Genomic DNA, 144,179 nt, shown 5'->3' with positions numbered 1-144,179 from the left:
GTGGCTACAAGCATAGCCAGCTTCAAGAGGGGGTTAGAGAAGAAGAAGAAGAAGAAGAAGAAGAAGAAGAAGAAGAAGAAGAAGAAGAAGAAGATATTGGATTTATATCCCGCCGTCCACTCCGAAGAGTCTCAGAGCGGCTCACAATCTCCTTTATCTCCCTCCCCCACAACAGACACCCTGTGAGGTGGGTGGGGCTGGAGAGGGCTCTCACAGCAGCTGCCCTTTCAAGGACAACCTCTGCCAGAGCTATGGCTGACCCAAGGCCATGCTAGCAGGTGCAAGTGGAGGAGTGGGGAATCAAACCCGGTACTCCCAGATAAGAGTCCGCACACTTAACCACTACACCAAACTGGCTCAGATAAAAATATGGAGCAGAGGTCCATCAGTGGCTATTAGCCACAGTGTATATATATATATATTGGCCACTGTGTGACACAGCGTGTTGGACTGGATGGGCCATTGCCCTGGTCCAACATGGCTTCTCTTATGTTCTTATGTACCAGCACCAAAATTTATTTGAAAGAAAATGTTTACAAGTGTTGCTTTAGCATAGCACCCAACTGATCAAGGGATACCAAAGAAAAGGGTAAAACACAAATCCTCTGTCCCTGTTTATACACGCCCTATCAGATGTTAAAATATAGGACAGGCCCCTTTAGTTTAGGAAGTTACAGATCTCTACAGAGTAGTATTACCTTAAAGTTTGCTCCAGCTTTCTAGGTGAGCACATGATAAAACAGACCTCAGACCTCAGCTAAGAGATCTGCCTCTTCTGATGGACACAGAATAAAAAGAAGCTGCTTCCTGCTGCAAGAAGCTTTTATCATATCTGTTTCTCTTCTCACTGACCAAGTCATGCCAGGTCTTTCCTGAAGACTTTCTAGCATTCTGTTCCTCTGAAACTCTGTTCTAGGGTTACCAGGTCTGTATTGGGGTGGAGCTGGAAGAGGGCTGGGTTTCAGAAGAGGAGGGAGCATGGTACAATGCCATAAAGTCCACCCTTCAGAGCAGCCATTTTCTCCAGGCCACACCTGGAGGCTGGCAACCCTACTCTGTTCCCATCAATTGTCTCTAGCTAGCCCTATTAGCGTTTCTTAAGAGAAACTGAGGTGAGCCTGGAAAGCCACTGAACTGACACTGTTTGTTCTCTGCCTGGGGTGGGGGGGGGGGTGGGGGCGGGGAGGGAGAACTGTTAAAACACAAAGCCCATCTCAACCTTCCAGGGGGAAAAAAATAAATTTCTTCACATATTGCATCTGAGGAAGTAGGCTGCAATTCATGAAAACTCATGCTGGAATAAATGCTGTTTGTCTTTAAGATGCCACTGGAGTTCCATTTTCTTTTGGTAAGAACCATGCTGCATATTCTGGTTCTGGCAAGACTGATATTCTGCCCACTGTAATCACAAAGGAAGTATAGTGAGCTCAGCAACTTTGGGAAACACTCTTGTGAGAAAGTCAGTGTCCATCTGCTCCATAATCATCATTGTAACAACAACAATAATAAATTGTATGTCATCAAGTCACAACTGATTCATGGCAAGCCCAGGACTATTGTGGTTTTCAAGGCAAGAGATAAGCAGAGGTGATTTGCCACTGCCTTTCTCTGCAGTCTTCCTTGGTGGTCTCCCTTCCAGGTGCTAACCATGACCAATCTTGTAAAGCTTCTGAGCTCTGGTGAGATTAGGCTAGTCAGGGTTATTCAAATTTCTGTCTGGTAGTTAAGACTATAAGGAGCCCCATGCAGAGTGGTAAGCTGCAGTACTGCAGTTCAAGCTCTGCTCTGCTGAGTTCGATCCTTGCAGAAGCTGGGTTCAAGTAGCCGGTCAAGGTTGACTCAGCTTTCCATCCTTCTGAGGCTGGTAAGATGAGTACTCAGTTTGCTGGGGTTAAAGTGTAGATGACTGGGGAAGGCAATGGCAAACAACCCCATTAAAAAGTCTGCCATGAAAACATCCTGATGTGACATCACTCCAGTGCTTGCATGGGGGAATACCTTTACACTTTTTACCTTTTTTAGTTAAGGCTATTGGCTAGTCTCATCTGGTACTTAAGAGTTAAGACTACTCATTACTATTGCAAACTTTTCAGAGCCCAAGATCCTTTATTATGGATGATATGAATATACTATATAACCTTATTGTCATTGCTTGGCTTAATATTCAAGGCCTTTTTCTTGTAAAATGTACTCTCAGCATTCTTGAATCTGCAGTCAGAACACTGATGTACCTGAGCAAGAATTTGTATGCTTGGACTCATCTTCAGATATTGCAGAATGATGGTGGGTGGCACTCCCTATGAACTTATGTCTTTATGACCTTGTTGCCAAGAGCTGTCTCACTGAATGCTGTTTAAATTTACTTTACTAGCTACTTCTATAAGTACTGTGCCATGGGTTGATGAAGTTTGCTGCCCAAAGCTTTTTCTTGAGTTGCTGTTGAATTGTGCTTCATTAGAGATCCAAGTGGGCGGCTGTGTTGATCTGAAGCAACAGAACGAAGTTGGGGTCCAGTGGCACTTTTTAAAGACCAACACAGTTTTATTCAAGGTGCAAGCTGTCGTATACATGCACACTTCCTCAGATAATGTGCTTCATTATGAACTCCACACACAAAGTGATTCTGCACTATGTCACTTGGAAATCCCCTGAATTATGGTGCCTAGAGAATCAAGCAATTTTGTAATCGAAGCAGCAATTTAACTGATCATGTTGGTGAGAAGTGTGCCTTTCAATAACCCCACAAATTCATCAAATGTTCTTGGCTGAACTGAGTTGGTGAGTGAGTATATTGCAGTAAATGTTTGAGCACCACAGATTATCAGGAGAATAGCTCACTTACTTGCTTGTCTTGCTTGTGCCTCTCAACGTATAATTCCAGGGAAGCAGCTTGACTGACACTGAACTCTTCAACAGGCATCAGAACTGCCAATTTAAGTACAGTGTCAGCTCAAATCCCAAAGAGGATAACTTATTTAGACTGCTTTTCACTGGTACTTAATAGTGGATATGCACTTCTTGTTTGTCCCATCTTTGATGTGAAAAATGGGGAAGAGTCACAGCTAACCCTCACTAATTCAGATAACAGTCTAGGGGTTACACTTGGCCAAACATTATTGTTGGAGAAACAAGTATATTTAGCTGTGAAAAATGCTTTCTTCTGTTTTCATCTAGCCTGAAGAATAGCTCCCTACTTTGATCCAGTTGATCTGGCCATATGGGGCCAAGCCACTCTAACCTCAAAGCTAGACTGTTGTATTGCTCTTTATATAGGTCTGCCCTTGAAGACAACTTAGGTCTATTATGCACATACAGTTTACTGCAGATTTTCTGAGTAGTAAGCCTTTAAACTTGACTTCAGAATCTGTCTGAACTGGGGTCCAAACTGTCAGAGACTAACCAACAGAGAGATCTTGGAGTCATGGTAGATAACTCACTGAAAATGTCAAGACAGTGTGCCACTGCAATAAAAAAGACCAACTCTATGCTGGGGATTATTTGAAAGGGAACTGAAAACAAATCAACCAGTATCATAATGTCCCTGTATAAACTGATGGTGTGGCCTCATTTGGAATACTGTGTACAATTCTGGTCACCACACCTCAAAAAAAGATAGCATTGGAAAACATGCAGAAAAGGGCAACTGGAATGATCAAAGGGTTGGAACACTTTCCCTATGAAAAAGGTTAAAGCATTTGGGGCTCTTTAGCCTGGAGAAACAATGACTGAGGGGTGACAAGATAGAGGTTTACAAGATTATGTATGGGATAGAGAAGATAGAGAAAAAAGTACTTTTCTCTCTTTCTTACAATACAAGAACTTGTGGCCACTCAATGAAATTGCTGCGCAGTCGGATTAGAACAGAAAAAAATAAGTACTTCACACAAAGAGTGATTAACACATGGAATTCACTGCCACAGGAGGTGGTGGCAACTACAAGCATAGATGGCTTCAAGAGGGGATTGGATAAACATATCCAGAGCAGAGGTCCATCAGTGGCTATTAGCCACAGGGTATAGATGGAACTCTCTGTCTGGGGCAGTGATGCTCTGAATTCTTGGTGCTTGGGGGGGATCAAAAGTGAGGGGGGCGGGGTTTCTAGTGTCCTGGCCCCACTGGTGGACCTCCTTATGACACCTGTTTTTTTGGCTATTGTGTGAATGTTGGACTGGATGGGCCATTGGCCTGATCCAGCATGGCTTCTCTTATGTTCTTATGTACCCAGCTTATGCACCAATCTTTTTCCTCCAGCATATTTATTCTGCAGCTACATTAAAAAACTGCACTTTTCCAAATTGGGGTGATAATGTCACTTGTGACATCTGTGTGTGTGTGTGTGGGGGGGTGGCATCCAATTTCTTTTTGAAAAATTTGCACAGTTGCCTATCACACTGCTCAGTAGCATCCAGCAAGTATCTTCCATTTAAATCCTTGTGGTTCAGTTTTAGTTGTTTTGAAGGAAACACAAAAGAATGCAGGCAAAGGGGGAAAACAGATGTAGAAACTAACAAGACTATTTTTTGAAACTGACAAGCAGCTGTGAAGCTCTGTTTTCCATACTGCAAAGCACTAGGGGATTCTCTGCTGTGGTATTGGCCACTGTGAAAAATGGGAGTCACACAATCTTATAATATGGGGAAACACATTGAGCGTACAGAATGCAGAGTAGAACTTAATGACACTGGCATTGCAATCTTTGATCATTGGCAACATGCACTTGTGTGCAAAGTTAGCTGCAACTCTACCATGCTTTGCACAGAGTTGCAATTTGTATGGTGGAGGAGTCCTCTGGCAGAAGCTCTGGAGAGCTTTTCATGCCACTAAATTGAAAATATGGTATTTCTGCCAATGCCATAGCACAGCTGCATGGTAACACTAATTTCCTGCCCTCCCTTGCAAAGTTGCATGCTTTTCTCTTTGTGATTCTCTAATTTGAATCTGCACATTTTGCAGTTTCTTTAAAGCCTCTCCTGCGCCAGTTGCACTCTTTCCTCCAAATGGATTGACCCCAAGCAATTCTGAAGTTCAGTAGTTTGTAGAAAGTCCATGTGGCTCAGCTGCCATTTTAATGTTAGGTTTCCAGAGACTTCCAAAATGGTTCCCTTGCCAAACTTTGTTCACCAAAGCATTAAAGGGGAAAATGTTTCCAAAACTTTAGGCTTCCCATCCCAGTCTCTCTCTCTTTACATCTCATGTCAATTTCATTCTGCACCAGTGATCCCCTTTATTTTGTTTGCATGCAGCACTGAACTACTTCCCATCCCTCCCACTGGGGATGCTGCTGTTTGCCTCATCTCTGATCCCCCTTTCAAGTCAAAGGGGAATTAAACCTTGAACAGCTCCTTTTAAACTTCCCCGTCATTTAAAATTTTTAAAATTCAGCTATCCAAGACTGGTTGTTCCTGCCTGTCTATCTCCAGCACTGTGAACAAAAGCCCAAGATAGACCACATCCTCTTGTTCAAGTTTTTTATTTCCCTCCATCATTTTATTGTTTTATTCAGCAATCTGAGACTAACCATAGTCTCACATCGCTAGACTCATGCCAATTGTCAAAAAGATAAATTTAAAACAAGAGGGAAAATAATCAATGGAATTTGTACACTGATGAAGGGGGGAGGATGGCGGAAGGTGTAGAGTGGGCAGAAAGACCTCAATGTGAGCAAGGGGCTTTGAGGGGCTACAATTGAGTGAGGGGGAAATCCAAGGGAATCTGTACAGTTTTTAACTACCAGTTGAGTACCAGATCTGCTTCAAAGTTTTGGTATTGACATTCAAAGCCTTATGTGGCCTGGAACCGACATACCTGTGGAACCATCTCTCCCCGTATACACCCCGGAGATATCTGCAATCTGCCAAGCAACATCTTCTGACCATCCCTGGCCCGAAGATGTCCGACTTGCTTCAACCAGGGCCAGGGCTTTTTCGGCCCTGGGGAAATGTTTCCAGGCCTTTTCTGCCAGGCCTTTGGTTGAGGCAGTGGGCATCCTATACCATCTGCTTTTCCCTTGCCCTCCCTTGCTGTGATATTGCGATACTATGCTATATTATTATTGCCATCATTATTCTATTCTTGGCCCGATAGCTGTAGAATGTGCCCTTGCTGCCTATGATGTATTCTGTTTTATTGTTTCTTATTATACTAATTTTTTATTTATTGTTTCTAGTTTTTAATCTGTAGGTTTTTAACTTGTTATTTAATTTATGTCATGATCTGCCCTAAGCCCGTTTATGGGAAAGGGCAGAATATAAACCTGCGAAAATACATGCATGCATACCTTTGGCTTGGAAGCAAAAAAGTGAAAAATTGGCATGAAAGCACTCTCAGAAAACCCAGAGAAACAGCTACCAGAAAGTGAACTGTGTGCTGAAGGGAGGAAAATCAATGCAGAATGAAAAAGAAAACCCAACAGGCATGCATGGTGAAAGTGAGGTAAAATACCTGTGGGTAATAGGCTTCAGAAATTCCAGCTAGTGAAGAATGCTGCAGTTAGACCTGGGTGGATTGTTCAGAGGTCTTACATTCTTACAGGTTTTCCAGAAAGATCCATAATCCAGTTAGGGCTGTTGTCTGGCAGAAGAGAATCCCAAACAAGGTTATATATGCTGCAGGAAGGGAGTGGGTTGGAGACACTTCATGAAATTCTTAAGCAAGGTCTGAAAGTGTCACTCAAAATATTATCCCAACTTCTTCCCATTAGGATTCTAGGTCAGTGATCTGTTATTTATGCAGGAGAGGTAAAGGCTTCAGGCTGTTTAGTAAGTTAATGGAGGGATGGTGAATACAGACAGGCAGTGTCTTTTAAAGGAGCTGCTGTTCAGAGGGGGTTTTTTACATTAAGATTCCCTTGTTTTTCTCAGCTGTGTTTTTTCTTCTTTTTATTGTATTTGACATACAGCAAATAAATAAAAATGAATTATGCTCACAGCCTCTTCTCTGTCTGATTCCTTTTGGCAGGAGTGTCCCATGGAGTATGGGGCAATGGACACCCCTTTTCCACACAGCTCTACTGGCACAATGCACAGTATGTGACAGATGTCTGCTTAGATTAGTGTTCAGGCCTCGCTCTGGTCTTCTTTCCTTTTGCTCAGACTCTGGCAGAGATATCAGGGAAAAGAAGAAGGGAGATAGAGCTGAATATTTTTTGCATCTGTTTTCCCAGAGGTTTCTCTGCCAACTCAGGTGAGGCTTTGAAAATATAAAGGGCTCTGCAACATGAACAGCTGCCATAAACTTGATTATACCAGATATAAAACCATGTCGAATCGCAGGGCTGGAAGTGATCTCAAAGGACACCTCATCCAAGTGCCCCTCTATAGAGGGAAGTGTCCTCATTTCCCATACAATCTGAATTAGCTTTTGTCAAAGAGAAAGTGTTTTATGTAGACACGGATGCAAGCATATATTTACCATCCCTCTATAGTGTTCTCTAAGCAAACAATGGAAGGAACTGGTGTAATAATCATGTGATAACCATTTGGTTGTTTATTTTATTTTTTTACAATTTTGCCCTTAGCCTCTGAGGTTGTAAATTTATTTATTTATTTAGACTTATATCCCGCCCTTTCCACAAAGCAGGCTCAAGGTGGGGTCCATCACAGAAGTGAACAATTGAACAGTTAAAAAGCAGATTAAAATTACAACAAAACAGCTAAAAATACAACTAACTTAAAAACTCTGTCCCTATGGTAGTGATCTATTGCCCTAGATATATGTCAGATCCTAAATCACTAGAATGGGTGGTGGTGGTGAATAACTGGCCTGCTGTCTCATCTGAAGGCCTGGCAGAAGAACTCTGTTTTGCAAGCCCTGAAAAACAATGGCCCCACATTGGGTTGTGATAAAGCTGTACAACTGAGCACAGCATGGTATAGTTGCATACGACTGGGCTTTTGCTTCAGCTGAAACCAAGAGTAATAGGAATTAGCTCGTATGTAAGCATAATTACTCAGTGATTTCAAAGAGACTTTTCTTTACACAGATATATGTAGGATTTCAGCTATGCAGCTTAGTTGTATGCATGTTTACCTGTAAGTATATCCCACTCATGTCATTTCCAAAGGAGTGTACATAGGATTGTAGAGCCTCACAAAGCCATCCTAAACAGAGCTACACCCTTCTAAGTCCATTGAAATCAAAGAAGGGTGTTATAGTTGCAATCTAGTTCTAATATTTATAGAATTCACAAAGTATTTGGTTTATTTATGTAAAACATTTATATGTTACCTTCTTCCTAGGCAACAGGGACTCAAGGCAAATAAGCACATAAGAGAAACCATGTTGGATCAGGCCAATGGCCCATCCAGTCCAACACTCTGTGTCACACAGTGGCCCAAAAGCACAAAATATATTACTCCAAAAGTGACAGAATTAAAACAACTAATAGAAAAACTTAAAAAATTAATCTAACTGAGATATGGTTTTCTTTCAAGAGAGCCACAGACCTTGAATCTTTTCTGAAAAGATGACTTGTGATTACCTCAGCAAGGAGCTTTGAAGGCAAGTGAGAAGCAGAGGTGGTTTGCCATTGCCTTCCTCTACAAAATCTTCCTTAGTGGTCTCCCTTTCAAGCACCGATCTTGCTTAGTTTCCAGACAGCTGATGAGATAGGGCTATATCATGCTGCCTTCCCTCCCCTTGTGTTGGTGTACTAGGGAGTAAGTCTTAGTGAAGCCAATGAGGCTTACATCTGAGTAAACATGCTTACGATTACACTATTTTTGTTGTTGTTCAGTCACATAGTTGAGTCCGACTCTGCGACCCCATGGACAAAGTCATGCCAGGCCCTCCTGTCTTCCACCATCCTCTGACGTCTGCTCAAATTTGTGTTTGTTACATCAGTAACACTGTCCAGCCATGTCATCTTTTGCTGTCCCCTTCTTCTTTTGCCTTCTGTCTTTCCTAGCATCAGGATCTTCTCCAGGGAGTGCTCCCTTCTCATTTGGTGACCAAAGTATTTGAGCTTCAGCTTCAGCATCTGACCTTCTAGGGAACAGTCTAGGTTGATTTCCCTTAGGACTGACTGATTTGATTTTATTGCAGTCCAAGGGATGATTACACTATACAACTAATAAAATATTGTAAAGGCAAAATATTAAAGATCTAAGCAGGCTGTCATGAAGAGAGCCAGTTTGGGGTAGTGGTTAAGTGTGCATCTGGGAGAATCAGGTTTGATTACCCACTCCTCCACTTGCAGCTGCTGGAATGGCCTTGGGTCAGTCATAACTCTGTCAGAGATGTCATAAGAACATAAGAACATAAGAGAAGCCATGTTGGATCAGGCCAACGGCCCATCAAGTCCAACACTCTGTGTCACACAGTGGCAAAAAATGTTATATACACACATACACTGTGGCTAATAGCCACTGATGGACCTGTGCTCCATATTTTTATCTAAACCCCTCTTGAAGGTGGCTATACTTGTGGCCGCCACCACCTCCTGTGGCAGTGAATTCCACATGTTAATCACCCTTTGGGTGAAGAAGTACTTCCTTTTATCCGTCTTAACCTGTCTGCTCAGCAATTTCATCGAATGCCCACGAGTTCTTGTATTGTGAGAAAGGGAGAAAAGTACTTCTTTCTCTACTTTCTCCATTCCATGCATTATCTTGTAAACCTCTATCATGTCACCCCGCAGTCGACGTTTCTCCAAGCTAAAGAGTCCCAAGCGTTTCAACCTTTCTTCATAGGGAAAGTGCTCCAGCCCTTTAATCATTCTAGTTGCCCTTCTCTGCACCTTCTCTAAAGCTATAATATCCTTTTTGAGGTGCGGCGACCAGAACTGCACACAGTACTCCAAATGAGACCGCACCATCGATTTATACAGGGGCATTATGATACTGGCTGATTTGTTTTCAATTCCCTTCCTAATAATTCCCAGCATGGCATTGGCCTTTTTTATTGCAAACGCACACTGTCTTGACACTTTCAGTGAGTTATCTATCATGACCCCAAGATCTCTCTCTTGATCAGTCTCTGCCAGTTCACACCCCATCAACTTGTATTTGTAGCTGGGATTCTTAGCCCCAATGTGCATTACTTTGCACTTGGCCACATTGAACCGCATCTGCCACGTTGACGCCCACTCACCCAGCCTCAACAGATCCCTTTGGAGTTCCTCACAATCCTCTCTGGTTCTCACCACCCTGAACAATTTAGTGTCATCCGCAAACTTGGCCACTTCACTGCTCACTCCCAACTCTAAATCATTTATGAACAAGTTAAAGAGCATGGGACCCAGTACCGAGCCCTGCGGCACCCCACTGCTTACCGTCCTCCACTGCGAAGACTGCCCATTTATACTCACTCTCTGCTTCCTATTACTCAGCCAGTTTTTGATCCACAAGAGGACCTGTCCTTTTACTCCATGATTCTCAAGCTTTCTAAGGAGCCTTTGATGAGGAACTTTATCAAAAGCTTTCTGGAAGTCAAGGTAAACAACATCTATCGGGTCTCCTTTGTCCACATGTTTGTTCACCCCCTCAAAGAAATGCAACAGGTTAGTGAGGCAAGATCTTTGAAAGTGCAGCTTCTGTGAGAGCTCTCTCAGCCCCACCCACCTCACAAGGTGTCTGTTGTCGGAGAGGGCTATAAAGGAGATTGTGAGCCGCTCTGAGATTCGGAGTGGAGGGTGGGATAAAAATCTAATATCAATATCATGAAGTGACACATAACAACCTAACTAGAAAGGGTTAAGCTGCTTCAAGACCCAACAGATGTTCATATGTTAAGCTTCCTGGATGGAGGCTACAAAAAAAGACTTCCAAGTGGCAGAGTTCCCCACAGCTCAGCGCAACATTGTTTTCAACTGACTCATCCAATATAAAGCCAAATACAAATACTATGCCTTGTTGGGATGAGCACCTCTGCAAGGTAGCATTTTTTTGTCATTGCTGTCTGCTTGGAGGAGGAGTGCTATCATTTGAACTGGTTCTAATGCTGCCACTTCTAGCACTGGGAAGGAGCCACCAGGAATATATTTCCACATAAGAATATTTAGCATTTGTATAGCTGAAAGTGCTTCACATATACAGTATGTCACAGAAGTGAGTACACTCCCTCACATTTTGTAAATATTTAAGTATATCTTTTCATGTGACAACACTATAGAAATGACACTTGGCTATAGTGTAAAGTCTACAGCTTGTATAACAGTGTAAATGTGCTACAATGTAAAATCTACAGCTTGTATAACAGTGTAAATGTTCTGTCCCCTCAGAATTAGGCAACATACAGCCATTAATGTCTAAACTGCTGGCAACAAAAGTGAGTACACCCCTAAGTGATAATGTCCAAATGGGGCCCAAGTAGCCATTTTCCCTCCCTGGTGTCATGTGACTCATTAGTTGTACAAGGTATCAGGTGTGAAGGGGGAGCAGGTTATCGCTCTCACTCCCTCATACTGGTCACTGGAAGTTCCACATGGCACCTCATGGCAATGAACTCTCTGAGGACCTGAAAAAGCGAATTGTTGCTCTACATAAAGATGGCCTAGGCTATAAGAAGATTGCCAAGACCCTGAAACTGAGCTGCAGCACGGTGACCAAGATCATACAGCGGTTTAACAGGACAGGTTCCACTCAGAACCTTGCCATGATCGACCAAAGAAGTTGAGTGCCCATGCTCAACGTCATATCCAGAGGTTGGCTTTGGGAAATAGATGTATGAGTGCTGCCAGCATTGCTACAGAGGTTGAAGGGGTGGGGGGTCAGCCTGTCAGTGCTCAGACCATACGCCGCACGCTGCATCTAATTGGTCTGCAGGGCTGTCATCCCAGAAGGAAGCCTCTTCTAAAGATGATGATGCACAAGAAAGCCTGCAAACGGTTTGCTGCAGACAAGCAGACTAAGGACATGGATTTCTGGACCATGTCCTGTGGTCTGATGAAACCAAGATAAACTTATTTCGTCCAGATGGTGTCAAGCATGTGTGGCGGCAACCAGGTGAGGAGTACAAAAATAAGTGTGTCTTGCCTACAGTCAAGCATGGTGTTGGGAATGTCATGGTCTGGGCCTGCATGAGTGCTGCTGGCACTGGGGAGCTACAGTTCATTGAGGAAACCATGAATGCCAACATGTACTGTGACATACTGAAGTAGAACATGATCCCCTCCCTTCAGAGACTGGGCCGCAGGGAAGTATTCCAGCATGATAACGACCCCAAACACACCTCCAAAATGACCACTGCCTTGCTAAAGAAGCTGAGAGTAAAGGTGATGGACTGGCCAAGCATGTCTCCAGACCTAAACCCTATTGAGCATCTGTGGGGCATCCTGAAATGAAAGGTGGAGGTGCGCAAGGTCTCTAACATCCACCAGCTACATGACATCGTCATGGAGGAGTGGAAGAGGACTCCAGTGGCAACCTGTGAAGCTTTGGTGAACTCTATGCCCAAGAGGGTTAAGGCAGTGCTGAAAAATTATGGTGGCCACACAAAATATTGATACTTTGGGCCCCATTTGGACACTATCACTTAGGGGTGTACTCACTTTTCTTGCCAGCAGTTTAGACATTAATGGCTGTGTGTTGTGTAATTTTGACGGGACAGCACATTTACACTGTTATACAAGCTGTAGACTCACTACTTTACATTGTAGTCAAGTGTCATTTCTTCAGTGTTGTCACATGAAAAGATATACTTAAATATTTACAAAATGTGAGGGGTATACTCACTTCTGTGACATACTGTATTATCACATTTAACTAAGGAGATTCATAATTTTCAGCTGCTTTATGGTCTGCATCAACTTGCGGTGTTTTATCAATATCATTTTAGACTGCTATGTTTGTTTTATGCTGCTTTTACGCCCTAGCATTGGGGAGGTCTTCACTAGGGTATGTCACAGAGTCTACCCTCCAAAACAACCATTTTCTCCAGGGAATTCATCTCTGCAGTCTGGAAATCAGTTGTAATTCTGGGAGATCTCCAGTCCCCACCTGGAGGCAAATGCTATTGTAAAAATAAAGGAAAAGAACATAACAAATCACAAAATCAAGTAAGAGGTCACACAAATATCCAATAGAAACTCAGTCCAAAAGGAATTAAATAAATCACATTACAGTCCATTTCAAATAAGGTAACAAATCTTCAAAGAATAGAATCCATATAAAGATGACTTCAAACAATGTATGAGGGATTCCCAAAACTTGTAGTCATATAGCAGGTCTTTATCAGTGGGATGCAATAGACATAACAATATCAAAGACTGATTCCAAAAGGCATCTAAGTAAAAAATTCCATATTCAATACGAGAATCTCATGAAAATCTCTACAGTGGTTCAATAACAACCATTTTGGATACATTCCTTTGTCAAGAGATGAGAATAACATCCAGTTATGAAATTGGGTAAGTGATCAGTATCCACTAATATGGAAAAGTTACAGATGGAGAACAATCACCTTCTCAGGTACTGATTTGAATTTACCATTGGACTGTGATACATTGAGACTGTGATACACTGAGAAAGTGATTGTGCTCCATCTGTAATGTTACTGAATTCCTGAAGCAGGGTAGGCATGTGATTATTCACTGACTGCAGAAAGACAGGTGTATCCAGAAATAGGCACAGAAAAGGCACATATGTACTGCAGAAGTAAATAACACACTTGTACATGTGTGTGCAAATGATAACACCCATGTACATAGCAAATTTAACTCCCAATACAGCCCATCAAATCCAAAATATCCCCATCCATCAGGTAAAGTTTTGAGAGTTATCATACAAATAGGAATAACAAATCCACTGGTTAACATAGTGAGTATTAACACAACTCTTTAAACTGCATTTTTTCTTTTTCTTTGTGGGTGGGAGGAGGAGCCCCGTACCTCTAATTAAGTGTCCTCATCTTGACATATTGACATATATTTAAATCGTGGCAACATGTGAACAGTGAAAGGTGTGAAATTACAGCTTAGAAATGGATACCTGATTACAATTTCTTTTAAAATATTTTGGTCTGGGGAGGTAGCCTTCTGTAGCCCCCTTCCCCCATTGTGGTTTAGCCAAGTGTTATTCTTCAATCTACCTAAGCAACTCCCAACTTTCAAGTGATTGGGAAAGGGGTGGAAATACTAAATTTAATTGTGTCATTGGAACATGCAAATGATCACCTGTCCATGAAGTTTACTGTTACCTTGTAGAAAGCTTTTAAGCAAACCCTGGGTAGCTCTCTCTTGTTTGAATCCACTATTCTGTATAAAAGCCAGAAATTCTACCGATTTCCCTCCCCCCAATTTTTTCTTCAAGTCAGCTGAAGCCCCAGTGGAAATTGATATATCTGTGCAATTAATTGGGCCTCGTTAACTTTCAAGCAAAAAGCAGCAATTACTGCCAACTACCCATCTGCCTTACCTAGCTCTTCACCTCCTCAGCCAGTTACACAGATTTGTAGAAGAGATAGGGAGAATACAAGAAATCTTTAGCTATGAATGCAGACTTTTGGCTCTTGAAGTGTGCCTCCTGCACAGAGGAATGGTTACGTGTGATCATGGGGGCTGTGCACTGGTACATGATGTCCAAGAACAAGGTAGCCTGCAATGCAGAGCTAAGGATGATGACCAGGTTTTGGTTGGAAGTCATGTGAGAGCACACACTTGCTGTTATAAATATAGGCTTGGACCCAGTAATGCGTGAGCAGAAAGGAAAATGTGTTTAGCACAGTTCCATTTACCTAAGCTGTAACATAAGGACTGCAGAAATACATAGCATGCGTGCGCTCATGCACACACACATAATGATGTACATATGGAGCAGTGGAATGTATGACAGATGGTTGACATGATTTTATTTAATTTGCTTTTAAAATGGAGTTGAAAGAAGTGCCTTGTTCTGCATCTTGCTCACGCAGAAAACATAGCAGGAGTACTTTCATGGACAGCTGGGACCAATTTAGCACTGGGATGCAAGGCCTGTTGTATGCATAGAAATCTTCAATGGAATCCTAATGTGTAACAAATAAAGTTATATCACACAGAATTCAAATACTGGGAGAATACAGTATATGTCTGGGCTGTATGTACCTTGCTTTATGTGATTTACATACTTTAGTTGAGTTGCACAGATCACAAATAGTTTCTTTTAACTGAAATTGGGAGTAGGTGTTTCTTCTCACTGGAAAGGATAAGTGGGTGTTATATAGCAGTGTGGAGGAATAGACTTAGTCAGCGAATCAGGGCTTGAACTTTTGAGGGCAGGATTAAACTGACCCATATTTTTCATGGTTTCTGTAACTATGAAGGTCTGTTCCTTTTTACAAACAAATGCACAGATGTTAGGATTTTGCATTTGGAATCTCATATAGATGGCAGAGTTTTGGTCTGTTTGCCCTGTCCTAACAGCTGGTTCTTGTGCACGCATGCGGCTACTACTGGAAGTCTTTATGCAGAAGATCATGGCCCCGGTCCTCTGGGAAAGGGTTGATAACGACTCTCCTGGTTTTACAGCAGCTGAGGCTTGAATGACGGCTGGTAATTGGCTTCTCTGTGTGTAAATCCGCTACCTCTCGTCTCCGGAGAGATGGCAGTGCCACTGCCTGAGCTTCTTGGCTGCAGGCTGTGGTGGAGAGGGAAGAGTGAGGGGAGGAAAGAAGAAAGGATGGGGGCAGGTGGTTGTGTTTTTGAAAGGTTCTGTTTTGCTGCAGCAATGGGGGAAAAAAATTCATCCTATGATAATGAGACACTTCCACTCTGGATATCTGTGAAAGGAAAATATTGATTGTGCAGTCAAGGAAGGAGAAAGTACCTCCCATGCCGCTTTCTCTCTATTTGACTCTCTCACACAAGTTCTGAAATTAAGACAGAAGGCTGTTTGAGGTTCTGTTGTGATGGAAGGAATCAAAGAACAGAGCTTTGTTGTTCAAGTGCCATTGTGTTTGTGTACAGAATAGGGGGCTTGCAGCTTGATCCTTGAAGCTCTCGTTGAGGCAAGTCTAATTTGTTTAAGTGGGGTTTACTGTGGCCAAGTACCTTGAGGACCAGAAGCCTTTGTCTCTGGTGTGAATCTTTCACTTTCCCACCTTTGTGTCTTTTGGACATAAATGACATTCAAAGCAACACTGATTGTTTTCTGGTGACAGGCCTCATCTCTACATGAGTGGAATGAATGTCATGCTGTAAGGCAATGTTTGTTTCACTGCACAATTGCAGTTCAGCAGAAATTGTTTAGTCTCTAGAAGTTATGCAGTTGGCCATGGTTAAATGTACCTGATTTAGCTAGATTGGAGAGATATGCTCTGTCATCTTATCTATCCACTGGAGAGCAAGCATTGAAAATCAAATGATGATAATTATGTGACTCAGTATGTTGAAAGTGTTAATTGATTAATCAGCATGCTTGGCTAATTAACAGTAATATTGCTGATTAAAATAAAGCTTCAATTATCAGAAACATCGCTGCTCTTCCACTCTCTCAGTATGTTTTTGGAACCCCCCTATGTTCATACTGTAGCTGAATGACAAGACATACAGATGAAAGGTTCAGTCGTCATGGCAAAATGAGCCCAGACCCAGTGCAAATGAGCTGGAAGGGTGGTCAGACCTCTGCCCAAATAAAGTCTGATATAACAGAATTTTTCCCCACAGGTAAGGGAAGGAGACAGAGGCATGTTCCCGATTGCAGCCCTGATTTTGCTTTTCCCGTCCTCTGGGGCTCCTCCAATTATAGTGTGATCAGTGTTTCACACTGCTGTTTTTATGTGGAAATTTCCCCATGTGTGTGGTACTTTGGTTTACAGACTTTTTCTGTTTGGAGAAATTTTTGTTTGTTTTGCACATGCATTGAAGCGATGGGGCAATTTAATGCCCTCATTGATCCCTATTGGCTTATACAGTTACCACCCCTGAAATCCACTAGTAAATTTTACCTTGCCTATCTGTCTGTCCTTTTGACAGGTTAGCTGTTAGACTGGTTGTTTTGATTGGCTCTGCTGATTTTCCTTTCCTTTTTGAATTATGGACAGTAGCAAAAGAAGAAAGGATGATTTCAAATGCAGTGCTGGGGAAGAGTTTTACAGATACCATAGACCTCCAAAACAGACAAATAAGTGGGTTCCAGATCAAATTAAGCCTGAACTCTCCCTATAAGCTAAAATGACTCAACTGAGGCCATTGCATTTTGTTCACATTAAGAGAAGACAGGAGCCATTGGAAAAGACAATTATGCTAGGAAATGTTGAAGGCAGCGGGAGAAGAGGAAGACCCAACATGAGATGGATGGACTCAATAGCCCTCATTTTGCAAGACTTGAGCAAGTCTGTTAATGATAGGACATTTTGGAGGTCATTAATTAATAGGGTCACTAGAAGTTGGAAACAACTGGATGACACTTAACACATGATGTTTCTGATCATGGCTGACTGCAGGGTTAAGGGAATATTGCTTTGGAAGATTATAGTTGAGGTTCTTCAAAGCACCCTTATTGTTCATCAATAATGAATTTTGTTGTGTTTATATTCCATTCATTATTACTGTGCACCAGTTTTGTTTGGAATATGTGGTTTGTGTCAGGGACAGGCAGCTCTTTGGGCCACTGGAGACTGCAGCCATAATCTTGCCTCACCTGCCCACTCAGGGCTCATCACTTCCTCACTGCTGCCTCATCTTGCCTGCCTGAATTGAACATAGAAGTTGAAAATGGCAGCATGCTCTATGAGGCAGCAAGACAATGATTGGCAGCTTGCTTTAGGCCATGATGGTTCATTCAATGCATGTGTGGTCTACTGCTGGCCCACTGTAATGCTAACATGCATTTTTTTTTTAAAAAAGGAATCACTGCCCATCCTGCCCCAAGACACAGATATGTGGTGGTGGGTGGAACACTGTGAAACATCCCAGGCATGTCAGACTGGCAAAAAACCAAAAATCAAGCCATTTCAGGGGGGAAAAAAGGTATGGGGAAAGACCAGGGGAAAAAAAAAGAAAACAAATGAGGACGGCATGGGACTCCTAACAAAGTCTTGTGGAAATGAGGGGTGGTGGTGGTAACAAAGGAAAATGAAACTGGAATAGTAGGGCTGTCTGGAAGACACCAGAGAGATATCTTGATCTTGGATACAGAAGTAATGTTTATTAAACTCACACCAAGGAAATTCAAAAGCACTTCATTGTATTCCACTTATATACAGGCACACCTTCATACATACCTAGATTGGCTTTAAATGCAGCTGACACAATTTGAATTGGAGAATCCCAACAGATTCTGCCCCCCTCACCCTTTGCTGGTTTCATATGCCTCAATCCCCATGCCCTCCTTCTTTTTAGTAACTGGGGTAGAATTGAGAAGTTCAGATGGGTGGTGCCACAGCTTTCTTGGGAGAATGGTCTTATGTTTGGGACAGCCTGGTAAAAACTTCTCCTTTCCCTTTTATCAAGAGGTTGAGGTGGGCTGACTCTGGAGACTTGGTGGGGCCTGGTTCAAGGGCATCTTCAGTATCTTGGCTTGTGGTTGCCAGCACAATAGCCAAGTCACCACTGTTGAACAGCTGAGGTGGGTAAGGCTGTCATGCGCACAATTTCCCTTTAAATTCTCTGGAACCTGGAAAATCTGTCTTCTGTTTTTGGTGCTTGTGTTTGCTGCAAAGAGTGGAATAGACTTATCTGCTTTGTTTTAGCTTATCTTTGTGCAGCCTTCACGTGGACACAGTCATCCATGTGTTTATGCCTCCATTTAGTAGTAGTAGTAGTAGTAATAATAATAATAATAATATAGATCCTGTTCCACTGGGTGCAGGCTAACATTGTTTGTTGGTTAGAACACAGAATTTCAACCCAGCATAGTTTTTTAAAAAACTCATAAATTAAGTACACCATAAACCCAAACCTCCTCCTAGGTTCTCACACAGTATCCCTGTCACAATTCCCCTTTTATGAGGCCAAGGACTGGGTATGATGTTGGAGCTCTGCTATATTATCCTCATAAATCTCATCCTTGTGCCCCTGCATTCAAAATTTTTCAGATGATAAACCTGTTTTATTCACTGGTATGGTACAGCCAGGAATCCCCCTCATGTAGCAGATTGTACTAGAGGCTTCACACAGCAGCAGCTTGGTACTGTGTGTGTGTGCCAGCAGTGATACAAAGATATACTGAGCCAATTGTCAGTTTTAAACTACAGAGTTCTTTATTAGAGAACTCCATTCTAGCTAGTATAGATGGGAGATAGAGATAGAATCTGTTCTAACTACCAGGATGGATACAGACAGAGATTGCATCCATGGTGCCAAAGATCGAGAGTGCATTCCTTCTTTGTGTGTGGAGGACTGAGAGGTATGTCAAGTAGGAATAAAGGAAGCCTTGTCCCTAAGAATAGCATTCTCTGTCTATCTAAATCTATGGTGTTGCTTCTGAAGACTGAGACAGGAGACAGCATACATTCCTCCACTTCTAACAAAACCAGTTAACATATGTAATATTTATCAGTGCTGAGTGTGGGATCACTCATTGCTATGTTACACAAACAGTGAGGTAGCCTTCCTGTGTGGAAGGAGGGGTAGGGGTAGGTGGTTTACAGGCAATCCTATGCAGAGTTACTCCTGCCTAGATGGATGGAATCCAGTGGATAACTGCACAGAATTTTGTTGCTAGTCTGTTCAGGTTTTTTTAAAAAATAAATTTTGGGACAGGTGCATTCCCAAACTATGACAGCAGTTAATTGTAAAAGGATAGAGAGGCTAAGAAGAAGAAAAAGTTCATACAACAGCAGAGAACACTGGATGAAGGCTTTTCTAGAGAAAAAGTCATGCCATGTAGTCCCCATCTCAAGGGTATGTCCTTGTTTATGTTAAAGTTGTAGCCATCTCTAGACCTATGCATCCCCTCTCCCTTCTTTAGGACACATTGAGCCGTGTTGAGTCATGGCTCTGCTCATTGAATGTGGGCATTCCAGGAAGCATGAGTTTCTCAAGAACAAGTCATGTCAGACTAACCTGATCTCCTTTTTTTGAGAAAGTTACTACCTTGCTGAATCAGGGGAATGCTGTAGACATAGTTTATCTTGATTTTAGTAAGACTTTTGATAAGGTTTCACATGCTGTTCTTGTTAACAAGCTGGTAAAATGTGGTTTGGATTCTGTTACTGTTAGGTGGATCTGTAACTGGTTGACAGATCACATCCAAAGAGTGCTTGTGAATGATTCTTCATCTCTTTGGAGAGGAGTGACAAGTGGAGTGCCCAAGGATCCATCCTGGGACCTGTTCTGTTCAACATCTTTATTTATAAAGATGATTTGGATAAAGGAATAGAGAGAATGCTTATTACATTTGCAGATGGTACTAAATTGGTGTGTGTGTTGCAAATACAGTAGAGATAGAATCAAGATACAAGATGATCCTGACAGGCTGGGAAGCTGGGCTAAAACAAATAAAATGAATGTTAACAGGGATAAATGTAAAGTCCTGCATTTAGGTAAGAAAAATTCAATGCATCATTATAGGATGGGGGAGACTTGTCTTGGCAGTAGTATGAATGCATGGGCCAGCGCATAGGAGTAGGCCAGGCAGGCAGCCGCCTAGGTTGCCACCTGACTGGCTGGCTGAGTGTCCCTGCTGGTTCGAGTAATTCCAGGGATTATGCTATCGATTGGTGTGATCAGTTCACACTGACATTTTTTCTTTAGTCTTTCCCAATCCCTTCAGGTTCACATTTGATTATTTTTTCCCATTGTTTTGTTTTGCTTCCCGCATATTCTGAAGAGCTGCAGCAGAGATTATCACACTTAAAGAAGCTCTGGATTTCCCCTTCCCCTTGGAGTGGGTTCTCTTTTCCCATCTGGATCCAATGATATTGTGTCCCCTTCTCTGATGCCAACACTTCTCAGGAAGAAAGAGAGGAGAATTTTGGAATACAAGCCCTGCCCTGCAGGAAACCTGGAAGCCCCTTGCCTGGGCCCACCCCATCTTCCTGTCCAAGCTGGCAGGGAGATCCACATGGAGAAAGTCACCACCAGAAGCTGCAGCCACAGCAGCTCCTCCTTCCCTTCTCCACAAGTGCCACCCCTGTCAGGATTGGTGCGCTGTTACCAGCAAGCCTGCCCCTGGCTCCCAAAGAGATGATCCATTGCTGCATGTGGCCTGACCCATCCAAGGACCAAAGAGCTCAAAGCCATGAAGTGGCATTGGTGGGTGCCTCCTGTTCTTTCCGTCTCCCTCCTTCCCTCTGTCCTGAAGCTGCACTGCCAGGGGGTACCTCCAAGGAGGAGGATTTGAACCACCCCCCCAATATAAGTCCAGCCAAGCCAAACCCAGACAAGGAGGGGCATCACATTTTGACTCCCACGCTGTTGCCAGGCTCCAGCTGTAGCAAAACACCTTGCCCTGGCAGTCCGTTTGGCTGCCATCAGACATCCCCCCCCCCCCTTTCCAGGATGTGCTCAGATCCTAATGAACCTCCTCAGTCATGGACTAAATTAATTTCCAGTCCTAAAGACAGTGATTAATGGCCACCCAACCATTCCTTAGTTGATCTTGTTAGTTGTTTACACAGATAACACAAATAGTGAGTCTCCCTCCACCCTTTGGATGATGTTGGCATTCTTAATGGGAATGAATGCTTGTGTCAGTGTAGACGCCTTCCAGTGCTGAAATGTTTCACTGCTCACATGCATTTCTTTTGTTTAAAACTTGCCCAAACTGCTCTATTGGGGGAGGGGGGTGGTGGTTGCGTGGCAATCCTCAAGGCAAGGGTTCAGATCCCCAGGAGGAAGCTTTCTTGCAAATTCATCTTGCAATGAAAATAAAAAGAATGGGAGGAACCAGTGTTAGACGAAGATGAGGAGGGGAGGGGAGGAAGAAATTGAATTTATACCCTGCCTTTCTCTTGGAGTCTCAGAGTGGTTTACAATCTCCCTCTCTTCCTCTTCCCACAACAGACACCCTGCGAGGTAGGTGGGGCTGAGAGAGCTCTGATAGAAACTGCTCTTGAGAGTCAACTGAGGGAACTGTGACTGATCCAAGGTTACCCAGCTGGCTGTATATGGAAGAGTGGGGAATCAAACTTGGTTCTCTCAGATTAGAGTCTTCCGCTCTTAACCACTACATCAAATAGGGAAAAACTGGGGCAGCATTGGGTTGTTTATGAAGTTGTCTGAACAGGGAGAAAAAAAACCCCTGGTAACATCAAAGAATAAAAATGGAACTTGAAGGCAGGCTGGAAAATGTCTGTGCCTCGTGGAAGGAGTTCTGTCAGGTTGCAACTGGCTCCTGAGGACAGCATTAACTTCAAGGGTCCATTGTTCATTGAAAGCGTCAACCATTGGCAACAGTAGATTGTCCTTATTTGCAATGTACAGTAGGGCTGCCAACCTCCAGGTGGTTGCTGGAAATCTCCCACTATTACAACAGAACTCCAGGCAACAGAGATATCAGTTCACCTTGGAGAAAATGGTTGCTTTGGAAGGTGGATTTCTAAGCCCTGTGTTGGTCCCTCCCTGGGGTGTTGTTTTGAACCCCATCCCATTTAAACCAAGTTCATCCCACAGTCCCAGCTTTGTGACATGATCAGGCTATACCCTTCCCATCTGCTTTTCCCACTCTGTCCTGTGGCTGCCTCAGCTCCCACGAGGGGGTGCCCTTTATCCCCTTGAACCTTCCCAACAGTGTCTTTCTCCTGCTTTTTGGAATAACATGTGGGGGAAAGATGCAAATTCAGGACATTGCATTGGTAGTGAGGAGCAAAGCAACAGCTGAAAATAATTAGAATCAGATATGTGTGACTTGCTCATTTTAATTTCAGTCATATTTACAATGCTGCATGCCAGAAAGCCCCTATGCATGTCTGATGTCCTTGTTCTGGGAAGGAAGGTTTCCAGAGCTGCCAGTCACAATCATTCAGCGAAGAAGAACTGGTGATATTTTGCAATAGGTAATGCACAGCAACCTCCTCCGCCTGTCCTTCTGCTGTCTCGGCTTAATATTCTTTGGCAAGTGGAACCAAATCCAAATCGATCAAGTGTGGAGTGATCCAGACAACTGGCCCCAGTGCCCTGGCTTCTGCAAAGCCCAGCATCTGAAGGCAGCTGCTTTCGCTGTCTGTATGAAGCCATTTGGGGCAGCCTGCCAAGGTGAGGAGTAGCATGAAGGAAGCAAAGCAGGAAGCCCCGGGGTGTCAGCTTTGGTTCAGCTGTGTCAGAATCTTAGATCTGTGTCAGGGAGAAAGAAACAACAACAGCAGCATGCTTGCCTTTGATAACTTTCCGTTTTCATAGCATCCTAATAGGCAGCAGTACACAAAGTAGAAACCCAGCACAGATGAAACAGATCTCCATCTGCACAGCCCATCACAGGAGGGAGGCACTCTCCAAGATTAAAACCCAGTCATTTAGAGCACAACTGGAAATTACAGAACAAGATAAAGGGAAAGAGAAGCAGGGGAGAGGCCCGTTCTTCAATAGAAGGCGGGTAAAGCAAATAAAAATGGAAGCTTTTTTTAAGCAGCTAGTGAGAGAAATTGGATTAATGAGTTGTAGGTCACTAGGGCAAGGGAATGATGGCTCTACAGCAAGCCCACAAGGCTTTCAGGTTTGAACACAGGAAACATTCAATTTTAGGAAACTTTCACAGTCTTTTCCCTTTCTGGTGCCCTTCAGTTTTCAAGGCTGCTCTGGAGGAATAAAGGCCTTGACCTCTTTTAAACACCACCTATCCTGTCCCACTCCTCATCTAGTGAGTGTATGAAGATCAGTATTATATCTGAGACTCTGATATAAGTTAATCATATTATTGTGACAGAACTGGCACAGTTCTGCCCCAATCATTTCCCAGTATTTCCAAAGACCGTGTACTTTGGCTTAGAGTAGGAGTTGCTGCTTCAATGTTACTGACACTCTAAGCCCCGTGGCGCAGAGTGGTAAAGCTGTAGTCCAAACTCTCTGCTCATTACCTGAGTTTGATCCCAGCAGAAACTGGGTTCAGGTAGCCGGCTCAAGGTTGACTCAGCCTTCCATCCTTCTGAGGTTGGTAAAATGAGTATCCAGCTTGCTGGGGGGAAAGTGTAGATGACTGGGGAAGGCAGTGGCAAACCATACCATAATAAAAAGTCTGCCATGAAAACATCATGATGCGATGTCACCCCAGAGTCTAAAGTGATGGGTGCTTGCACAGGGGGGCTACCTTTACCTTTCAAAAAGTCATTCTCTGCCAGTTTCCATCCCGGCTGTGCGGGAATGATTACTATTCCACAGGGTCTGCAAAGCAGAAATGTCCCACCAGGTATTTGGTTGAGGACTGCAATGGTTTACATCTGGCATTCCCACTTCTGCTCTCACTCCCCCATGAGTTAGTGGCACCACTTAGATTTGACGCCATCTTGTCTTAGGGGCACTGATTTTTTTTTACTGTTATTTAAATTGGTTTTATTTGTTTCTGAAATGTTTCTGCTGTGTACCACCCCTGAGCCCAGCTAGCAGGAAGGGCGGTAAAAAAGTTTAAATAAATAATAAACATTTTATAGAAGCCAGTAGCTGTTGCTACCTGCTAATCTTCAGAACAGAAGAACCCCTTGTAGGTTTTCACCAGCAAAAGGGCGAAAAGTCGGTTTCTCACCGGCTTTTTACAGTGAGAAACTTGCAGTGCAGAAAGGGTTAAAATTCACTCTCCATCTCTCCCTCTTCCCTCACTAAAGCAATCCCAGCAGCAGCATTTGCAAAAGTATCAAAATGCCCCTGTAAAAATCGATGGTGCCGTCTCATTTGGAGTACTGTGTGCAGTTCTGGTCGCCGCATCTCAAAAAGGATATTATAGTATTGGAGAAAGTCCAGAAAAGGGCAACTAGAATGATTAAAGGGTTGGAACACTTTCCCTATGAAGAAAGGTTGAAACGCTTGGGGCTCTTTAGCTTGGAGAAACGTCGACTGCGGGGTGACATGATAGAGGTTTACAAGATAATGCATGGGATGGAGAAAGTAGAGAAAGAAGTACTTTTCTCCCTTTCTCACAATACAAGAACTCGTGGGCATTCGATGAAATTGCTGAGCAGAAAGGTTAAAACGGATAAAAGGAGTACTTCTTCACCCAAAGGGTGATTAACGTGTGGAATTCACTGCCACAGGAGGTGGTGGCGGCTACAAGCATAGCCAGCTTCAAGAGGGGTTTGGATAAAAATATGGAGCAGAGGTCCATCAGTGGCTATTAGCCACAGTGTGTGTGTGTGTATATATACTTAAGAACATAAGAGAAGCCATGTTGGATCAGGCCAATGGCCCATCCAGTCCAACACTCTGTGTCACACAGTGGCCAAAAAAATATATATATAAACACACACACACACACTGTGGGATGGAGAAAGTAGAGAAAGAAGTACTTTTCTCCCTTTCTCACAATCCAAGAACTCGTGGGCATTCAATGAAATTGCTGAGCAGTCAGGTTAAAACGGATAAAAGGAGTACTTCTTCACCCAAAGGGTGATTAACATGTGGAATTCACTGCCACAGGAGGTGGTGGCGGCCACAAGCATAGCCACCTTCAAGAGGGGGTTAGATAAAAATATGGAGCAGAGGTCCATCAGTGGCTATTAGCCACAGTGTGTGTGTGTGTGTGTGTTTATATATATATATATTTTTGGCCACTGTGTGACACAGAGTGTTGGACTGGATGGGCCATTGGCTTGATCTAACATGGCTTCTCTTATGTTCTTAAAATAATATAATCTAAAATATAAATAGAAGGGATCTGCCAGTGAGTTTGAGCCCTCAGAGTACAAATCAATGGGTACGCTCACGTACATTAAATAACACACTTTGCAACTGGTTTTTTTTACTGTGTAAGAACAGCAAAATCCACTTGTAAACAGTCACTGTGTGAAAGCAGCCAATGTTGTGGATAAAGATGGATAGTGTATTTATAGAATGGGAGTGACTACATAATGGGTTTAGTGTACACTTATGGGTTCTCACCATGGGTGCCTTCATTTCAGTGCTGTTGTGGCACATGCTGAACTCCTACTTCAACCTGTATTGTGCTTGAATTGACTCAGTCTCCTGGTTATGGGCCACATGGATTAATGCATATGCACCTTGTATTATTGTTGTCTCTCAGACACTCCAGAGTTTTTGCCATTCTGGTCAGTATTGATTAGTGTTGTGAGGACACAAGAATCCAGTAAGAAACTAGTATTATGATGAGGTTATTAAGTGTTATGACAAATACACAAGATTCTTTGTTTGAACCCTCAGTTTCTGAAGTCTTTTAATTATTCCTAAGTAGGGAAAGAGGGCAAATCCATTTGTCATAGAAAGTGGGATGTGATAAGACTGTGGCTTTTATTGATGTTTGGAGGGCTGATAAATACAGCATTCTCTCAGTCAGCAGAACTGTAATAGGAAGCATTTGTTAAAATTTTGGACAGTCTTTGCAAAAAGGGTTATAGTAGAGATATATTCGTTACCTCAGAACTGTATAGAATTCTGGAGAAATGCATGATGAGACTGGTGGGGAACATTTGCCCACGGAAAATGATGTGATTGTGGAGAGGGCATGTGTTGTTTCTGAAATGCACCTACATGTGTACATGTAGAGAGTTGTAACGTAGAAACAAAATGTTAACGCACATTGAAAACACCAATATAGATCAGGAAATCTACATGGTAATGAACAGCTGTGTAGGTCCACGCTCTGTTAGATGTAACAATTTTCCATACTTTTTCTGCTTCTCATTCAAAGGCCTAATTACATTCTGCAAGCTGATAAATCAAATGAACTAACAATAACATGAGTTACATTAAAGTTTAACTTAAAGGCTCCTTAGACTAGGGGCTAACTTCAGGTTCTGTGGGTTCCCTGTCCTCTGGTGCTTCAATTTCTGTCTTTTACCTGTCATTTTCTTGTCATGAACACTTTCAGTGAAATCTGAAATTTTTGTTCTGGATAACTTCTGTTTCTACTCCACACTGTGGTAAATATCAAAATACATGAAAAAGTAATGTGTGGGAATACAAAATGTTCATTTATCTCAGAGTGAAAGGCTCAAGGTTATTCTTCAGATACAGCAGAATGTTCTGTAGTCTTCACATTATTTTTTCATGTATTGTCAAGCAAATAGATTTACAAGAATGGATGCATTTTAAAGTAGTAATGTCAACCAAGTGAGCAAATGACATGGATGCACAGATGGAGTCTGACCATTAATCAACCAATGCCAGTGTTGTCTGCTATGTCTGGCTGTGGTTCTCTAGGGTCTCAGGAAGAGGCTTTTCACACCTGCTGCCTGGTCCTTTTAACTGGAGATAGTAGCCACTGAACTTGGGATCTTTTGCATACAAAGCAAATATTCTGTCCTGTGGCTACAGCACCTCAGCTAGACTTTCTTATTCTACTTCATCAAAACTGTTAAGAGAATGGTGAGATGGATGAGAAAGCAAAGGAGACAGGGTACCAGGCTGAGGCACTTGTCTTCAGATACTGGTCTTTGGTATGTGGCATATTGATGGGAAGAATCTGCAGTGGAACCGCATAGCCAGTGTAAGCTGGTGATGTTCTGAGGAAGCCATCATGAGTTTCCATATTTTGCAAAAGTCACCGTTCTTGTGAAACACAGTGCTGGCATCCAGAGATCCCAAGTCAGAATTTTTAGCTCAGTGTACAGTTTATACAACTGTACATAGTTTGAATGGTTAGCTTACTGTGAATTAGCACACCACTCTTTTTGGTAAGATATACAACTACTTCAGATAATCAGTCTCAAAATACGCCTGAAACACTCCTAGGGAATCTTGATTCTGAGTGAGTAAAAGAAAATCAACTAAAAAATAGCTCCTAAAAAGTTGGCTACCTTAAGTGCCACATTGCTTGACCAGTAAATTCTGGGCATCTTTTCTGCCACAATACATGAGTCAGTTCCTTGACAGATCTTGCTTTCAGAAGCAAGGAAGATTTTAATGACAACTACCAAGGAGAAATGATCACTTTCTACGTGATCCTCAGTTGAAAATACTTTAACTAACTCCCAGATCACTGGAGAAATTAGAAAATAATCTATAAGACTGCAACCACACCTTGAGGCATAAGTAAATTGCCCTGAAGAGCCAAAGGAAGGGATTCCATTGAAAATCAACAAGTTAAACTTAAGGCATAGTTGGGCAAGTCGGATTCCTGCTTGGTTAATATGGGAGTCCTTAGAATGTCTAAAACTAGAGAGACAGTTGGGAATGCTGTTCTCTGATGCAAGATCCAAACTCCTGGCAAGAGCAGGGCCATTTGATCCTTTTCTAGCATTAAAATCCCCCACTACCAAAAGAGCCATTCCTGGGAATTTTTGTTCTAACCCCTCAAGTATTTCCAGAAGGCCATCCCAGATGCAAGCCCATGTTTCTTTGACCATACAAGGAGGAATATAAACATTAACTATAATTAGGGACTCCCCTGATCCTTCCAATAGGCAGGCTTGTATATTCCGCTCACTGACCTTAAGGGAGGGGGTCACCACTAATTTAGATTTTCAAGAACACAGTAATGCAAGGCCAGCTTGGTATCAACCAAAGGAACTAGACTTATACTCTTGTATAGAATAGGACCTATAGCCCAATAGCTTGATCTCATAATGGGCCCAGGTTTCCTGCAAAAGAATAATATCAAATTCCCTGGGAAAATGTCCAAACTCCGGATCACTGAATTTATTCTTCCAACTAGCAATGTTCCAAGACAGGATCTTTATATCTGAAGTCAGAACATTCTTTATCAGTCATTCAAAACTTACTAATTGGTCAGAGAAATTGTCAGTGTAAAAAAAAAAAATCAGTCATTTCTCAGGTCTGATTTCCACTACTGTCTCTTCATCTTTATCAGGAGGCTGTCCATCCATCAGAGCCTGGTCACAATCTATGGTGGAAGTCCATTCCCGACCCATCCGACTACCAACTGGCTCCTGATTAGAGACAGCTGTTGTAAAGGTTCAATTCCATGCTCTCATGTATTTTATTTATTTCCTTTCGATTTATATCCTGCCCATTCCAAACGAACTCAGGGCGGCTGAGTCAGAACATCTGCAAAATTTGTTTGTTGCTGCTGTTCTGTTCTACTGTTGGACAGCTGGGTCATCAAATGTTCTAGCCCAGGGTTTCCCAAACTCGCCCCTACCATGGCCCGTTTTTTTCCCTGTGGTCAGGGAGTAATACAGAGACTGTGCACTGGCCAGGAGCTTTCCCCATCCTTCTCTGATGTTTCCGGACATCAGAGAGGGATGAGGGAGAGCTTCTGGCCAGCGTGCAGTCTCAGTATCGCTCCCTGAACGTTCTCTGCCTGGAGGACGATCAGGGAGCGATACTGAGACTGCACACTGGCCAGGAGCTTTCTCCATCCTCTCTGATGTTTCCAAACATCAGAGAGGGATGGGGGAGGGCTTCTGGCCAGTGCGCAGTCTCTGTAGCACTCTCTGAGTGTCCTCTGCCTGGAGGACACTCAGAGAGTGCTATAGTTGGTGGCAGTGGTGTGGGGGGCAGGGGCTGGAGTGAGGCACCACATGCAGCATCAAAAATAAATAGAGGGGGGGGCTGTCGGGCCACCCCTGGTGACCTGGCAGCAGCGGGGTGGGGGCTCTCCAGTGTTTTGCACTGAGTGTCACATGTATGACTATCTGCCCATAGGACAGAAGTCTTGGTGTGTGCTCGATGCAAGGAGCTCCTGGTCCTCAGGGAACGAGTTTGTACCCTTGAGGCCAAGGTGACTGACCTGGAGAAGCAGAGACAGTCAGTTAGGCACGCGGACAAGACTCTTGGGGACATATTAGATGAGCCCCACTCTGAACGTGGCAGCCCTGTTGCTGCCAGGGAGCATGAGGGTCAAGAGGGAACAGGGCACTTCTTCAGTTGGTGAGCGGGAATCCTTTTGCGTCAAGGAACCATCCCTGGGCAGGGAATGCGGAGGGGTCTTGGTAGTTGGTGATTCGATCCTTAGGCAAGTAGACAACTGGGTGGCAAAACCGCGTACTGACCATATGGTGACTTGCCTGCCTGGTGCGAAGGTAGCGGACATTACGTGTGTTGTAGATAGGCTGATAGACAGTGCTGGGGAGGAGCCAGTGGTCGTGGTGCATGTTGGCATCAACGATGTGGGGAAATGCAGTCGTGAGGTCCACGTGCAGGACTGGAGAGACAGGCACAAATTAGAAGTCTCAATATGTGGATGAGACGATGGTGTAAGGAGGAAGGGTTTAAGTTTGTTAGGCACTGGGATGCTTTCTGGAACAAGCGGGAGCTGTACAAAAGAGACGGTCTCCACTTGTCCCCAGATGGAACCAGGCTGCTGGCGCTTAAAATCAAAAAGGTGGCAGAGCAGTTTTTAAACTAAATCTTGGGGGAAAGCCGACAGGAGATGAAATGTCTCTGGTTCTGGAGGACTCATCTCAAAGAGATGAAGGGTTAGCTGTTAGTTTTCTACCGGGTAATGGATCAGAGTTGTCCACTGAGATGGTGACAAACAGTATGGACTGTCTGCCAAAGTCTCGAGGTGGCAGGTTGTGGACCTAGCTTGCCTGGGAAATTATAGATGTTTGTATGCAGATGCTAGAAGTGTTCGAAGTAAAATTGGTGAGTTGGAATGTTTAGTGTTGGGGGAAAACATAGACATTGTGGGAATTTCAGAAACTTGGTGGAATAAGGAGAATCAGTGGGACACGGTGATTGCTGGATATCGGAAGGATAGGGAGGAAAGGGTTGGAGGTGGGGTGGCTCTGTATGTCAGAGAGGGTATATGGTCCAGTGAGACTGAGGTCAGAGAATTAGATTCCCTTCTAGAAATGCTTTGGGTTGAAATAGAGGGCCCAAAAGGAAATTTAACTATGGGAGTTTATCGCCCACCAAATCAAAAGATAGAGGACAATTATAATATGATGGAAGGATTAAAGATAGCGGCTAAACGTAAAAACTGTGTCGTAATAGGTGATTTTAACTACCAGTAGATTGATTGGGTCAATATGTGTTCTGGTTGAGAGAAAGAGATTGAGTTTCTTGATGCTTTCAATGACTGTGCTATGGAGCAGATGGTCTCAGAATCTACCAGGGGTGGGGCGATCCTGGATTTGATCCTAAGTAATGCCCAAGACTTGGTGAGAGATGGAAAAGTGATCGCACCGCTTGGGAGCAGTGACCATAACGTTATTGATTTCACCATTTGTATAAATAGGGAGTTGCCCCAAAAGACCGGCACAACCACGTTTAACTTTAAAAGGGGTAAATTCTCTGAGATGAGGAGGCATGTGAAGAGGAAACTGAAAAGAAAGGTAAATATGGTCAAAACCTTTGGGGAAGCTTGGAGGCTATTTAAAACTACAATCCTAGAAGCTCAGTTAAAATATATACCACAGGTTAGGAAAGGCACAAACAGTTATAAGAAAAGGCCTGCATGGTTAACAAACAAAGTAATGGAAGCTGTAAAAGGTAAGAAGGACTCCTTTAAGCGGTGGAAAGCTAGTCCAAGTGAGATTAATAAAAGGGAACACAGGCTGTGCCAAATCAAATGCAAGACTGTGATCAGGCAGGCAAATAGGGACAATGAGGAGCATATTGCAGAAAACATAAAGATCAATAATAAAAATTTCTTCAAATATATTAGAAGCAGGAAACCAGCCAGGGAGGCAGTGGGGCCTTTGGATGACCAAGGGGTAAAAGGATTACTGAAGGAGGATAGGGAAATGGTTGAGAACCTGAATGCATTTTTTCCCCTCCATCTTCACTGTGGAAGACAAGAAGTGTTTGCTCGCTCCAGAACCACTAATTTTGGAAGGGGTGTCGAAAGACCTGAGTCAGATTGAGGTGACAAGAGAGGAGGTCCTACAACTGATAGACGAATTAAAAACTAATAAGTCACCAGGTCCGGATGGCATACATCCAAGAGTTCTGAAAGATCTCAAAGTTGAACTTGTGGATCTTCTGACAAAAATCTGTAATCTTTCATTGAAATCTGCCTCCGTTCCTGAGGACTGGAAGGTAGCAAATGTCACCCCCATCTTTAAAAAGGGTTCCAGAGGAGATCCAGGAAATTACAGGCCAGTCAGTCTGACTTCGATACCGGGAAAGTTGGTAGAAACCATTATCAAGGACAGAATGAGTAGGCACATTGATGAACACGGGTTATTGAGGAAGACTCAGCATGGGTTCTGTAAGGGAAGATCTTGCCTAACTTACCTGTTGCATTTCTTTGAGGGGGTGAACAAACATGTGGACAAAGGAGACCCAATAGATGTTGTTTACCTTGACTTCCAGAAAGCTTTTGATAAAGTTCCTCATCAAAGGCTCCTTAGAAAGCTTGAGAGTCATGGAGTAAAAGGACAGGTCCTCTTGTGGATCAAAAACTGGCTGATTAATAGGAAGCAGAGAGTGAGTATAAATAGGCAGTCTTTGCAGTGGAGGACGGTAAGCAGTGGGGTGCCGCAGGGCTCGGTACTGGGTCCCATGGTCTTTAACTTGTTCATAAATGATTTGGAGTTGGGAGTGAGCAGTGAAGTGGCCAAGTTTGCAGATGACACTAAATTGTTCAGGGTGGTGAGAACCAGAGAGGATTGTGAGGCACTCCAAAGGGTTCTGTTGAGGCTGGGTGTGTGGGCGTCAATGTGGCAAATGAGGTTCAATGTGGCCAAGTGCAAAGTAATGCACATTGGGGCCAAGAATCCCAGCTACAAATACAAGTTGATGGGTTGTGAACTGGCAGAGACTGACTAAGAGAGAGATCTTGGGGTCGTGGTAGATAACTCACTGAAAATGTCAAGACAGTGTGCGATTGCAATAAATAAGGCCAATGCCATGCTGGGAATTATTAGGAAGGGAATTGATAACAAATCAGCCAGTATCATAATGCCCCTGTATAAATCGATGGTGCAGTCTCATTTGGAATACTGTGTGCAAGTCTGGTCACCGCACCTCAAAAAGGATGTTATAGCATTGGAAAAAGTGCTGAAAATGGCAACTAGAATGATTAAAGGGTTGGAACACTTTCCCTATGAAGAAAGGTTAAAACGCTTGAGGCTCTTTAGCTTGGAGAAACGTCAACTGCAGGGTGACATGATAAAGGTTTACAAGATTATGCATGGGATGGAGAAAGTAGAGAAAGAAGTACTTTTCTCCCTTTCTCACAATACAAGAACTCCTGGGCATTTGATGAAATTGCTGAGCAATCGGTTTAAAATGGATAAAAGGAAGTACTTCTTCACCCAAAGGGTGATTAACATGTGGAATTCACTGCCACAGGAGGTGGCGGTGGCTACAAACATAGACAGCTTCAAGAGGGCGTTAGATAAATATATGGAGCACGGGTCCATCAGTGGCTATTAGCCACAGTGTGTGTGTGTGTGTGTGTGTGTATATATATATATGTGTTTGTGTGTGTGTGTGTATAAATAATATTTTGGCCACTGTGTGACACAGAGTGTTGGACTGGATGGGCCATTGGCCTGATCCAACATGGCTTCTCTTATGTTCTTATGTTCTTATTGAGGCTTGCATGGTCTGGTACTGGGTTGCGACCCTGCAAATGGGAAATGCTGCTCTAGCCTATCTGCAACCCACTGCTATTCCCTCTCAGACATTTCTAGAAATGCCTCTTGTATGTCCTCATCCAGAGCAGTCTCATCCAAAAACACATCCAGAAAAACAGAAGATGATTTGTTGTTTACAGGAATTTGACTGTCAACAGGGTCTTTCTGGCTAACATTGTTTAATACTGTTCTTGCATTACAAAACAGCTGCTTATGCAACCTATTCCTATTACTTTCAAGTTTAGTTCTCAATTCCAGACCTAGAGGAGCCAAACACCTAAAACTTGGATCAATGCTATCATAGTTCCAATTTTTAAATAAGGTAAACTGGTAGCTTCTAAGTAATTACAGGCCAGTTAGCCTCCTAACTGTTGTGGGCAAATTGTATGCTTGTTATCTAGCTAATAAATTCAAGCTATGTATGACAGAGCAGCAAATTTTGGGACCAGAATAAGTTGGCTTTTGACACAGGAAATCAACTTTGGACCAGTGTGTTGTGTTAAGCCATCTAGTAGCAAATATAGTAAAGAGAGGGGTTCCAAGCTGTTTGCAGTATTTCTTGAAGGGAGTTTTTGACACTGTCTCAAGAGATCTTCTATGGAAGAAGCTTAGAGACTTAGACATTGATGAGAGATTACTTTTCTTGATTAGGAAGCTACATCTCAATACTACCTGTCAAGTAAGATCATAGAATCATAGAGTTGTAAGGGACTTCTGGGGTCATCTAGTCCAACCCCCTGCACAATGCAGGAAACTCACAAACACCTCCCCCTAAACAGGTTGCTTCAAGGAGAGTGATTTAATACCCAAGATTCCAATAAGCATAGGAATAAAATAAGACTGTATTCTTGTCTCCCTATTATTTAACCTTTTGTGAATGATTTAGATTCCTTTCGGAAAACCATTGATGGCCATAGTCCCAAACTGGGGGTGATCCATCTCTCATTGCTGCTCTATGCAGACGATGCTGTACTTCTCTCCCTGTTGCAAGTTGCAATGAAAAGGCTCTTAATCTGCTTTCTTGACTACTGTAAATTAAACAAACGAATCCTAAATTTTGAATTCTAAATCATTGCCTTTGGGAAAGCGTGGAAGCTGGATAAATGGAATGTAAGAGGTAACTGGATTGAGCAGGCTCCAAACTTCAAATATCTGGGAGTATACTTCCATCATAACTCCAGAGGGGTTGCTCATAAAAAGGAATTGATTAAATCTGTTAACAGCAACATGCTAGCCATTAACTGCTTATTAAGGGTAATCAATACATTCCTGCTGCTCTTAGGGTCAGTGCCAAATTGATATATGGGATCCCAATTTGGATTATGGCCATCAAGAAGGATATAGAAAAAGTTCAATCTAAATTATTGTGCAAAGCACTAGGCCTTCCCCCATGTGTGCCCTTTGTGACCATTTGTCTGGAGACTAATCAAAGACTCTTGGAGATGAAAGCTTGGACTATAACAATCAAAATTTGTCTCAAATTCCATTTCAGATTGAGCCCCAGTTCTCTTATTTTGCAAATGCTTGTCAAGTTCCAGTCTTCTGCTTGGTTGCTTTATACAGAGAGGAAGATCACTCAAATAGAGGTTAGTTTTGAGGAATTACTTCTCTTGCCAGAAAGATCAGTCTTTGGTTTGATTAAACAAAAACTGTTGGACATTGAATGCCAAGAGCTGATTAGCTGTGCCACTGGCAGATGCTCCCTTTTGAGGGTAGGGGTTCCTCCCCAAGGATATAAACCAGAATATTTCCTTCGTTAACTGCTTCACATTATTGAAAAACCTTTATGTTAGCCCGTTTTAATTGGTTACCTTTGGCTTTATTGGTTGGGTGGTTTCATAAAATCCCATAACTGATAGAATATGTGCTTGTGGTGCTAATGAAACAGAAAGCTTGGATCATATCCTCATGCATTGCACTTATTATTGTGATCTTTGAGACTTGTATTTGGAGCCTTTACTGAGAAACCAAGGAAATCAACCTGATGAGCAAAATATATTTGTTCTACTTTCTAATTGTCATGTAGTGAATATGGAAAGGATGGCCATATTTTTGTATCTGGCCTCCCAGAGGAGAGACTGTATTAATAAGTGTTAATGATTTCTGCTATTTTCTTGCCTGTTTGTGGTGTTGTGGTATGCCATTAAAGGTTGTTGTTGTTGAAATCAGTCTCAAGAGCAGCTGGTTCTTTCTCATTCTAGAAGTGGACTTTGCAGAGTGCTGATTGGCAGCCCCTTATGGCAATCACAAGGATAGCCTGCCTATCCAAGCCACTCCAGAGTATTGTTTAAAGCAAAGCAAAAACACCCCACCCCCAACTGGATCTTGTAAATAAAAAGTACTGAATGAAAATTTAACTGGGTGAACAAACGAGATGATTCATGAAAAAAAGAAGAAAGTGAAATATGCTTGAGTTACAGACAGAGGTAAGGGGCAAAAATCAGATATGTATGTCATTAGAAGAGCCAGGATGAGAAGCTGAGCTCACAATACAACAAGAAAAACCACATCAGCTTATGCAGATAGGGACACCTGTATGCATCTTGAAGATTTCCCAAGAGTCTGTAAAAAACACCAGGGCTTTTTTTTTGGTAGAAAAAGCCCAGCTGGACCTCATTTGCATATTAGGCCACACCCCTGCTGGAACCATTGTTTCACACAGGGCATTTCACACAGGAACACATTTGTATATTAGGCCACACCACCTGACACCAAGCTAGTCAGAACTGCGTTCCTGCTCAAAAAAGCCCTGCGAAACACCTTCAACATGTGCAGGGAATCTATTGAAAGCAGTTTCATGATGACAATAAAAAGAGGAAGAGGAGACAGTATATGTTTCCACTCCTCTTACTCCTAGTGGTGGGTGACACTACTATGGCTATGTGCACCAGCTATTTACGGGCCATCCCCGTTCAAATATAAACTTGGTTCTTGAACTCTCATAACTGACCTACAAACCCACTCTCTTTCAGCCCATGGTCTGTAACACTGAAACAGCAATACTCACCAACTTTTCAGGCTACTTGTACTGGGATAACAAGAATGGCTTAGGAAAAATGGTGTATCACCATCAGGGCTTTTTTTGTAGCAGGATCTCCTTTGCATATTAGGCCACACATCCCTGATATAGCCAATCCTGTAAGAGCTTACAGGGCTCTTCTTATATAGGGCCTATTGTAAACTCTTGGGTGTGTGGCCTAATATGCAAAGGAGTTGCAAAAAAAGGTCCTGATCGCTATTATGTATCAAGGTAAAATGCTGTGTGTCTGCCTATGAACTAATCCATAACTCTGTCCAGAAGGAAGAGGAAGCAGGAACACCTGCTGTCTGTCTGGGCAGCAGGTTAGGAAACTATAGTCCTTGGGGCTGGATTTCCATTGTAAAGGAGTTCTTTAAAAGCTGGAACAAACTCTTGCAGCTGCCATTTAACAAGACTGTTGGGTTTTTTTTTTGCCTTCTCTTGCTTCTTTTTGCTTTGCTCCAGGGGATGCAGCAGACGTTCAGAGTCTATAATAAGTTATTCCAAGGCAGCCTCCATGCTGATTCTATGGATTTCAATTTCCACACTTTCCCCTCTAGGCTGTTTCTAAGTAATATCCTCATTTTTGCAATATCCCCCTTGGGATTGCTCTCACACAGCTCTGCCCCTCTGGGATTCACAAAAATTCACATTATTAGCAGAAAACACTTTAAAAATTTTTGTCATTCCCATTCAGGGCAAGTTTTTTTTTTTTGTAGAGAAATTAAACAAGGCAAAAAGGAAGAAATGTAATTTAATATGTTTTTATTAGGCATACTGTGTTGTGGAGCTCACTGATATTTTGAGCAATTTAAGAACATCCTGAATTTGTAGGCTTCCCCAGTGCTGCTGGAATTTCTCTTTGGTTTATCTGTCTATATTTTCAGATCATCCCCTTCCCAAGGGCTCAGAGAACATTGTAATACATAGAAGTGAAACTGATATAACATAATAATTACAAAAAGTAATAAACCTGCATTCTAGGGTAGTTTGGGCCATTGAGCCTCTTTGTGCAGCTCACATCCTCAAGTGGTGGAGAGAGAGAGCCTTTTACATGGTCTCTTTTATTGTCAGGAGATGGTATTAAGGGCATTGCCATGCACAGAGGGATCAGGATGCAGAGTAGCTCCCATGGAGGTTTCATTCTGTTGCTCCCTTCCTCTGTCCAGCTGCTGCTGTGCAGAATGTTCCATCGTTATGTCTGAAAGCACCTCACTCTGTGTTTTCAGGCAATTCATCTCAATCAGCAGGCCTCTGATATTTATTTAAGGAGCACCTAGCAACTCTTTCTTCTCCAGGTGCCCATACATATCATGCATATCATCCAGGTTAGCAGCAATGTTCCCTCTAAGCTGCAGAGTCCTGTGAGTCAAAATTCTACTTTGTGAGCTACTGGTATTAAAGTTGTGAGCTACTGCATAAATTATTGTGCTCTGGGGCCATTTTTCCTGAACTAAGACAAAAATGTGTGAACTGGAGACTAAAAATCTGTGAGCTAGCTCACGCTGACTCAGCTTAGAGGGAACACTGGTTAGCAGTGTTTGTTATCTGTTAGGCTGCCAGCAGTGGGATCCTAGGAACTTCTTCCTGGGATTATGACCCACTGAGTATCCTTCAGTAGGATTCTAAGAGGGGACTTGCTTTAGATTGCACTAGAGCTGATGTAGTAAACAGCTGATGTGGTATATACTTGCACAGCTTCTCACTGTGATCCTTATTTGTGAATCTTCAAAATTCGTGTAAACAAGGCTATATTGATCAGTAAGGATTAAAGGCAATTTTATTGTTTCGCTAGAGACTGTCCCTGGCTGCGATCACACACTAAATAATGCGCTTTTAATCCACTTCCAATGCAATTTCCAACTGCATTTTACTGTGTGAACTGGCAAAATACAGCTGGAAAGTGCATTTGCTGTACCTGCCAACCCCATAGCTCACTGCACATGCAATATTATTTTATAGGGGCTCTACCCCTGTGCGTTCCATAGGCTAACTCTGAAAGCAGTGTTTGGCCCTGTATTTCTCCTATAATGATATTATTGGAACTCTCTGTCTGGGGCAGTGATGCTCTATATTCTTGGTGCTTGTGGGGGGGGGCAACAGTGGGAGGGCTTCTAGCGTCCTGGCCCCGCTGGTGGACCTCCAAATGGCATCTGGTTTTTTTGACCACTGTGTGACACAGAGTGTTGGACTGGATGGGTCATTGGCCCAATCCAACATGGCTTCTCTTATGTTAAGTCAGGCCACATATGGAGTCCTGTGTGCACTTCAAAAAGGATGTTGACAGAACAGAGCGGGTGCACAGGAGAGCAATGGGGATGATCAGGACTTCGATCAAGCTGAGAAACTTAGGAATGTTTAGTCTTGGCAAGAAGAGGTTAAGCGGAGATTCCTCTCTTTTAGCATTTGAAAGGGGTGTCACTTAGAGGAGATCAGGGAGCTGTCCTGTGGGCAGCAGAGGACAGGACTCACAATAATGGGTTTAAATTATGGGTGGAAAAATACCAGCTGGATATTACAGGGGAAAATTCACAGTAAGAGTTGTTCAGTAGTGGGACTGGCTGCATAAGGAAGTAATGAGCTCCCCCTCACTGGCAGACTTCAAACAGCAGCTGGAGAAACACGTGTCGGGATGCTCTAGGGCTAGGCTGATCCTGCATTGAGCAGGGGGTTGGGCTAGATGGCCTGTATGGCCCCTCCCAACACTATTTCTTCACAAATCCTGTAAGGTGCAGTGTAAAGCTTGTAATGTAGCCTTGTGAGAGGCACAGTTCCTTCATCTCATACTATACACTTTTGAAAATGTTAAGTTTTGGTGTTCCTCTACCAACATTACTAGTTGGTTGGTCAGCAGTTGCCATATTTAACAGTACTTGCATCTGCAGGAAAATGTGTATGCCTTAGGCACTTCTTTTTTGTTTCCTTTACAAACCATTCAACCAGACCTCCTCCTTCTCCATATAGCTGTGGCTGAAGCTTTGCTTCAGTTCACACGATGAGCGTTTTCGCATTGACCTTACTCGGGAGCGGTGTCCCTCTTCACCGCGCAGCGTCTGCGCAGATTTCGCACTAATTGCTCCTCCAGTTTACATTTGCGAAGCAAAAGCCGCGGGACTTTGCGGCTCTTCTGGGTTCTGCGGAGCAATTAGTGTGAAATCCGCACAGACGCTGCGCGGTGAAGAGGGACGTCGCTCCCGAGTAAGGTCAGTGCGAAAACGCCCGATGACTCCTATATCAGCAGAAGTTTATAGAAACTTATGCCTGGAAGAGTTTCAGTGATTGCCAGGACAACTGTTGATTATAGAACTACACATTCACAGAGAAAGGAATAATCAATGAAGTGTAGGCTAGAGAAGTTAAGTAAACTGCCTTTGTTTTGTAAGGGAAGGGTATCCTCCATGTCTGGGCTGCCTCGGTCTTTCTGGTAAACTGTTGCTTTCATTGCAAATTGCATGGTGAAAGTCCTGGAAGGAGCCAGAATCCCCACCCTCCTCCAGCCACCAGCAGCCATGATACCTGGCCCAGGGATAGCTGTCCCACCACTCCTCCCATGCTCCTCTCTGCCTGTCGTGGCAGGGCTGCTGCCATCTGAAGTCAGCCCTCTGTGTTGTCTCCACCTCAGGCACTGGTGACCACATGATGCCAAGTGACCCAGGACCACAGAGGCTGCTGGTGCCATGCATATCCTCAGGGTCAGGGCATGTAGTTGGCCCATGACATCAGCAGCAAATGTTAGGGAATAGGGACTTGGCCACAGGAGCAAACACAGCAGTAATCCCAGGTGGGTGCCAAGCCTTTGTACCCCAGCTCCTCTGAGTTACCTCCTCTCCCTCTGTCACTTGCTTGGGAGCCTGGCTGCCTTGGTCCTCCTCCCCATTGCTCAGCTCCATTACCTCCTCACTAGATATGTGGGGGCAGGGTCCTTGGTGAGAGGTCCTGGGGGTGTTGTAAGAGCCCACAGCTGGGGACATGGGGTGGGGGAAGAAGATGGTAGAATCCTCCTCTTCCATGGAGGTGGTAGTCAGTACCCAGCTACTCTGGTTGCTACTGCATCCTTTGCCCTCCTCGCCAACCTCAGAGGACAGGCCCATGGCAGCATCCCAACCCTGTGAGTTGTCTATGGTGCGGATGGACATCAATCAGGACAATGAGAGGTGGTTGGAGGCGGTGGGTGGCAGGATCTGGCCCCCACAGCTGGGGCCAGGTGGTAGCAACAAACATGGCACTCACCGCACAGTACCTCAATGCTGCAGCCACCCACCACCAGTATCACCGCCCACATAACAGCAGACCCTCCTTCACCTCCCGCTCATAAAGAACAACTTTGGTCATGAGGGCTTAGACATGCTTCCATGGGGAACTGAAGGAATTGTTCCAGTGCTTCAGAGTAGACATCTCCATCCAGACAGCATGTCCCAGGGCAGACACCTGTTCTGCAGCTGTGTGCTAGAAGATGGCATAGCTGCTGCTGGTGGTGAAAACACTCACATGCTCCACTACTAACCTGTGCAGAAGTACCTTCTTGGCCTTTGTCCAGTTTGGCTGGAGATGGCTTTTCCCACCACCAGATATTGCAGTGGCCATGCCACCCGGTCACAGGGAAATGTGGCAGCAGGCCATCCCACCATGGGAAGATGCTGATCCCCTTGCACTGCCCCACCCCCATGCTCCCACCTTGGCCATCACCCACCAAGAGGTGGCTATGGGTGATGGGCAATGAGCCATTCACAGAGGGGGTAGGTTGTGTCTGGGAGGGAGGGAGAAAGGATGCCAGACACAAGGATGACTGGCTTGGGCTGCCCACAACCTTCATGCACACTGTCCCTTTTTTCTGCAGGGCCGGGCCAGGCCAGGTGCAGGTGGGATGCTTACCCTTATCTCCATGCTCAGGGTGTGCCACAGTCACTTGCTACCAGCACTCTATGTCTGGGTGGCACAGTGACAATGGAAGAGGTGCTATGTCCCCTGGAACCAGGCTTGCGTTGGCACTCTCTGTCTTTCGGACAGTACCTGCCTGCAATTTCACCTAGACAGAGCTGCCATCCAGGGCTTGTGTAAGGAGCTCAGGCCAGCCCTCCAGGGCCAAGCTCTTGTTTCCTGTGCTATCCCCATCTTGCAGAAAAACTTGCTCTCCATGAGGTTCCTGGCTACTGGATCGTTTCAAGGAGTCATTACAGAGGTGCTTGAGGTATCGCAGTCCTCGGCTAGTTACACATCTTTCTAGATGCTAGCTGGTGCCCTTCCAGGAGCATGTGCACTTCTCCACCAAGGAGGGTGACCTTGCATCCATGAGGGCAGGGTTTACATCATTTCCAATGTGTGTATGTGTGTGGGGAGTGTTGACTGCACATCATGGCCCCCCCCGGGAGGATCTGCAGGTATATCGTAATTGCCACCACTTCTACACTCTAAATGTTCAGGCCTCCTGGGACCATTGGGTGTCTTATGGACCTCATGGCCAAGATCCCGAGCAGCATCCATGATGCCCAAATCTTCACTGCATCCATCCTCAAGTACCTGTTGGCCACCTGGCCAGAGGGCAAAGTATGGCTCCTGAGTCAGTGTGGTGGGGATGGCTGGATGGACATACCCGTGATGCCTCACATGCCATTCCCTGCAGATCATCGAGGGTACCCCCTGCTGCCATATTTGCTAATGCTGTATCCCAAAGATGACCTGCCAGGCCACATAGCCTACAACCAAGTCCACCAACAAACACACGCAGTCATCAAGCAGGCATCCAGCCAGTTGCAGGTGTGATTCTAAAGCTTCCACCACACAGGGGACTGCAGAGCTGTGCAGCCTCTGGCAGTGGTGAAGCTGCTTGCAGTTTGCAACAGGCTCCACAACATTGCCATGTGGCAGCACCCCCCCACCTCACCTTGGTGGGGCCCATGGGTATGGGACCCCAAGCTGTCACTGGGGGCTTCTGCAAGGCAGGACCTTAGGGGCCAGCTCAAGTGGGAGCATACATGGACTTGAATGTGGGGATGCGGAGGCATCCTGATAGCCATGCTGGCAGTTGAAGGGGTCTCTTCTCCCCTCAGCCCAGGTGGGGAACAAAGGACCTGCTGGTAGCCTGACAAAGATGCCTGAACCCCACCATAGTGCATGGGAACACCACTGACCCTGTATAGGCTTCCTCCTCCAAACAAGTGCCAGGGCCGCCCAGTACATTCCTCCATTTGGGTGTCATTGGAACTGACAGGGTAGTGTGCTTGCCAGTATGGACTGAATATAATGCCATCGCTAGGCACACATGGCCAAGTACAAGGCTCAGTCAGATCTGTGGACACATGTCCATGGCCCTTTGGCATCCAGAGGGGTCAGTGAAGTTGCTGCTATGGGGACCACATGCACCTGTGACTCTTGGGCCCTTGGGGCTGGCCTGGCCCTGTCAGCCATTCTGTTTTTCATGTTACTTAGGATCCCCTAAAAAGGGCAAGGGATGACAGTGACTACAGAGTTAGGAATTTCTGCCAGGTGAGGCAGTTAAAACAATGTGTCAGTCAACCTCTGGCTGGACAGCTGAGCTATAAGATCTGTAAGCATAATGGAGAAAGGGGGGTGGATCATGCTTCCTGGCTGCTGCAGGGTTTTGGCCAGGGGGATGTTGCCATCTGGTTAGGTGAGCAGTCTAGTCCATGGCCACCACAGTGCCTCCTTCCCTCAGCAGCTGCCTTTAGGAGGCTCCAACACACATAATTGCCTGGGGTGCAGCATCCATATGAATCTGGGGGCCTGCCACATCGTCATGACTGCCGGGTTCAGGAGGAGGAGACACCATGTCCAGTGCAGCTTGGTGCTAATGTGGTAGGCCCAGGTAGGTTTGTCAATCCCCAGGTCCCAGTGGGGTTTCTCCCGCTTTTCCAGGCTCCTTCCCACCCCCAGTCAGCTCACCAGCGGGGGAAGCCCAGCCCCTACAACCTCCATGTGCCTACAACCCTCAGAAGACTTAGAAGACTTGGGAAGGGCTTGGTTTTTTAAAAAAGGTGTGTGTGCCTTTAAAACTTTGGAGTTAGACTGAATGGGGGCAGGGTGAGCCTTCAGAACAAGGTGTCTGTTGGGAGGAAGTTCCCTCCATTTGTTTTACAGCCCTCCAGAATTCCTTTGCACAGTAAAATAGAGCCTCTGGTTTCCCTGTGTTAGTCTGATGAATTGGGTTGAGTGGACTGCATTCAACAACTCCCATGATTAGTCAAATGTGGGTTTTCAAACTGTATTTATTTTGGCTGGGGTGTGTGTGTGAGAGAGAAAGAGAGAGACAGCTGCTGGAGATGAGGGAATGAAGACTGTATTCAGGGGAACTGCACTGCTGTGTTTTTATTTATTTATTTTAGGGAAAATCTCCTGGCTCCATCCCCAAAGTTCCCTGGCCCCACCCCAAAAGTCCCCAGGTGTTTTCTGAATTAGATTTGGCAACCCTAGGTCCAGGGGGTAGGGGATTGGGAGCCTTGTGTTCTTGTTTACACACAGCTGCCCTTTGGGATCCTGGCAGAGGGCCTAGTATATCTGTGGAGGTTGAAATCTGGCAGAGGTCAGCTGCAAAGTGTGGACTTTGCTTTTCCTGCAGTATATTCCCTCAGGTGCTAGGTGCTGTGTGTGTTGTGCCCACTACTGGAGTGAGTGTGTGCTTACAAAGTCCACACAGCAGGGAGCTGCCGGACAGCAATTTTTTTTGCCACACATCCTACCTCTGGAATTCTGGGGTGACCTTCTGGAACCATTTGTAAGATGGGGGGCCGTGATTGGATCCTGAGGAGGGTTGCAGTCAGAGTGGGGGAGTGTGCTGATTGAGTTCACACTTAGTCCATATTGTGAGCTGCTTGGGGTCCCATTGGTGTGGCCTCAGCTGTTTGTGTGTGTGTATGGGGGTTGAATTTGGAGTTACCTTGGGCTATGATGTCATTTTTGCTGGCACAATGTTGTGTCTGCTTGGCGGGATTTTCCCACACTGAAAATACTTTGGAAGCCACCTAACTACCATGTCCCCTGATTATGGCACTTTTGCTTTGGTGGGACTCAGTGGCACAGCTCCACTAGTGCCCTGTGCCAGTGTAAAAACTGCCCTTACACCAGAATAACTCCAAGTGACACCTGCCGTAGGTGTAAGGCAGGTCCCTAATTCTGATTCCCCCTCCCGCAGGATTGCTGTGTTAGGCTATTAACCTGGATCCACAACAGACTCAAGGCATTTTTGTTTATTTATTATTAGATTTTGATGCCTGAGATAGAAAATCCACTGGGAGGGGCAGTGGTCCCTTTATTTGATTCTTCTACCTTGGCTAATCTGCATTGTGACTGAGGAAGAAGACTTTTGTATTGGAACTTTATTGTATACAGCAAGATAGAATGTATCTTTTCTAATTGAATATGTACATTTCCTTTTAAGGGCTTTGTTGTTATAAATTGCAACTATAGTTTGCTTTTTTTTACTTACAAAATAATCCCTGGCAATTCATATGTCTATAGTAGTAGAAATATAATCCTAAACTAAATGTAGATCATTAGGTTTGTTTGTTGCAGCCAAAATGACAATGAGTTTTGTACCTTAAAGATGAATGAATTTATTGTGGCATAAACATTTGTGAGTCACAGCCTACTTTATCAGAGGCATGTCTGATGAAATGGGCTCTGGTTTATAAAAACCACAAGGTTGTTGAGGATTATAAACTATACAATTGACAGTTCTCTGCACTGTTGCCCAGTCTGTTGCTTGAATGAGGAGGACTCTCCCTGTCTAGTGATAGAATATCGATGTCCATATATAATGGAATGAAATGGAGACCCAGATAATGGGATGGGGAAATAAATATTAATGTATTTATTTATTTTGTGGGCAGTGCTGTATGTGCAAGTGGAAAGAGAGTTGGCTATTAATAATTCAAGGAACCAATAAAAAATTCTCCATTTCTGTGGCATACAGAATTGGCCCTATACTCATCAGAGACAACAGCCTATAAGGGGCAATCTGGCTGCTCAGTCAGTTAAAGAGTTAGGATCTGGGCTTGGCCTTATTTTTTTTCTGTAAAGAAATGGCTGTGGGATGGAGGTAGAGTTGCCAGTTTAGGATTCAAAAATACCTGGAGATTTGGGGGGTGGAGCCTGGAGTGGGTGGGGTTTGGGGAGTGGTGAGACAGGGTATAATGCATTAGAATCCACCCTGCAAAGCAAGCCATTTTCTCCAAGGGAACTGATTTTGGTTACTTGAAAAATCATTGGTACTAGTGAGAGTATGATGGAATAGACCTGCTTTGTCTTATAGACCCTGTTCTGCCAGCCCCTCTCCTTGGCTCGCACCATTTCTTGGAGGGTGCTATTCTACTTCCTTCCACTAGTATACACTGCCACCACTTTCCCGTTGGGATCTTCCTGCCAGGAGGGACAGACTCTTGACACCTTTTCTCATACTGAGGCCCTGCCTCTTGTCTTTTACTACCTAGTGCCTGGTTATCACGGGGACAAAATTCCTTCCTTGGGGGGCCCCTGAAGGATTGGCAGTGGGTGCCTTGACTGCTTGCCTTCCCACTTCCTGGGACTCCCCTGTGAAAGTAGTGTGGTCTAGGGTGGTTGGGGAACTAAGTGGAACAGAGAATTACTGCCAGCATTCAAAATATTAAAACGTTTATTAAAAAGAGAAAAAGGTTGCAAGCATACATCTGCACAGCACCAGATCAGCAACCAGAAGAACAAAGAAAAGTTGGTCATAATCACATCCTCTGTCCTTGGTTCTAAAACTTGCTCTAGCTAGATGTTGAAGTAGAGCAGGCAATTCCTAACTTAGTAAATTACAAAATGTTCTGAGGATGTCTCATTACCTCTGACTTCCTACATCCAGCCAGATAGCCAGGCCTAGCTGCATGTTCAAGATGGCTACAGCCTGCTGACCAGAGCTCAGCAGTCTGTTCTCTTCCAAGGCCCAGCATCAAGACCCTTTCTCCTGGGAGCAAGCACTTGTATTAATCCTCTGACTCCACGCATTTTACATCACTCTCCATCCCCTGTTACCTGGTCCACCCAGGTCCAGGCTTCTTTTCCTGTTGTCTCCAGGAAGCCTCCTTTTGGGGAGGCATCCTGGGAAACCTTAATGCCTTTTGGGAAATCTCCAGCTCATTCCAAGAGATAGTGTCTGGGGCTGGTCTAGCCCACTGCCCTCGACACTTTTTCCTGCCTGGAGAATGGAGATGAGTTGGCTCATCCCATTGTCTCTTCTGCCAGATCTATTAGCATTTCTAAAGAGGTAGCCCAAGTGCTTCTGGACAACTATGGGCTAATTTCCTCACTCAGAGAAAGAAGCTTTTAAAGCCTGCTTGCCAGCCTTCCAGGAGGGAAGGTATTTCTCCACAGGGAGATCTTCAGGTGCTATCTGTAGACAACCCTAGATGGAGAATAGCCAAAGCCCTATAAAACAATTAGTATTCCAAAGAGGAGAGAAAAAGAACAGAGGCAAACAGAGCTTCTGTGTTTAACCATATGGGAGCCTCTGTTGGTTTACTGATGTTGGTACTGCTACTTTTGTAAATATGTATATAGTCCCTTCACCAGAAGAGCACAGTACTATTTACTTGGATTTGTAATGTCTGGATTGTACAGCTGAGTTTGAAATCTACTACAATTACACATCATAAAGTTAACTTAGATGCTCCCTTTCTGTTTTTTAGGGCTGCTTTCTATGGCACCAGATCCCTACAGAGAAGCTATGCCCACATGGGTGTTTGCAGAACATTCATATCTAGAGCATAATGTCCCAAGATTCCAGTTGTACTATTAACAATCATTTTTACATATGAAGCTGCCTTATACTGAATCAGACCCTTGGTCCATCAAAGTCAGTATTGTCTTCTCAGACTGGCAGTGGCTCTCCAGGGTCTCAGGCTGAGGATTTTCACCCCTACTTGCCTGGACCCTTTTTGGAGAAGCCAGGGATTGAACCAGGGACCTTCTGCTTACCAAGCAGATGCTCTACCACTGAGCCACCGTCCCTCCCCAATGTTAGTATTATGTTAGTATTAGCAATCATGTTAGTATTAGCATTTCAGACTAGAGATGCCAGCCTCCAAGTGGGACCTGGGGATCCCCTGGAATAACAGTTCATCTCCAGACTACAGAAATCAGTTTCCCTGGAGAAATATGATGTTTTGGAGGGTGGACTCTATGGCATTGTACCCCACTGAGGTCCCTGTCCTTCCAGGAGTTTCCCAACTTGTATCTGGCAACCCTGCCCCCCACCCCCCGCTGGTGTCCAGGCAGGACCTGGCCACCCTATTTCAGACTGATCAATTCCACAGCTCCACCATGCATGATCTTAAATACTGTTGCTTAATTTCATTGGTTGTTCTGGTCTGCAAACGAATAAATTAGAACAAATCCCACTCATTGATATTCCTCAATATATACAATACCCCACATTATTAGTTTTCTTCCTGTCTCCTTTCTTAATCTTTTTATCTCATTCTCTGAATGTTATTTTGCTCATCCTTTTCCGAATATTTTTTTCAAGCTCCATTTAATTTCAAATTCATTTGATTTCTAGCAATGTTTTAGGGAAACAGGTATGCATTAAGCATATTTGTTTGATAGTAATTTCTGTTGGCAGTTGTAGGGGGAGGGCTTTGTGTGGACTTTTCCTCTGAGTGTATTGTTCTAAGGGATTCTCAGTAATGAGAGACTCACTGAGGAAATCTTTTGGTAGACTTCAAAGCTAGTCAGGCTGCGATGAGCTGAATGGAGAAGACATTGTTTAAACAATTTCCAGCATTCCCTGGATAAACAGGAGCCTGGGCCTGTTCCAGGGCTGAGGCATATTCCTGTGTGTGGATACCAGTCCAACAGATCAGGAAGTAAAAGAAGGGTCATGGGATGCTCTGTACCTATGTCAGTATGAATGAAGGCAACTGCTGCAATGGTACAACAGGTCTTTCAGTAGGGCTGCTTCTATACAACTGTTTTTCTCTACCTTTGGTTTCAAAATCTCCTGTTTTGGGGAGCATACCCATATTGTCCTCTAATTGTCCAGTTTCCAGGTTTTCCCTACCCTTAGTATGCTTATCGTGAATCAGTGTGCTGCAACTGGATTGGGATGGGCTGTTGCTTACAGAATGGAAAGTTGTGAGTTATGGACCTGCTGCAGCCAGGTTTGTTATTTCTTGACGCAGCCTACCTTACAGGATTGCTGTGGGGATAAATGGAAAAGATGGTGAATGATATTGTAAGCTACTTTGGTTCTCCTTTGGAGAGAAGTGCAAGAAATAAGTATCTCAATCAATAAATAAAACTGTGCTACTATGAGCTTTTTGGAAATAATGAAGCCCAAGCATATTAGCGCACAGGATGGGAAAGTTTACATTTTTGAAGGCCATGCCCTCACTAGCACCATTTTCCTTTGGTTAGCCCCATATAGCTACCATTTCCCCCCGCTGCACCACCAGGAGATTTTTTTTGGGGGGGAGGGGTGCTTTAAAAATTGATAATTGCTATAATGCTTTAACATAGGGGTGGCCAGACTGCAGCTCAACAGCCACATGTGGTGGCTCTTTCACACATATTGTATGGCTCTCGAAGTCCCCTCAAAGCTTGGAGAAGGCATTTGTCTCTTTAAATCACTTTTCCAAGTCAAGCCAAGCCAGCAGCTGTTTGGAGAATGCATTTAAAGTTGCTTTCTTTCCACTTCTCCCTTCCCCATCTATTTCCTTCCTTCCTTATCTCAAACATCAGATGTTCATGTCTTGTGGCTCTCAAACATCTGATATTTATTCTATGTGGTTCTTATGTTAAGCAAATTTGGCCACCCCTACTATAACAACTACCATTTTTTAAGCCCACAGGAAGCTCTCTGGTGGCATGGTGAGGAAAAGTGCAGGGAAAATGGTAGCTGATGGAGAAGTGTGTGCATGCTCCATTGCCAATGAGAACGTTTGGCAGTTGCAGGCAATTAATGCAAACTGGAGAATCTTCACTGGGTTGATGCAGCCTAGATGAAGTATGGGTCAGTGTGCAGTTAATGCATCTCACTGACACAAGGAAAGGATCAGAGGAAAGTGTTCTTACTTGTTAGCCATGCTGACTACATTAATGAGACTAAAAAGTGTGGAATTCCAGTCCTTCACATTATTTCACAGGTCTCTAAGGGGAAATAATGCTCCATTAGCAAGGCCAGGCCTTCTTTTTAGGCATTCACAATCCCATAGTTACTGTGAAGAAATGCATTTTTCTTTGGAGGTTTGAAATGAGCAAAACCTTCACTTAATCCCACTCCCCTCTGGGCAGAGAACAAGCAGGAAGAGGGGAAGTCAGATCAATTGCTATTCAGACTTACTTCATTCTACTTTCATAAAATGCTACTACATCTAGACAATGGGATGGTCAAGCCCCTCCCCCCCGGTCAAGCAGGGAACAAAGATTTGAATTAAATACTAGAGAGACTTCAGGAATGATATTTCTGGAAGCTTTAGGAAAAATTTCTCTGACTTAGCCTGACCTGGTTGGGGGGTGGGGAAAAGAGGTGTTAACACTGTGGAGAACAAGGAAGAAAGTCTCTTCTGTGCTGAGTCCAGCAGAGCAGATAGAATTCTTGGCTGAGGTCTGGAGAAGGTGGTCAGTCATGTGTTGGCCTGGGGAGCTGAAGGAAATGTCAAGATAATGGTAACTCTGTAGAGATTTGTAACTTCTTTAGTTAAGAAGCATCTGAGAGGGCATTTATAAAGAGAGGGACAGAGGAATTGCATTTTACCAGTTTCTTTGAATCTTTTGCTTAATCTGGTGCTGTGTTTATGTTTGTGAACATTTTCTAATAAATAACTGTATAACTTTTGATGCTGTACGACATAATTCTCTGTAGATCTTTACCATCTTGGACACACTATTTTAAAAGGGATGCCAGGGGAAAGGCAGACAGTTGGCAAGTGGCAATTCCTCCAGGGTGCACAAGGCAGTAAACTGTCCCCATGTTGACCAGATGCTGGGCAGTGGGAGACACAGAGGCAAGACCTCAGAACATAGAAAGGAAGTTGGGAATCTTGACCCTCCCAGCAGGCAGTTCCTACTAGGTCAGGTTTTGGTGGCGGCAGCAAGGAACAGAAGAGAAAAGCCTCTTCAGGTGTTGCAAAAACCTAGGAGGACAGGGTGGAACAGGGCCTGTGAGCTAAAGCAGGCCTGTTCTGCCACGGTTACTATTGTACCACATAATCTTTTTGGACAAGTATTTCCACAGCATCCTAGACAAATGTGTGTTGGTTCCAGATTCATGATGAAAGGACCAATTGAAGTAGAATCAGCTGACATGCAAAGAGGTTAAAAAAAAATGTCAAGGTTGGTCATTGTACCAGTCACACAGCCCCATCAAACAACCTTTTGTGCATCACAATCCCAATCTGGTTATGATATGCATTTTTTTATTTTGCAGTGAAGTCAGCCAGGGCTTCTCAAGTGCCACCATGGTGAACTCTTGGCTTGCATGGCATGGCTTGCATTCATAAAATAAAATTAGCTTGAATGAAAAGAAATGAGTGTTTCATTGAACATATGAACATATGAAGCTGCCTTATACTGAATCAGACCTTTGGTCCATCAAAGTCAGTATTGTCTACTCAGACTGGCAGCGGCTCTCCAGGGTCTCAAGCTGAGGTTTTTCACACCTATTTGCCTGGACCCTTTTTTGGAGATGCCAGGGATTGAACCTGGGACCTTCTGCTTACAAAGCAGATGCTCTACTACTGAGCCACCGTCCCTCCCCATTGAGCTCTTTGCAGTGGGGTTTTGCTAATTCAAACCACAGTTATTCTCAAAATCCAAACCATGAATAAAGATGCCCTTCTTTCCTGCTTTTTATTAACTTTCATTATATAAAACATAGCAGGTCCCTTCAGAAATGTCATCTGAACAGGTTTCTTTTCTCATGTGCTTCTCTCCATTATGGCTCAAATACAATAGAAATCTTAGACATTAACATGCTGCTTTAGAATGAAATGTACAACCGAACGATACAGAACATGCCGAGCCTCTTATAGAATAGCTCGAGTGTGCAATGATGAACCCAAGACAGAGGACCAGGAAACGTCAGTCTGCACCTCTTAGACACCAAAGGGAGAAGCACAAGAAAGAGAGGCAGAGGCTCTGAAGCTGAACCTTGATGAGGGGAGGGGGATGAAAAGCAAAGACGACTGCTTTAGTGTAAGCTTTTGGAAGAAAGGGCTGAGAAATTCTTCCTTTTAGGAAGCATTGAGAAAATTTGTAATGGCCAATCAGTATTTTACTGTGCATTCGTTGCAATGAGGATTTTATTTGCTCCCAATGGAGAGTGAACACAAACTCCTGAAAGACTATAGGTGAGGGACAGGTGAGAAGCCATCTTTATATAATAGAGGGCTATAGTCTCACTACCTACCCTTTCTTTGCTGTCTCACTCTTGCTTTTTTCCCTCCTTCTATAAACCTGCTTGGTCTTCTTCTTTAACAGTCCCACATTCAATGGCCACTTTTCCTGCTGAATGTCTTTACAACTTCTGGGGCTTCATTCTTAATGCCCCTTCACTCTTTCCCTCTTACCCTGTTCCCTTTCTGCTCCAGCATATTCTCCAAAGCCCTGTCCCTTCGAGGCACCCTCAGATCATTCTGCCTACAACATGACTTCTGCAAGGAAAAGAGCTTTTTCATTAGCTTCTCTTCACTCTCTTGCATTGCCTGGGAGCCACACTTGAGGCACAGGCTAATCTTTTCTTGCTACAAACTTTATGCATTTCATTCACAAGATAATCCTCAGTGTTTCTAATGGTCATCCTGTTAGGGGTAAACACACATGCAGGGATAACACAAGCTATCAAACACAGAAGTCTGTGGAGTGGACTTGGGGTATTTTTTTGCTTCTAGTGTTTTCTGTTTTTTCACACTTAAATCCCTTCATAAACAATTTTTCTGGATTTTAATCATTAACTGTTTTTTGCCCCTTAGGCTGCAAACAGACCTGAAGTTACATCCTTGCTTCAGGGCACGGGAGCTCTTGATTTTGTGCCATGCAAAGGCAAGGAAGTGAAAACACATGAACTTGGCTAAAATGATTACAATGGAAGCTTTTTTTCACACCAAGAGTCTTTTGTTTGTAATAGGTTATCCTGGGGAACTGCACAGAGGAGGTATTTCCAACTTCTCTTTCACACAGAGTTTCCACTCAGAAGGACTGGACATGTAATTGCCTCTGTCCACATTACTATTCCTCCTTCCCTTTTTTCTCCAGTCTGTTTAGAATGCAGTCTGTTTCTCACTGAAGTATTTGGGTTTTGTTTATTTTATTTATTGCATTTTTTTTACTCTGCCTGTCTCTAAGAGGCACAGGGCTGTTTGCAAGCAAATTACAACATTCACTATTTTGAAATGTCAATAACAAAAGAATAATCTACAGCTGATTAAAAAACAGAACCTCACAATGCTCTTATACATGTGTCTTGCTACCAAATGCCTGTGTGAACAGAAAAGACTGACACAACATTTTCAAGAGGCCTGAAGGTTCAAGATGAAGGTGAGCCTTTACTAGGAGGCCATTCCACAGCCAGATAGGGCCAGGTCAGAGAAAACCAATCTGCATGCTGTGGGTGACTGTATTTAATACAACAATGGCACATTCAACATGGCATCTCCATGAAACCATAGAAGGTTCATGGCCTGGTTGTGGAAGAGGTTTTATATGCTAATACTAGTAGTACAAATTGTATGGGCAGTAAATGCACATACCAGGATAATGTTGTTGTATGTTCCATCCTGGTACTCTAGGTTCCCTATGTCCATTATATAATTTATTTACTTTATAACCCATGTTTCTCCCCAGTGGGACCAAAATGGCTTACAACATTCTCCATTTTATCTTCACAACAATTCTCTGTGGTAGGTTAGGCTGAGAGTGTGTGGCTGGCGCAAGATCACCCAGTAAGCTTTCATGGCAGAGTGGGGATTCAAACCCGGGTCTAACAGGAGGTAAGCAGCTGTGTACTTTTACAGCTAAAGCTTCTCAGTCCTCTTCATGGCTTTCTCATACACATCATTTTACAATAAAACATGACAGCAGCCTCCTTACTAAAAGTGACACATTTTCCTCAAGGATTATTCACCGCTTGAGGATTCAGACTCTTTGATGAGTCAATGACTGCCAGAATGGTGAGGTGGATTCAGATCCCCACTCTGCCATGAAGCTTACTGTAGGTTAATGTACCTCACAGGGTTATTTTGAGGACAAAATGGGGAAGGGGGAATAATGTACATGATCCTTAGGTTCTGGGAGAAAAGGTGAAAGAAAATGTGACAGAATTCAGCATTACCACCATGCTGAAAATTCACACACCCAGAGATAGTTGCACTCAATCAATAACAGGAAATCCACTTTATGTAATTAGACCTGCCAGCCAATATTAAATGTGCCTTGTTTGGATTAACACTCAGTTGGCTAGACCTCATTCATTTTAGAACTAAGGCCAAATACATTTAGAACTGCTGGGTCAGGAATAGACCAAAAAAAGTAGCCATAACACTGTGTCTCCAGATGCTGAATGGCCTTACCTATTAAAATGCATGCCTACACTGAAGAGAACAGAATCTACCTGAAGGATTTCACAAGCAAGGTCTTATGACCTACTTACTTTCTCTGTTTTCTGGACAACTATTAAGAGTTATTGCAAGGCAGATCCATGAATTCATTCTGTTGACTTCAATAACAAAAGGCCAATTAAAGACTGAACTGGGATTTTAATGGAGTGCAAGATGTTTAAATGCAAGCATTCCAACTTAATTCATTTTGTAAATATTTATACAATTGTAGGCAGAACAAGGGCTCTTGTCTTAGGTAAAGATTCCAGTGATGGCTACAGGGCCATTTTTACGCTGATATTTAATTGCTACAAGGTGACTTATTTACATTATTTTTTATTAGTAATCCTATGAGTTTACCATCATGTGGTAAGATCTACAATATCCTGGAAAGTTTTCCAGGATGTGATATATAGTAATTATACCACGTCACCTCTTGATGACTTTTCTATTTCATAATGTTCATGTTAAAGCCACTTTAACAGTGAACATTGACAGTATAATGCATGTAACTAAAAAGATAGTTAAAACTAGAAGGCCCTTGACTTTTCAAAACACTGTCAAGGAGTTCAGTTATAATAACAATAACAAACAACATACAAAATTGCTTTTCACTGTCTTATTTAGAACAGGTATTCATCTTGAGATGGAAGTGATAACTAAATGTGCCTCTCCCAACATTTTAATGGTATAACAGTAAGCTGGGGTGGGGCTGGGGAAGCCTGGCATAAGAGTCAGGCCATGTGAACCTGGAAGAGAACTTGGATCAAAGTTGGCTTCAAATGGTGTGTGGTGACCCAAGGGTGGATTACAAGCATTTGAAGCTGCAGATTGTGTCACTATCCTCCTGGTTCCTAACAAGTTCTGTTTGCCACTACTGTGCAAAACTCTGTCCTGTCTCCCAGTGGAAAGGCTTCAAATGAACTGAATCTTTCCCTTCCTTTCATATGCATCCTGGGGTCAGGCAAGGCCTTGGATCCAACACATGACTGACCTTCACAGGCAACAGGCCTAGCACACAAGAACATTGCTTTGAAAACACCCTGCAAACAACATATTTTTTAGAGGTGGGGGGGAATACCCTTTACACCTTTTTGAAAGTCTCAAACTTCAGGCTGTTTAGGCTGCATTATATTCACACCTGAGGGCATTTTAAAAACCTGCTTTTCCATAATGTAAAGTAGGTCACAATCCATAGTTCATTGGGAAAAAAGGAATGAGCATACACAGTATCTTAGAGCACAATGATCAGTACGGAGAGAGCTCCTCACAAGCATAGTGTCCTGTATTTCATAGGAAAGTTCCTACTCCAAGAGGATTGTCCATCAGGTGATGAGAGATGAGCTTTTGTACAAAGGCCTTTTCCTATACATGGCCACCTTTAGATAGGTAAGCAATCAGTGCAACAATCACTCCAACATAAACCCCTGTGCCAATAGTGATGGAAAGTGCAGCAAGGAACAGAGCTCGCCGAGAAGCTGAGCTGGCCAGATGGAAGTCCCCCTTCGAGACTGCTTTGCTGGTCTGGAAAGAAAACAGAACAGTATTTAAGCTGAGATCCTCTTTTCAAGCCCCCACCTGCCAAGATAAGAGACATGGCCTTTTCATTGGTGGCACTTCACCTTTGGAATGCCCTCCCCCTAAGGCTTACCTGGTGCCTACTTTACTCCCTTTAGGACAAAACATTTCCTTTTACCCAAGCTTTAAATAAGGGATCTCATCTTTTTAGACATTTTATGATCTTATCATAGCCTTAGAACTCATCAGTATTATTTTAGCTTGTTCCTTGTAATAAGCTGTTATGCCTTAGTGTAGACTGTTTTGACTGGCAAGCTGGATTGTTTTATTCATGTGTTTTTATTGGTAATTGTTTTTATTATTTTAATATGCATAGTTTTATTAGAGTGGGCCACCTCAAGCAGGTCTGTAGAGGCAGCATACAAATTTTCCAAATACATAAATAAATATTCAGGTAAGTGACACTTATTACCTAACATTCCTAATCAATGCTAGCTTTTCTTTTCTCTCTCTCTCTCTCTCTCTCTTTTTTTTTTTAGTGAAGAAGGCATGCTCTTGCCTAAAAATTGGAAGTGGGAATGAATTAGGAAATTCATGAATTGGATCATGAGCCCTTCTGCAATGGTCAGAGATTTTGACAAAATTGCTGTAAACTTCCCATAGGCCTTGGGAAAGGGTTGGGAATGTAAATATAATAAATAAGCAAACAAACAGAACAAGCCTATCAATTGTTATTAGATAAGACAGTTAATTGGAATGAAATGCTAGGAGCTCTAAGAATAAGATGCTAGGACAACTAATAAGAGGTGACTATCACTGTGATACTCTGAGCTTTCAGTGACATCTAGCTAGTCATTGTCAGATGCAGAATGTCAGATATTGGTTTGATCCAAAATTGCAGTTATCATGTTTTTATGCTTATCTGCTCGTTCAGTGACTGTATTCAGTTGCTTCTCCAGGATATTTCTTTGGAGATGAGCTGACCCAGTTTCCCTGAAATTCTCATTATGAAAATACATACTGTGTCATTACGTTACTAATGATATGTGTTCTTGTCCTCTTTTTCCCTTTCTTCACAATTTAACCACTTCAGGTATATCTACATAGGACTCCTAAAAATGAATCTGTGGTAATTAAGCACACACCGTCTCTGCAAGCTACATGGAACATCATGTCTCTTGTTCCAGGAATTTTTTCCTGAGCCAAAGCAGTGACCCTAGGGTAAAAGACATTCCTTTTCAGGTCCATCATTAGTTACATGGACTACTCAAAGTTCTGCAGAATAATCCCCCTCTCTGATTCTTAAAGTGCTGTCAGGGGCTACCCTGGTCCATCCTCCATGGAGGAGGAGGAGGACTTCTCATAAGAGGAAGACTCCACAAGGAAAGAAGAGATCTCTTTGGTTCCCATTACACCTCAGGCTCCTCTCTCTGCCCCCAGGATATTCAGAGGACTTTCTCTCTCACAACAGGTTCCAATCTAAGAGTCAGGGAGAGCGGCAATCAGGGCCTTGGGCAGATCAAGAGCCCACCCCAATGGTCTACAGTTACTATCCCCTGCCCCCCAGTCTTCCCCAGGAGCAAAGCAGGTGGACAGCCAAGAGTGATGCCTAGACCAAGAGGAGGAGTGCATGTCTAGCAGCATACGGCCTTCCCTGCCGTAGTTCTTTACAGAAAGAAAAATGCCACTCCTTGACTTTTGGTGGGATTGAGGACCTAACTGTTGGAGAATCTGCACATTCTATCTCTGATGTCATGAAAGAGTTAACCTGTTTCTTTGTCTATGCTAACTGTTAGATAGGTAGGACATATGGGGCATCAAGTAGAAGTTCCCATGTTAGAAGGCGAAGATCTTACGCATATGAACTGACTTTTAGCCTTGTCATTGGTCAGTTCATAGATGAGAGTTGTTATCTCAGTTTAGTCATGCAGGCATTTTGAGATGTCTACTTCTTCCCTTTGTTTAGAATGCACGTCTCCATCTTGAAGTCAACATCAGCTAGGAAGATGTAGCTTAGTCAGCTAGACTGTTTATTGTTTTATTCCTACATATAACCCTCCCTAATATCTTAATAAACTTTTCTTTTAGCTGATTCACATGTGTGTGCTGCATTGGTTTTTTTATGTGTTGACAAAAAGTTATGGTAATTGAGTATGCAGCTTTTTAGTAGAAAGCAACTCTCTGGGGCAGTGATGCTCTGTATTCTTGTGCTTGGGGGGGGGCACAGTGGAAGGGCTTCTAGCCCCACTGATGGACCTCTTGATGGCACTTCAGTTTTTTGGCCACTGTGTGACAGAGTGTTGGATTGGATGGGCCATTGGCCTGATCCAACATGGCTTCTCTTATGTTCTTATGCTATGTTCTAATATTACACAGGATTGTAGATTTTTCAATGACTGTAGACTGCAAACTCTAATGATTATATACAAAATATTTTATTGGATTGTGTACAATAATAATGTTTAGGAATTTATTATTACTATGCTATTATTTATTAAACTTAATTAATCACCCCATCCCAGCTCGCACCAAGCTCAGGACAAGGTACAACATAAACCAAACAATATATCAGTTAAAATGACACAACAAATTGGTTAAAATTATAAAACTCTCAGATGGCCACCAGAATAGCACCAACTCAATATTTTGGTTTTTGTTTTAACTGTTTTAATCATTGTATATTTATTTTATTACTGAATGTGTAATTTTAACTCTTTAATTAAATTGTTTGTGGGATTTTATGTTGTGAGTCACCCTGAGCCTGCTTTGGCGGGGAGGGTGGGATATAAATAAATAAATAAATTTTCCATCCTGGACCACCAGGGTGTCATGTTTGGCAGGGAGTGGGGAGGAAACTTGCTAGCATCTGAGGGGCAGGAGAAGAGGGGCCAGCCAGGTAACAAACTATTGCTGCCCTCAACCAAAAGACTGGTGGAACATGTCTGCTTTACAGGCCCTGTGGAATTGCAGAATGTTATTAGAACAGCAGGATTAATAGATTTTTTTTTTCCAGCAGCCAATTTCACAGTGTTTGGTCTAATATTTTTCCTTGTTTACAGTGTGTTCCTAGTAGTGTTTGTAACAAAAGGTTATGGCCACCAGTGAATGTTTCCCCTGTGCAGCATGTGAATGAGAGGTTTTTTTAGTAGAAAGCAACTTTTTGTTTGTTGTCGAAGGCTTTCACAGCCAGAGTTCATTAGTTGTAGTTGAGTTTCCAGGCTGTATGGCCATGGTCTTGGCACTGTGAGACCTGATGTTTTGCCAGCAACTGTGACTGGCATCCTCAGAGGTATAACCCAGAAAACTGGAGTTCTCTCCAGGTCAAAGTGAGAAGAAGATGGTAGGCAGGTAATCTGTATCTACTCAGGAATGTATATACTCAGTCCTACCTCACTGTCCTGAGTAGTTATAAATTACCTGCCTACCATCTTCTTCTCACTTTGACCCAGAGAGAACTCCAGTTTTCTGGGTCATACCTCTGAGGATGTCAGTCATAGTTGTTGGCAAAATGCCAACAACTCACAATGCCAAGACCTCACAATGCCAAGACCATGGCCATACAGCCTAGAAAATCTACAACTAACTTTTTGTTTTCTTGGGGATTTTTCTCCAAACTCTGTTGGATTACAAAAAAAAAGGATCTTCCCTAGAGCTGGCCTCACCAGCCTCACCAGTGAAGGTATTTCTGCAGTCTGCAGTTGACAGAAGAGGAGAGAATCAGGTGAGCTGCATCTCCAAAGTGGATTTTAAATTGTCAGCCTACCAGTACAGATGTCTGGCAAGGATCAACCCACATCAGCAGTGGAGGATGCAACCAAACAGCGTAGGGATCTGTGAGTGAATAAAAACCCCTTCAAAATCTCAGTGCCAACACTTACCAAACAAAATATTTCCATATGGAAAGCAAAGGTACAATGTGCCATTTGTGTGCAAGATGCTTCGCAGGCAATTGAGAAAGACAGACCACAAAATGAACCTGAAAAAGGGGGCTTTCCTTAGAATGGATGCAAAAGCCCTACTGACTATTCTAATGTCTATTAACAACAAAGTTAATCCCCTTGTATCAAAAAGCAAAGCTGCAAAACAGTTATTTGATGCTCTAAAAGCTAAATACAAGCACAGGTCACAGAGAATCATTATGTTCTTAAGGCAAATATTGCATATCCAAAAAATGCAGAAGGGTGATGACATTTGGACAATATTATGGCATTAGTCTCAGAACTGGAAGTTGCCGGCATGGAACTGAGTGAAGATGAAATAAACACAGGTATATTAATGGGTCTCCAAGCCTCATTTGCCACACAAAAGACTTCTCTAGAATCAAAGGAGAAGCAGGACCTTCAGTTTACATTGTCTGCAGAGGACAGCCTTAGAGATGAGGGTCTGCAGAGGACAGCCAATGATGCTGCTGGAGCAATGGCTGTGTTGAAATTGAAACATGCAGATGAAAAACCAGTTGCTTGTTTTTACTGCAAGAAAGCTGGGCATGTTGCAAGATTCTGCAGACAGGAGAAGCATGTTGAACAGCATGGGGTGAGGTGTGCTCTGCCAAACAATGGGAATCAGAGCAAGAGAAAAGATGATGCAAAAGGAAGTCTAAAGAGTTTGCTTGTGTCGTATCTAACAAAGGACCACAAACAAGAAATTTATGGTGGCTGGACAGTGGTTCTTTCTCACATGTTTGCAATAGTAAGGATCTTTTTATTGAACTGGATAAAAGCAGAAGAGAGGATCTCCTGCAGGCAGACACAACCTTGCTAATTACTGCTAGTGTTGGAGCTGAAGTACTGGATACTGTGGGAGAAGCTGTTGAGATCTTCCATTATGAATGCATGCATGCACCTCAATCAGATCAGAATATTTTGTCTAACTCAAAGCTTGTGAAAGGAGAAAATGAGTTTGTGATAAAAGGAAACACATGTCATATCTTTCACCCTGAATCTGATACCAAAATAGAAGCAGAAAGGATAGAAAGAGTCATTGATCTGAGACACGATGCAGAACATGCAAGACAAGAAAAATGTGACCACTCAGATTGTGTTTTGGGATTGCATTTTTAAGCCTGGACAGCAATCCTTTTGCTCTGTGAAAGAACTGTTGCAAGACTGTGGCACTGAAGTGACAGAATGTGAACAAATTGAGAGTTACTGTTAAGTTTGTTTAAAGGCAAAGACACCTGCACCAGCTACCATAAGAAGTAGAGTATTCCCAGTGAGAAACTCTTATAGAAGATGTATTCAGATCTGGTCGGCCCTTTTCATCCATCTATTGGTGGGAAGAAGTATTTTCTGACATTCCTAGACAGTGGGACTCATTATGTTTGTGTTTATTCAATAAGCTCCAAAGCTCAAGTTCTGGATAAATTTAAATCCTGTGTTGCAGCTGTGAAAAATAAATTCAACAAGGCTCCATAGGTTCTGTTTATAGACAATGGGACTGAGAACTGCAACAGTGAGTTCCAAAGTTCCCGGAGGAAGAGGGAAAAGAGCATAAAACGAGTGTGGTGTAGTCACCCCAGCAAAATGGGTCTGCTGAATGCCCATTCAAGAAATGGCAGATTGCTTGCTCATGTAAGGCCTGTGTGACCACTGCTAGGCAGAAGCTGTAACTACGGTAACATATCTTTACAATAGAATACCTTTCAAAGTGACTGATAAAACTTCTTTTGAACTGTGATCTGGAAGGAAACTGGGTCTAAAGCACTTAAAAGTGTTTGGGTCTAAAGTTTTTGCTCATATACCCAAGATAAGAAGGGGGAAACTGGACCCTAGAGCTGGTCGGAATCCCTGCTGGGTATACTAGAGGTGGAGAAGGATACAGAGTTATGAATCCAAAAATAGTTTGGGTTCAGGAATGCAATGTTGATGAAGAATGTGTGCTGAAAGCCACAAAGTGACCAGAGTGTGAACCGCCAAAGGGAGGGACGGTGGCTCAGTGGTAGAGCATCTGCTTGGTAAGCAGAAGGTCCCAAGTTCAATCCCCGGCATCTCCAACTGAAAAGGGTCCAGGCAAGTAGGCATGAAAAACCTCAGCTTGAGACCCTGGAGAGCTGCTGCCAGTCTGAGTAGACAATACTGACTTTGATGGACTGAGGGTCTGATTCAGTATAAGGCAGCTTCATATGTTCATTGCAAGGAAATGGTTGAACAGCCCAAGTATGCAACCCTCAGGACACTGCTAAACATAGCATCATCAATGAAAATACATGTTCAGCACCAGGTCATTGGGACAGCGCTTCTCAATGGAGATCTATCTGAGGAACAGACTGCCACAACATGAGCTGAGAAATTAATTGTGCTGCGGAAAAATCAAGGCTTTCAACAAGGACAGGCTGATTCCTGTCTATTTGCCAAATTATAAATAGAATGTATCAGTATGCAATAATATCAGTAGATGGACTATTATTGTGTTGCCAAACCAAAGGAGATATTCAAGAAATTGCTGATAGCCAGAACAAAGAAACTAAAGTCAGGAAACTGGGAGAACCGAATCACTACTTTGGAATACAAATTTAAAGAACTGAGAATGGGAGTCTTCTTCTGCATCAAAGACACAACATTAAAGAGCTTGTAGGATATCTGGACCTAGAGAAAGTCAAAGGAGTCAGTACTCTGCTTGAACCAGTTTACATCAAACTTTACATCATGTTTGCATGTTTACATCAAACATCAAGAGCCTGCTTGCGGGGAGGGCGGGATACAAATAAAAAGTTATTATTATTATTATTATTATTATTATTATTATTATTATTATTATTATTATTATTATTATAATATAAGATGGAATGCTGCTAGAGACCAACCAGGATTATAAAGAAGCAACTGGGAAACTTCTGTATCTAAGCACATTGTCGAGAACTGATATTTCTGCAGCTGTTGGAATTCTCTGCAGAAAGACTAAATCACCATCATGACTGGAGTGCTGTAAAGAGACTGGCTAGATACCTCATAAAAACAGCTGACTTGAAACCAAAGATCCAACGCAAGACTGGTTGGATACATGGACTCTGACTGGGCTAAAGACCCGACTGACTACAAGTGGCTACCTGTTCTTCTATGAGAACAGCCTGATCAGCAGGACAAATCAAAAGCAAACTTTATTTGCCAAATCAGCAACTGAGGTTAAATACATAGGCTGAGTCTGAATACTGCAATGAACCAGAATGGCTCATCTGTCTATTAAAGGACTTTGGAGCATATGAGTCTAAACCAATAACTTTGATGACAATCAGGCATGCACAGCCTTATCCAAGAGTGAGAGCATCAAAGCAAGAAGCAAACATATTGTTGCCAAATACCATCTTGTGAGAAAGATGCAACAACAACGACTGACTGAGATCAAGTATTGTCCTTCAGAAGAGATGGTAGTGGACATACTGACAAAGCCACTCACAAGAGGGAACTCTGAATACCTGCACAAGAAGCTGAACCTTCATTATTTGAGTACATGAACTTGAGAAGGGGTGTTGGAGTATCTGCAAGTTCTCTCCCTGATGTCATGAATGAGTTAACCTGTTTGTTTGTCTATGCTAAATGTTAGTTAAATAGGTAGGACCTATGGGGCATTGAGTAGAAGTTCCCTACATCAGAAGGGGAGGATCCCATGCATAATGGACTAACCTTTAGCCTGGTCATAGTTGAGAGTTGTTACCTGAGTTTTGTCATGTAGGCATTTTGAAATTTTTAGAGTTCAGAGTGCAAGTTTCTATCTTGGAATCAACATCAGCTAGAAAGATGTAGCTTAATCAGCTAGAATGCTTATTGTTTTATTCCTACATGTAAAAAAAATGTAAAGGTAGTCCCCTGTGCAAGCACCAGTCATTTCCGACTCTGGGGTAACGTATCATGATGTTTTCACTGCAGACTTTTTTAATGGGGTGATTTGCTACTACCTTCCCCAGTCATCTACATTTTACCGACCTCTGAAGGATGGAAGGCTAAGCCAACTTTGATCCCAACTTCTGCCAGGATCGAACTCAGGTTGTGAGCAGAGCTTAGGACTGCAGTACTGCAGCTTTACCATTCTGCACCATGGAGCTCTTTGTTATTCCTACATGTAGTCCTCCCTAATATCTTAATAAACATTCTTTTAGCTAATTCACACACATGAGCTGCGTTTTTATTCTTATGTACCAACACTAACACTCCCTGTCTCTTTACAACTCTCCCATTGTGATTCAGCCATTGCTGGTTCAACTCTCCAGCCTAGCTTGTATTAAAAAGCTGTTCTGGACAGCAACATGAAAGAAAATCCAGGTGCTATGCTGAGGGTCAGTACCAGTTCAGTTTGACCTTGGCTTATTTACCAGAGACCCCAGGTCTTCATTCCCAGGTAGAGAACAGGACACCAGGGTGGTCAAACTTGCTTAACATAAGAGCCACAAAGAATAAACATCAGATGTTTGAGAGCTGCAAGAGAGGAAGGAAGGGAGAGAGGGAGGGAGGGAGATGTAGAAAGAAAGCAACATTAACTTTAAATGCATTCTCCAAGCCATTGTCTGGTTTGGCTTGAAGTGATTTAAACAGACAAATGACTCCTCCAAGCTGGCCAAAAGGGTCTGAAGAGCCACATAATATGTGCGAAAGAGTCACATGTGGCTCCTGAGCCACAGTTTAGCTACCCCTGGGACAGACACTATTCACTGGCTACCACACCCAACAACTTAATAATATTGAAGAGTGCATACTACTGTGGATATGCCTGCACTGAATCTTTCCGTAACTATTTTACCACTTTCTCCCTAGTGACATTAAGGCAAAAAGCCAGAAAGTCCTCGGTGTTCTGGAAGGTCTTTGATATAGGGTGAGTCATTCTTTATAGCACTGATTCCTCTTGCTAGATGATGCTAATCTGATGTCAATTTTGTAGTGGGAGCTGGTTTCAAAGATTTTTTATGGCTCCTGAACTTATGTTATGGTTGTTTATTAAACTTAGATAATTTATGCCTTGTTTTTTTTCCCTAATAGGGACCTAAATCAACTTAGCACATTGTTCTCCTATCTTCTACTCTCTCCTTACAGCCATCACCCTGTGAGGTAGGTTAGGCTGAAAGAAGAGAGTAATTGGCCAAAGACCATGCAGTATGCTTTCATGGTAGAGTTGGGATTTGAACTTTGATCTCCCAGTTCCTAGTCTGACAATCTGATCACTATACCATGTTGGCTCTCAACTGATGCTGTTAGCTAATTTTGCATTTTGGGATTTACTATTCTATGTACTAACATTACATTTTATTCTAAGATTAAGGTGCCATTGGGTGTTTATGTGGAGGGAAAGGTGAAGGTATGCATTACCTAAATAAATTACAACATTCAAAAGGACTATAGGTTAATATTTTTTGTGTGGCTGGCAAATATAGGTTTACTGTTCTTCAAATCTTTTTTTCTGACCATTCCAATATTGCAGTTCACTTGGAAATCCATTATTGCCTGGGTTGAGAATGAGTTGTTATTTATTGTTCTGTTCTCCAAAAATTCCTGTCTTTAAATACGGTTTAATAAATATCAGAATTCTGCCTCTCAGCTAGGGTTTCCAGACTTCCTTAACTGGCCTTCATTTAAGTCTGTACTAAAAGCTGTCGGAAGCCTAATCAAAAAACACACACCATCTTTCTTCCGCATCTCATTCATTCTTAATTAAAACCTAGAAACTGACTTCTGCTGGGCAAGTTTGATTACAATGTAACTTGACAGAAATCGGTAGAAACCCACTGGTGTGATCACAGGGTAATAGAATGAATACTGCTTTCAGATTGCTAATCTTTTTAACTCCTTTCATTTCCCTCTACAGAAACTATTTACAGTACTAGGAAAATGCAGTTGATATAATCTATTTAGACTTCAGCCAAGCATCTGATAACGTACCACCCAGGAAATTACTATTTAAACTGGATAAAGGTGGGTAAGGAACAGGTTAAAAGGATGCAAATAAACGGTTATGTAAAAAAAAGGCAAACATCAGATTGGAGAGAGCTAACAAGAAGACTTCCTCAGCAATCAGTCTTGGGACTTATTTTGTTAATTAGGGACCCTGGGGAGGGAAGTAGGATATTGCTGATGAAACTTGTAAATGACGCTAAGCCAAGAAACTTTGTAAGTGCAGGCAAGAACTAGGCAGTTATGCAGGATGAACTACAGTAATAGAATTTACATTAGAATCATTAATATCAATGTTGAACACACATATTTGGAACTTATCCCAACTGTTTTTTGTTGCCTCAAGACAGAGAAGATGATATGGAGGTTGTATGTGATCACAATGTGATTTATAAATCCTTTATATGATATGTTTACAAACATCCCTTTATATGATATATTTATAAATCACTAATGATGTGCCAGGTCCTTTATGGCATAAATCTGACTAACAATTTCCAATATTCCTCATAATTCCAGTGGGTTGGCCATTTGGTAATTTTCTGTGTAATAATGAGGACAATTATTTTCTTTCTACCCATTGAATCTGAGGAATTGAGCTCTGACTCATGAAAGCTCATGCTGGAAGAAATGTTATTAGTCTTTAAGGTGCTACTGGATTCCTGTTTTGATTTTCCTCAGACATGCTGCTCTTACCATCTGAAGAAAGGTGGGTGGTGAGCAGAGACAGGACTTTCTCTGGAATGGCACCTTGTCTAACCTTTTGAATTTCAGGCACTAGGTCTAAATGTTCCTGTTCATTCACATTTTGGTTTGGGTGCATTTTTAAAACCTGGATTTGGTACTCTTAATTCATGAAGATTCTGCTCCCCCTCCCACATTTTACATCACATTTTTTCTCATGCTTGTAGTTAGTTTATTGATTTATTATTGTCTGTTATTCTGTTATAGTTAATTGCTTAGTTTGAGTTAATTTGCTGTTTTTAATTAATATTGTGAGCTGCTCCTCGAAGCCCTTCTGAAATGAGAAGTGGGATATAGTTTCTTTAAAAATAAAAAATACTACGATTTGGTAGAAAGTACTGATGCTATTATGTAAGAAAGTTGAAATACTGAATACATTTTCCTCTCTCTCAGGGAAAGAAGAAGAGGAGGAGGAGATTGAATTTATACCCTGCCTTTAACTTGAAGTCTCAGAGTGACTTACAATCTCCTTTCCCTTCCCCTCCCCACAACAGACACCCTCTGAGGTAGGTGGGGCTGAGAGAGTTCTCCAAGAACTGCTCTTGAGCAGAACAGCTCTGAGAGAGTTATGACTGGCCCAAGCTACATGTAGAGGAGTGGGGAATCTGGTTCTCCCAGATAATAGTCTGCGCACTTAACCACTACACCAAACTGGTCACAGCACAGAATGTGAGTATACTATGATCCTACCCCCTTCTGCCTATGTGTTACAGGTCTATATCTGCTATGGAGAGTAAGAATGAACAAAATGACTGATTTTCTAAATAAGTAGAAAGCCAAAATCCCTCCTTTGAACAGTTATTTAAAAGTACAGGAACCCTGCATTCCTTGGTCATTCTAAATACGATAGCTCAAGGGTCTTTATTTCTTGGGCCATAACCTATGTTGAACTGAGGCCCCACATGACTCTCCTCAGCCAGTATTTATATACAAACTGAGGTATGGACTCACATCACATCTGAAATTATTATCGTCGTCGTTTTTGAGAGCCAGTTTGGTATAGTGGTTAAGTGTGTGGACTCTTATCTGGGAGAACAGAGTTTGATTCCTCACTCCTCCACTTGCACCTGCTGGAATGGCCTTGGGTTAGCCATAGCTCTCACAGAGGTTGTCCTTGAAAGGGCAGCTGCTGTGAAAGCCCTCTCAGCCCCACCCACCTCACAGGGTGTCTGTTGTGGGGGGAGAAGATATAGGCGATTGTAAGCCACTCTGAGTCTCTGATTCAGGGAGAAGGGCGGGGTATAAATCTGGAATTCTTCTTCTTTTGTTGATTGGACTTATGAATCACTCAACCCCTGCTATTGCAGGGCTCTGGGTACAATGGTGATAAAAACATCAACATGAAATAAAGCATCCAAATAACATTGTCACCACAGATTTTAAAAACTCAGATGGCAAATTCTGATTATTTTCAATTTCAGACTGCCAGCTACTTCGTGGCCGGGGGGTGGGGAAGGGGCAGGGTGGGCATAGAAAGCAGAAGAGGGTGCCAGCCAAAATGTAACTATTTCTGTCCTCAAACAAAGGCCCTGCAGAATTGCATAAGGTCCCGCAGGGCCCTGATGGTATTTGGCAGACAGTTCCACCAGGCTGGGGCCTGGCCCTGGTCGGGGACAGAAATTAACATGCAACCATAATGATCTTTTGTGCCTAACTTTTCTTATTAACTATTGTAATTCTTACTAGGAATATATTTTGTACTCTTGTATGTACCAATGCACTTTATAATATTTTCACTTAATAGTTAAATTTATTTTCATTCAGTTTGGTGCTATTGCAGTATCTTCTTCAAATATTACATGTGTTGCCTGGTTGAGGACAGCCAGATGTCTTTGGGACCAGGGACAACCATTAAGTTGCTATCCAAGGAGCATAATGCTGTCCTGGGGACATAGTGGAGGAGACAGCCGCATAGATACATCCATCCCTGACTGCTCAAGGTCTTAATGGTCAATACCAAAACTTTGAACTTGACTTGGTATTTGACTGGATGCTTCCTCACTGAGCAGTACAGAGCAAGCCTCAGGAGTTGCCCATATCGCAAGAGACAGACAGAGATCTACACTGGATCATTCAGTGGGAACTAGATGAGGCACTACATATCTCCATTCCTTCCTTCACATCCAAGGCATTCAATAAAGTACATTCTGCTTCTAATCATTCTGTAGTCTTCAGGCGGCTAGGCTGTTGCTGGGGCTCCCAAGGTGGGAGCACATACAGCCGGGGCTGTGCGGACTGCACTGGTTGCCAGTGGCATGCCGAGTTCGCTACAAGGTGCTGGTTATTACCTTTAAAGCCCTATATGGCCGAGGACCTACCTACCTAAGGGACCGTCTCTCCCCATATGAGCCCCAGAGGGCACTGAGGTCATCTGGGAAAAACCAGCTGAATATCCCTGGGCCAAGGGAGGCCAGACTGAAAGCCACCCGGGACCGGGCCTTCTCTATTACTGCTCCATTACTGTGGAACCAACTCCCTGAGGAGGTGAGGGCCATACGATGTTTAGAGGGATTCCGTAGGGCCTGTAAGACCCACCTCTTCAAGATGGCCTTCAACTAGCAAAAAAACTGTGACAAAACTAGATATGCTGCTAGAAATGCTTTTATTCTTGAAATGTTTTTACTTCTGGAATTTATTGAAACCTGTTATAACGCCATATTGTTATGTGAATTTTAATACTTTGTAATTGTTTTAACCGTGTTTTATAATTATAACTGATGTAATGTATGCTTTATGTTGTGAGCCGCCCTGAGCCTGCTCCGGCGGGGAGGGCGGGATAGAAATAAAAAATTATTATTATTATTATTATTATTATTATAGTCTTCAAGAGAACATGAACAATGCTGCTGTGTTCTTCTCAGCTAGATTATCCGACCAGTCCTACCATTAGCTAGGGTGGGAGAAACCATCACTGGTGGCAGATTTTTAGGACTGTCAGCCTCCAGATGGGGCGTGGAAATCTGCTGGTATTACAGTGGATCTCCAGATGACAGAAAACAGTTTCCCTGCAGAAAATGGATGCTTTGGAAGGAGGATTCTATTGCATTGTACCCTGCTGAGGCCCCTCTCCAGGTTCTACCTCAGATATCTCCAGGGATTTCTAAACCCAGAGCTGGCAACCCTACAAATTTGGGACAGCAAACTGTCAACAATTTCATTTATTATTATATGTTTAGAAACTATGAGACATGGTACATTATTAAGCTCCTATATAAAACCTCATGTTAGCAAGGATGCCACCTTGTTGGAGGCCGTACACCACAGCATAGTTAGCATAATGCTTTGTTCTGCCGTGTAAAGACAAATTATCTGTAGGCCACAACTACAGATAATTCTGTAAGCCAACAAGAGTACTGTATACAGAAGACTTTAGCAGATGAAAATGCTTACCCCTTGAGAAAAGTAGAAGGCAGCAATTCCCAGAGGCCAAAAACAGCAAAGCATTGAGAAAATGGCCAACCCCAGGTGGTCTCGAGGGGGGAGCATCAGAAAATGATCTTCACTCTCACTGTCGCTTGAGGAGTCACTCTGGAAAGCAAATTAATTTTATTATGGTGAACAGTGGCACTCCCAGCAGGAGCAGACGTATAATCAGCTCACACTTCCCATGTTTGGTGCCACAACAACATACATTTTCAGGAAAATGACATACACAATGCAGGTGATTTTGTGAGGCAGCAAGCTTCCTCACTGAGCAGTACAGAGCAAGCCTCAGGAGTTGCCCATATCGCAAGAGACAGACAGAGATCTACACTGGATCATTCAGTGGGAACTAGATGAGGCACCACATATCTCCATTCCTTCCTTCACATTTGATATCTCTTAGACAAGAGGTGTGTATTTAAGCCTCCTGCTTGAGAAAGGTCTTCTTTGTTTTGATCCACAAACCATTTAATTTACAGTCATCTAGCACTTATTTCATACAGTGGAACTTAGAGGAATCTAGTCAGGAACAAGAATTTTAGTAGTCTGCATGTCGATGGTACTCTTCCATATATCTACAGTGTTAACCTACTATGTCTTAACCAGGGGTCATTTTGTAGAAAAATAGGTGGTGGAGCTCATCCAGGATTGTTATGCAGCTGCACCTACTATTCTATGGACAAGGTGGGAAGGAGGAGGTGGAACTCTCAGAAAGGTTCAGGAGCTGTGTTCCTGTGAGCTCCTGCTGAATCCGAGGCCTGGTCTTAACTAACTGAAGGTTAATTAACCCAAGATTCCATTAAAAAAATACAAATGAGGGGAGATGTGAGAGGTTTATAAAATTTTGCAGGAGAGAGATAACTTTTTTTTCTTCTCTCAAAATGCTAGAATTCATTGGCACCCAATGAGCAATGGGCAACAGATTCATAAGGGTGTACTTCTTTACTCAATGAGTGATTAAAATGTGGAATCCACTGCCTGAGGATGTAGCAATTGCCACAGGCATAGATTGCTTCAAAAACTGATTAGATAGATTAACGGAGTATAGATCTAACAATGGCTACTAAGGGAACTTCCACATTCAGAGGCAATAAACCTCTGAACAGTACTGCCAAAAGAATGGGCTCTATGCCCTGTTGTTGGCCCTCTGGAATAAATGGTTAGCCAGTATGTGAAACAGGATGCTGGACTAGCTGGATCGCTGGTCTGATCCAACAAGGTTCTTCTTATAATATGCCCAGGATGTCTGTCATATCAAAAAAGCAAGTGGCAAATAGACTTGTAACTCTAAACAAATAAACAGAATAGTACATAAACCATAGAAATATATTGGTGTATGGGCAACCTTAGAGGAACTCTTAAGAAAGCTGGTATCAAAATTATATTGGCTCAATAAATATTTAAGCTGCTTTCTTCAAATCAACGATTCTGGAGGGAACTCATGATTTTTCTAATGGGCTTCTGTTCAGTGAGAACTCAGCATTTGAGTTGGAAGATTATTATGTAGGAAAAATGGCAAGTGTTTGATTCATACTATAATTACTATTATCACATTATACCAAGCGCCTTTATTTATTAGGAAAGAACTTTCTTGTTAAATGTACATAGGGACAGAGCCTTCTCTTATTAAATAACACAGTTTGAAATTAAAAAGCAACAACTGTTTTAGATCCCCCACTCATTTTTGTTGGTAGTAAGCCATCAGTGTAAAACAAATAGCATCCTACAGAGTTTTCTCTTCTACAAATGTTTCTGTTACATTGTCTGGTTATAATATTTTTAGGACATCTATCACCACTGTGGCATTTAAGCAGAATTTTTTCACCCTCCTATACTCCCTCTTGTTAAGTATTTTACAGTCTTTCCCCATGTCTCCCATTTGACCTCTGTCTTTCCAACTATACTTTCACATGTTCTTTCATTCTTCTTAACAGTATCACAAAATGGGAGAAAGGATTTTCGGGGCTTCTAATATCATATCCTCTAAGCCTATGACTTATTGGATGTGAGGGGGAATCCAGACATTCCAGATGCTCATTCTTCTCTCAAGCTAAATTGCCAGTTCGCTAGTTGGGGATTTGAGATTTCCCTAGAAAATTATTTTTCTTGTATTTTGGTGAAATGAGGCTATTTTTCATCTTCAACACTGCTCTTCACCTGCATTAGGACTAAATGGATAAACTGCTGGATAAATAGGGTTACAGAAAGATTCTGGATATTAGTCTAAAACAAGTGAGTGAAAACGCCTACATTTTGTATGCCACCCCTACAAATAGCTCAAAACATTTCATTCCTAACACATTGCATTGTGAGACTTGGTCCCTCAAGTATAATTCCTGAGGGATCAGGCTTCTCAAGTTGCAGAAATTATTATAAATAATTTACCTCAGAAGGCAGAACAAGGTTTTTCATAAATCTACATCCCAAATGTAAGCATGCTTACTCAGATATAACTCCCCAGTGTGTATTAGGATTGTAGCCTATGAAACATACTTCATATTCCTGGAATTCTTCTTCCTCCACTTCATAGGATACTGTCTGGATTTTGATGTCATTCTCCATCAGCGATCGTCCTTGTATTTCCTGCCCATCAGAAGGTTCAATGGGGGGCTCTTTGTTTTCTGTGAAAGTTGTCTCACAACTCTCGACTTTGTTGTCCTTGACTTTGACGCTGGTCTCATCTTTCACCAGGATAAAATTTGGACCATACAATGCTTCAACAGCCAGCTGTAGAGAACTGGCATCCAGCAGCTGGTGAGTCCTTGCATTGCCAGAGTTTTGGAAGATGTAAGAATATAGTTTGCCTGGACAGCGGTGGCCAGCATAGTCCTGGTGGCTGTGCTGGTGGAAAGTATAACTGCCATGAAGGTGTCCATTGTTCTTTGCTAACAGGGGGTTCTGAAGCTCACTCAGACTTTCCATTCTACTGAAAACTCTATGCAAGATGCTTCCAAGATAGATTACTGTCAGAAGTCCTGAAGAACAGAAAAAGAAGAAAGAATATATGAGTTCTGGAAGAGCTCCAGGAACTGAATCCATATAAAATGTGTTCCAATACATATCCAGCTGATGCAGTCTGTGCTGCTGTGTTAGGAACAAGTAGATTGAAATCCTTTTCACATAAGCGGTGGCTGCTTGACATAAGGTTGCAAAGGTCTGCAGAATGTTAAGAACTGGTTTGGTCTCACACCATCTGAACTCAAAGGCTTCTAAGTCTAGTAAGGTGGAGGTCTCTTGAGGAGAAATTGGGGGTTGGGTGCATGTTGTACTGCCACAACAACAAAAAACCCTCAGCAACCAAAAATGGTAATGCATAGCACCCTGCCTCTTGTGAGGGTCTGAAGCTGGAAATAAAACACTTGAGTGATTTTTATGGCATGCTTAGTTAGAATGGCTTTGCATGTTCCAAGGAAGCATTAGGAATAGAAAAGTCAGAAAGTCATGTTTCCTCTTGTTCTTCTTTTAAATGTAATGTTTGAAAAGGAATTTTCACAGGGTGAATATACAAGCTGTTCATGCATCCAGAGCTTTTGCATTTTTGCCATATGAATTCCTTTTCAAATATCATAACAGAAGTGCAGGAAGAGGGGGTGCAGCTCACTTCTGTGTCAGTTCTCACACTTATTCAGAATATCAAAAGCCACATTGGAATTTCAACAAGCCTTAAGTGCTTTTTTTTTACCAACTCATTGCAAATATGTTACTTAGTGCTGTGAAAAAATCTTGTACGCCGAGCATGAAATTACTGCAAGGAAAATGTAGATGCACAATGTACTGCATTGAAACCTTTGTCAAAGTGCTAAAGATCTCAGCTGAATGTCATATTGTGCTTTGATAACTCAGGAAAAAAGGGCTTTTTATGAAGAAGATCACCTTCATTTAGAAATGGAAACACAGCACATGTCGGTGTAGACATGCCCTGTTTTGATGAGAAGTAACAGCATTTAGCTGAACTACTGGGAATGAGAGCATGTACTTCCCCTCCATGACCAAAATATGGTCTGAAAACTGCCTCTGTTTGAGTCTTCTTGTCAGGTAGTGACAGGTAGTGAGATCAGACCGTGAACATTATGATAAGATGAGAAGGTCAAAGCCATCACATTGGCTAGAATGTGTTGTGCATTGCCCTTTCTCCTTGGCAGCCTGAGAAAGAGGGAACAGAATCTGATGTAAATGCTTAGCACATTCTTTATGCTGGGTCATAACTTCCTACAGAAAGTAACAGATGGCCCTGGCACAGATCTGAAGTTGGCATCCCCTCTCAAGAACCTTCCTGGCATCATAAACAAGCAGGGCACATATTGAATCACAGCCCTTTCATTTGAGAGTGTTTCCAGTAATATCATATATTCTGCATGCTAAAGAAGAGCTATACAGTTCTTCAGCAGTTGGACTAAAACTTGCTAGGAGAAAGTGGGAATTATGGGAATGCAGAAAGAAAATGGAGATAAAGGCTGCCTAATACAGAAATATCATTTTCAGAGGGCTCATACATATGATGTTGCATTTTAATTGCAGGTGTGCATTTCATATCAAATCTCTTGTTAATATTATAGGAAACCATATTGTTTGCTCCCACCCTAGATGACAACCTGGTTTTACTGATATCATCACATCACTGCCACATGACATTAAGAACATAATATAAGGACATTCAAAAAAACCCCTGCTAGGTATGACCAATGGTCCAACTAGTCCAGTGTCCTGTGCCAGCCGGTTGTCCTAGAGGGCTAGCAAACAGGCTTTGGCACTGCCTCCTATCACTGAAAGTTAGTGGCAAGTGGTAAGAAGAAATCATACCAGTTTTGAACAAATCAACATTTTTCTAGAATATTCTCAAACACTGTAAATTGTGACGGGGAAGGGCCTGATAAACCATGTTATAATGGTATAATATAGTGGGTTTTAGGCACTGAGGAACAGAGGCAGTAGTGATAACAAGCTCTTTATTGAGTACAGCATGGTAGATGGCTGCACTATGTAACTGGCAAACAGACCCTGCAGGGCCAACTATATACAGTACTGTGTTCCTGCGCTAGTGCTTGATAGCGCCATTCAAACCAGCTGGGGGCCTGTGATTGGAGCAGGGCAGTTAGGATTTGGATCCTCTTGCCCATTGTTCCTAAGTCCCCAAGCTCATCCTTCTGGCTCTCATGAGCCAGGCCGGAACACATGTATTCACATACATAACAAATGGCTACCTATTTATTGTCTTTAACTGGATGGCCAAAGTCAGCCTGATGTCATCAGATCTCAGAAACTAAGCACTTGGATAAGAGACCACCAAGGAAGTCCAGGGTTGCTATGCAGATGAAGGCACTGGCATATCACTTATGTTGGTTTCTTGTCTTGAAAACCTACCAAGGTTGCCATAAGTCAGCTGGGAATTGACAGCACTTTAAACACACACATTTACTGAAGTTAAAGGAAAATTTGTTATTGGCTACAGCAGAAGCAAAGCAAGATTGTACCGTACTACCCAGTGAATGGACTAGGACTGAGAAGACCTGGCTTCAGGTCCCGCTGACTGCATGCTTTTAGTTATTTTCTCTCAGCCAAACCTACCTCACAGGGCTGTCTTCAAGGTAAAGTGGAGGAAAAGAAAGCCATGTGTATCGTGTCTACACACAGAGACACAACAATAAATGTGCAGGGATATTACACTGCTACACCATGTCTTCAATTTTAAGATGGAGGAGAAGACATATGAGTAACTAACTAATTTTATGCAAATGTAAATTCCATTTTGGTAAAACAGTTGTTCAAATGTTAAGTGAAATCACTTATCTAGGGGATATGCATCCAATGAAGAATGGATTTGTGAGAAATGCCTCTTGTTCAAACAAATTTTATATTTTAGCAAAGTCCTAGAGATCTGATTTTATGACAATTTTCTGCCAACATTATCTTAAATTGAGATGGATGGAAAATGGTTGCGTGAACCAGAGTCTGCCTGAAGGGTTGATAAAGAACAGCGCACAGTGGTATCAGAAGGGTTCTGCTGGGCACAGCATGTTTCAACATTCTGCCTGCTTTTATTGGAGAACTTTGTTAATGATTTTGAAGGAAGAATAAAGCACAAATTAATGAACATTATTCAGATGAAAGTATATTACACTGAGTAACACAGAAATTACCCCAATGGATGAAGAAAATTAAAACATTAATAGATGATTGTGATTCAAAATGGGGGCAGCTAAAAATAAATTGGACCAAAAGCATTAATAGAGATTTTTGCACTACAGTTTACGCAGTGGTTGCCATGCTGTCTCCATTTTTATTGTTGCTGACCCCTTGCCCCCTGTGCTGAGATCTGTTTGCCTCTGTGTTTTGTCTGAGAGCAAATAAATTTGTGACTACCACTGAACAAAAGCCAAGGAGCCAGCAAAGGACAAAGAAGAATACCTGATTCAGTCATGCTAACTGAACTGAATAGGCATCCTGGGGATTAATCTGGAAAATCCCTCCTTCAGCCAGAAATGGCAGGGAAAGCTCCTGTGATGTAACAGTCAGATGCCAGAGGGCCAATATGTGTCCTCATGGCTGCTAGATGTGTTTCTATCAGACATGTTCTAGATGTTCCATGCCAGAGCTTTATTCCCAGGCACACAGGGACCCAATTTGTATCAAAACCATAATGCATGTGTAGAAGATATTTAAGCCTTCCAGGTTGGGACCTGTTGATCTCCTAGAATTATAACTCATTTACCGACAACAGAAATCTGTCCCCTTGGAAAAAATGGCTGCTTTGGAGGGTGGACTAAATAATAATAATAATAATAATAATAATAATAATAATAATAATAATAATAATAATAATAATAATAATAATAGATTTTATTTATATCCCGCCCTCCCCGCCTAGGCAGCTCAGGGCGGCTAACAACATTTCACACAATTAACATAAATAGATAAAACTTTAAATTTAACAATTAAAAAGAAATTAAGCATAAAAACCAGTTAGTTGAGTTAAAATACATAATTCAAATTACATTAAATATATCTGGCAGCAATAAAATTGTTTGGCGCTGGTTCTGCCAGTTTAGATAGTTCCGTGATTGTATTATAGGTGGCGGTTCTTTATTCTTAGCAACTCAGCATTCGATGTCAGCATAGGCTTGTCTGAAAAGGGCAGTCTTGCAGGCCCTGCAGAACTGGTCAAGGTTCCGCAGGGCCCGCACTTCCTCTGGAAGTTGGTTCCACAGTGCCAGAGCCGCGACTGAAAAGGCCCGTGTTCTGGTGTTTTTAAGTTTGACCTCTCTCGGCCCAGGGATGGTCACTTTATTTTTACCCATTGACCTCAGTGCCCTCTGGGGTTCATATGGGGAGAGACGGTCCCTTAGGTAGGCTGGTCCTCGGCCATATAGGGCTTTAAAGGTAATAACCAACACTTTGTACTGGACTCGGTAGGTAATCGGCAGCCAGTGCAGTTCGCGCAGCCCCGGCCGTATGTGCTCCCATTTCGAGAGCCCCAATAGTAGCCTGGCCGACGCGTTCTGCACCAGCTGCAACTTCCGGGTCTGGCACAGAGGTAGCCCCAAGTAGAGGGCATTACAGTAGTCCAATCTTGAGGTGACCGTTGCATGGATCACTGTTGCAAGGTCGCGGCGTTCCAGAAAGGGGGCCAACTGCCTCGCCCGCTTCAGGTGGAAGAATGCTGACTTGGCAGTGGCTGCTATCTGGGCCTCCATTGATAATGAAGGCTCCAGTAAAACGCCCAAACTCTTTACCTGGCGCACTGGTTTCAATGGTGCGCCGTCGAAGCTTGGGAGAGCTATTTCCCCTCCTCGAGTGCCGCGACCCACACAAAGGACCTCTGTCTTCGCTGGGTTCAATTTCAGCCCACTCAATCTGAGCCACGTCGCTACAGCCTGCAGAGCCCCCTATATGGCCCCTCCCCTCCATAAACTCTACTCCCCTCAGTCTCCACTCCAAAATATCCAGGAATTTTCCATCCTGGAGCTGGCAACTCTGCTTCCACTCCATGCATAATTTACTCCAGCAGAAATGGTCCCTGGAAGCTGCTATTTGGCCCATCGAAAGCTACAGGTGTACTGATAGGCTGCATGTAAGCTCTCATTATTTCTTCTTCATGGGATTGGGAGGTCTCACAGTCTTTTGGGTGGCTAAAGAAGGGCTGTCAGAAAAGCTTGTAAACTTAATGGGCTGAGGGTCAGTAGTAGAGCATCTTCTTGGGATCCAGAAAGTCCCAGGTTCAATCCCCAGTATCTCTAGTTAGAAGATCTGGCAGTAGGTGATGTGAAAGACCTCTGCCTGAGACCCTGGAGAGCCGTTGCCAGTCAGAGCAGACAATACTGACTTTAATGGACCAAGGGTCTGATTCAGTATGAGGCAGTTTCATGTGTTCATCTAGAAAAGCATGGCTGTGGTCTCCAGTTAAAGATTTTAGGTGACAGAACTTGGCATTTTCTCTGCCTGAATCTCTGGAGAACCACCATAGAATGGTCTGCACCATAGAATGGTCTATACAATTTGTCTAGAAAGGCAAGGCCTTCCAGGATTATGAGAAGGCTCTCTGATACTGAGTTGCATGATTTTGTGTCATCAAGGCAAAAACTCTGTCACTGATCACTGGCAAAATTGGATTGAATAGTGTACTAATCCATTAAAAGAACAATCTTCCATTGGCAGGTGGTGCACTGGAGGTCTCCAAGGCCTTTTTCATCAATGACTACTGTGACTCTATGGAAGAGTGATCCTTCTTTTAGATTGTTCCCTGTGACAGAAATGGTTCCAAACTGCAATACTCACTCATATGATTGCTTCTACCGCAACTGTGTTTCTCTTGAAAATGGTGCTGTAAAGGGAGAAGGTTGGCAATTCCAGATTATTAACAATTATGAGAAAATGAAGATGCCCACAAAAGCAATTTATAAACATCTGGCAGGGGCCATCATATAACACTGAGGGCTCAGCTGGTCTAAGCAAAGAAAGTAGGTTTATTTTAAGAGGGATGGCTAAATTGGTATGGAGAAGCTCTAGCATGAATCTTTCCAGTGGGAGAGTAAAACAGAAAATCCCAGAAAATTCATCAGTTTCCTTTCAGAACTTGTTACAGAGGTTTATTTCATGGTACAGATGCATTGCATCCAGTCCTTTCAAGTCTTATGATGTCAGCATGAGAACTCCCATGTCATTTTGGGGACCTCCTCCAAGCATTCATTCTGGCACTAAAGCACTGGGATGGGGGCACAGACATGAAACTAGGGGGCATGAATGCATTTTTGTAAAGGACAGAAACAACCATGTAGGGTCCTAATTCCAATCAGGACCACTGTGCAGGGAATGAGGAAGTTTAACTCTTCACAAAAACATGAGCCCTGCTGGATCAGACCAGTGGTCCATCTACTTCACCATCCTGTTTCAGACAGTGGTCAACCAGCTGCCCTGGAAAGTTGACAAACAGAGCACAGAGGCCAAGGCCTTCCCCTGACATTGCCTCCTAGCACTGGTTTTCAGAGGCTTAGTGCATCGGAACAGCGAGGTTCCCTTCACTCACCATGGCTAGTAGTGATTGATGGACCTATCCTTCATGAGTCCATCTAACTTCCTTGAAAAGCCATCTATGGTCACGTCTTTTCTTACTACAAGGTTCAACTGTTCAAAATCAGTTCAGAGAAAAGGAAGGCAAGAAGGAAAAATTCCCTTCTTCTACCACACCAAGCCCAATGCAAACTGGGGCTGTGCAGCACAGTGCTACTTCACTTTAAAATAAAAATTGCTGGGAAAATCTTGTCACAAAACACCCAGACTCTCATCTTGTTTCACTAAAGTTGTTAACTTCCTGGAGAAAAAATGTCTGGTCTCTTTAGTTGTGCTCTAACGGGAATGTAATTTGCTAGCTGATGTTATTTATCTTCATGTCATGAAATGCTTCAAACTGCCCATTCCCACATTTTTAGCCTCTTAATATTAAAAGGAGAGGACATTTTTCTTCAGACCTGCTGGCAACTTTAGCTAAGACTGGAAGAGATTGCTGTTCAGCAACATTCTAGGATAAGAGGTGGATAAAAACAAGAAACCCAAGAGGATGAAAGGGGAAGAAATGATACATGAAGCCCTCTCTGAATAAGCCTTATAAATATGCAGAGAAACTGTTCAGTGCAGCGACAGCAACACAGCCTCATTATTTAGTGTTTGTTTGCAGCTGAAGCTGTACCTGGAAGAGAGGAGCTCCTGGTGATGATGTCAAGGTCCCACCAGGTGCTGCGCTCAGCTGCATTCTAAGTTCAGCTATTGCATGAATACTAGTGAATTTTCCAGATTCATCAGTCAGTTTTCTGTTCCCAACACACAGAAACATGTGACATGTGAGAGTGAAGAGAGTGACTGGGGGAGTATGAAGACTTAGTGTTCTTGTATGCTTCCTATGTTTGCAAAAGTTTGTGGACTTTGTGATAAAATGTGGATGCAAAAGCAAAGTTCCAGAGATAGGAAGCATGACATTCTGCTTGGGTAACACCACCTGCAACCCTGCCAGTTTGTCAGGGATATAATTTGAAGAAGGGAAGAGTCACTAGGGAGAAATATGCATCTGGCTGAAATAAAGCCTAGAATATCAAGCATGGATCTGCAAAGCAGGCTGGACATTTCTAGTGCCGAAGTATATTTTATTTAAATTGGAGCTTTATTACCCTGTATCAGGCTTTTGAGATTTAAGAAATCAAACTAAATTCAAAGTGAGACTACTTGGAAGCAGATAAAATTGTTAAAAGCTGCCATGATCCATTCTCATTTAAAATCTATTCCCATAAACTGCCAAAGGATATTGATATTCTTGCCCACAGTATTCACTGCTATAATACCTGCCAAACAGAGGAAGAGCAAAACACATACACCAAAGTGATGCCAACACTGAAAGAACTGAATAGTGATAGCAGTTGTGTGAGACAACTGGATGAAATGATGGTGTCCATCATCTTAGGGCGAACTTGCAGGCATTCACTTTCCAGTCTCTCTAGGATCACAGTAGGGCCAATAATGTTCCCTACCTGATCAGCATGGCATGTTATTCTATCAAAGCAATGAAGTTACAGGTGGTTGACTCTGTAAATGCTTGTCTCAGTAGGCAGCCTTGGATTCCAATTTGATATCTGGCTCATTCACAGCTGGAGATAATATGCCACACTAATGGTAGATTACCGGTAAGTAGCTTTGCTAGGAATCAATCAAAGTATGATTGCCTTGTCAGGTAATACATCCATTCCTTTCTACTGTGGTCTGCTTTTGCCATGAAGCTGCTGTACACTGAGTCAGACCACTGGTCTATGTAGAACTGTCACAGGGGATCAGGGAGGGCCTCTATTGGCTACCACTACTCTGGTACAGGTCTGTCTGGGAGGGTCCAGAGAACCCACCTGACCCCTGTGTCTTTTTTCTCAGCAGGTACCTTTTATCTGTGACCAAAGAGGTGTGAGGACTTGGGCAGTATAACAATAAGGTTTTTTTAAGTGCTCAAGAGCAAAAAAGTTGGTTGTAAAAATTTTAGTGCAATAGTGAAAAAAACAAAGGAAAAAGTAGTAAATGTGGTACAAAGAAGGATAAAAGCTCTGATGCAACGTACCCCTCTTTGGATGAGAGAACTCTCCTAGCTGCAGCCTCTCCCCAGCTCAGCTTCTCCAGAGAGAACACTCCTCCCTTTCTAGCTAGGCCTTTTATTCCTTCTTCTCAGGTCCCACTCCTCTGTTCTCCACTAAACAAATTTTCCTTCCAAAATTTCTGCCCACCCAATCAGAGGGACAGAAGGGTTCCTGGGAGATGGAGACCCACTAGTAACTTTGAGTAGACTTCTCCAGATCCTCTAGATCTCATCGCCTAGGCTGAGGGCATGACAAGGACTCTGGCTGGCAGAGGCTTTCCAGGGTGTCAGGTCTTTTACATCACTTACGGCTATCTCCTTTTAACTGGAGATGCCAGGGATTGAACCTGAAGCCTTCTGAATACAAAGCAGATGCTCTTCCACTGAACCTATGCTCAGGCCTCAGATTCAGCAGGAGCTCACAGGAGCACAGCTCCTGAACCTTTCTGAGGGTTCCCCATTCTCCTCCCCACCTACCTTATCCAATGAATAGTAGATGCAGCTGCCTAACAATCCCTGGATTAGGAGAATGGGCAGCCAGCCAGTCAGCCACTAGGAGCTTTGCCAAGCTCCCAGCTGTCCTCATTAACCCCTGGAGAAGTCCATGCCACCCTTTCTCCTCTTCTTATGTGATTTTGGGTGGTGAGGTGAGTGGCTTGCTGGCCTTTTGACTGGGGGGTGGGGCAGGAGAGCCCCAGGTGAGCGAGGCCTGCCTGGGCTGGCAGGATCTCTAGCCAGCCCAAGCAGGCCTCGCTCGCCCAGGGCTCTCCTTTCTTGCATCGGTTCCTTTTGGCTGGGGTGGTGGTGGCATATGCTAATGAGTTATGCTAATGAGCTCCACCACCTATTTTTCTACAATACAACCCCTGCCTATGCTTATACCTCATAAGCACCAGGGGCTAAACACACAATGGTGTACAGCTCTTATCCACATGACATTCTGGCAATGTGCAAAATTAACCATGTTAACAATGAGATGCTGTGGTCTGTGGGCATCTCACTGGGCTTATGGGTAATGGGAGAAACTGGTAGAGGAATACTGTGAAGACAGCAAGATAGCTTTTCCTGAGAACTTGGTTTGCAGAAAAGTTCTTGCTGTTATTAAGACTGAGTTCCTGTCGCTTTATCATTTTCATCACATAAAATATTTTCCTTGAAGTGTGTTAAGTGATTTTATAATTTTAAAAAATGTCACAGTCTCTGTCTCCTGAAGGTTCTAGAGGCAAAGGAAGAGCTGTAATAGCATATAGAAAAGGAAAGGCGCAGTTTTTTAATGTAGGGGAGAGAAAAGCTGTACCTGCTCAAGTTCCCTCTTCTATACCATAAAGGTACTGGAGTCCTATTTTGCTTTGGATCTGATCACCCTAGATCAGGAGTCACCAGTCTTATTAAGCCTCAGGGCACTTTTGGAATTTTGAGAACAAACTGGCTGCCATCAGGGTGCTAAGGCCACAAAATATTAAGCGTTTACATACCATGGATCCTCCTACAATGGAGGCAGATGTTTCTGAATAGGTGCTCCTTGTGGACATGACAGTGATGATTACTTGTTCTTTCTGAATAATCATCTACTACAATGAGGTAGAAGAAAGCCAAGATCACCTCTCTGGAAAAAGGATGCTTGAAAAAGGAAATGGCATCAGGAAACCCACTGGCTTTTGCCACTGGCTAGTGCCATGCCATTCATGAGTACCAAGTTGGAGATCACTGACCAAGAGGACGTTATAGCAAATAAGTAAAGATGGATGGGCAGATGGATAGATGTGTTACAACCTGGATGCATTTTTCAGACCATTCATTAAATTTCCACCAGATAAAAGCCCTGTAGAGTTTTAAGAATAATTCATTCACAGTATCCCTCTCTGCTTGCTCTCCCTCCCCCAGTTTTATTCAACTTAGTACAGAAGTACCACAGTAAAGAAGAAGGAGGCTTTAGCAATACAAAAGATGAAGGAATTAGCATCAGCAATACAAAAGAGGAAGGAATCAGCATCAGCAAGTGCTGCCAATGCGGGCTCAGCTGAGACCAAAATGTGTGCTAGAGAAGAGTTCGCACAGTTTAATGGAGGGGAGCTAATTCACCTGTCTGAAGCAACGAGTTCAATAGAACTAGGAAGAAGTGAATATGCCATTTGTTCTGTTCTTCTAATAGCAGAGTCAGCTGCCCCAGTGATGGGCCTCTGTATCTGACAGAGGCTAAATTGCTTTGAGAATTGGGATGCCATGTGCTGATGTTTAGAGGTTCACTAGTCAAATTGGCCAATTTCCAGATGGAAATCAAATCTTTATTCTCACTGATAAAAATGTTTCTTGGCAGAGGCAAAGTACTTACCGCCAAGACATCTTTCCTAATGGTAAAAAAAAGAAAGAAATCAAAATTAGGTGCAAAAGCCTTGGCGGAAGCCTGATTGTGCAGCTGCCTGGAGCTCTAGTCTATCGATGGAGAGCAGCCAAAAACAAGACTAAAAGTTTTCCTTACATTTCGTAGATCTTCCAGCCAATTGAAAAAAATACATTTACAATTGAAACTATGATGGGTTCTGTATCCAGGCTTGTGGCTTATATGGACTTGGGTTAGAAGAAGGTAGGTGGGAAAGAACCAGGCAAGGAAGGTTCATCATGCCTAGACCTGAAAACCTTGGAAGCAATGAGAAGGAAGCAAACACAATTTTAAAAATGCTACCCCTGACCTGGATAGCCCAGGCAAACCCAGTCTCATCAGATCTTGGAAGCCAAGCAGGGCCAACCCTGGCAAGACCTTGGATGGGAGACCTCTTTGGAATACCAGGACTGGGAGGCCAATGCAGCTATATCAAGCCAATTCTCTGAACATCCTCCATGTTCCAGTAGGGGTCGCCAGATGTCACCATGACTTCCAGGCATGCACACACACACACACACACACACACTAAAAAATTAGAGAAAGGATGCAAACACTGCTAGCCCTGCTGTTTCCCTGCCTCCTTTATTTACTTTATCTGCTGTGAAGTGAAATTACAGCCAGGGCTTTTTTATAGAAAACCCCCAGCAGGAACTCATTTGCATATTAGGCCACACACCCTGACACCAAGCCAGTCATAACCGCGTTCCTGTGTGTTCCTGCTCAAGAAAAGCCCTGATTACAGCCATGCTTGTTATAGCACAGGGGTGGCCAAACTGTGGCTCAGGAGCCATATGTGACTCAGACATATTGTCTGGCTCTTGAAACCCCCCTGCCCTGTTGGCCAGCTTGGAGAAGGCATTCATCTCTTTAAATCACATCTCCAAGCCAAGCAAGCCAGCGGCTTAAAGAATGCATTTTAAGTTAAAGTTGCTTTCTTTCCACCTTTCTCTTCCTCCCATCCAGGGGTCATTTTTTAGAAAAATAGGTGGTGGAGCTCATTCAGGGATTGTTATGCAGCTGCACATACTATTCAATGGACAAGGAATTGGAACTCTCAGAAGGAGGAGGTGGAACTCTCAGAAAGGTTCAGGAGCTGCGCTTCTGTGAGCTCCCACTGAATCTGAGACCTGTTCCCATCTATTTCCTGAAGTTCATGTCTTGGGGCTCTGACATTTGACGTTTATTCTATGTGGCTCTTATGTTAAGCAAGTTTGGCCAACTCTGCTATAGCAGGTGGGAGTCAAGGGTAAATAAAGACATGGCAGAACTGCAATTGTCAAGATTTTCTAGCTATTCACACCCATTGTGTGTGTGTGTGTTTTATTTAGACCTCCATTGTGATGGAAAGTGCCATCAAGCCGCAGCAGACTTATGGTGATCCTGCAGGGTTTCAAGGCAACAGACATTCATAGGCAGTTTGCCATTGCCTTCCTCCATGTTGCAACTCTGGACTTCCTTGGTGGTCTCCCATCCAAGAACTAACCAGAGCCAACCCTGCTTATCTTCTGAGATCTGATGAGATCAAGCTAGTTGAGGCTATCCAGGTCAGGGCTTGGGCCTTAATACCCAAATATATTTGGATCGTTTAATGTGTGAATGAACAATGGACTTTTCTCTCAAGTCCATGATTGATTTTAATGATTTTAAAATGTGATTTTATCATATATGTTTTAAATTGTTAATAGTTTTTGTGGCCCTTGTGAGGGAAGAAAGGTGGGATATAAATTTTGTAAAAAAAAAAAGTGGTGCATAGGAAAAGGTTAGGCTCTTGCCTGCTTGTTATATAGATAAACTGCAGCACAAATGAAGTGAGGGAGTGATGTTTTAAATAAATACATAAATAATTACCGTATATGCATGGGGTGCAGCAAGTGAACAGAGAGAACATCTTTCTCACTCTCTCATAACATTAGCAGTTAGGAGGGTCAAATGAAGTTGATGGGAACTAGAGTTAGAATGAACAAAAAGTACTTCTTTACTTGATTAGAAATTGAATTGTGTAATTTGCTACCTGTGGGCATAGTGATGGCTGCCAGCACAGATGGCTGCTAGCGTATATGCATTTTTTCAATTGGCTGGAAGATCTATGAAAATGTAAGAAAAACTTTTTAAAAGGGTTAGACATGTTGATGGAGGACAGGTCCATCAATAGCTCTTAACCACAATAACTAAAGACAACCTCCATGGTCAGACACAGTAAGCTTCTGAATACCAGCACTAACAGGCAATATCAGGGAAGGTCTCAGCTTCTGTGCCTTGCTATTAGCTTTCCAAATAACTAGTCAGCCACTGTATAAAACAGGATGCTGGACTAGACAGACCTCCAATCCAATACAACAGGACTCTTTTTATGGTCATACTGAACTTCCACTACTATTTTCTTGGTTGAGAGTAAAGGAATGGCAGAATAGCCCTATTCTCACTTCTTGTTTCCTCAGTTTGACAATGGCAACACTGGGGATTCGCAAGGCAATAACTCTAGAGCAGGGGTGTCAAACTCATTTGTTAGAAGGGCCAGATCTGACACAAATGTGACTTTGTGGGGATGGGCCATGTGTGTCATAAAATGTAATGTGAGGCAGCGGAGACAAACTTTATAAAGGACACAGACAAACACAATTAAAGATATTATGTTTTAACTTAAAATACAAACAGGCTTAAAACTGGAAGAAAAAGAAAAGGAAGAAAAACTTTCTCCAGTAGAATACGGCACTTGAGTCCGAAAGATTCTACAAATTCTAATGATGTTACCAGCCGTGAAAACCTGAAATCTTTGATAGGCTTAAAACTCTTGCAATATTTTGTTTAAAGTGGTAAGGTGGGGGAACAGTGGGATTTGGCAGTGCAATTTTTAAAATAAAACATCAAGAAAAAGCACAAGGATCACAACAGAAACTAAAAATTTAAAATGCTCCGAGCCTGGGAAAACATGAAAGGTGGGGGAACAATGGGATTTGGCAGTGCAATTTTTAAAATAAAACATCAAGAAAAAGCACAAGGAACACAGCAGAAATGAAAAATATAAAATGCTCTGAGACTGGGAAAGCAATGAAATGGCATCTACTTAGATTGGCAGATTGGCAATGGCTGTCCAGTGTAATATCACCCTTTGGCTGTGGGTTCCCAGATTAGAGTACTCACTAGGTCAGGTCCATTCATCAGAGACAAGCTGGCTCAACCTTTTATTTACAAGAACACAACTCCAGAAAGCATGAGCTTCAGGCATCTGAAAGTGAAACTTATTTCCACTCCATTGGGGTCTTAGTAGACTGTAACACTGAACATGAGTCAGCAGTGTGATGCAGTAGCTAAAAAGGCAAATTCAATTTTGGGCTGTATCAACAGAACATCACATGAAGTGATGGTATTGCTTTACTCTGCTCTGATTAGGCCTCACTTAGAGTATTGTGTTATTTAAGAAGGATATAGACAAGCTGGAATGTGTCCAGAGGAGGCCAACAAAGATGATGAGGGGTCTGGAGACCAAGTCCTGTGAGGAAAGTTTGAAAGAGTTGGGTATGTTTAGTCTGGAGAGGAGATGACTGAGAAGTGATATGATCACCATCTTCAAGTCAGGCCTGGTGCATCCGAGTGGCCATCTGGCCTACAGGGGCACCAGGTGCCCCCTCCTGCCCCTGCCCTTTCTCTGCAGGCAGCCCAAGCAGCCTTCAGGGGAGGTCGAGATGCCAGTGTGGCTTCCCTGGTTGGTCGCAAGAGGAAGCACCATGCACACCTGGCCTCGCCACTCTCGGCTCCTCCTCTTCTTGCCACTGCTGCCCAGGGAGGGAGGCAGGCTGGTGGCAAGAGAGGTGGTGCAGTGTGGCAGTGGGTGTGCTCCAACATGCCAACTGGGGCCTGCCGCTACCTTGCTTGGTTGGGGGGTAAGGAAGGATGTGCGGGGGCAGAAAGTCAGGGGTGGGGGTGGGGTGCCAGCACCCTTTCACCAGCACTGCTTCAATTACTTGAAGGGTTCTCATATAGAGAGGATGATGTGGAATTGTTTTCTGTTGCCCCAGAAAGTTGGACCAGAACCAGCAGGTTGAAATTAAACCAAAAGAGTTTTCAGCCAAATATTAGGAAGAACTTTCTGACACAGCAGTTCCTCAGTAGAACAGGCTTCCTTGCGAAGTGACAGGCTCTCCTTCCTTGGTTTTAAAACAGAGACTAGATGGCCATCTGACAGCAATGCTAATTCTGTCAATTAGGCAGATCATGAAAAGGAAGGCAGAAAGTGTCCCATCAGTAAATAGTTCTTGTAGCCCCTTCTTATACACCCAGGGAAATGCTGATTGCCACTTTGGGGTCAGTTAGAATTTTTTCTCCAGATCAGTTTAGCAAGGGATTCTGGAGGTTTTTGTCATCTTCTGGGCATGCAGGGTTCACTGGGGATGTGTGTGTGTGAGGAGGAGGAGGCATTTGTGAATTTCCTGTATTTTGTAGGGGGTTGGACTAGATGGAGGTCCCTTCCAACTCTATGATTCAATGAAACACATTGCAGCACAGACAAAGTTGCAAGGAAAACATGGAATGGATTTTCCATAAGGCCTTTGGGCCCTGTCTATCTAGGCACAGAGACCTTAATGGAAAATCCATTCCACATTTTCTTTGCAGCTTTGCAAACCCAGAATTGCTTCCTGCTGAAGCCTGCAAGGACAAGGCAGAAGGAGCTGGGAACTTCGGCAGTGTCAGAACTTCAAAGGGTGAAGACAGGAAGGGGGGTTTAAAAGAGTACTGGGGGCTTGTTTAAAGCCCTGGACAGGTTGGTTCTGGCCTGCGGGATGGACATTTGTCACACCCCTGTTCTAGAGAGCTGGTCATTTAAATCAGTATTGTGCCTACTTTATTGATGAGTTCATTTGGCAGAAAACTGGAGGCCAGTTCTTAGTTCATCTCCTACCCCAGATTCTTAGCTGTTCAACCAAGCTACGACAAATGAAAAGAAGCGGCATTTCCCAGGTTGGTGTGGCATCAGGTTTCACCTGCTTGATTGAAAAGTTGGAGTTGAAGGGCACAAAGAAAGAAAGAAGAGCCTTCTATTTCTCCTTGTCCCTCAGCTTTTCAAATACTCTATTGTGCTTGGCATTTTTCAGTTTTACTTGCCTCTGCCATTTCCCACAATGGAGATCTGGCAGCCAAAGATAATTCCAAATTCAGATTTCAGGATTATTCTGGGGGGATAAGTGTATGAGTCAAAGATTATTATGAATGGATTACTGGGTCTCTTTGGGAAAAAGTTGGGAATCATTAGTGCAACAGACTGTCTTCAACATGAATACAAACATTATACTGCATTACAGAAACGATGTGGATTGACTCTTGTTTTTGTTTGGTCACTAGATGTCTCTCTCGTTCTACGGTTATCTTGTTTCCTAAAGTAGCTCTGAGACAATTTTGTGTGGGATGGTTAGAATCCAAATCTCCCTTACTCAACCAAATATTGACAGTAGACTACGTAAAACTTTCTCCATAAGAGCTCTTTCGGTAACTGCCTCTCTTATTAACAACAGCTTCTCAATGAATAGTCCCTTTGTTGTATGTTATAATGTGCATAATTATGTAGGGCTTTTTATTGTGAATAGTCTTAAAGGTTTTTTTTAAAAAAACAAAAAACAGTGGTAGAAAGTGAAATATATGGGCTTAATTTGGACAATCCTCCAGATCAGAAATGTGCTGTGGGCTCATGTGCATCCCTCACACACAAAATGATATCCACTCTTTAGCTATCAGTCCATTCTGCTAGTCCTGCATTTACTTGGATTTATTTGGATTTAGCTATCAGTCCATTCTGCTAGTCCTGATTCAAGCATTTACTTGGATTTTGATTTTGTTTCCACTAGTTTGTCTAGTCTCTTTCATGCAGTTGATATTCCTGAGCAAAATTGGACTGCCAGTTTTTTCCTGGTGTGGGGGGTCCTGTTTGCCCTTGTTACTCCTGTGGAAGGCAAGAGACAAACAGAGGTGGGGGGAACACCATTGGGGATGGTGTGGCAGAAAACCCAGAAGTGATGTCAGTTTTCTCTGGGGATCACTGTAAACTCTATGGCTTCCTTGGAAGTGAGGTTGCAACATCATCAACAGCACCCTCCCATGTTCCCTCCCTTCAGATACCTGCAGCGTCTGGCAACCCAAAAGTCCAATGTTCTCCAACATGCCTCCTGCAGCTAATGGGTTTCCTGACAAAGCAAATGCTAATACTGACATTTCTCTATCTCTGTAAACAAGAGGTACTTCAGAGAGCCCTGGAGGGATCACCTGGGTGTCTACCAGGTGCCCCCATTCAGAAACAGCTACTTCCATCAGAGAAAGACCCTTGGTTTGCAGCCTCCCAACTTTTAATTGCCACTCTATGGCTGATAACAGATGGACGGTTTGGGGCGACTTGCAGCCACCCCGAGGAAAGCCAGCCAGAAGAAGAGTGCCCTGGAGCTTCCGAACGGTGCTCTCGGAAAGGGGCAGTCCGTGGATGGCCAGGGAGTGTCTGGAACGCTCATGTGTCCCTCTCGCAGCTCCCTGGGTACTCATAAGGTGCTCTCCAGCCTTCCAGATGACTGGGCGCAGCCTCAGAGCCGCCCTAGCGAAAATTGGTGCTCTAGCACCAATTATATATATAACAAAATGGCACCGCCATAGTGAAGGGCTTGTGTCATTTATCTCTCAAGCAAGTAGTCCCTTTTTGAGCCGGGTGGATCATCTTTCAGGACGGGGTAAGTGCGGGACAGGGGCGGGCGGCAGATGTTGCTGTCTGGCCGGGTTTTTTGGGTCGACTTCAGAGGCGTCTCTGAGTCGACCCAAAGTGCCGGTCTGTAATCAGCCAGAGGCAGCCGTTTTGTGCAACCACTATGTAGTCTCAACATTCCAACAGCGCCTAAAAGATCACCAAGTCTGCAAAGCAAATCCCTGTACTCAGCTATTCCTTGTTCCACAGCAATACCCAAGAAACCCTCCTCTGAGGATACAGAAATGGGTACATCTTGTCATTCTCTCCTTGAAAACAATGTACAATAGTTTGAACTAAAAATGGATGTAGCCCCAATCCAGTACCAGTAGAACAATATCTGGTCTTGTTTTATTTCTTTAGAAAATGTATATTCCGCCTCTCCAGAGACCTATTGAAGGATGCTGATAGAAGACCTGCTGCGGGAGGATACTTTGTAAGAATGTTTATTTTTAATTCTTTTTAAATGAGACCGGATGAGACATTGCTTCAGCACTGGTTTCATGATATAGGAGAATGTATGCCAGCAGGGAAAAATTGTTTTTTTTTAAATGAAAGGGGAGGGGGAAACAAAGGTAGAGCAAGATGAAGGTATAGCCTCGCAGTTTATCAGACTTTTAGAAATATCAGTGCTGGATGAATGCTCTAGCACCAATTATATATATAACAAAATGGCACCGCCATAGTGAAGGGCTTGTGTCATTTATCTCTCAAGCAATACCCAATCAATGCCAGTGACACTTGCACAGTCTCATTTCACACTGCAATCACAATAGCAATTTATGCTTTATTTGGAGGTAAGAATCAGATTTTCCCTGGTACAAAATGCTCCACTTTGAGTGCTCAGAAAAAAAAGTAATATACACAGCAGAAGTGCTACTTCAACAGAACATGTATGGAGTAGACACAACAGAAAGAACAACAATTGCAAATTTATTGGATAAAAATAGGTAAGGCACTAACTCTGTGAAGTGTGAGTTCATCTCAGCTAACTCACAATTAAGCCAAGAGACGGAATGCTTGTTCAGTGTAGAAGCATTCATTTCACTATGCAGTGCCACCTGCTTATAAAACAGGCCGGCTCAATGTGCAACCCATTAACCATTTGTGTAGTGCATATTTTATTTATTTGGGTACTTTTATCCTACTTTTCTCAATAAATGTGGACTCAAAGTGGCTTACAATATGAGAAAAAATTCTGCAACACATGAAGCTGCCTCATATTGAATCAGATTGTCAGTCCATCAAAATCAGTATTGTCTGCTTAGATTGGCAGCAGCTCTCCAGAGCCTTATGCAGAGATCTTAATGTCATATTTTGCCTGGTCCTTTTTAATTGGAGATGCCAGGGATTGAACCTGGGATCTTCTACATGCCAAGGAGATGCTTCACCACCGCACTACAGTACCTTCTCAAACAAAGTTTACAGAGTGCACTGCCAACTATTGCTAGCCCCCAGTGTTCCCTCTAAGCTGAATAAGTGAGAGCTAGCTCACATTTTTTTAGCCTCCGGCTCACATACTTCTGTCTTAGCTATGGAAAAATGGACCCAAACCAAACTAATTTATGCAGTAGCTTACAACTTTAATGCTGGGAGCTCACAAACTACAATTTTTGCTCACAAGACTCTACAGTTTAGAGGGAGTCTTAAGCCCCATTCATCATTTTGTGCCTTTTTCTTTTCTTAAACAGCTGGGAATAAGGTTGATCCTATCCAGCAAGCAGGCCAGGCAGAGATCACTGAACTTCCCAAATAGAAATTAAAGACTGCATATTAGGACTGCCAGCCTAGCCCAGAGTCCACCCAATCAGGATCAGGAACTGCAGGATCAAGGAGTGCAACTCAGTGGGCATAAAGGGATGGAGCCCATGTGCTCAGAGACAGTGTTCAGAGACCAAATGGCACAGAAACAGGGTCAAAAAGCAAAGCTACAAAAATACTAGTTTATCTCAGGTGCACAGGTCTCTCCCTTTCTGTGGCTCTCTATCTTTCCATCCTCCTCTTCAGCTGAGAAACTGCTAGGAGAGAGAAGAAAGCATAAAAGGCAGCCAAAGGCAGCTGTTGTATTTTGTGGCACAGAAACACCTGTGCTGAAAATGATAGTTAAAATTGGTTGCAAGCCAAATGCTGAAAATTTCTTTAGGGTGAAATACAGAGAATTCCTTTTCCTTAAAAGAGAATAAACAGTTCAAAACCCATGTATTCTATCCATTATCTGGGGGGAGGCCCAGAAGTGGGGAAATACCATTCCAAAATACCATTCTTGGCAACCCTACTCTGGCATTTCTATGCCTATATTCATTCTCACATTCTATATCCAAACCCTTCCCCAAACCTCAAAAGTGCCTCTGATTAGCAGCAACCAGGGAAAATGATATGGACCAGCATGGGAACATCTCTTCCTTCCTCCTAACGAACTCCTCCCCCCCCCCCCCGGTACATCACCAGCTTGAGAAGTCAGCCCAAACATGAGCACTAAGGGTATATCTAAACTATACAAATGACATGAGTTGTGTCAAGGCTCCCTTGATCTACCTCACAGTCACAATGCAGTCTGATAGCTCACCTTTAAAAACTACTGGATCACTTGGTATGGTTCTGAGCAATTCAAGGGGATAGGAGAAGCTCTGCCCCCATGCTATTTTCCCTAGTGGAAACAGGCGAGAGGGTTGTTTGCTCCTTTCTTGGGCTTTGTGCATCCTCAGTCACATGATCCCAGGACATGTGGAGTCCTGGAAAGGGGAAACAGCTCCCCACCTGGCTGTTCCTACTAATGAAAATGGCAGAAAAAGGAAGGCAGAAGCCCCTTCTACCCCATTGTGACACTCAGAGCTGCACTGAGTGACCCAGCGGTTTTTAAGGTGAGGCCCTGGAATACAGTGTGACTGTGAGATGGATCGGGGACCCTTGATGTAGCTTGCATCACTTGTACAGTTTAGATAAGCCCTAAACTGAAGACATCCCATAAACCATGCTTGGTGGCTTACCAGGATTTCTTGGTCTATCTTCCTGCCTAAGACTACAAAAATACAAGGGTAAGGTGGGATACAAAATGCAAAAGTCTGTTCTAAAGCTGCCCTACACATGCTATGGGAGCTAGAAAATACATGGCTGTGTCTTTAACAGGAGTGATTTTTGGAATGCTGATTGTTTTCCTACTTCATGGCAGACTCTGTGCTTACACAGATGTCTGCTCAAATGTACAAAATACACAGAGCCTGTACTATTCCTGCTGTTCTGTAAATGAGCATTTTCAGTGCACAGGAACACCTGCTGCTTTGCCTTCAAATCAGAAGTGGTCCAGTTTCCCCTACTAGCCACCATACAGAAAAGAACAGTCAGTTTCTAGTGCCATCACCTCTGTCAAAGAAACCATCACAAGGCATCAGAGGATCTTACAAGATATCCTCTGGTGCTTGAACACATTGTTTTGCTCATTATACTGCAAATATATTTGCTGGGCTCGTGGATCATATTAGCAGAACAAAAAAGGCAACCTGACAACCCTATTGGAGCATAGTCCTTGAACTGCAAGCCTCCCTCAGCACCCATGCACAGTTGCTAGGATAAGAGCAAGTTTTCCCCTGTCCACACAGTTTAATTTTATGTTTGTGTTTCAATTGGCCAATCAAGAATGGCTGCTTTCGCCTTGACTGGAATAGCCCAAGCAAACCCAGTCTCATCAGATCTCAGAAGGGTTGACTCTGGCAAGTACTTGGATGAAAGACCTCCTTGAAATACCAGCAGTTGGGAGAACGGGCAGGTTTTATTCAGCCACTTCTTTGAATATCCTCCAAGCCCCCAGTAGGTGTCAGTAACCAGAGGTTACCATGACCTCCAGGTGCAGACACACACACACACACTACAAAAATAGCCACCCTGAGTATGCTTCGCCAGGGAGGGCGGGATATAAGTCAAATAAATAAATAAATATACCAAAAAAGGGTCTGCTTTCCAATTATGGTTGCCAACCAGCAGGTAGGGGCTGGAGATTCTAGAGAGCTTCAGACTATATAGATCACTTATTCATTCATCATTTATTTAAAGCATTTGTGCCACTTCTCCTGGAGAAAATATCTGCTTTGTAAAGTGTACTGCATGGCATAATACCCCATAATAATTAGGAAGGTCTCTTCCTAAATCCCACTCTCTCAAGTTCCACCCTCAAATTTCCAGGTATTTCCAAACATGGAATTGGCAACCCTATTCCCAGTGAAAGCAGCGCAGGCATCACCCATAGACCCTCAAAAGAAGAACTGAAGATGTCTTTTATCTGATAGGGGAACTCACTGTCTTGATCAAGACACTGCTGGGGGTAACCTGGAATATTTATTATTCCCAAAACTGTTTTCAATTACTTTTTTTAACAGGCCAAAACTATTGTGTTATGTGAACAGCTCATCAATAAATACTTCTGTGCTTCACATAAAATGTTAAAGAAAGTAAACATAAAATGTTAAAGCCAGTAACTTTCTAGAAGGTCCAAGCAGCATTTCGCATGTGCAAAGAGAAATAAATGCACTTATATCCAGTTTGATTTGGTGCCTAGAGGTCCTGAATACCACCGTGATTCTCAACTGTGGGTCAGGACCCCAAAGTGAGTTGTGACTGTCTCACAGAAGGGTCATGAGGACAGGAGACAGGAAGGGGAAGAACAGAGTTTGCTGAGGGAAAAGGATCTGGGAGGCTTGATGGCAAATGAGTTTGCTTCTGCATGAGGTGCAAAATGACCATGAAATACAGCTCGTTGCTTAGTAATGCTTGATCAGTATCTGTAATTTATGTTGGTGAGGGGAAAATACTGCAGAGTTATTTTTGCTAGTGGGTCCAAAAACAATAATATGTTTAGAAATGGGTCACACTTCAAAATAACTGCCATAGAGTGTTGTAGTAAACTGGCTGAAACTCAAAAGTATTCTTTGACTAACCATGGCCTAACTATACATTGAGGACCCCCCTGGGTGAGGCAAAGAGGTGTGTTTGAAGGACCCCCAAACTGGATCAAGACCATGGTGCACAGACAGAGTGGGCATAGACTTTTCCTCCACACACCATTTTCCTAATTTGAAATGGCCTTGTGAGCTACAATTTGACCCATTGGGGCTTTATGTATATTGATAAACTACATATTAGTATCCACAATGGGCCAAATAGTGCCCCAGGGCCACTTCAGGTAAGGAGCACTGTGTTTGGGGAGGGGGGTGCAAGAATCTAAGCCCCCTCTCTCTATTTGCCATAGCGTATCTGGGAAATATGGAACGTCAGAACATACTTCTCCAAATGACCCAGAGACATTCTGGGAGAGGAAAATGAAGCTGCCTTATACTATGTCAGACCACTGGCCTATCTAAGTCAGTGTTGCCTATGCTGAGTGACAGCAGATAAGTCTTTCCCAACACAAGCTACTGTAATGCCATTTTCCCAGCCTGAAATTGTCCCAGGGATCTCCTATTGATCCCTCTGGGAAACTGCGATGTAACCCATGGACACAAGTGTAGCCCATCTGTGCACAAACGGTGACTTCCCAGGGATATTTTATATTAGCAAAATGGCATGGTGGTGGGAGTCTTCAGTCCCTTTCCCTGAGTACCATGATCCCCATTCAAATTAACCATGCACCTGAAAATCCAAGCTTCAACCAGGAACTTCCAGCACATGTCATCTTGATATGGTGGAACACATGTTTTGCATGCATGCAAAGGTTTACTCCCTGAGATCTCCAGTTACAGTAGCTTGTGTTGGGAAAGACTTCTCTGCTGTCACTCAGCATAGGCAACACTGACTTAGATGGACCAGTGGTCTGACATAGTATAAGGCAGCTTCATTCATACTGATGTATCATCTGGGTTCTCTTGAGCTGATAGCTTTGATGTTGATGTTGAGAAGAATACAAGTATCTGTCAGCTTCTCTTATACTACGCCTATACTTGTCAGCCTGATAAAGTACCATTGAAATGGATTGAAACTGAGTTGCATTACTTTGCCAAGATCTCTGTCCTTATAAAGTGCTTGTTGCTAAAGATGGGACAAGATAGACCAGCTGCTCCAAGTGAATGCAGAACAGCTTGTGTTTGAGAACTGTATACTGATTGCATGCATTAATGGCTATTGTTTAGAAACTTCCACCAGCTTTTCTGTAGCCACTTATCTCTGTATTTCTATGATATATATTTGATATCTTGTACAGCTCCAAGAATACATCCTGTTCCAAAACTTCCTCCTTGTCCATGTGCCAAGTCCCACCAAATGCCTCCACTATAGTAAACTGTAGCACATTTAAAGTATGTGGTTTTGCCCTGAAGAATCTTCACATCTCTGTCTCTTCCTGTTTATCTTCTCGTATCACACTACCCAGTAAAGACCCACAGGGCACATCTAAATAGTTCTCATTTCATGGATGAAGAATTCTGTTTCAGTACTTCTGATTCACTCACATCAGGCATGTAGGCCATCAGCCAGAGCTGCTTGCCCAGTCAGCCACACGTGAGATTGTACAGGCTGTGTGGGGCTGCTTCTTGTGATAAACACGATACTTCTCAGATTACAGGCGTTCCAGGAGGTGGGTTCTCCAGCTACTCTTTTAGATGGCTTGGGGAAGATGGGGGGAGGGGGGGATGATTTGGTCCTTTTAGAGTCCTTATGCCCAAGTTTAGCCTGGCTCCAATGGTCAAGTAGCGGCCAAATTAGGGAGGTATGGCATGACTAGCCTGAGCAGAAGCCACTGATGTCAGGTGACAAGGATCAGGTGATGATACATATATACATTGTGGTTGGATTACTGCAATGTGCTCTGCATTGGGCTGCCTTTGAACACAACCCACAAATTGCAGATGGTTCAGAATACAGCTGCTGAATTATTAAGAGGCTACTCTAGGGTTGCCAATCCCCAGTTGGGGGCGAGGGATCCCCCAGTTTGGAGGCCCCTCCCCCCACTTCAGGGTTATCAGAAAGCAGGGGAAGGGAGGGAAATGTCTGCTGGGCACTTCATTATACCCTATTGAGACCAATTCCCATGGGGTATAATGGAGAATTGATCTGTGGGTATCTGGGTCTTTGGAGGGGCTGTTTTTTGAGGTAGAGGCACCAGATTTTCAGCATACCATCCAGTGCCTCTTCTCACCCCACCCCCCAAATTTCAAAATGACTGGACCAGGGGGTCCAATTCTGTGGGCCCCCAAAGAAGGTGCCCCTATCCTTCTTTACTTCCAAATGGAAGGCATTTAAAAGACAAATGTGATTGCCAGAAATCCCTTTGGAGTCAATCATGCTCATCACACCCTTGCTTCTGGCTCCACCTTCAAAGTCCTGAGATATTTCCTGAGTCAGACCTGGTAACCATGGGCTACGCAAACATATCTCAACCACCTTAAAACACTAGTTGTCAGTTTGCTTCCCAGTCTATTTCAAGACACTAGTTATGACCTTCTTTCAAAGCCACATCCCTACAAGCTGCCACTTACTGGCTATTCCTCCACTTAAGTTAGCCCACCTGGCATCATTCAGAGCCTGTGCCTTTTTCACTTTAGCTCCCCCTTTGTGAAATGCGCTCTCTGAGGAAGTGAGGGAACTGCAGCCTTTAAAAATCTTCAGGTGACCCTGTAAGGCCATTTTACGTGACAAGGGTTTTAATGGGATGTAAACTGCAGGTATCTTTTGAGGGAAGGGGGTCATCAGGGATTGTATTTTGTTGCTCTAACTGTCATGTAATTTTGATTTGTAAGCCACCTTTAGCTAATAGAAAATAGTATATTTATTTAAATAAATAAATGAGTTCATCCTCTTCAATTTCCTTAATTTACAAGAATTTCCAAGAATTTAGGAACAGATTGTTGACTATTAGAAAATTTGAGAATGTGAGATAAATAGTAATGGTCAATGTGGCCTACTCATTTAATTGAAACTTATGCTCTTTCTCTGTGTGTGTCAAAGGTGTACTGACCCTGGTGTAGCACTAAATTGTGCAATCAGCAGTGAAATGCTGCTGTTGGTACATATTTAGGAATTTACTTTGGGTTGTGCTCAGGGAAACAAAAAAAAAGGGGGGTGATGATAACAGGAGATAGTACTGTGAGATCCCTCATACAAGAAATCCTAATAGTTTTAAATCAGATTTTACCGTTTAGTTATAGAACGCACACATATGACAACCTGTCTTTCCTAATGCTTCTTTACCTCCTACATAAGTTAACAAAAAGGGGCAGAAGAATGCTGGTATATCTGTATTTTAAAAAATGCATACACTTTGTTCATGCAGAAAGTCCCCCCGCCCTGTATGTGTAATCATAGCATCTTTCTTCTACTACCCATTAATTCTGTTTTCTGGTTATGCTATATTCATTGTTCTGGCTTTACATCTACCTGAGTTTTGAATGCTCTGTGACAGGACTATTGCTATCATTGTCTTACAATACCCAGAATGCCTTGCTCCTTAGTAACAATAATAATACTGTGTATTTAAAGAACATACCAGCTACAATTTATTTTTAGTGTTACTCTGCTGTCGCTTAAAAAATAACCTGTATTTTGGAGACTATACTTTTTTCCACGTCTTTTTTGAATTTCTGAAATACGTTTTGAGGGTACAAAAGGATAGAGGATAAAAGAATTCTTAAATGGAAAAAAATCTCTTGTTTGCTTAAAAATTCAAGAGAATACTTATACTTGATTGCTTAGGTTAACAGCTGGCATCTTAGAAAACCTGAAATCTTGTTTAAGGTGTCTGGCAATACTGAGAACATTTTTTTCCTAGTGCCTTTAAGTGAATTGCTTTTCTATTGTTGATTTTAAGTTACAGGAATGATTCTCACAAACTTTTACCTAAAATTCTAATGAGGAAAGAATCTACAGGAGATAGTTTATGAGAAAGATGCAGTGGATTTTCTTGTGAGAAAGGTAGTACTCACAGGGCAAACTAGTATGATTGCTATTGAGTCCAGGGTCTCTGTTCCCCCACTAAAATGGATTTTGCTGTCTGTTGCTATTGTACTATGTTTTATTAATGCACTGGCGTGGCTGTTACTATGAGTAAGCCTCTGGCTATGTAGTTTCCAATTAGTTCTGATCCAGTTCAAATCTACTCCAGATGGATCCCTAAATTTTACGCTGAGCAGAACACAGCAGCATTGACTGAAAGCATGCTGCAGTGGTTAGAGTGTCAGACTAACATCTGGGAGATCCAGGTTCAGATTCTTGCTTTGCCATGGAAGCTTGCTGGGTGACCTTGGGCTAGTTACAGACTCTCAGCTTAACCTGCCTCACAGGGTTCTCTTGAGGATAAAACAGAGGACAGCAAAATGATGTAAGCTGTTTTGGATCCCCACAAAATGATGTAGGCTGTTTTGGATATAAATAAATAAATCCCAATTTTAAAAGGTGGATCAAGTTAGCCAGAGATGGAAGAGAGATGCCCTGGGTCTTCACATCCACCTCTCTCTGTGTCTTTTCAGTTCATCTCCTACCCGTGCAAAAGGCAGCTGCCAGCAAGTGGCTCCAGTTCTCAAACAGGGGGAGTTGCTGAATCCCCTTTCCAATTCTGACATGTGCCAAGATGTAAAGTTTAATATGGAGAACTTGGTGACAAGGAGATGTGGGCTGTTTTGCCAGACACAGGCAAGCAAGGAGGGAGAGGTTGGCAAGAGATGTCAGATATGGATTTTTTAATGGAACTGGCATGCTGTGACTGGGCCTCTCTGAATGACAGTGTGATCTTATTACCGACGTTTTTGTCGTTCCTTCCCTTTTTCTCATTTATTTTCTTTCCGAATTTTGTAGCTTCTGTAATGTAAGATGGGAAGCTCTTGGAGTGAAGAGTTGAAGCTTGTTTCTAAGAAGTGCCCAACAAGTCTTTAGGTGTTAAAAAAACATTAAGTGACAAAAAAAAATCTAAGAGATTTGAAACTGTGCTGTCTCATGCAATCTGATTTGAAAAACACATTTGTTTGGGCACAGTTATGATTCTGGCAGAGAGACAAACACTGAAAAGCTGACAGAGATTGTAAATAAGTGAGGGGCAGAAATAAACAAGGAATACAGGAGTGGGAGGTATCCAGGTTGGCCTGATGCAGCATCTTCATTAGAAGTCTGGCAATTGGAACAGGAGAAATCTAATGAGATTCAGAGATGATACTAAATCAGTGGAAGCTGCAAACCCCACTGAGGACAGGGAAATTTACATGCATCCATCTTTCCCAGAACCTACAAAGACCAAGTAATATTCTAAATGACACAAAGTTCCATTTCCAATAAGAGTATCAATCAATGAAAAATCCCATGTCCAAGAACTCAGTTTTGCAGGACCTGCGTCACTCATTAGATGTCTTAGTCATACAATCAAGCTACAAGGTAACTAGCATGGAACTCTTTGGGAGGGCATTTTTATAAAGGAATTAAGGGAGTAGCAAAACAGAATTGAGAAGAAGGGCAGTTCTTATAAGGATGCAGTTTTAATTTTCTATTAAAAATCCAAGCAGTAACCCCACATATATGCGTGCTCACCTACACTTCATACATCAGTATTAACTGGAACTCATTACAATGCCTTTATTTCACGGTTCTCTTTGCCCACCAAGGTCGGAATAACGAGTCGGACACGATGCATTGGATTGAAATTGGGCCACTTTATTAACTTACAACATGAACAGCAAGGGTACCCCACCAGCGGCCTGGCCAGGGCTAGGGGTCACCGCGACCGCTCCCCTGCCATTAACGGGCGAGGACCCAGCCCCCCTTCCGGAGCTGAGCTGCTCAGCTCCCTCCAGGCAGGCCCAGCAGGGAGGCCCGCACCAGAGGGCCCAAACCCAGACGCACGTCTTGGCGGAAAGGCACCCTCTAGCCGAGCCTCCTGGACAGTCTGCATTCTCCAACCCGGGTCTCCAAACCCCAAGGCCGATCATGCCAGACCCCAAATTTCCCCCAAAGTGGGGGATGCTTCACAGTCCTCCCCTAGCCGCATAGTGTCCTAAACCCCTAAAACCTGCCAACTAAAGTGACCGCCTATTTAAAGGCACCTTCCCAGAGCCAATTCCACAATCCACTGCACTGCTATGCAGGGTAGGCGAAAAACACACCCCAGCACCAGCCAATCAGCTGGGGCATAAAAAATTCCTACCCGGCTCCCCGAATGAGGCAACCAGCAATGCCCACATAGCAGACAGGGCGGGTGGGAGGGCCGATCGCCGAGGGACTGAGGAAAGGGACGGGGAGCTAGCCGTTGACGCGGCTAAACCCCGCCCCCTGCAAAGCGCGCCCAAACAGGGCGCAGACCAACTCTCCCGCCCTGGAGGGCAAACAGATCCAAGCAGCCTAGCAGCTATGCTGCAGGCTGCAAGATCACGATTGCCCACCAAGGTCGAAATAACGAGTCGGACACGATGCATTGGATTGAAATTGGGCCACTTTATTAACTTACAACATGAACAGCAAGGGTACCCCACCAGCGGCCTGGCCAGGGCTAGGGGTCACCGCGACCGCTCCCCTGCCATTAACGGGCGAGGACCCAGCCCCCCTTCCGGAGCTGAGCTGCTCAGCTCCCTCCAGGCAGGCCCAGCAGGGAGGCCCGCACCAGAGGGCCCAAACCCAGACGCACGTCTTGGCGGAAAGGCACCCTCTAGCCGAGCCTCCTGGACAGTCTGCATTCTCCAACCCGGGTCTCCAAACCCCAAGGCCGATCATGCCAGACCCCAAATTTCCCCCAAAGTGGGGGATGCTTCACAGTCCTCCCCTAGCCGCATAGTGTCCTAAACCCCTAAAACCTGCCACTAATAAGGCCAAGTCTCTACTTAGGGCTTAGCACCCACCGGGAGGCCCAAAGCCACCCGCAACCCTTGCTGCAAATCTCTCAGAAAAAGCACATTACCCTTTTCCGAGAGATGTACCCCATCCCCTCTGTAGAGGTCAGGACATCTCACCGAAATATCCGGATGGGGTAAATAGTGGCCCAAACCCTTCTCAAGTAATTTTTTAATTTCTTTATTGGCTTTATACCTAGCTCTTTCTAAGGCTGCAGGGTCCACAGCATGACGCCACACTTGGCGGGGCAGCATGGCTGACCAAACTATCGTGGTCTCCGGCCATCGCTCCCTAATGCGCTGGAAGACATCCCGGGCTTGCCACACCAAGGCCTTACCCTTCAATAACCCCAGATCATTACCTCCCAGGTGAACAATTAAGACCTGTGGAGGAGGACCCGCTCTACCTTTGAATAACAACGGCAGCAAGCCTGGCCACTGGAGGCCCCGGCGCCCCTGCCATTCGATAACCGCATGCTGGCTGAGAGCCGACCGCAGTTCTCCGTGCTTGAAGAGCAGCCCAAAACACGTAGCTATGGCCGCAGATGAGAACTCGGCACCGGCTCCTCTGGCCAGGAACAGCAGCATCTAAAAAGAGAAAAACCATTAAACACAAATGGAACCAACTCATGCACCCAATCCAAAGTGCTCAGTGCCCGCAAAAGGGGCGTATGTATGCCTTATAGGCTGAAGAACGCCAACGCCCCAACCTCTGAATAGAGGTGGAAGGAAACCCCATGGCAGCCGCTGTCAAGGCCGCCCCAATTCTAAAGGAGTGGGTACCAAACCGCACCCCTGATAACCCTAACTCACCCAACGCCCTGGACGTAACAGCCCAGAACTGGTGCTTCGTTAATGGCTTACCATCCATGTGTATAAACAAAAATCCGTCCTTGGGCCCGCGCACTGCCAAATAAGCAGCTAACGCATTAACTGGACACAACTCGAGCTCTGAACAACTACCCAGCTCGAGCACAGTACCCCGCTGCAACTGATCCGTCTTCGAGCGACGGACAGTAATGACCGCCTTAGGCCCCAAAAACCTCAGGTCCCTCAACTGCAAAGCCCTACCAGAAACATCGTTTCTAGACTGAGCTACCAGCTCACTCACTCTAAGCACCCCAAAAAAGGCTAACAAGGACGCGGCATGAAATAAACATGCCTCGAAAGGCGAGGCACACACCACGCCTCATACCCTCTTCAACCCCTGCAGAATCGACGGAGACACCGGATTCCGCGTATCAACCCTGGGTCCGGCCTCTCTAGCCCACCCCTCCAGCATCTTTCGAAGACGAAAATCTGCCGTATCTTCCCTATAACCAAGTGCCTTACTTGCAAAAGCCAATGCAGACAGGCACCCCCTAATAGATCGCACGGCCAACCCCTTACCTCGTAACGACACACAGTAATGGAGCAATTCCTCCACCGGGAGGGGCCAAACCCTGCGATACCCTACCTCAGCCCGAAAGTCCTCAAACTGCCGCACGGCCCGCTCGTAAGACTTCCGAGTGCTAGGCGCAATGGCTAGACCTATCGCTCTGCAGGCTTCGGCTCTCCAATCTGCCATAACTCCTGGGGCATTGGCACCGGCTCTCCGTCTGCCTCCGGGGCCAGCTGACGAAACCTCTCCATCTGTTTACGAGATAGAGCATCAGCCACCCCGTTGCTCACCCCAGGAACATGCCTGGCTAAAAACAATATATTAAGCCGCAAGCAGCGCAGAGTGAAGGCCCTCACCAACCTCATTACCCGCTGCGATTTGGATGAAAGGGAATTAATGACGTGGACTACTGCCATGTTATCACACCAAAAATGGACAGTGTGATTGGCTATATCCTTCCCCCACAGCCAAACCGCAACTAAAATGGGAAAGAACTCGAGAAACGTAAGATCTTGGTTCACCGCTACCTGCGTCCAGGAATCAGGCCAAACATCCGCGCACCAATGTCCGCGAAAATAAACTCCAAAGCCTAAAGATCCTGCAGCATCAGACATGACCTGGAGCTCGGCCTCAAGCATCAAGTCCTCCCTCCAAAAAGAGACCCCGTTAAACGACTCCAAAAATTCCTGCCAAACCCTCAGATCATCCCTCATGCTGCAGGTAACCCTAGTTCTATGCTGGGGCAAGCGCAACCCTGCCATAGCATCACACAGTCTCCTAAGAAAAGCCCTACCAGGAGTAACCACTTTGCAAGCAAAGTTGAGGTGCCCCACCAATTGCTGCAATTCCAGCAAAGTGACCTTCTTCCTAAGAAGAAATGCATTAATCCTAGCCCTCAGCTCCTCCACTTTCTGCAAAGGCACCCTAGACAACTGATCAATTGTGTCAATCTCAATCCCCAGGAAGGTCAACCTCTGGGTTGGGCCTTCCGTTTTTTCCGGCGCTAAGGGTACCCCAAGTTCAGCAGAGAGCTCAGCAAAACCAGCCAGCAGCTGACCGCACTGCCCTGTCCCTACTGGCCCCACAAACAGGTAGTCGTCCAAATAATGAACGACGTCCTGCAACCCCACTTTCTCCCGCACAGCCCATTCTAAAAACGTGCTAAAACGCTCGAAAGCGGAACATGACACAGAGCAGCCCATCGGCAATGCTCTATCCATGTAAAATTGGCCCTCAAAAGAAAACCCTAAGAGATCAAAATCATCGGGGTGGATGGGCAAAAGGCGAAACGCCGACTTAATATCGCATTTCGCCAACTCAGCCCCCACCCCGCAATGCCTCACCACAGCGATGGCCTGGTCGAAGCTGGTATACCTGACAGAGCATAACTGCTCTGGGATCCCATCATTCACTGACTGCCCCCTAGGAAAAGACAAATGGTGAATCAAACGAAATTCACCAGGCGTCTTTTTGGGTACCACACCTAAAGGCGAGACCCTCAAAGTAGTCACTGGAGGCTGTAAAAAAGGACCAAGGATCCTTCCCTCAGCCAACTCCTTAGCAATCTTGTCTCTAACAACCTGTTCCAAACCTTGAACAGACTTAAGATTTCTAGACATGAACGGAACTCGAGGCCCCTGAAAAGGGATCCTAAACCCAAACTTGAAACCCTCCAACAGGTACAAAGCGTCAGCCCTCCTAGGATACCTAGCCAGCCATCGCTCAAGCGGACCCACCCTTATCGGGCTGGGCCCCTTTCTTGGCTGGAAAAGCTCCTCCACTCCCGCCAGGCCTCTTTGGATTCCTGCGCCCCCGGGCTTTAGGGCAGCTGTCAAAGGCATGGGATCCACCACACAAGGGGCAGGCGTGCTTAAACTGGCACGCCTTTCTATTACACCCCCCCAGGGATCCAAAGTCCCAGCAGAGCAAGCGGGGTTGAACCGCCTGCCCCACTGTACCGCGGGGGGAGCTCGACGAAGCAGATGAAGACGCCCTACTCACTAAGTGACCACTATCTGATCGGTCACCCAGGTTAGGCCTAGCCGGAGACATAACCTGCAGCCAAAGCTGCTGGTGAATCCGATCCCACTGGAGGGACGGATATAGGGCAGCCCGCATTCTAAACTCCTGGTCGTACTGTAACCAGGCTGATCCACTAAAGGCAGTATAACCCTTATAAATAATGTCCAAATATTGGAACAATGATGCCGCCCGCCACGGCTGCGCCCTGGCAATTACCCCGGCATAAATGCAGAACCCAGGCAACCAATTAGCCCATGTTCTGTCAACCTTTCTCTTCCGCAGCTTCTCCTTTTCCTTTTCATCTAAATCCTCTTTGTCTTTCTTTTCCATTTCTCGATAAAGAAGGGAAAATAAGTCCACATACTCTCCCTTCAAAATCTTCTCCCTTGTGGCAGGAAGCAAATGGTCCCCGAGTGGCAGAGCAACCTCCCCAAAAGGCAAGGCTGAAAAAGGCACCATTCCGTACTGAGATGGTGCTCCCAAAATGGGACCAGACAAGCTCATCTGCCCTGTACCCGGATGCACACAAGGTATGCCCTGCCCCCCTGGCCAAGCCCAATTCTGCACCAGCCCAGCCCCAGAAGGAGTAGGCACACCTAAGCCTGTCCCTGAGGTGCCAAGCCCGGCTACTGTAGCAGGTCCCCATGTTCCCCATGGCCAAACCTGCCCAGACCCAACTTGCAAACCATCACCGGACCTACCTCCAAGTCCAGCCAGCACCACCGGCAAACCAATGCCCGACGTCCGCGCCTCCTCCACCGCACCTGCATCGGGGCCACTGGAACCGGCATCCTTGCCAGGCACGACTCCACCAGACCTGCCCTCAAGAATGGACAACCTGGTGAGAATATTAGCCTGCCTTGCCTTTTTGGATTGCCTAACATCGCCCCCTTTACTTAAGGAAGGAACACCCGCCGCCTGCTCTAAGGCCTGCAGCCTAGTCAGAATATTATAATCCACCGCCCCTTCATCCTCCTCATCCGAAGAGGATGACGGAGGTGGTGGCCTCCTAACAGGAGCTTTAGATGGTCTGGGTGCAGGCTTCTTACCCTTAGACTTGCCTGAACCTTTACCCCCAGACATTTTGCCCACCTGCTTTATAAAAAGGGGGGACGTAAAATGGCTGCCCAACTATCTTTCAGCCCCTTTCTCAAAGAACCTAAAATGGCCGCCCAAACTGCCTGGCAACAGCCCCAGCTACCAGCACCTCAAAATGGCCGCCCAACTGTCTTTCTGCCCCTCTCTCAAGGAACCCACAAAATGGCCGCCCAAACTGCCTAGCAACAGCCCCAGCTACCACAGCCTAATGCCACTCCACTTTAACCAAGGGTGGTGCGGGGTTTTTGCCTGACTCCACCTCCCGTGAAGACCAATGCAACCTAAAGACCCTCACCTGGCCCAAGCTTCCACCAGGATCTAACTCCTAATTTTGAGTAGCCCAAACTGCAGTACTGCAGCTTTAACACTCTGGGCCACCAAGCTCCTGCAGCATATAATTACTGATCTCAAAATGCAGGAGCAAGGAACCCCGGCGACCACCCAAACTCCACCAGGCAAGGCTAACCACGTTAAACACCCAGCCCCCAGAGCAACTCAGCCTGCTGGCGTCAATCAGCCCCACAATGAAGCCAGGAGCAAGGAACCCCGGCAACCACCCCAACTCCACCAGGCTAGGCTAACCCAGATAAACACCCACAACTCCACCAGGCTAGGCTAACCCCAATGCTAACCAGGGCCAACCCCTGCTTAGCTCCCAAGATCTGACGGAACCAGGCTATCCTGTGCTACTCAGTTCAGGGCCCGTGGACCACCCAGCCCCCAGAGCAACTCAGCCTGCCGATGTCGATCCGCTCCACAACTCAGCCGCTGCCGCCGCGCCTCACGAGGAGCACCAAAAGCCGACTCGCTCTCTCCCACCAGAAGCCGACTCGCTCTCTCCCAACTCAGCCGCCGCCGCGCCTCACGAGGAGCTCCAGAAGCCGACTAGCTCTCTCTCCAGTGACCCGAAAAAAGCCGCCGACACGACCGCCAACAGAAACGGCCTCCCGAAAAGGCTCCCGGTGACCCAGAGCCTCCCGAACGCGCTCCCGATCGCCGAGGGACTGAGGAAAGGGACGGGGAGCTAGCCGTTGACGCGGCTAAACCCCGCCCCCTGCAAAGCGCGCCCAAACAGGGCGCAGACCAACTCTCCCGCCCTGGAGGGCAAACAGATCCAAGCAGCCTAGCAGCTACGCTGCAGGCTGCAAGATCACGATTGTAATCCAGTTTTTCCTCATGGTTTATTGCATGTATTATACTAGTCTTTATTACATTGTTTTATAATTTTGTAATCTGCCTTAAATCTCAATGAGGAAGGTACATGATAAATGAAGTAAACTAATAAACTGTGTGAATTGGTGAAGAAAAGAGTATGTGCCCAGAAACCTGTCATGTTTTTGGTGAAAAAAAGCATTGTTTTGGATTCAAAAAGGATTGTTTTAGTTACGCTGAAATCTAGCTATACTCCAACTATTCATGGCTGGATAGTTCAAGCAACAGAACTTATATATTCAAAAATAGGGTGGTTTATATGAAAATAGGATTGTTCAGGAAATATGAACTCTGTTCTAATGGCAGAATTAAGGGTGGTATTCAGAGTATAGCATGGATTCCCTCTCCAACCCTGTATTACAATTTATAGGTAATTAAAAAAAATTATAAGCAATGCACGGATTTTTTTTTTAATTGATTGTATCTGATTGTCTGTAGTGCTTTATCAGAGCAATGTATTTCTAAATGTATTTCTAAATTTTTATAACTTAACATCTTCATACAATGTTATTCATAAGAGAAGCAGCTGATTGAAGTGCTCATAATCCAAAGCAGCAGCTCTGCTTCTGAATTTGTACCAATCAATGCACAGGAAGATGAAGGGACATTTATTTATCACAGGTTGGTTCTGCAGTATTCCATCTCCAGTTACAGTACAATCTAACTGCCCCTTCTGTGATAGATGTAGTTCCCAACAGTAACCCAGTTGAACCTAAGACCAAATAGAAAGCAGAACAATGTGACCCAACCCCAAACAACAGATAGGGTTCTGGCTCACTCAAATTCCCACTGTATCTTTAGCAACTGAACTGGCATAATTCAGGAGCCAGCATGGTGTAGTTGTTAGAGTGAGGTTAGAATCTGGGAGAACCAGGTTTGAATCCACACTCTGCCATGGAAACTTGATGAATGACCTCAGACCAGTGGCACACTCTCAGTGTGACCTAATTTACAGTGGTGATGTTGTAAGGAAAAAAACAGAGGGAGAGACCAATATTATAAGCTACTTTGGGTCTCCATTAAAAGCAGGGTATAAATATCTAAATAAAACAAACAAGTCTATAGAGATAGTTTAGGTACAGTCAGGGCTGGCAGCTATTCAAATTTCCCAGCATTTGATGATTTGTAGATGAATGTGTGAATTGACTCTATGGTCTGTAGCTGTTAAAGGTTAACTTAATTTCACCAATGCAATCCAGCACTTTATACTACGTTCCTGTTGATGTATATGCAAAATGTTGGAGCTGGTTCTCAAATGCAGCAGCTTTGCACCTTGGAAAAACAATGGACAGTTATGACATGCTGCGGAAATTTCTTCAAAGATATATGTTTTAGTCACTATTTCACATTCAGCCCTGGTGGAAAGTGTTTCAGAAATCACATTCTTATACTCTAGTGCAGCTAGAACAAGGCTTGGATGTATCCTCTCCACCAAGAGTAGATATGTAGAAAATGTAGCATGTTCTCCCAGAATTTAGCATCCCTAGCCTTTGTATTTCCTGACTGCTAATAATTGCTGATGAATCAGGGAATATCTGGGCATTTTTAAATTTGGCTGCTTTGTAGTGATCCCTGCCACTTCAGCTGTGTAATTCTGCTTATTTGTTGGACTGTTACATTCAACCTCTGTATGTTTCTTGTTGAAAATGTGGATCTTGAAAGAAAAAAGTCAATAAACATCTGTAAACATGCTGATTTTTTAAAAGCATAGAATATAGGTTTTATTGTCAGGTGTCCAATGCACAGAGAGAGAGAGCCTGCCATCAGCCATGGCCCAAAATAACTTTTTATGTCTTTCAGATCTGAAATTTTGTAGAAAGCTCCCTAGATCTTAAAAGTCTAGGGAATAAAGCAGAAACCTGACAATCAAAGATTTGTCTTGTAAAAGTGCTTGTAATACATCTCTCTGGGGACATAATCTCCCAGATGCTCAGAAGACACACTGCAGAAGGGAGGGGCGTCTGTAGCAAGAAAGGATGAAACAGACTGGAGGAGAAAAATCAGCTGGCTGTTTGCAGAGTGATGCAATTTTAGGGAAGAAGTTGGTGCCACAGTTTTTGGGGTCCAAATTGGGCATAATACTTGAATTTTCAACTCCAGATCACCCATCTCCCTTGACTGAGTTGCAAATATGTTTCCTATGTATGCAGCCCCTTCCAACAGTGGAAGGGGATAACTGGAATAGAAAAACAAAGAGGAAAGAAAAGGTTAAGTATCTATTTGTTGCTTTTTTAATGATTGTGTGTGTACATTTTCATGTATGAAGGATAGCATGATAGCTTATTTCCTGATGTTACATAAATAACAGTGCAATCATATGCAGAGTTACTCCAGTCAATAAGTTTTGTGCAATTCTGTATAGGATTGCACTTTAAGACACAAGGCAGCTGCCAGATTGATGTATTTATGGCAAGTACTCTTATGATGCATATCATAGTGTCAGCGACCATTCTTCTCTCTATACTGGGTCTGTCTCCATTTAGGAAAAAACGTCACATAGGAAGCAGCTGGTCTTCTTTATGAAGTTGCTGTTGCCTTCTGAACTTACAAGGTGTTGCACGTCTTCCATCCCAGAACCCTCCATGGAGACTGAATATACCAGTTTTAAGAACATAAGAGAAGCCATGTTGGATCAGGCCAATGGCCTATCCAGTCCAACACTCTGTGTCACACAGTGGCCAAAAATTTATACACACACACACACACATATATATATATACACACTGTGGCTAATAGCCACTGATGGACCTCTGCTCCATATTTTTATCTAACCACCTCCCATGCTACCACCTCCCAGTTTTGATCCCATGTCTCCTGTACAACTTTTTGCCCTGCACATAACCTCAGCCACATCCTGCCTGGCTCTTAATAGTGTCCCCCCTCACTTCCTCCCCAATATCTTTCATGTGTCTCTATCTGTAGCCAGAGTTTTCTGGACTTGCAGCAATTGGGGACTTCTGATCATGCTCCTCCCTTTCAGCATCTCCAACAGGTTTTTCAAAGGGAAGAAGACGACTGCAGATTTATACCCTGCCCTTCTCTCTGAGAGAGACTCAGAGTGGCTTACAATCTCCTATATCTTCTTCCCCCACAACAGACACCCTGTGAGGTGGGTGGGGTTGAGAGAGCTCTCCCAGAAGCTGCCCTTTCAAGGACAACTCTTGCAAGAGCCATGGCTGACGCAAGGCCATTCCAGAAGCTGCAAGTGGAGGAGTGGGGAATCAAACTGGTTCTCCTAGATTAGAGTCCGCACACTTAACCACTACACAAAACTTGCTCTCAGAGATTCCATTTTTGCTTCTTCATTCTGGAAACATCTGAGGCATCTGGAAGTCTGATTTGCACCTAGCACTATGTAATTCTATTGTCTGAAACACTTCATGGTCTCCATTTTGAGACTGCTACAGACACTAAATGTGCCGTTGGCCATCATGACCTCAAATATCTTTTTGCCTCTGCCTCCTTTTATATTTAGTATCCAGCCTGATGAAGAGTTCTAGGGAACTCAAGGACATGTATTCACTATTTTATAAAGCTTAGCTGATCCTAATAAAAAGGTATTACGCTAGAGTTGTTCATGTTTGTCCCATATGACTCATACTTTGGGGAACCCTGAAGTGTGATTGTTTATAGGCCAATCATCCCAAATACATGTACAATGGCTTGTGCTCCCCCTTGGTGGTATCTCAATGCCTCTCTTTTTCTGAATTGGAGAAACACTGACTTAATCAGGTCTACTCAAAATCTCATTAAGGTCTACTCAGTGGTGCTTACTCCCAATACTTTTAGGATTGGACTATTACAGTGCAATCCTAAAAGCACTTTCCTGGGAGTAAGCCCCATTGAATAGACCTTAGTAGAATTCAGAGTAGACCTGCTTAGGATTGCTCTCTTAAGCTACTTGAACTCCTCAGCAAACCCAGAGCTGTCAATTGATTCAGGGCTGAAAAAGTCAATTCTCTTGCTTCTAAGGAGCTGGTAAAGGATCACTGAAAATTGGAACAGGTGCTATTTTAAAGAACATTTCATGCAAAAAAAAAGGAAGGGGGCCTCTACAAAGCGAATTGTGTATTTAAGCACACTGCTGAAATTAAGAGATGAGAATGACTTACTACCACCCCCTTTCACAGGAAGGCACTTCTGACAAAACCTGGTTCAAATTACACATTTCAAACCTGTTATTAATTAATGAATCAGTGTGTAGCAATAGGGCAATGAGTATGAGAAATCAGGATGAAAGCACAGTTGGGAAACACAATATGACAGAAATATTTTTGCTGCGTGAAAATACTTCCAGATGGGTAGCTATGTTAGTCTACAGCAGCAAAACAAAACAGGAGTACAATGACACTTCAAATATAATTTATTCCAGCATAAACTTTTGTAAGAGTTCACTTTATCAGATACAATGAGATGTATATTCATCTATAATTTATATAGACAACAGGGAGGTGAGGATGTCATGGGCAATGGTCTTTGTAATATCCTCCTGTTTATACTCCAATGCATCTGATGAAGTAAGTTCTGACTCACAAAAATTTGGACTGGAAAACATTTTGTTAATTTTTAATGGGCTACTACCCTCCTGCTTTATTTTGCAGGAAAATATATATCCCAGATCCAAGGTGGGGAGGCTTAGGAGAATACTGCAATTCTGGTCATTCATGAGCTTCTGTCTTTATAGTGCCAAAAAATATTGCTCAGGGCTTGTTTTGCAGAAAAAGCCCAGAATGAACTCATTTGCATATTAGGCCACACCTCCGATACCACCATTGTTTTGCACAGGGTTTTTTTGTAGAATCATTTGCTGATTAGGACACACCCCCTGACACCAGGCCAGTCAGAACTGTGTTCCTGTGCATCCCTGCTCAGAAAAAGCTCTGATATTGCTAGGGAAAGAATTAAAAGGGGGCAGTGCTCACTAAAACAGCATATGCTGTGTTCACAGGTCTCAGATCCAATCCCTGGCAGCTTCATTTTAAGGATACTGGATAGCTAGACATTACCTCTCCAGGCCTGAGAGTTTGAAGAGTTTCTGGAAGTCAGTCAGACAATACTGGACTGGGCTAACAATTGACTCTGCATGTTAAATTATGTCAAGGAGATTCCTGTGATCAGGCACATTGTGGTTTTAGAGTTTGGTTGACATACCATGAAGGCAACATGCCAGTTTATCTCCAGGTAGCTACACTTGCCCTTAGGATAACTGTGGCCTCCATCCGGGAGATAGATAGCAATTCTCCAGGGAGTAAAACTACCATATAAACAGCACATAGCCATAGGTTCAGTTTGATATCCACCCCTCAGAACATTCATTAATTCCTTATATGCATCCATTCCTCACTTCTGCCAAGAAGTTTAGGATGGAGGGTTCCATTTCTTTTTTCCTCACAACAACCCTGTGAGGTAGATTAGGCTGAACGAGAATGTCCAGCAAGGTCATCTAGTTAGTGTCATGTCCCCAGCAGGGATCTGGTCCTAGATTTCTCAAGTTGAACATTCTAACCTCATCATTACTTATCATTATTTGCTTCATCCCTGTGAAGCAAATATTTTGTTTCCTGGAACCCAGAAGACATTGGACCATCATGGAATTGGTTGGTGGCATGTCAGAAGTGAAAGTGCAGGATGGGGACTTCTGTAACAAAGAGCCTTTTCATACCTAACTCTAAAAGTGCTTTTCAGCCACTTACATACAGTTTGTGAGAGTGTGTACATATTGCTCATGACCAGCACAAAGAGGAAAAGAACCATTAAAAAAATGAATACACATTCTAGGCAATGCTAATTTTACATTCACATTAAGCAAAACCTAATTTCAACCCCACATGTGCAAGTGCTGTAAAACCAGAACAACAGATGCAAGATATGGAACAGAAAATGCACAACATCTAAGCATTGCTTGGGGGTGGGGGTGCGGAGAAACATGCTATAATATCTGCCTCACAGGCTGCTGTTGCCTGAAGGATGGAAGGGATATTGGGGAGGGGGAGAGAGAGTGCCATGATTATCAAGATTGACAAGGGCACCAGTTTGGGGACTCTGCACTGCACAAGCGGTGCAACAGCTAGTGATGGAAAACTGCGATCTGTGCTATTTGTGGCTTTCCTCCATGCATCTGACAGGAAAGCAGTAGGAAGTGGCTTAAGTCCCCCTCATGTTTGACCTCTTGGTTACTGTATTGTGCGGAAACTGCTGCTCATAAAGTAGAGTTACATAGGCAATAACGATAGGCTTAACTTGGAGAAGAGACAGTATAAACCTGCTGAATAAAATGAAATAACACTAGAGAGATCTGTGTACCCAATGATGGGCTTGGACTATGAAGTTCCAGGTGCAAATCCATGAAATACAATGGAGGATAACCTGTTATCTGCCTGTTTGGCTTAATCTCACAGGGTTGTGGTGAGGATTAACCGCCACAATCTCCTTGGAGAACAGACAAACTGTCTGCCGAAATGCCCAATAACCCCTCTTTCTCTATGATTGCACTCCTCTAAGGATGCTTTCCTGGGAGGAAGCCCCATTGACTAAAATGCGACTTACTTCTGAGTAGATCTGCTTAGGATCGCGCGCTCTGTAACTCTTCCCCTTGTGCCTATTATAAGGCTTGCGCCGAAGGTTGCGTGAAAATAAGAGGCTCCTCCTGCCTTGTTCTTGTACAGCCAGGAGAGCTTTTTCCTAACGAAATGGCACTCTGAGGGAATCGCCAGCCTGGCTCCGCTTTGAGACTCCTAACCCTTCCAAAGTGGAAAGCCAGCCTCCTGCTGCCCGCGCGACGATCCCGCCGAGTTGCCTTGCGAGTGAGAAGGCACGAGCTAGTGCAGCCCCGCCTCACCGGGGACCAGGGCTAGGGCTGCTCTTCTAGCTCACCACCCACCGCTCGCTGAGGTGAAATGCCTCTCGCGCACAAGTTAAAAACAGCCGGCCGGAGAAAGGACCGCGGCGCGCCTGCCTGGGGTGGGGGGCGGGCGGGCGGGTGTGCGAAATGCGCCGCAGCCGTCCAGGAGAAGGAGTCGCCGGCCAGGCCGAGCCTCAACGGCCGATCTCCAGCGGCGCCTCCAGACTTTCTTTTCCCGCCCCGCCGCCCAGCTACTGCCGGGGCCTCTGGGGACTGGGTGGGGAGCTCCCTCGGCTGGCCCGGCGCGCTCTGAGTGGCCCCTCAGAGCTGCAGCAGGGCGCCGGAGCCAGGGGACGCCCCCCGCCCCGCAGACGCCGGCTGCCTGCTGGCCAGCTGCAGCCCCTCCGCGAGCCGGGGCAAAGGCTAAACTTCGCGGGTCCCGCCGGGGGAGCAGGGCGCTGGCGCCTTCTTCTTACCTGAACCGGCGAGGCTGCCTCACCCTGCGAGCCGGAGGAAAGCGCGCTCAGGCATGATCCCGGCCCGGCGCGAGCACGGCACCTCCTCGCCTCCTGCCTGGCCCGGCTGCACTCTTCAGGTTGGCAGGCTGCAGGCAACGCCGAGCCCGACGAGGAGGCAGCGCGGAGGACGGCACGGGCGGAGCCAGCGCGGAGGAGGCAAAGGGGACCTGGAGAGGCGCCGCTCGGCGCAGCCCGCCGCCGGCTGCAGCACAGCCTCCCTTCGCCTCAAGGCGGGAGACCTCGCCGCTCAGAGGGCGCCTTTCCCCTCTCTCCCGCTCCGCGGCCGCTTCGCCTCCTCCTGGCCCCCTCCTCCCGCTCCATTTCCTCTCCCAGTTTCCCCTCCCAGTTCTCCTGTGGCCCCGAGAGTCCTGTGGCCCCTGCTCTTCTCGCTGCGAGCGGGAGATGTCAGACCAGGCAGCCTCCAGCGTTCCCTTCAAGGCTCAAGAGGGGGTCAAGCTTTTAACCCTACCTAGTCTCATTCAAACCCAAAAGCCATTTTAGTAAGAGCAAATAACACATCCATGGACTGAACGATTCCCCCCTCCCCTTTCTTTTTTGAACATCCACCCTGAAGAAGAGTTCTGGAGAACTAAAGAGCCTACATAATGTGTTATTTTCAGTTTGGTTTTAATAGGAGGTATTACATAGCTTTTGGTGTTGGATTTTGGTGCCATTACAACTACCCGTTTTCTCCCCAGTAGCCATAGTTTTTCTGGTTTGACTGAGAAGTGGAAGATATTAGAAATTTTCTGAACATTCCATCATACTTCGCATACTGCGGTTGTCTTAAGTGGGGGAATCATTAGAAGCATTTTAACCAGAGGGTTGGTAGAGGGTGAATTAATAAAAGCAAGAGATTTTCTTGTGTATTCATTGGTATGTGTTGTCTCCTATCTCCTCCAGTATCCAAAAACATCTATTGTGAGATTTACATGAGATGCAAATAATTCTAAATGTCATCAATTTAAAAGTCAGGTTATTTATTAACTGTTTATTTAGAACACTGATTTTGGCAAAGAGAATATTTAATCAGTGGACACTCATAACTGTAAATGAATGAAAGACTATTTTTCAGGAAAGCATGCAATTGCTCCCAGGTCATGCATTCTCTTAGCATCTTGGGGAGATGCCAAACAACAAGTTGCTTTTAAAGACCTCACTCTTCATCCATTTCCAGCACCTCAGGGAAGACTCAATGGCAGTAGAGACATATTTGTTCAGAAGACTGGAATTCCAAGGAAAAGGCTAATTGGGTTCTTCTGTATCTTCTGTGTCTCTGCCAAACACTGGGAAGAGCCACTCCTTAATGATGCTGTCTAATCTACTAAGTGTGTGTGTGTGTGTAGGTGAATGGCAGTGGATAATTCACCCACCTTCACTGCATCAGTTTGCTGGTAAAAAGAAGAAATACCTACAGACATACCTGCTTCCCCTCTATCCATTTGTTTTATTTGTTTGGTAGTCTAAAGTGTTTTATTTTCTCATGGTACTGAACAATTGCCTCCCCCTCCTTAGTGAAGAAAATGTTTCTAAAAGCAAAACATCTTAGGAGAACTTCCAGATTGTGGAAGAGTGATTCACTGCATTTGAAACATAAGTACTGGTTTACTGGATCAAGTCAAGGTTTATTTTGTTCAGTATTCTGTCTCCTGCAGCGAGATGTCTTGAGGGAAATCACCAAGATTTGTGATGAAACTAATTACAGTTAGCATCGCTTTAAGGAAGGGTTAGATAAATTCTGGTTGGATCTGTAGCATGCTTTGCATGCAGAAGGTCTCAGGTTCAGTCTCCAGCATTTCAAGTTAAAAGGATCAGATTGTAGCTGATGTGAAAGGCCTTTGCCTGAGACTCTGGAGAACTGCAGTTGGCCACAGCAGGTAGTACTGACCTTTGCAGAACAATGCTTTGTCTCAATATAAAGCTGTTTCATCTGTGTTCAAATCTATGGGAGATTGGTTCGTCAGTGACTATGCCTGCTAAATGGAACCTCTCCTTTCAGAGGGAATGTACCTGATTACCAGAGGCAAACAGAGGGCACCTACCATTATCATATCCTTCTTTTGGCTGTGGAAATAACTGGCATATTGCTTCTAACCATGGAAGTTGCATTAAGGTGTTGGACAAGCACAACTAATAGACCTTATCCTCCATTCATTTGCTAATTTCTCTCACTTTCTTAACATTCCTCCATAAATTCCACTTTTCCATTAAATTGCTACTGAAACAAAGCCTAAACATGTGTGACTGGAATGTATGCATATTCTTTCCACATTGTCTTCTCTTTCTCCTTCCCCTCCTTTTGTTATCTCCCTTGTGATCAAATTTTTTATTGTAAACTCATTGGGGCACAATTTACATATTTAAGTATCTTTCTGTGCTGTCTTTCTGGTCAAAATGCCTGAGGGGGTCACAAATAATATAATATAAATAAGGAAACCAGCACATGAGAGAGGGGACTACAAACATATTAAACTGCCAGGCATGACTACCAAATTTTCTCAAAAGCCTTTCTAGAACAAATGTATTTTCAGATGGCAACAGAAGGCCTGTGGGAGGGCCATATTTAAGGGGCAGCCACCAAGAAGACCATAATAGAGGTTCCTGTTGATAGAGCATTTAAAAATGTAGGCTCCTGCAGCAAGATCTCCCCAGATGAGGTCAGCACTTGGGCAGGTTCATATGGCTGGAGATTCAAGTACGCTGGGCCCAAACTATTTAAACTTAAAACATGCAATTTGGATTGGACTCAGAAACAAATTGGGAGCTAGTGCAGTTGGTACAGCACTAGTTTAATATGCTTATTGTTAGTATTCTGAATAACACATTTTGTACCAGTTGACCATCTTCTGGACCATCTTCAAAGGCAACCCCACATAAAGCACCTGACACTATCTCTCTCTCTCTCTCTCTCGGCTTGGCTTCGCGAATGAAGATTTAGGAAGGGTGCAATAGTCCACGTCTGCTGCAGGCTCGCTGGTGGCTGACAAGACCAATGCGGGACAGGCAGGTCCGGCCACAGTGGCTGCAGGGAAAAGTCTGATTTAGGGTTGGTGCTGTAGCAGTGCGATTCTTCCTCAATCTCCTTTTGTCCTCAAGACCAGCTATGCGTGCGTTCTCAAAAGAAGAAACAGCCTGGTGGATGGTGTGCCTCCATGCTTTGCGATCTGAGGCTAGGTCAGACCACTGGTGATGGTTGATGCGACAGGTGCCAAGGGATTTCTTCAAGGAGTCCTTGTACCTCTTCTTTGGTGCCCCTCTATTTCGATGGCCGGTGGAGAGTTCGCCATACAGGGCAATCTTGGGAAGGCGGTGGTTTTCCATCCTAGAAATATGCCCTGCCCAGCGCAGCTGCGTCTTCAACAGCAGTGCCTCGATGCTGGTAACCTCCGCCCGCTTGAGAACTTCAGTGTTGGTCACAAAGTCACTCCAGTGGATGTTGAGGATGGTGCAAAGGCAGCGCTGATGAAAGCGCTCAAGGAGTCGCAGGTGATGACGGTATAAAACCCACGATTCGGAGCCGTAGATGAGGGTTGTCATCACAACCGCTTTGTAAACATTGATCTTTGTGCCTTTTTTCAGATGCTTGTTGCTCCACACTCTTTTGTGCAGTCAGCCAAAAGCACGGTTTGCCTTTGCCAGCCTGTTGTCAATCTCCTTGTCGATCTTAGCATCTGAGGAGATGATGCACCCCAGGTAGCTGAACTGCTGGACTGTCTTCAGAACTGATTCACCCACAGTGATGCAGGGAGGGTGATAATCTTCCTGGGGTGCAGGCTGGTGGAGAACTTCTGTCTTCTTCAGACTAACTTCTAGGCCGAATAGCTTGGCAGCCTCTGCAAAGCAGGACGTCATATGCTGCAGAGCTGATACCGAGTGGGAGACGAGTGCAGCAGCATCAGCAAACAGTAGCTCTCGGATGAGTTTTTCCATTGTCTTGGAGTGGGCCTTTAGTCGCCTCAGGTTGAACAGGCTGCCATCGGTGCGATAGCGGATGTAGACACCATCGTCATCATCTAGATCTACTGCGGCTCTTTGAAGCATCATGCTAAAGAAGATCGTAAAGAGAGTTGGCGTGAGAACGCAGCCTTGCTTTACACCTGTGCCTATTGGGAAGGTCTCCGAGAGGTCGTTGCAGTGTCTGACTTGGCCTCGCTGGTCTTCGTGTAGCTGGATGATCATGCTGAGGAACCTTGGGGGACATCCTAAACATTCCAAGATTTGCCACAGGCCTTTCCTGCTAACGGTATCGAAAGCTTTGGTAACTATACTATACTATACACTATACTAATCTGGATATTATCAAGGCATGTATGACAGCTATCAGTCAGCTTTCCCAAGGAATGGCTGTGGCTGACAAACCAGCCTAAGTAAATACTTCCATCACTCACCTATCTAGGGACAACACAGAATCTAGGAGCAGCCTCGAACTCAATGGCCGTTTTCCCACTGACCTTACTCCGAAGCGATGTCCCTCTTCACCGCGCAGCGTCTGCGCGGATTTCCCACCAACTGCTGCGCACAACCAGGAAGAGCCGCGGCTTTTGCGTCGCAGATGTAAACTGGTTTTTAGCGGTTTACATCTGTGACACAAAAGCCGCAGCACTTCCTGGTTGTGCGCAGCAGTTGGTGGGAAATCCACGCAGACACTGCGTGGTGAAGAGGGACATCGCTCCGGAGTAAGGTCAGTGGGAAAACGGCCTATATTTAGTCTTTCAGGAGGAGTATAATCCCATTCAGCAAAAGTTGTACTTCTGTTCCAGGATCTTTTTTTATAACTAAACCATATTACTTCTGTCTTGATTGAATTAAATTTCCTTTTTTGCCCTCATCCGGTCCTTTACTGCCTTTAGACACTGATCTGGCATTTTCACCTCTCTGAAATGGAAAAGAGAAACAGGGCAGATCTACACTTGACTTGGAGTTCTGTTGCCCTCCCCAAATGGGATTGTGGCACAGAGGGTTTAAGCCTTCCTTTGTGCCATTTCCTGATATGAAATGGCCCTGCAAAGCCACTGCTGCTCCTTTGCCTTGGTCCAGTCTCAACTTGGGAGGAAGATGTCTTAGAGAAAGACCATTCATTGTACCAGTATGGATGTAATACCCATATGTTTGCAAATAACAGCTCCCAAGGGCCATTTTAGATTAGGAAAATAGAATACAGGGCAAGGTTTAATCAATCCAGATATCTGGATGATTTTTCCTCCTTTAAGGTTCATCCCAGCCAATCAGTCCAGGAGGATACTATGGTCAATGATGATCAAAAGCCACCAAAAGATCAAGGAAAACCAAGAGGGACACATTTCACCTGTCAGTTGACTAGTGTAGATTGCTTATCAAGGTGACTGAGGTTGTTTCTGTGCCCTATCCAGGTCAGAACACATATGAAGGATTTTGATAATCCTTCTCATCCAGAACTACCTGTGCCTGTGAGGCTACAGTTTTGCACAAAAGAATCTTGCTTACAACTGAACCCAGATAACAAAGCCCTGTTTACAGTTGCATCCTGGATTCTAGTGAGTATGGGTAGCATACAGCAGGTTGGACTCCCCAAAAGGTAGATACCAGACTGAGGGAAGAACATCTCAGTTCCATCAGCTAAGAGATCCTTGATGGTTCCCCCAATGTTCAGGGCACAGAAATGCTTCTGGGCATGAAGCCCAGTTGAAGACAATGAGTCATAGCAACAATTTCCAGAAACTGGCTGCCTATGCACACCAAGGTGGAGTTGGGATTCAAAATGGGCTCCTTAGTCAATATGCGTAGTCAGCTACGCATGGTGGAATCAGCTCCCGGAGGATGGTGGAATCAGCTCCCGGAGGAGGTGAGGGCCCTGCGGAACCTTGAACAGTTCCGCAGGGCCTGTAAAACAACCCTCTTCCGGTTGGCATATAATTAACTGTGAGCAGAATGCCTGAATATTAAATCTTAAACATCAGATTACTGAATATTGGAAATTTGAAGGACTGTTTTAAGGAATAGTAGCATAGTGTATATCGATGTGAGTTTTATGTATTTTTAGGCTTTTATGTATTTTATTGTATAATTTTAATTGCATTTAAATCGATCTTTGTTAGCTTTTATTGTTGTAAGCCGCCCTGAGCCCACCTCGGTGGGGTAGGGCGGGATATAAATCGAATAAAGTAAAGTAAAGTAAAGTAAAGTAAAGCTATGGGTTAGTAGGTCCCCCATAAATGTCTTTACTCTCAATGAGCAGGATTGGATTATCCTGATTCCTAGAAATTCATGTGTGAGAAAAAATGTCTTCCTGTTTCTTCTCTGTCCTGACCTGAATGGTCCAGGCTAGCCTGATCTTGTCAGATCTCAGAAGCTAAGCAGGGTTAGCTCTGGTTAGTATTTAGATGGGAGACTTCCAAGGAATATCAGGGTCATGATGCTGTGGCAGGCAATAGCAAACCACCTCTGAATGTTTCTTGCATTGAAAATCCTTCAGGATCGCCATATGTAAGCTGTGACTTGACGGCATTTTCTACAACCATCATTCCCTCTCTCCATTCACAATTTCATGCAAAATACCTGGAAACAACAGAATCATCCAACCTACTCCATTTCTAAAATAAAAGAGCAGAATATCAGCAAGAAACACAACAAAAAGTCTTATGGCACCTTAAAGTAGCATGAGCTTTCACTGATGAGAGGATTATCTCAGAACTTCATTCAATGAAGTAGACTGTAGTTCATAAAGTGTGCATGTGTGTCTTTAAGATACTACAAAGGCAGGATTCTAATCCAATTTATCCCTGGCAATTCCTATGAAATCAATTAACTTAACCCTAATGTACATTCCAGTAATTGGATCAGAGGGAATCATTCCTAGGTTAACCCCCATCAAGTAACAAATTATCTCCTTGAATGCTTATTACTCTAATGAGTCAAAACTATTATTAAACAGTGTCTGTTCTGCTCCCTTTCACCCTAAGGCATTCACTAAATTTCAGCTGAGCATCCCCAATGTTTTGCCTTATGAAATCCCAGAGGCTTAGTATTATTCTAACACGTCACCATAGCATTTCCTCCAACATTCTCAAGCCATTCCTAGATCCAGCACCTCACACAACTTAGGGCCTTTTAGGTGTATACCTAAGACAATTGCTATACATTAAATGTAAATTCATGTAGGAACTGAACAAAGGTTGCCAACTGTCCTGGAGAAAAACATGTCCTGTCCTTTAATAGAACATTAACAAGCTATTATTTACCAGGTAATGTTATTTACCTCCATGTCATGAAAAACTCCAACTGCTCATTTGCACAAATTAAGCCTCTAATTAAAAGGAAAGGACATTTTTCTCTAGACCTGTCGGCATGCTAAACCCAACACTATTGTTTTCAAAAGTAAAATGGCTTTGGACAGTGATTTCAGGTAGTGGCTAGGAAGGGATTTAACCTTTTCCAGCCCAATGCTGTTGTTGTTTTCATTCCAAATTGTTTTTCAATAGGCTTTTGCCTTGTTTACCAATGTTTTGAACTCTGGGGGCGTTTTCGCACTCACCTTCAGCCGGCGTGACCCCCCTCTTCACCGCGCAGGATCTGCGCAGATTTCGCACTAAATGCCGCGGAGCAGCCGGAAGAGCCGGAAACTCCCGGCGCAAAAGCCGCTCAAACGTAAACCGCCAAAAAGCAGTTTCCGTTTGCGCGGCTTTTGCGACAGGAGTTTCCGGCTCTTCTGGCTGCTCCGCGGCATTTAGTGCGAAATCCACGCAGATCCTGCGCGGTGAAGAGGGGGGGTCGCACCGGCTGAAGGTGAGTGCGAAAACGCCCTGGGTGTTGAAAGCTCTGATGCATACCTTTGCACATATTGTCTTGGTAGTTCACAAGTGTACATCCCAAATGTAAAGTGTGAATATTATAGAGGTCAGGCATATATATCAATCATGTAACTGTATCATATTATACAAATATACACATATCATATATAGACATAAACATCCGTGATCCAAGATCAGCTATGGTTCCTGGGGAGTGTACACTCAGTAGCAAACCAGGGTCTACTACTATTGGTGGATTCACATTCCCTAACAATTCTACTCTAACTTCAACAATGGATCTGGAACACATATTTCTGCATTGCTTCCAGGGCAAAATGATAAGAAGACTATATGCCATATCACAGTATTCTCAGAGCATATTTGTGGCATAACATCTCAAATAAACACACCCTAAGCCATTTCATAGTCACCAGACATGAGTCTGATTTGGGAACGCATTAGTCCACCTCAGATGGTAAAGGATTGCCACTGGCCCTTGAGTCGACAGATAACAGTGGAGGTATCATCTCCAAGATAGGTCTATAGCAGGAATCTTGGCCATTCTTACCAGACACCAAGTCCTGAATAGGTCTACCACCATCCCCAGAATCCTCAGAATATTGCAAGGAGATGGATCAGAGATATGCTTCTTTAGTGGCTTGGTATCTAGCCTTTCCTGTAAGCTTTGGTAGAATCAAGGCCTAGTTTCAAACATCATCAGGCAAGCTGGAAAGCATGAAGGCTATTTAAGCTCACATTCAGAGCCAGCAGCTGTTGGTTCAGTATGTCTCTCCAGATCATTGGCTGGGCTTCAAGTCCACAGTCTGTTGAACATATGCAGTTGTTTTCTATGGAGTCAGGCCATAGATTCCTCTGCCTCAGTATTGTCTACTGCAACAGGTTTGTGCTAATCCAGAATCTCAGATACAGAAAATTCTTTCCCGACACTTGTGACATGAAAACTTTTAACTTGACTATACCAGGAATTGAACTTCTGACCTTCAGCATGCAAAACATGTTCTGTACCAATTAGGTATGGTCACTCCAATATCAGCATATGTTGCAATGAGCAGTTCTCCAGGATTTCAAGATCCAGATCTACTGGCTGCTCAGCTCTTCACTTCCTCATCCTGAAATCACGACAGCCTTAATAAGATATTTTGCTGTTACTTCCAGGCTCCCAACACAAACATGCTGAAATGCAACTTATCTTATGAGAATGTGAGATCACATTAGGAAAGTCATATTCTTTAAGAAATTCAAGCAAAAGGTTTATGTTTTGGCCACTATAGTTAGATAAAAGGGTTGCCAAGTCTCCTGTGGCCTCTGGGTATTGCACCATAGAGTTTTCCTTCCCAAATTGCTAGAGCGTCTGGGAAAACCATAGAGTTTTCCCAGAAACGGCTAGAGCGGCCAGCGCGCAGCATCGCTGGCGCAATGACATCACTTCCAGGTGACATCATTGTACTGGCGACATTGGGAGAGGTTCCCCTCAGCAGCCCAATGTGGGCTGGCAGGTTGGGAACCTCCAGGACAAGAGAACCCCTGCTCAGCTCGGGGGCTTGGCAGCCCTATTAGACAATAACCCAGTCCCCAAAATATGTAAATCCTCCATTGGCCAGCAAATGTTTATAGGAAACTCTAGATCCTATTTAAGCCATTGTCTTTTGCATTCAAAATAGATTTTTTTAAAGGACAAGGACTGAGCAGTTGGAGGAAAAGAGATAAAGGAGTGATGCTGAGAGATATGCGGGTCTACAGGTGATGAGCTGTTCTTGCCCATCATGATTTTTCTGCGTTAATGTCTTGGATGAATGAAGCCTTGCTTTATTTCACTCACATAGATACCATTGGTGAGATCAGCTGTATTACGCTAGAAACAGTGAAGAAGGAGAAGGAGACAAAGGGGCAGAATCTTTTCCTCTCAGGCTCTTGAAGACAGTTAGTTGTCAGTTTCTAACACTAGCGATGAGATAATTTCATAGGAATTAGATAATGAAGCTACTGGCTGGTGCTGTTCACAAGACAAAGGGAATTCCCTGCAGTCCAAGACAATGTGCATGTCTTGTTAGAGCAGGTTACAGACAGGAAATTCTGTTTAGTGGACCAGGGAAGAAGCCTTTCTAAAAGTGCCCTTCCAGGACTGAACCCCATATGGTTATAGAGCCAAAGGTTGCATACCACTGTGGTAACACCTCATCTTCTTGCAGTGGTGGACTGCCAGGCCAAGTCACAGCCAGAGTTGAAGAATATGGTTGGGGATGTGGTGGTCCTTCCATGATCTGTTGAACTGCTATGTCTCAGAAGTCTGAACTACAGAGGTACACTGGTGGAGGCCAGATCCTCAGTAACAGGAGATGTAAACACAATGCGTTTCTCTCAATACTCAGAGCAATGAGTTTTGGTGGTAATATTATTCCTATCAGCTGTGTGAACATGTAAGATAAAGCTTCTCCCAGTTCCATTGTAAACAACTAATTCTGTAGGCTAAGATTCAGTTGGCACATGGTCTGAAAAAATGGTGTTGCCCATTCTCACATCTGTGGTTTGCTTTAGTTATCAAACTGCTTGCAGCAAGGTTCAGGCAGCTTATGCTAATCAAATGTAAACATGCAAGACCAGCAGCAGTGGACAAAACCTTATTGTAAAAGCCAAGAAGTCATGGCAAGACCTTGGGAAGAACAACTGCAAAAAAGGGGGGGGGGCAGAAATACCAGAGACACTGAAAGGACAAGGACTCCTTGCTTTGCATGTAAGTTTCCACAAAAACTGAGTTTGCATTGTACTCATCAGAATCTCACTCTCCCCGTTATAGGACACCACAGAATAGATGACTTCCCATCCAGATAAACTAGCCCTCAAATACTGCTTGCTAATTCACTAAAAAACATCCTTTCAGTACATCAATGATAAGCTGCTCAAAATGAATTCCCTAGGAAGCAGGGTCTGGACAGAGAAGCGATCAAAATGATAGCTCTGCCAAAAGGGAATCATCTGAGCCCACACAGCTTTCCAGTCAAAAGCTGCTAGAGATCTGCTTTCATCAATTAAATGTGGCTACAGCCTCCTTCATATGGGCCACACACATCTGCCTGATTAAAATGCAATTGCTGGAATTAGCCAAAGAAAAGGGGGGAGGCAGATTAACCCTTCCAAACCTCTATAGAGTTATCTAAGCAGTGAACTCACTGGCCTTTATTCCTGGATTTAGTAGCAATAAATAACATTCACAGTGAAAACCAAATGGATTCACCTACACAAGAAAACAAATCAGCCAGTATCATAATGCCCCTGTATAAATCGATGGTGCGGTTTCATTTGGAATACTGTGTGCAATTCTGGTCACTGCACCTCAAAAAGGATATTATAGCATTGGAAAAAGTGCAGAAAAGGGCGACTAGAATGATTAAAGTTTGTACACACTTTCCCTATGAAGAAAGGTTAAAACGCTTGGGGCTCTTTAGCTTGGAGAAACGTCGATTGCGGGGTGACATGATAGAGGTTTACAAGATTAGGCATGGGATGGAGAAGGTAGAGAAAGAAGTACTTTTCTCCCTTTCTCACAATACAAGAACTCGTGGGCATTTGATGAAATTGCTGAGCAGTCGGGTTAGAACGGATAAAAGGAGGTACTTCTTCACCCAAAGGGTGATTAACACGTGGAATTCACTGCCACAGGAGGTGGTAGCAGCTACAAGCATAGCCAGCTTCAAGAGGGGGTTAGATAAAAATATGGAGCAGAGATCCATCAGTGGCTATTAGCCACAGTGTGTGTGTATATATATATAATTTTTTGGCCACTGTGTGACACAGAGTGTTGGACTGGATGGGCCATTGGCCTGATCCAACATGGCTTCTCTTATGTTCTTATGTTACATCTGGAAACTCGTGTACTGAACTGACACACAGAAGGTTCTGTTCCATGGCATTTCAGTTGGCTGGCAGCTGCTGGTGCATAGTGTTGCTATCAGAGCAGAGGTTGTAGGCTCCCATCTGTTGCAGGAGGAGAGACAGGAAAGCATACTTTTCTTGGGGAAGGGACATAGCTCAGTGGTAGAGTTCATACTTGACATGCAGAAGGTTCAGTCATGGGCATCTCCAGCTAAGAAGCTTTAGATGTCAAGGAAACATTCTTCTTTGACTGAAAGCAGACAATCCTAAAACAGAGGGATCAAAGGTCTGTTTCTTGCATAGGTGTGTTTGTGTGTTCAAGAGCCAAAAGGACTTTAGTGCAGAAGCACCTTCAGACTGTTTTTTCCACATTCATTTTTTAATAAAAGGTGGACTATCTAAATTTGGCCACAGACTCACTTTGATCCTCAAAGCTTTAGAAGCAGAGGGGAAAAGAGCAAGCTTTTCTGCACTTGGTTACCTTTAGAAACACCAGGTGTCTTCAAACAACCAGAATCAAACTACATGCTCAGAAGGGACAATGAAGCCAACCCAAATGTGGAGTGGAAACATTCTTAATCAAAGGAACAATAAAGGAGAACTTGTCTCCACACAAAAGCAATATCACACAGATTTGTTTTTATTTTTTTGCTCTGTCAGACCTCATTTGGAATCAATGAGAATGATGGAAAGTGACTCATAAAAGGGACAACGTGAGTGCTCCCCTGATCGTACTTTGATGCAGGAAGGTAGCTGAGAAGGGCATGGGAAGCCAGAGGGGGAAAAGCTCAGTCCTATTGTTTTAATACTATATAATATGCTGCATTATTACGTGATAGGCTCCACACACCACCACCCTCATGTTGGCTCCATTGTGTAAAACTAAGCTTTGTATGAATATAAAGGACATGAGTGAGAAAGCAGTGCTAACATTTTGCAGTTTCCCTGCAGTGGCGGGAGGTAGGAAGCACTGCATTAGATGGAGGGAGCACCATCGCCAACACCTTCTAAGCTCTGCATTCTTCATCTAATAGACATAGCAACAGATAAATACACCATGACAAATTTGTTAACACTGCATTATTGGCAGCCCCCCAAAATGATCACTTTGAACTCAGTGCCTGAACTCCTGCCAAGAAGTAACAAGTGGATCGACAGCTTAGTTTGGGATTTAGTGCTAGTAGGGAGGAAAAATGCTGTAGAAGCCACAAATAATCAAATGGAGTTTTTGAAGGTAATAACTCTTTTCTGTCATGTTATTGAAACAAGGCTGGTCTGTCTTTAAAAAGAAAATAAAGCATTCTGTGCCCCCTCCCCAAATTCAGAGTGTTCTGAACTTTAGACTTAAAGCATATTAAATTTATTTTACTATGACTGATTTGATTACTTGCTAAACTCTCACACTGCAATAAATGGAGGTTAAATGCATTTAAGGCTAGATTATGCCCCATGTATTTATAATTATGGATTGACAGCTCTGGGTTGGGAAATACCTGAACATTTGGGAGTGGAGTCTGTGAAGGACGGGGTTTGGGGAGGGGAGGGAACCTCTGCAGGGTGCAATCCCATAAAGTCCACACTTCAAAGTAGCCATTTTCTCCCAGTGAACTCATTTCTGTTGCCTGGAGATCAGCTGTAACAGCAAGAGATCTCCAGGTGGGACTTAGAGATATCTTGGAATCACAATTGATCTCCACAAGAGATCAAGTTCCCTGGAGGTAATGGCAGCTTTGAAAGATGGAGTCTATGTCATCACATCCACACTTTTAATTTTTTATTATTATTGGATTTATGAATTGCCCCATCACTCTGGGTGATGTGCAATAACAATAAAAACATCAAGTATAAATACACAATAGCATTAATACTACAGACTGTCTGATCTATGGAAACTGATGTAGGACAACAGCAGGAATGATGGTTTGAAAGTGGGAAGCTGACCTTTCAAGTTTGTAGTGTTAGACAAGTTACTATCATCCGACATAACCTTGAATGTATGAAGCAGCCAGGTCAAGCCATGGGTCCATCTACTTCTGTTCTGCCAATGGCTCTCCAGGGTCTCAGTCAGGTAAAGAAAACTCCTTCTCATCACCTGCTAGAGATGCCTGAGGCTAGAACCTGGCATTTTCTCCATGGAAAGCCAGTGTACTGTTTACCAACAAGCCATTCACAGGACTTTTGTAAAGCCCAAAGGATAACTCCATGTATGCTGTTCTGAACTCCTTGAAGGAAGAGCAGAATAGAATATGACTAATAAATGCTTCATGTATAGAAGATCATTTCTTATGCCATGCAGTGGCTCACAGCTGCCCAATTTGTGGGGAATTTTTAACACTAGCAAAGACCAGGGCAATCTGTGGCAGTCTTTACCTGTTTGAGAACAGACACCCCCACCCCTCTGAGTTTTAATAATTGCATTGAGCCTCTGAGAAAGAAAAGCTTTGGGGTGTTCCTAACAGCTCAAGGAAGGAGACAAATCTCTAGAAATGAAACTTTACAATGTCATTGAAGCTCAAGATGAAAGAAAAGGAAGAGGATTAGGAATAAGACACAAGTTGGCAGCTGTCTTTGGTACTGCAGGGCTCTGTTGAAGAGAGACAGAGCTGGGAAGCCATTTTGCCAGCAGTGGGAGCATAATTCAAGATGCCAGTTGTGATCAATAAAGACCTACAAGACTTGGGCCCCCAATGTACTCAGGGGACTGTCATCACCACAGTGTTTTCTCCCTTGATCTCTGAGATAATCTTCAGAAGAGGCTTGAAAACATACCATCCTTGAGCCAAGTTATAGCTACAAAGGCAGGACACAGGGATATGTTGTCAGGTGCTGCCCTCAGTTGTGGAATTCTGATCTTGGGAGGAACAGGTAGCTGCATCTTTAAATATTTGTTTTAGATGGAATGGGCTGAAAACTGCTTAAAGCCAAGTTGCTTTTTATCTTTCGTGACAAAATGCAATTGTAGTTACAGCAGGAGAAATCACATTTAACTCCCCCCCCCCCCCCCAATCAATATTGGCTTTCAGTTCTCTCCTCATTTCAACTTGCTTTATTAAAAGCATTTTTAGACCTGGCCTCAGCGAAATGGTAAACTTATATCTGGGCTGTACCATCACTCCAGACTACAGGTGAAGCAGTTTCATATGACTGAAATTTTCTTAACAATAACAACAAAAATCCCTGCTAATAAAATGGCAAGGCATGAGCAAGAATAGTTCTAACCTAGTCCTCTCCCAAACATGTCAGATCTCTAAATATTAGAACTTTTTGTGTGTTCCTAGCATTTCATTATGTCAATCCCTACATATAGTCCGAAATGGAACAGCCCTCAAACAAGTTTATATTTCAGTGAAAACTAGATCCCCATTCAAATATGTCTGTATTTTTCAAAAGAGGATGGTTGGAGGATAGGATGTCCTTTCTCTTTCAGAGACACAGATCTGAACACTGCGAATAATGATATGCTAGAAGATGGATGGTACAATGCTTAAATTCTACAATATACCACCTACTTATCCAAGAGCAAGGCAGATGGTACAATTTAGAGGAGAGAGGCCAGTTTTTGTCTACAGCAGCTGTAACTGGGTACCCAATAAAAGCTAAGCTCAGTTATGTCATTGTTGGAAGCAGGAGGATCACCTATAATCTTGGTGACTGATGTCGTTTTTAATCAAGCATAATATAATCAGAGTTCTTCTTCGGTCACACTTGAAATTGGTATTCCCTGTAGCATTCTGAGAATTTCAGTATTTTGGAAAATGTAAGTTTCTGCCCCTTAAAGGAATGAAGATAGGCTCCAGGGTATAAAGCCAATGCCTAGATAAATCTCAGAAGCTGGGAATGGGGGGACCTGAGTAACATAACAAGTGATGGGGAAGGAGGGAACTTTAGTACCCTGCATAATTCTTGGCTCCTCTCTGTGAATACCAAATGTAAATTATGCAAAATAAGCAAATATATGCACATTTGCTTACTCTGCATAAAGTATTGTTTTGCACTCCCTGCTTCCCCAAGCAGTAGGAAGTTCCTTGGGCAGCTGTTACAGCATCAGTTTCCTTATGAGTACTGGAGAGTTACAGTCTTGTAAAATCTGCCTATCTGCATTTATACATACTGAACTGGGAAAGCAGGCAAGGAACCTGACAGAGAGTTCTAGTCTGGAAAGCAGAATCAGTTCCCTGCAAAGCCCCAAGTGTCCCCACTGTGGCCCCATGGGTCCATCTTCCTAGCCAGATTATACTGACCATTCCCTGAACTGTAAATGGTTTCTTCTAACCCCCATCTTGTAGATGTAACCAACATTCCTAAGTCTGGGAGCATCAACTATCCATCCAGTATCCATCTCTTCACTTTACACAATACAGTAGCACTCCGATATTAACCAACTGCCTGGATAGTGGACACATTGATTGCAAATATTAAACTAATAAAAGTCATCAGGGTAACAAGTAGAAGATAACCTACCCAGGAAATTGTCTAAGAAATGCTGTACAAGAAGAAAAGCCCAGAGATTCTCAGGGAAGTTGAACAAGTATATCCCCCCCACCCCAAGTTCTGAAATTTCATGGAGGCAGGCAACATTGTGTTGTGAGCACAGCAAAACAACAAGTACTTCTGTGATGACTTCTGAACTATTGTTACATCTAAAGCACAATATCCTGACCCCATGTAGGTAATGAAATTAGTGCAAAATGACCAGGTATGAAAGGAAAACACAATTATTTATTTATTTACACACAGTATTTCTAACTTTCCTGTCTCTCTATGGACTCAAGATGGGCTAGAGAATAACAAATATAAAATCAGAGGGTACAAAAATATAGCAAAAATTAAAACATTTGTTGGACATGATTCACCTTCACTTTGTGAACCCAACAACAACAGCATTCTGCTTTCATGAGAATGCTCTTTTAAATAATTTAATCTTGCAGGCAGGGATGCCTGAAGTGCAGGCAGACACTTTCCCCACCTCTTCACAGGCCTTGTTCAGATGAGTGGAGCTGTCTCAGTAGAGCATACCAGGACAGGCAGTCCTACTGATCCGATTTGTGAATCCTCAGATGTACGGAAAAATACTACCTTTCCCCTTAACCTTCATACTACAGGAACCCTTCTAAAAGAGTTTAATGAGGACCTATGCACATGTGCATGCGCAGCTATACTGCTGCCATTGCAGACCCATTCATTTTTCCTTCCTGGATCTTGGATAGGGATGAAGTTGCTAGGGATGACCCTCCACCCCAATTTCTTTGTGCAGTTCAGGCCTACCCGTGTGCTGAGGGAACAGTGTGGAGGGATACACAGTTGTGTATATTTTTAAGATCAACAAAAGTTTTATTCTGGGTATAAACCTTCATGCATGTACACAAAAGCTTACATTCAGACTCAAACTTTGTTTTGCTGCTTCAGGCCACTATGGCCTGAATCTGTCAAGATGGGTAGCCAAGTTTGTCTGTCTGTAGCAGTAGAAAAGAGCAAGAGCCCAGTAGCACCTTAAAGACTAACAAAATGTAGTTAATCTTTAAGGTGCTACTGGACTCATGCTCTTTTCTACACCTCCATCTGTGTATACTTTTGTTAGCTTCTTGTCAAATATTTATTAACCAAAGAAACTATTTATGAGATCTAGGCAGACTTGACCCAGCACATGCCTGAGTTCTGCAAAGGATTGTGTCCAACTGGTTGATAAAGAGCCGATCACAGTGCCATCCTAAACAGAATCCTTCTCAGGTCTATTCAGTGGCACGTACTCCCAGGAAAGCATTCTTAGAATAGCACTATCAGTGTCCAAGCTGCTGAAAAACAACCATGCTCAATTGCTGAAAAAGCAGGAAGACTCCACAGACAATACTTCACCAGCCTGAACTGCCTGGGCCAAATTCTGATACGTGATAGATGTAAATGCTACAGATATTTGGTAAACAAGCAACACAGATTTTCTGTCCAACAGGAGACAACTCAAAGAAAGACTAGCTTTGCACCCTGCCTTTTGTCCTCTGGTGAACTATCAATGGTGCTGAGTACATGGGTTGCACAAAGGTAAAAGGACTACAGTTTCTTTCTCTGGAGATGAAGCTGCCTTTTTATACAAAAGAATTATACTGCTAATAAAAGGTTCATGGTTGGAAGGAGGTGCCATCTGCCTCCAGGTACAATCTGGAAAGAAGAACCATGAGCCAACTTTGTAAGGTGACTTCTGGAATGGTTGTAGTTAGGGCTTCTAGATCCAAGTTGTATAACACATAAATAAGCATGTTAAGCTCCTTTCTAAGAGGATGGGATCAGTTATTTTGAGGACATGGAAAATTTTTCAACCACCCATCATGACAGATGAGAATCTCGTTAGATGGAACAAGAATCTTTGGAAAAGCCTCCGAACTCTCAGACACCATGTCAGGAAATAAGTTTTCTGAACCTGTGGGCATGGCAATACTAACCCTCCCAGCACTGCTGCCAGAGCTATATAGTCAGGAGATACCCCAGTATTAAATGAGTAGAAGTTAAATTGCACTGACAGGAATACTAGGTTTATCTGGTTATTGCCTTCTTCACAATGGGGCTCTTATCCTATAGTTCCACAGCATGTGTGTCAGATTTGCTGGTGGGGATCCACAGCACCAGGAAAAGTAGGGGGGGGGATGTTAGAAAGTTATCCCTGCCTGTGTTAAACATGCTGGGATTCAGTATGCTCCAAAAGACAGAAAAGGTATTGCCCCTTGTTGCCCATGAGAAATTCTATTCAATATAAAGGAAAGGGGTTCCTTTTCTTGTCTGTTTTAGTTTTCTAACACCTTGCAGCAGAGCACAGAAGGAGGGTTTTGTTAAATGAACAATGATTTGTTAAATGAAATTAATACAAGCCAGACCTTAGGATGCTAAAACACTAGTTATTAAAAGCATGGGCTTTTTAAATGACATCATGAGGCTGATCACCAAGAGGCACACTTCCTCCAACAGATGTCCTCAGTACCAGTCTGACCTTTATGACCCAACTGCTGCACAGCAGATTTTAGAACCTCATTAATGATGCCTCTTGAATTCCACTTCTAACCAGTTCAGAGCATGTATGTTCACCCATGGAAGTATGGGATGCTGCACTGCTTGTTTCCAGCACTTTGGAGCTACTGGTCTGTTCCTCTGCCCTGACGGTCTCTGTGTATCTCATGCTCATGGCACGCAAGAGGCTGTGAAGACAGCTCACACCCTGGATCTGCTCAGAACATTCCTTTCAAGTGACCTTATGTGTCACACTTCTAACACAGCGAACTAATTGTCTCCAGCACTGACAATACATTTGCCAAGTGAAAAAGAAATAACTCAGGATACTGTGTCAGCAAAACCAAAAATATCCGTCATACACTTGGGATGGTGGAATGCTTCCACCTTTCACCAAAGCATCAGGTACAGAAACATCTATCAAATGGCAAAACAGTTCATCACCCTTGAAACTAAGATGGTGCAGGATGAATCACAGCCCTGAAGGAAATATTCCCCTGAGAACAAGAACTACAGCATAATGAACATAGCTAAAGGAACTAGGTCTGCCACCAACAGCACCATTCTGCAGAAAGAAATCAAAAGCCAGATGTCTTGTACTCTTCATACTCTCATACACCTCAAGGAATCTGGATTAAGATAAGAAGTCTATTGGAAAGACTCAGGAAGCAAGATGCCCTGGGGGAAAATTGGTAACAATATAATGTCTTTGGGGACATAATAGTGGAGTAAGAGTCACATTAATAGATGACAAATTGGCTATTCAGATTTCTTTGGGACACTTGGGACTGCCTCGATGTTAGAGAGGTACCAATTACACAGCAGTTGAGACCACTTGGGTGACTGCTTCTTACAGAGTAACAGGGAGGTATGCTGAGGCTATTGTATTCTAAGAAGAACTTGCCAGGGATTGCTTTCCCTTCAGATATTCAGCAAACACAGCAAGCCAACCATGAAGTCTATTAAACTGTTTGAATTTTCCATCTACTCTTATAGCTATAATTTAAGCTTTATTGTTAGCTGGCTCAATTTCAGAATAGAAATAATGGTTTTTTAAAAACATATATTTTCAATTCTTGAAACATAAGAGTTTGATGTAAAAAGAACTAGAGAAGAATAGGATCTAGTCATGACATGCAAATGTATATTCCATCAAACTTTTTAAAAATGAAAAGCAGCCTCAGGTGGCTGCAAGTTTTAGCAGCAGAACGGTAGGGCAGAGGCTACTTAACCATTTTCCCCTACCCCCAGTTGCTTCCCTCTACCGCAGGAAAACAGATACTGGAATATATTAGATAGCTATTCCTCTGCAGGGAGAAAAATGGCTTGAAGGTTGACAATTTTGAGCAGACACACAGTGAGAAAGGAGAGGGTAAATCAGCCTCCCCCTCCATTCTGCTTTTCTGCTCCTGATCTCAGACTCCCAAGGCTGCTTTTCATTTTACAAAGAGGCTAACTGTCCAAGGGAAAAGCCATACAATTACACATCATGTCTAGTTTGGTCTTTGGTTAACCAATTACACTAGGTAAAATACAGATCTATTAAAATCAAGGAGATCTTTCTTGCGCACTCTAATAAGATATGGATTGTATCTATCTGTATTTAGGAACCAAGAGATAAAACATCTAAATATTGTAACAGTATGACAAGTCTTGATATTCTATCTTCATTTCTCTAATATCTGGCACACTTCTAATGCTCTCCAGTGAATCACAGCATTAGAATGGTTTCCATTCATCTATTGGTTTGAGGCCTACAGGTGCAATTTTTTCCTACCCTTATAATTCATTAAAAAAATTGCACAGCATTTCATGCTCTTCTTCTTGCACACTACTCCCTGTGGCAACATTAACTCTGCTTTCCTCCTTTATCTAGGGACAGGGATATAGCACAATAATATAGCACTAGATAAAGCTACTATTGCCATGATGGAAGTGGTCTTTCAGTTCAGAAAGGGCTTTAGTCCTGCCTGCTAAGCTCCACGTGATATATGACAGACATCCTTCACAGATATCCTTTCCATGTACAACTACTTTGTGTGACATACCCTTCTGCCCATATTTGTTTTAATTCATGGGTGAATGGTAGAAGCAGACATTTACAGTGTGATGGGGCATAGTGAGGATGCCAGACACCTGTCCTTCACACAGCACAGTGCCAAACCTGGTGTTCTTCAGGCTCAGTGGGGTTGTGGAGGCTCCCTGTAAAGACCCCCATGCCTATTCTTTTATCAAGGACAGCTGGCCCTTTAACAGCCAGGCATCTGAGAGAAGTCTGTCAGCTCTTCCCTGAGGGTGACAGAAGGAGAGCAGCAAGGGAAGGACTGCACTGTAATAATCGCTATTGGTGCCCCATCAACTTGGCTGTTCCCTATAAGGCCACATGGCATATACTAGGCAGGACTAGGACTTTTGAAAGGGAGGAAGCTGAGGAGGATTCATCAGCTCTGGTTCCCAGCTCAGAAGGGAGTAGAGTAGGGTTGCCAGGTCTGACTCATAACTGGGGACTTTGAGGGTGGAGCTGGGAGACTTTGGAGCTGGTGCCAGGAGACATTGGGGTGGAGTCAGGAGCAAGGTTGTGACAAGCACAATTGAACTCCAAAGGGAGTTATGGCAATCACATTTAAACAGTTCGCACACCTTTTAAATGCCTTCCCTCCATTTGGAAATAATAGAGGATAGAAGCACCTTCTTTGGGGGCTCATAGAATTGGCCTCCCTGGTCCAATCTTTTTTAAACTTGCAGGGGGGGGGGGAGGAGAGGCACCAGAAGCTATGCTGAAAATCTGGTGCCTCTATCTCAAAAAACAGCTCCCACAGATTGATTCTCAATTATATCCTATGGGAACCAATCTCCATAGGGTATAATGGAGTGCCCAGCAAACATTTCCCTCCCACCCCTGCTTTCTGATAACCCTGAAGTGAGGGGAGTAGGGTTTTTTACCAGGTCCATGTTTGAAAATACCTGGAGACTTTGGGGGTGGATCCAGGAGAGGGCAGGGTTTGGGGTGGGGATGGGCCTCCACATGGTACAATGCCATAGAGTCCACCCTTCAAAGCAGATATTTTCTCCAGAGCTGATCAAAGCCACCAAGTAATACACTATCTTTCAGTTTGCAAAAATATGTTATAAGGATTGTGTACAACACATAATAAACAATACAATAATGATAGAGGCCGGCGGTGCTAGGACCTTTTAAAGTAACAGAAACCCCAAGGAGCAAAAAAACCCAAAAAACCCATCCCCAAATGAATAGATATAAGTCCAAACCTGGAAACAGTCCAACTGAAATTCACAAGGTGGGTGCTCCTGAGGAGTGCAGCTTTCTTAAAAAGACGTCTCTCAGATGTTCACACTGAAATGAGAAGCTTAATGTTGTGATTAAAGAATGTAGAACAGGGTTCCTAAATATTTGAGCCATTAAACTGAAGAAAGAATTGAAACATCATCAAAATCTAGAGAGACGTCTTTTTAAGGAGCACCCACCTTGTGAATTTCAGTTGGACTATTTCCAAGTTTGGAAATATCTGTTCATTTTGAGCGTAGCGCCTGTCTTTAAAGTTGTTTTGGAAACACTTTGTGTCCCTATGAAATATTTATTACTTTGCAGTCACTGAACGTTGTATGAATACCCATATTGATTTTGGTCTGAACTGGACTTTTTGAATTGACTTGTATGGAGCACCCCTTGCATGAAGTGTGAACGAAGCAGGAATTTCAAGTCGACCCCCTGCACAACAGGACTCCTAATTTTGTTATTTATATTTGATAGTATCAATATTATTTCATTATTTGGTCATTATAACCATATGGTTGTATATATTTTTTCCCACCTGGAGGCTGGCAACCCTAGGGAAGAGGAAGTGGAATAGGGTGTGCACAACCTCTACCTCCAAGTAGGGCCTGATGCATGGCAGCTGAGTTCTGGGACTTGACACACAAAACCATCACATATGAATTCATTAGGGCTGCCCATTTCCCACTGGGGGCGGAGGATTTCTCACCTCCAGCTCCTGTGGCCTGCTGCTGATCAGCAGGGCAGTGAGAGGAACTGTCCAGGTGAAATGAGGGGGTGGCCTCAGCATGGTGTTACTTTCAGAGCAATCCAGAAATTATATCATCATGCCAGGTGATGCACTAACATTCACCCAAAATTTTATGGTTAAGCCCTAGAGCTTTGGGTGAATGCTAGAACATCACCCCAGCATGATAACATCACTTCTATGTCATGCCAGGGGATGCTGATCGCTCCCCCACAAAATTAAAGTCTCCTTCTCCCCCATCTCCTGCTGGTTGCCAGGCACTGACAACCCTAGAATTAATCACAGTTGATGGTATATACACCAATGATACACACAATTTCCTACAGGGCATCACACTGGAAAGGATTTCTGCATAGAAATTTGTCATGTGTGAAGGAACACTTTAGTGTATGGCTTACAAACACTGAGCTTTCACTGTTGTGTACACAACTGGATTTTCAGAAAAAAAATTGCAGCAGCGTGCTGAACGTTAAAAATTGTTGAGAAAGCATAAAATATCTTGGACCGTGCATCCAATTCAGTAACTGCAGAATTGAAGGCATCTCTGGTTCCACATAATTTGGTAACAATGTTATTGTGTCTGAAAGGGCAGCTGAACAAGAATTCCGCTGATAGAATTTAACTCAGTCTTGATGCAAAGCTCTCTGATCATACAATGCATGGAAGGTTGTTTCATTAGTTCTTAAACATTGTCTTGCAGAAGTACTGAATGTTCCCTTGTTCTTGTGTTATTGGTGAACCTAATTTACCTTCTCTTTACCATTCCATTTATCATTTTATATATCCCCTCTCATGTCCAATTTACTCAGCCACTGCATAAACAGTCACATTCTCACCCCTCCCCTCAGTTTGTCTGCATAGAGAAATTCTCACTCTCCTCTCCAAGGTCTTATTGCCATTTTTTTTTTGTTTTCCAATGAATCTTTTTTTAGAGATCGCATGATTAGCCTGGAATACAGTATTCAGATGACTATCTGCATTTCATTAATCTATTACTTGTCTTCCTGACATAACACATCCCACAAAGCACTAATTAATAACGCTAAACAACCCTCTTATCTCAAATGCAAACTGACCGCAAAATAATGTAATGTGGAGCTCGGGAACAATGCTTCGGCTTAATGTCTTTTTCACTTTACATATAGATCAGAACAGATAAACAATCAGCAGCCTGTAAATAACCAGAAGCATAACACCATCTAATAAAGCTGTGCTGTTTGTCTATCCAAGCACCAAAATTAGTTCTCAGAAACTTATAGATTATAGAGAGAATGGGCCTTCATTTACAGAACAGTAATGTTGTTTTATTACAGTCTGTAAACAGCAATTAAGGCATGCACGTTTAATGGCAATCCATGCAGGCAGGACTTTAGGAGATCCCACTATCAGGCAATATCTGCTGGGAAGCATGCTGTCTGAGAGATGATCACAGAATGCTGCAAATCATTTCAACCAGTCCCTAGTGACGGGTATACATCTGATTCACCCTGGGAGTTTGGCTAGCTGATCTAATGTGCCAGCAATTATATTTATGTCAGCATTGCCCCCTGCTGGACAGGAAGTTTGACATCCTCAGGTGTGTGCAAAATTGAGCCTTTCTAATGACTGCAGTTAAAGGAAGTGACACAACTTGGTGCTGCTATTGCAGATAACAGGGATTAGATGACCTTTAGTTTGGGCAACAGGTGGAAAGTCTGTGAAGTGTCATCTCCTAGGAACTGTGCTTAGCAGAATCCATAGTTCAGAGGCAGCACACAAGACTTGCACTCGAAATTGTGCAGTTCAATCCCAGGTACCTCCTCCCAAGACCCTAGAGAGCTTCTGCTAGTCAGCTTAAACAGTACTGGGCTAGGGGATGCAGTGTTGGTATGCAGCTCCCTCAGGCTAAAGAGGCATGCAATGTGTGCAGGTCATGAAATGGGGCAGCACCCTAGGGAAGTGTAAAGACCTGGGTGATTTTTCACATCAGTATCAAGGTGTCAGATTAGTTGACCAAATGGAGTTTTTGCAGCATGCAACACAACACTGTTTTAGATTTTAACACAGAAAAGTGTTCCTTTGTTAATAAAAGCATTAGGAGAGAAATCCACATATGAGAAACTCCCTACTCTATGGTCTAATTTGGCTACCCATGCATCTCATCTGCCAATGGTGGAGAAGACCTCTCACCCTTGCAGAAAAATAAATGTGCAATTTACAATAGGGCTTTGCCTCCCCTGAACCACTTAAGGCTGGGAAAATGCCATGAGGTGAAATTGGAACTACATAAACCTGGAAAGTACAGAACTCCAAAATGCAACTCTGTCTTGAGCTGTGGTTGAGTCCAGGTAGGGATTAGGCTCCTAGGAAGCTTCACTTCACCCTATATCTTTCTCACATTAAGCAATTTCAGAGAAAGTTTTCACTTTTCCTGTAAGTCAAATTCATTAAAGGCAAGTGAAATAGAAGATTATTTTGTCTCATCTCCTTCCCTTACAATTCATTGCAGATTCCCACTTACAATAGTATACTCATAACACAAATTTGTTTTAAAAATGTAATCTCTACACCTGATTAACATTTGTTTTCAGTCATACATTTCATAACAAATCATGTTCCAATGCCCAGATTCTTACACTGGCCTCATGTATTCCATGTATCTCCTACTGAACACTGCGGCTTGTGAAGGGAAAGTGTGGACCAAGCAAGGATTGTACTTGGAAGATGCAATTGGGCACAGTTCCCTCATGTCTGTTGGCCATGTTTTAACATAAATTCACCTCACCATCACACAAAGCACAGTGCTTACCTATGTACACACAGCAAAGAACATTTGCTGTACATACTGTGAATTTATCACAGGAATGAGTTGGTTGACATTCCCTTCATCATTTTGGATGTACCCTTTGCTTGTCAGCATCAGGGATTCAGAGGACAATGAATGGGACTGTTTGGTTTCCCCCTCAGAGTGCAGTTTGCATAGGCTTTGCCCTTATTTGCAGCATTTTGCCAGTGACCTTGCAAAAGCAACATAAGCTCACATGGCTACAAGTCCTGGCTTGATTATTGTAATTTCACTCAGCAGGTTTTGCCATCATTCAGATGCAAGCAGCATGCTCATGCACTGGTTTGAACATGCACAGATCATATTAGCTTCACTTTGGCTGCCTATAAAGGGTTGAACTGACTAAGCTGACCCTTCTGGGAAGTCCCTTATTCCTGCAAGCCTTGGCTGCATTCAAAACTTGGGAGCACAGGCAGCCTGAGTCTTGATAGGAATGTCCTTTCAGAATCTATTTGTCAAGCTGCTTCTCACCCCTCACTCAGATCATTCTTTTGAATTCACTCCTACAGCACAATATATAAAGAGTGTGTAGGTGTGTGCTTTAAAAAGAAAGGAAGGCGCAACTACCAACACAAGTTTCTGTAAGGTGAGTGACAACATTGCCATGTTTGGTACACCTCCCAGGCTCTTACTGGTTTCAGGTTCTGGGTTGCCAATAAATATTTGACACTCCCAAGAAATTGCAACCCAAGTGCTTGTTGTACATTAGCAGAAGTGATTTTTAGCTGTGGTGTAATAGCCAACTGCCTTATGTCTGCCCAATATCATCTGCACTTCAAATGCATCGGTTGCCAGCACGGGTCATAGGCAGGTTTAAAGAAGCTGGGGAGCAATGCCAAACCTCAGCATGAAGAGCCAACTTAGTTGGTTTACCCCCTCTATCAGCATCACTGGAAGCATCATTAAATTTCATTGCAAAAGGCAAATGCATCTTGGCACAATTCACACACAGAAGGATGGTTAGCAGCTGCAGAACTAACAGGGGTGGCAGTAGCTAGACCAGCAGTGGGAGGAGCAACAGCATGCTGCAGATTCCATGTGAAAGGTGCACAAAGAAGAGAAGATACAGGTAGAAGGTGGGGGGAGGCCCTTCAGGCTACAGGGGAGTTGCCCAATCAATACACGTTTGTTACTCTTCTTTCTTGCTAGAGTTTGCCTGTCTTTAGCATTTTACTGTTTTGCATCTCCAGATTTCTAATAGCACTGGACAGGCATTAGTATAAATGTAGCTCTAAGAAAAAGTGCTGTATCGTAAAAAAAAAAAAAAAGTCTAGAAAGAAGAACAAGCTTCTGACAGCTGCAAAAATAAGCATGAAGTCCTTTGTGGCTTAAGAATATCCCCCCCCGCCCGCTTTTTTTTTAAAGTCCTTTCTAGGATTACCTGTTCCTTTCCTGACAATGGTGCCTCCTCTTGGCAACAGAGACCTCCATATGAAAGTTTGCTCTGTGTATAACTCCCTGATCAGATCACTGGCAACAAGCATAGCTGGGTGCCTGCATTTAACAGGGTGAGGCTGGATCAAGAACCAGGATTCACATTGGTTCAAGGACCATTCAGATGCAATCTTTCCTGTGCAGTCAAATGGTATGGAAGGAGACAAACATTTCTTCCTGTCTTACAGTATGCACAGGAAACACCATCTTCTTCCACTACCATGGGATACTGCAGACAATTACCACTGGAGGTGTGAACTATAGTGCATGATTACTGCATTTGGATGAGGGCCACTACTTTTGCTGTTGTTAATTCATGGCAAATAAAGCTTCATAAGTTGATTTCCTCACTAAAGCACACAGCTGTTAAAGGCACAGGCAGGTCAGCTTGGGAAACAGTTTGTGACTCTAATAATCTCTCTCACCTCTCAAATAACTTACAACAACCACACTAGTTCTCCTGTTATCCCTTCACATTCTGTGTGGGTATCCCATCTGTTCACATGGTGTCAACAAATCACCCACATCTACATTAATGACTCATGAATCCGCCTCATTTTCCTCTGACTTGTTCTGCAGAGTACTTTCAGAGTTCATAGAGGTTTCATATCTTACCAGCCTTGCCCTCTGGCAGAGTGATACAAGGGACTGTGAGCATTTCAGCAACTACAACTTATGTCATTGTACTGCAAAGGTACAAAACATTGAATGTGCTGAAATTTACTTTTTACATGGCAGTGAGAGACACAGGAATTCATTTTGTCACTTTATCCAAGAAGGAGCACACCATAATGAGAGAAACTGAGGTTGCCGCCTGGGTAATTTAAAAATCAGCTGGAGGAGTTTGTCTTTTGGATCTTAATATAGTAAAGTACTAAGCTTAGTGTCACTTCTAGTAAATGACCTACTATTAACTTTATAATTATTACAATGAATTCCCTCTGTCCTTTGGAGGACTTTCTCTTGGCATACTTTTCAGGTTATCCTAACGCTGCCCAAATGTATGTCACATGGGTATGGTCATTTGTTGTTGTTGTTCAGTCACACAGTCAAGTCCAATGCTCTGTGACCCCATGGACAAAGTCACACCAGGCCCTCCTGTCTTCCACCATCCTCTGAAGTCTGCTCAAATTTGTGTTTGTGACATCAGTAACACTGTCCAGCCATCTCATCTTTTGCTGTCCCCTTCTTCTTTTGCCTTCTGTCTTTCCCAGCATCAGAATCTTCTCCAGTAAGTGCTCCCTCCTCATTTGGTGGCCAAAGTATTTGAGCTTCAGCTTCAGTGTTTGACCTTCCAAGGAACAGTCTGAGTTGATTTCCCTTAGGACTGACTGATTTGATCTTCTTGCAGTCCAAGGGACTCTCAAGATTCTTCTCCAGCACCACATCTCAAAAGCATCTGTTCTTCTGCACTTGGCCTTCCTTATGGTCCAGCTCTCACAGCCATACATTACTACTGGGAATACCATCGCTTTGACAATACAGATTTTTGTTGGCAGGGTGATGTCTCTACTTTTTATTATACTGCCTAGGTTCACCATAGCTGTCCTCCCAAGGACCAAACGTCTTTTAATTTCATGACTACAGCCACCATCTGCAGTGATCTTGGATCCAAGTCTATGCCCCAGCCACTGATGCAGAAGAGGCTAAAGTGGACCAGTTCTATAAAGATCTACAACACCTTCTAGAATTAACACCAAAAAATGATGTCCTCCTCATCATAGGGGACTGGAATGCCAAAGTAGGACGTCAAAAGGTAACTGGAACAACTGACAAGTTTGGGCTTGGAGAACAAAGGCTAATAGAGTTTTGTCAAGAAAACAAGCTGGTCATAGTGAACACCCTCTTTCAACAACCTAAAAGGAGACTCTACACATGGACATCACCTGATGGGCAACACAGAAATCAGATTGATTATATACTCTTCAGTCAAAGATGGAGAAGCTCCTTACAGTCAGCAAAAACAAGACCTGGAGCTGACTGCGGCTCACATCATGAGCTACTCATTGCAAAATTCAGGCTTAAACTGAAGAAAACTGGGGATGCCATTAGGCCATTCAGGTTTGACCTTGATCAC

At 43.6% G+C, this 144,179-nt stretch overlaps 1 protein-coding gene and 1 non-coding gene across 2 annotated transcripts; both read right to left on the bottom strand.

Moving 5' to 3' along the window:
- Positions 1-51,123: 51,123 nt before the first annotated feature.
- TRNAT-UGU (transfer RNA threonine (anticodon UGU)) lies at positions 51,124-51,190 on the bottom strand. The gene has a single exon. It is a non-coding gene; the product is annotated as a tRNA-Thr (tRNA).
- Positions 51,191-55,192: 4,002 nt separating this feature from the next.
- SYNDIG1L (synapse differentiation inducing 1 like) lies at positions 55,193-115,157 on the bottom strand. Its single transcript, XM_060262848.1, has 4 exons — positions 115,110-115,157; positions 72,090-72,571; positions 69,564-69,701; positions 55,193-55,560 (listed from the first exon to the last, which is right to left on the bottom strand). The coding sequence occupies exons 2-4, from the start codon at positions 72,516-72,518 to the stop codon at positions 55,402-55,404; spliced, it is 726 nt and encodes a 241-aa protein (XP_060118831.1). The 5' UTR covers positions 72,519-72,571; positions 115,110-115,157; the 3' UTR covers positions 55,193-55,401.
- Between the last annotated feature and the right edge of the window lie 29,022 nt (positions 115,158-144,179).

Source organism: Heteronotia binoei, chromosome 21, assembly GCF_032191835.1.
Source record: "Heteronotia binoei isolate CCM8104 ecotype False Entrance Well chromosome 21, APGP_CSIRO_Hbin_v1, whole genome shotgun sequence".
Taxonomy (NCBI): Eukaryota; Metazoa; Chordata; class Lepidosauria; order Squamata; family Gekkonidae; genus Heteronotia; species Heteronotia binoei.
This window is presented reverse-complemented; position numbering and strand designations above follow the sequence as displayed.

Excerpts from the sequence above, each read along its gene's own strand:
- SYNDIG1L (XM_060262848.1), bottom strand. The coding sequence starts at position 72,518 with ATGGAAAGTCTGAGTGAGCTTCAGAACCCCCTGTTAGCAAAGAACAAT. Across the intron at positions 69,702-72,089 it reads AAGAATTCCAGGAATATGAA|AGTGACTCCTCAAGCGACAG; the intron begins GTATGTTTCATA and ends TTTGCTTTCCAG. Across the intron at positions 55,561-69,563 it reads CCTTCTACTTTTCTCAAGGG|ACCAGCAAAGCAGTCTCGAA; the intron begins GTAAGCATTTTC and ends TTTTCTTTCCAG.